General features: G+C 43.8%; 1 protein-coding gene across 1 annotated transcript; it reads right to left on the bottom strand.

Annotated features, from left to right (window-relative positions):
* Positions 1–12,505: 12,505 nt before the first annotated feature.
* Positions 12,506–104,089, bottom strand: LOC109879608 (calpain-15). The gene is made up of 12 exons (XM_020471778.2): positions 103,803–104,089; positions 54,924–56,598; positions 37,611–37,819; positions 29,281–29,464; positions 27,553–27,776; positions 23,968–24,093; positions 23,563–23,715; positions 17,410–17,571; positions 17,056–17,288; positions 16,500–16,663; positions 16,005–16,183; positions 12,506–13,231 (listed from the first exon to the last, which is right to left on the bottom strand). The coding sequence occupies exons 2-12, from the start codon at positions 56,574–56,576 to the stop codon at positions 13,054–13,056; spliced, it is 3,465 nt and encodes a 1,154-aa protein (XP_020327367.1). The 5' UTR covers positions 56,577–56,598; positions 103,803–104,089; the 3' UTR covers positions 12,506–13,053.
* Positions 104,090–144,179: the final 40,090 nt, after the last annotated feature.

The raw sequence follows: 144,179 nt of genomic DNA on the forward strand, positions 1-144,179 counted from the left end.
TACAAAATAAGGCATACGTTTTTTTGTTAACCAAATTTGACACTCTCATTGACCAATAACTCTTCTCTTGGTGAGCAAATAAAAAAAACACCACCTGCTGGAGAAGACGGATTTTGGTGTAAGTTATCCCTCTCGCTTCGCCTCGTCCTCTCTGCCATAATTTTAGAACAGGGGAAATTCTAGCCAATGAACATACCCTGTAGCAGCAGTCTACTTGGTCAGGCTCTCTTACCGGAATTTTGACCACCGAAGATGAAAGTGGTCAGTGAAAGGTGAACAATCGCTGACAATAAAGAGGTAAGTTCGATTGCGTTTAAGTAGAGAAACCAACCAACTAGCTAGCTAGCTAATCAACTATGATTTCAAAGTTGAAATTGAAGTAGGTAGATATTTATTAAAGCAGGCTATTGATTAGGCAAGCTAGGTTAACGTCAGCTAGCTAGGAAGCTAACTAGGTAGCATTTAACTGGATAAAACCTGTGGTTTAACCAAAGATGGTTTTGTTCGCTATACAGTCCTTGGTTTAACTAAGAGCATTATAGCTAAGTCAACGAGGGCTTTAGTAGAGGAAGAGGACTTGGAAGACCAGCATGAGAAAGAGTGGCAGAGGAAGGGGGAGGTATTGTGAAAATAGACAGGGAAGGCAGTCACTGTGGAAGAGGGCCGTGATTGAGGAGGGGGAGCCAAGAGAGGTCAGGCTCTGAACCAAATAATAGCCAATATTGTAACCTGGTAACTGCATACTTTGAGATAGTCATATTGAAATACAGATTTGATCCCTTTTACGGTGTCAGGTTTTGTGCAGTATTTTGTGTATGCCAGTGACCCAAAATCTCAAATAATCTATTTTAAATTCAGGCTGTAGCACAACAAAATGTGGATAAAGTCAAGAGGTGGGACTACTCTCTGAAGGCACTGTAAGCTGAAGGGGGGTAACTGGGACTCCGGTATCCTATTATTTCCTATTCTGATGCACTGATGACAGAGTTCCCCTAACAGGGTGGCAATACCCTGGTAATGGAAACCCTGGAGAACAGAGCTCCATTAGCGAACAGCAGGAGATACCTCAGAAATGACACGACCAGCCTGTGGCCCTTGACACCAAATCCCAACTGCAACAATGAGTCATCCCCCTGTGGCCACTTGCATTAGCGTGTGTATCATACTGCAGGGTGTGTATTGTAAGTCTCTAGACCCACCTGCAAAGGTTTACATGGCTGTATAACAATCTATACACTAAATATATACATAGATTTATACAGAGAATTACAGGGATAGAGCATTTACGTATAAAGATTTTGTATTTTGTTTTTGTGGAGTGCATTCTATATAGTATTTATAACATGCATAAAACGTAAAACGTAAGTTATTCTGTAAAATACAAATCACCTTTACCTATAATAATCACATTGTAATAAGAATGTTACATTTCTAAACAGTATTAGAAAATCCATTTGCATTATGCCGTGCAATATACTGTATATTTTGCTATTTATTGCTCTCTTAGAAAAGTTTGATATAGAATGAGGCTTACAGAAGCTTGGTGAACATGAGAAGGTACACCCTGAGAAAGATGTCTTGAAACTCTATATTTGATAGGACTGGCTCCAAAAGCACTGCCGAAATGAATTTAAAGGCTAAATTAACTTGACATGCTCTGGAGTATACGTCTACCGACATACTGGCTATACCGTGTAGGCCTGTGTAACTTTGAACTGTATATATATTGTTTATTTATTTCACCTTTACATAACCAGGTAGGCTAGTTGAGAACAAGTTCTCATTTACAACTGAGATCTGGCCAAGATAAAGCAAAGCAGTGTGACAGACAACAACACAGAGTTACACATGGAGTAAACAATAAAACAAGCCAATAACACAAACAAGTCAATGACACAGTAGAAAAAAAAGAAAGTCTCTATACAGTGTGTGCAAAAGGCATGAGGAGGTAGGCAATAAATAGGCCATAGGAGCAAATAATTACAATTTATCAGATTAACACTGGAGTGATAAATTAGCAGATTATGGTGTGCAAGTAGAGATACTGGTGTGCGAAAGAGCAGAAAAGTATATAAAATAAAAACAGTATGGGGATGAGGTAGGTAGACTGGGTGGGCTATTTACAGATCGACTATGTACAGCTGCAGCTATCGGTTAGCTGCTCAGATAGCTGATGTTTAAAGTTGGTGAGGGAAATAAAAGTCTCCAACTTCAGCGATTTTTGCAATTTGTTCCAGTCACTGGCAGCAGAGAACTGGAAGGAAAGGTGACCAAATGAGGTGTTGGCTTTGGGGATGATCAGTGAGATATACCTGCTGGAACGTGTGCTATGGGTGGGTGTTGTTATCGTGACCAGTGAACTGAGATACGGCGGAGCTTTACCTAGCATAGACTTATAGATGACTTGGAGCCAGTGGGTCTGGCGACAAATATGTAGCGAGGGCCAGCCGACTAGAGCATACAGGTCGTAGTGGTGGGTAGTATAAAGGTGATTTGGTAACAAAACGGATGGCACTGATAGACTGCATCCAGTTTGCTGATTAGAGTATTGGAAGCTATATTGTAAATGACATCGCTGAAGACGAGGATCGGTAGGATAGTCAGTTTTACTAGCGTAAGTTTGGTGGCGTGAGTGAAGGAGGCTTTGTTGTGAAATAGAAAGCCGATTCTAGATTTGATTTTGGATTGGAGATCAAGATTCAATATGAGTCTGGAAGGAGAGTTTACAGCCTAGGTATTTATAGTTGTCCACATATTCTAGGTCGGAACTGTTCAGGGTGGTGATGCTAGTCGCGCAGGTGCGGGCAACGAACGGTTGAAAAGCAGGCATTCGGTTTTACTAGCGTTTAAGAGCAGTTGGAGGCCACGGAAGGAGTGTTGTAATGGCATTGAAGCTCGTTTGGAGGTTTGTTAGCACAGTGTTCAAGGAAGGACCAGAAGTCTACAGAATGGTGTCGTCTGCGTAGAGGTGGATCAGGGAATCGCCCGCAGCAAGAGCGACATCATTGATATATATATACAGAGAAAAGAGTCGGCCTGAGAATTGAATCCTGTGGTACCCCCATAGAGACTGCCAGAGGTCCGGACAACATGCCCTCCGATTTGACACACTGAACTCTGTCTGCAAAGTAGTTGGTGAACCAGGCGAGACAGTCATTAGAAAAACCAAGGCTATTGAGTCTGCCGATACGAATACAGTGATTGACAGAGTCGAAAGCCTTTGCCAGGTCGATGAAGACGGCTGCACAGTATTGTCTTTTATCGATGGCGGTTATGATATCGTTTAGAATCCCCCCACGCCAAGCCTCCCCAGCTTCTCCTTCACCCAAATCCAGATAGCAGATGTTCTGAAAGAGCTACAAAACCTGGACCCGTACAAATCAGCTGGGCTAGACAATCTGGACCCTCTCTTTCTAAAACTATCCGCCGCCATTGTTGCAACCCCTATTACCAGCCTGTTCAACCTCTCTTTTTTATCGTCCGAGATCCCTATCTGTTCTTAGTTCTGCATTTTTTGAACGGGGCATGCTTATCTAAGCTGGTGAGGAAACGACTTTTAAAGAATGACCAGGCATCCTCGACTGACAGGATGAGGTCAATATCCTTCCAGGATACCCGGGCCAGGTCGATTAGAAAGGCCTGCTCGCAGAAGTGTTTTAGGAAGCGTTTGACAGTGATGAGGGGTGGTCGTTAGACCGCAGACCCATTGCGGATACAGGCAATGAGGCAGTGATCGCTGAGATCCTGATTGAAAACAGCAGAGGTGTATTTGGAGGGCAAGTTGGTCAGGATAATGTCTATGAGGGTGCCCATGTTTACAGATTTAGGGTTTACCTGGTGGGTTCCTTGATGATTTGTGTGAGATTGAGGGCATTTAGCTTAGATTGTAGGACTGGCGGGGTGTTCAGCATATCCCAGTTTAGGTCACCTAACAGAGCGAACTCATCTAGCTAGATGGGGGGCGATCAATTTACAAATGGTGTCCAGGGCACAGCTGGGAGCAGAGGGGGGACGATAAGCAGGCGGCAACAGTGAGAGACTTATTTCTGGAGAGATTCATTTTTTTTTGTTTGGGTATAGACCTGGAAAGTATGACAGAACTTTGCAGGCTATCTCTGCAGTAGATTGCAACTCCTCCACCTTTCTATCTTGATGGAAAATGTTGTAGATGGGTATGGAAATCTCAGAATTTTTGGTGGCCTTCCTAAGCCAGGAGTCAGACATGGCAAGGACATCAGGGTTGGCGGAGTGTGCTAAAGCAGTGAGTAAAACAAACTTAGGGAGGAGGCTTCTGATGTTGACATACATGAAACCAAAAGCTATCAAAACTGGTCGCCTAGAGCGTTGGGGACAAAGAATAAAAGGAGCAGATTTATGGGCGTGGTAGAATAGATTCAGGGCATAATGTGCAGACAGGGGTATGGTGGGGTGCGGGTACAGCGGAGGTAAGCCCAGGCACTGAGTGATGATAAGAGAGGTTGTATCTCTGGACATGCTGGTTATAATGGGTGAGGTCACCGCATGTGTGGGAGGTGGGACAAAGGAGGTATCAGAGGTATGATGAGTGGAACTAGGGGCTCCATTGTAAGCTAAAACAATGATAACTCACCTAAACAACAGTATAGAAGGCATATTGACATTTGAGAGAGACATACAGCGAGGCATAAAGTAATCACAGGTGTTGATTCGGAGAGCTAGCTGAGACAACAAAGGGGGAGACAACAACAGCTATCGACAGAGGTTGAAGGCACAGCGGATTAAGTATTTGTCGGCAGATCAGTCGTGGTGGTGCGACGGGGCGCAGTGTCGACAAAGGATCCAAGCCAGATGGCGAAAGAGGTATTGTAGTTGTAGTAATTTAGTTTGCTAGCCGGGAGATGCGCCTGGCTCACGGCTAACTGGTGCTAGCTTCGGGCCAAAGGCGTTAGCCACTATAGCCACTCGGTAGCGGCGGTGATCCGGTGCCAAGGTCCAGAGCTTACGGCAAGGTTCAGGTGGAGTAGTGGGTTCTAGTCGTGTTTAGGTGGAGTCCGGGTGAACTGAGTAGGCCGGGAGGTGGGCCTCAGGGATAGCTTCGGTACTGGGTAACTCGGTGGGTGTTAGCTAGCTGTGAAGATCAGAAATAATGGTACAGGGATTACGGCAGGAATCCGGCGTTGTAGTGGAGAGAAAGTCCAATACTGGTTGGCTGGCGAGTATTATCCAGGCAAAAAAAAAGGGCTGGTATCTGTGCAGAAGGTAAAGACCGCTAGCAGTGGCTAACAATGACTAAATAGCTTGTAGCTAATGGTGGTTCTTGCTATAAGGTCTAAAAATTAAAAATAATAGAGGTTCCGTATCACATTGGGTGAGGCGGGTTACCGGAAGCTATAATTGAATTAAAATGGAAAATACAAAAGTACACAAGAGGACGAACAAAACACGTCTGCACTGCTACGCCATCTTGGATCTGATCCAAGATGGCGTAGAGGTACAGAAGTTAATTACTGGAACTTCACATACAGTTTCAAAGAAGTGTGAAACAGTGCAGAATAAGGCATATGTGCAAGGCAAAAAAATGCATTGCATAATTAATTTATAATTATGAAGGCACAATGTTTATTAATCCAAAGGGGTAAGAGAATGGTCGTGGACAGGCAAAAAGGTCAAAACCAGATCAGAGTCCAGGAGGTACAGAGTGGCAGACAGGATCGTGGTCAAGAAAGGCAGAATGGTCAGGCAGGCGGGTAAAGTCCAGAAACAGGCAAGGGTCAAACCCGGGAGGACTAGAAAAAGGAGAATGCAAAAAGCAGGTAGAATGGGAAAAATGCTGGTTGACTTAGAAACATACAAGATGAACTGGCACAGAGAGACATGAAACACAGGGATAAATACACTGGGGAAAATAAGCAACATCTGGAGGGGGTGGAGACAATCACAGGAACAGGTGAAAAAATTGATTTTTCCACCCTGAAAAAACCCTGGTCCTATCTTGAATTGAGCCAAATTGAAATAACTATAGTATATTAGTATTTTTCATATCTACAGGGCACAAGGAGAGCAAAGCAAACTCAAAGAGTTTCTGACCACGAAGTTGATACCATAGTCGAAAATCACGACAGACAGGCTGTCCATTCTAAATAACTAAACACATTACTGTACTGAACCACTATGCAGACAAATTATAACAATGCTTGTAAACCAACCAAAATGTACAATACCTTGTCAGGTCTGTTTCAGAGGATTGTGGTCGAGACTTTTCTTCTTCACTTGGTCTCTTTCTAGTCTCTTCCTCACTCGAGACTCCCCAGTGAGGGATGGTGAGGGTGAATGGCAGCTCCTCGGGTTAGGTGGTGGTTGTGCAACCTTACCACCAAAACAGTGGGGCCGGTCGTGAAAACCTATTCCCCTCCGAGCTGGGCTGGGGGGCAAGGCGAAGCGCTGAAGCCTGAGCTTTGAGGTTCAGTGATAAACAGGGGCGGAGGTTGGGAGGGTGTAGACGGTAAGAGGGTTGTTAGGGGGTTAAGTGGTTTGGGAAGGGGTTCTGGGTGACATATGACCTCATGTTCATGGTTATCAAGGCACATTCCTCTGCCCCAGCCTCACATGCTGAAGGGCTTTCTGGTGGACAAAGGAAGAAGAGTAACCGATTCTGAAGAGCAAAGTGCACATATCTTCGAACTGTGGCCAGTGAAAACAGAGAATAATATTTACATGTGGTTGTATGCTATAAACATACTGCAGCCACATTTACAATGCATGCAGACATTTTGACTACCTGTACTCTCTGACTGAACAGTAGAGTAGGAAGAAGAGAAAGCTGATACACAAGTAGAGGACATATTAAGAAACTAACAGTTGTATTTTTTAAAAATAGTTTTTATTTATTTGGCCCATCGGAACCTGAGATGAAAAACATACATCGTTTTATTTATTTTTTTAGATATAGATTTTCTCCTCAAAATCAATAAAATACTCTATACAGTATATAACATTCCTGCCCAAATAAGAAGAGTTCAATTTTTTTGTTACAGCAATATGTTGGATTAAAACGGTTGGTTCACTGTATCAGTTGGTGTGGATTATAGCGTTGGAGTCTGTACATTTTACAAAGAAAGAACCAGATAGATAGACAGAGACTGTGAATAGTCAAAGGGTCGAGATTTCCACATAGTCCACACCACTGGCTATAGTCTATAGAAAACACCAGGGCCCCTTCTGCAAGGAAGAGTCACTACCACCACAACTCAACACGAGGTGAAGGATCCAATGGAACAACACAGAGACAGCGAGAGAACATGAACATGAAAGACATTTATCAACAACAAAAACATGTCAGCACACAACATGCAAAGTGAAGTCACAGAGCCTCATGACACTGACATTTACCTCAGGTATTTTTCAGTGCAGGTTTCAGTGTCTGACAAAAGCCTGTCCCGCTCGGCTAAAATATATAAAAACATTCATTTTTCTGTCACCTATCAATCAATGGATGTTTCCAATCGCTGTACTCATCATATCCACAGATTACACACTCATACATGTCCAGTATGTATCCCATCTGACTTGGACACGTTTTACATTTACGATACAGCAGGTTCTCTTGTGCTTTGATCAAATCCTTTTTACTACAATAAATTAACACAGAGAATGGAAATCGACACGGCTGAAATCACAGAGAGCGAACCAACATTATCCTGAAAGTGTTCTGGTACATGTTAGAATTGGACTAAAACAGTGGACTACTTGAACTATATTATGGTCATAATGCCTAAAGTACTGACACTGTCATGAGTATGCTATTCAGGCAACTAGTTGGCTATGCAACAAGTTAGAAGTAGTTTTATTGCACGAGACAGCATGTATCATGATGACATTGTCATGCTATTTACTTGCCATGACTGGTGTCAAAAAGTCATATTATTAAGTCATCGTGCAGACTTGGTCAGCTCAAGATCTTATTCCATTATTTCCTGGGACACTACATTAGAACACATGCAAAGTTTATAGAAATAATTACCCCCCCCCCCCGTGTTTAAGAATGTCTCCAGACTGAACACTGTACAGTGTCAAACAGGCTAGAAGTCTGATAGCCTGGTTAAACCAGACTGAACACTGTACAGTGTCAAACAGGCTAGAAGTCTGATAGCCTGGTTAAACCAGACTGAACACTGTACAGTGTCAAACAGGCTAGAAGTCTGATAGCCTGGTTAAACCAGACTGAACACTGTACAGGGTCAAACAGGCTAGAAGTCTGGTTAATCCAGACTGAACACTGTACAGGGTCAAACAGGCTAGAAGTCTGATAGCCTGGTTAAACCAGACTGAACACTGTACAGTGTCAAACAGGCTAGAAGTCTGATAGCCTGGTTAAACCAGACTGAACACTGTACAGTGCCAAACAGGCTAGAAGTCTGATAGCCTGGTTAAACCAGACTGAACACTGTACAGTGTCAAACAGGCTAGAAGTCTGATAGCCTGGTTAAACCAGACTGAACACTGTACAGTGTCAAACAGGCTAGAAGTCTGATAGCCTGGTTAAACCAGACTGAACACTGTACAGTGTCAAACAGGCTAGAAGTCTGATAGCCTGGTTAAACCAGACTGAACACTGTACAGTGTCAAACAGGCTAGAAGTCTGATAGCCTGGTTAAACCAGACTGAACACTGTACAGTGCCAAACAGGCTAGAAGTCTGATAGCCTGGTTAAACCAGACTGAACACTGTACAGTGTCAAACAGGCTAGAAGTCTGATAGCCTGGTTAAACCAGACTGAACACTGTACAGGGTCAAACAGGCTAGAAGTCTGGTTAATCCAGACTGAACACTGTACAGGGTCAAACAGGCTAGAAGTCTGATAGCCTGGTTAAACCAGACTGAACACTGTACAGTGTCAAACAGGCTAGAAGTCTGATAGCCTGGTTAAACCAGACTGAACACTGTACAGTGTCAAACAGGCTAGAAGTCTGATAGCCTGGTTAAACCAGACTGAACACTGTACAGTGTCAAACAGGCTAGAAGTCTGTCGACTACGGCGTAAAACATGAATAATAGTTGTGACTTCACATAGTCTCACGGCTCCCTGTGCATTATGGCACACAGCGCACCAAGATTGCTGGAGAGGGAAGAAAACACTACATTCCGCCATTGCATCACCATATTTCAGGGGCCTCTTCAGTGTGTGTGTGTGTGTGTGTGTGTGTGTGAGAGAGAGAGTGTGTGCGTCTGTGCTTGAGTCTTTGTGTGTGTGTGTGTATGTCCAATAAAACATTAATTTGTTATTAAAAAGCTACATTTGTTCTCTAATGTGTTGGGGCGTCCCTTAGGGACAGCAGTGCAGATGCTCTGTTTTGGAGGTTGACGCACCAACCTAACTGAATGCTCAAACAACTCCTCCAACGCTAAAACAAACTCACTTCCTCTTCAAGATCCTGTTCATTAGAACGGGCAATGAAAAACGGAAATTACCATTCCTTATTGGACAAGTCCAGGTAGTCCCTCCCCGTTTCAGGACATTTTCTTCCATCTAATAATGATGTATGTATGTTAGTATGTCTTCTCCTTAAACTGGAGACTACTAACAATTCAGGAAGACCTACAATGGAGACTTTAATATGACAATGATCCATTGACCTCCACAGTTGTATTTTCCCAACAGGACTTTAACTTTGTGTATCTGAAGAGTTGATGTTAATGCTGGAGCAAGCCTTGATATACATGTACCAAATAGTGAGCAGGCTGACTGAATGTGCAAAGTCAATCAACCTCAGGGAGACATTGACTGCTTAACTGAGGGAGAAAGTAAGACAAGGAAGAAAGAGAGAAAATAGAGGCTAAGAGGTTACATTTCCTCTTTTTCACGACACCCAGATAGACTCAATTTGCTGATCTGTACCATACGCTCTTTCTCTACCTCTCTTCCCCCGTACTCAAAACTAACAGATATGGATGAAAAGCAGCTACCGTCCCAAATCTGTCGCCTCATCCGAAGCGACGGATAGCATGGATAACGAACGACAGAATGTTGAGTTAAAATAGCGAGGTCCAACAACTTGAAGATTCCAGCTATGCTATATGTACTGTACAACTAACTGCATGTGGAAAACTGTATATGAAACCCAATGATTCTGTAACATGTCAAATCAAAGTCCAGCTTTTATATGAAGTGGATTTGCCTTGCGTTTGAGAAATAATAACACAGCATTTCAACAGCAGAGAAACTGGGGAGGGCTTGGACAGATGACCGTCAGACAGACAGACAGACAGGAAACAGAGAGATGGGACACTAGATGGCTTGTTAAACGATGCAAGCACACATACAAAATACAGACTAAAGAATTCTGGCAAAAAATTAAAATTAGACTGGCAACGACAACATGGCTTCTAAAAATAGTAAATGATTGTGGTAAAATTGGTAGTCGGGCTTGGCTCACGTAGTTCCAGAGTGTAGAATAGAGGATCATAATTGTACCCCCCTCCCCATCCTGTTGATAGTTGTCAGCTCCACAGGTGCAGGGTGAAGGAGGCAGGACAGGAGCCTGGGGGAGAGAGCACCTAACCCTCTACCTCCCTCCCTCCCTCCATCCATCCCAAACCAAACCTCACACAGCAGAGCCTATTGGGTGTAGGACAAAGTTTCCACTAGGCCGAGACGTTGATCTAAGGTACATTTTTGCAGTTCTTCCGCCAATGGTAAAGGTTAGGCTATAAGGAGGGGAAGCTGATCCTAGAACAGCTCAAGGCAACTTCTACCTTGAGTAAGGTAAGTTGGGTCCCTAGACCAAGAACAGTGGGTTTCAGGTGGTCAGGTCACGTAGTGGATTGGCTCAGTGGGGGAACAGCCCCAAGGTGGCTCAGTAGTTACAGCACTCCACCCTGACCTCTGAATGACCTTTAACCCTTGAGATGTGGGGTTCCTGGGCATTCATTGACATCTGTTGGGGGGTTAGGGAAGGAACAGGCGCAGTTCTGGCATCTGTCTGTGTAATATACAGTTGAAGTCAGAAGTATACATACACTTAGGTTGGAGTCATTAAAACACGTTTTTCAACCACTCCACAAACACTCTTGTTAACAAACTATAGTTTTGGCAAGTCGGTTAGGACATCTACTTTGTGCATGACACAAGCAATTTTTCCATCAATTGTTAACAGACAGATTATTTCACTTATAATTCACTGTATCACAATTCCAGTGGGTCAGAAGTTTACATACACTAAGTTGACTGTGCCTTTAAACAGCTTAGAAAATTCCAGAAAATTGTCATGGCTTTAGAAGCTTCTGATAGGCTAATTGATATAATTTGAGTCAATTGGAAGTGTACCTGTGGATGTATTTCAAGGCCTACCTTCAAACTCAGTGCCTCTTTGCTTGACATCATAGGAAAATCAAAAGAAATCACCCAAGACCTCCGAAAAAAAATTGTAGACCTCCACAAGTCTGGTTCATCCTTGCGAGCAATTTCCAAATGCCTGAATGTACCACGTTCATCTGTACAAACAATAGTATGCAAGTATAAACACTATGGGACCACGCAGCCGTCATACCGCTCAGGAAGGAGACACGTTCTGTCTCCTACTTTGGTGCGAAAAGGGAAAATCAATCCTGAACAACAGCAAAGGATCTTGTGAAGATGCTGGAGGAAACAGGTACAACAGTATCTATATCCACAGTAAAATATATATAATATATATATAATAATATAATATATATCGACATAACCTGAAAGGCCGCTCAGCAAGGAAGAAGCCACTGCTCCAAAACTGCCATAAAAAAACAGACTACGGTTTGCAACTTTTAGGAAAAATGTCCTCTGGTCTGATGAAACAAAAATAGAACTGTTTGGCCATAATGACCATCATTATGTTTGGAGGAAAAAGGGGGAGAGGCTTGCAAGCCGAAGAACACCATCCCAAACGTGTGAAGCAAGGGGGTTGCAGCATCATGTTGTGGGGGTGCTTTGCTGCAGGAGGGACTGGTGCACTTCACAAAATAGATGGCATCGTGAGGGAGGGAAATTATGTGGATATATTGAAGCAACATCTCAAGACATCAGTCAGGAAGTTAAAGCTTGGTCGCAAATGGGTCTTCCAAATGGACAATGACCCCAAACATACTTCCAAAGTTATGGCAAAATGGCTTAAGGACAACAAAGTCAAGCTATTGGAGTGGCCATCACAAAGCCCTGACCTCAATCCTATAGAAAATTTAAGGGCAGAACTGAAAAAGCGTGTGTGAGCAAGGAGGCCTACAAACCTGACTCAGTTACACCATTTCTGTCAGTAGAAATGAGCCAAAATTCACCCAACTTATTATGGGAAGCTTGTGGAACGCTACACAAAACATTTGACCCAAGTTAAACAATTTAAAGGCAATGCTACCAAATACTAATTGAATGTATGTAAACTTCTGACCCACTGGGAATTTGAAATAAAAGCTGAAATAAATCATTCTCTCTACTATCATTCTGACATTTCACATTCTTAAAATAAAGTGGTGATCCTAACTGACATAAGACAGGGAATTTTTACTAGGATTAAATGTCAGGAATTGTGAAAAACTGAGTTTAAATGTATTTGGCTAAGATGTATGTAAACTTCTGACTTCAGTTGTAACTGGTCCATAGTCAGACATACGGTACAGCGTTGTAGTTGACAAGGCTAGATATATCATTCTTCATTGTTGGTTGGAGGTTGAAGGATCTCAGGCTCAGGACCCCTCTAGTCACCCAGAAATGCTGATTTAACCTGGGAGGTGTCCCTCATCCCCCACCACATCCAAAATGGCACATCAATCCACCCTCTTCTCCTAATTCCCAACTGGATCCAGGTGCGTTTGGCAGGATTGAGTCCTCATCCTTCAGGGATCGAGGAATTAGAGGAAAAGGTGGAGGAGGAAAACCACATGTACTCTGTCCAGTCATCCTCCCCACGCATGCCTCCACAATTACCCCCTCTCTCCAAATGTTTTGTGTGTATTCCAGCTTGATACAGCCCCCTCTTTCCGCACATATGTGTTCACGTACGCGTGTGTCATTAGCTTGTGTATGTGTGTGTGAGAGGGGGGGGGCCGTGGTCATAGGGGCCGTGGCCGGTGCAGCCCGTCAATGTCGGGGGTGAGCTGGGGGCTGTGCGTGGCCTTGGTGGGGGTCCAGTCCCCTAGGGAGGCCTGAGCGGCCTTGCGGTGGGCCAGCCGGTGGGTGATGGAGAAGCCTGCATTGCCCTCCAACTGGGATAGCACTACCAGCACCTGCCTGCAGGGGGAGACACAGTCAGGAAACATGACCGTCTTCAACAGAAAGACGAGGTATATGAAGAGTGGAGAATATGACCGGGAGAGAACATTGCCAGAAAACATTGTAATCATTCCGTGAACAGTGAGGTGGTATATAAGTATCAAGTATGGATTCTAAATATGTATTTCTAGGCAATGTAGAAAACTATAGCCTACTCATATTTAGGAGGTCCAGTTCTTTGGAAAGATAACTGCCTCGTGCTTCTCCGCCCATGCATAGCCAGCCTACTTTATTTCATTGAGACTACACATATACTAGGTGTACTTGATGTCACACGCCCAACTAAGAGAGGAGAGGTAGGCTACTTAACTTGAAGCAGTGAATTCTGGGTATGTGAATGTGGCAAAAATGTGGTAGGCTAATGCATACAAAGCAGAAAGATGACCGTTTCCAAATCATCTGCAGGACAACTAAAACATTTTCTTCTTATCTGACCTCCCGCTCCCAACCGCAGCGTGAACAATGACGACCACACCGCAATGACCTCTGTCGGGAAAGCAGGTCTACCTGGGGCCTCATTTATAACCATTGCATACATTTACCACTAAATATCTGCGTGCACCATTTCTGAAAACACTGCAGACGCACAAAATTATACGATTTATAAACTTGGGGAACCCCATACAGTACATACCCATGTATCCATTATAAATTAGACCTGTATGTGCGAACGAGCATTAGATCTCCGCCTGAAAGCGCCCATCATCCACATTTTATGGTGTATAGTTAGAAAGTATTGGAATTAGACCAAGACAGTAACTAAAGGAAATAGCAACTTGATCAAATGTCTTTGGAGGTCGCGGCAGAACGTTTCATTTTGCAGTGGCCGTTTCTGAAAGACAAAAACAATTGTTGTGGACCTGTAAACAGATGGTTTGAATGCATGTTTTGCATTCACTTTTTCCAGAACCTAAATATGCTTCACTACATGCGAATTCTGAAACACAATGAAAACTACAGTAGGCCTACTTACAGTGGTAGCCTACACACCTCAATGACAAATATCAACTGTCTGTTCACCTTTATGTTATAAACTGCGCTCCCTGTCGGATGCAAAGAGCAAAAACTTGAAATTATAATTGCCTAACTAATAGTCCCAGTTAATTGAGAGATGCACATGGTAATTTGGTGTATGGCTACTATGGGAATATCAACTCATGGCCAGAAAAAGGAGAGGCATTTATTCCGCAATGGTTATATATGTATTATGTTCAGAAATTAAATATTGCCTATGCTAGAAATTAACATTGCAGTACTCATATGTAGCCTACAAACATCAATGGAAAAGGTGAACCTGCCATTAAACTGCGCTTAGGATCGGATCGCATAGAGCAAAATATGTGGCTTGAAATCGCTTATCTATTTACTACTGTGAAGTGGGATGAATGGTAACCTATCCTAACCTGTTGTAGGCCTATAGGCTATCTATTTACTACTGTGAAGTGGGATGAATGGTAACCTATCCTAACCTGTTGTAGGCCTATAGGCTATCTATTTACTACTGTGAAGTGGGTCGAATGGGAGATGGGACGAATGGTAACCTATACTAACTTGTTGTAGGCCTATAGGCTATTTTGCGATTAGCGTATGAAACCATCACAGTCCGAAAAGGTAGGCCATATGATCCTGCAACCTCCGCTGCATCGGCCCACAGGTAGGCCATATGATCCTGCAACCTCCGCTGCATCGGCCCACAGGTAGGCCATATGATCCTGCAACCTCTGAACTCCAAAGTGACAATGTGACATAATATCCCTAGTTGATATTGACTGCTAACATGAATGACTTTCAGCTCAAAATCCAGGTCTAAAACGCTGTTTATTTTTTCTGTATCTTGCGTTTTGAAAATGCTTCACCGTTTATGGCTGTTACATTTGGGCAGCGATTGCATGCGCGTGCTCACCCTGTGTACATGTGCGGGGTTCGCAAGCTTTGAACCAATCCTTTTTTGGAGGTTACGGGTCAGAAAGCTTGAAAACCACTGAGCTAGTGACCAGATTGCAGATTTGTTGTACAGCTATAGGATCAGATTTAGCACAAATATCAAATTGTAGCGAGAGGGGATTACCATAATAATAAATATGCAGCTCCAAAAGCTGTTTGGTGGTCAAGAATATGAACAGTTTACTTTGCTGGTTCACCAGCAATGGGGCAAAACCCTAACACAGGCCTACTGATCTTTTGGCAGGTCAAAATTGCTTGAAAACGATCATTTACTTATGATGCATTTTGGATTTGTTGTTAAAATGTATTATTATATAATCTAAATGTGTTGTAGACAAAATAATGAAAAGGGCTGTCTGGTAGCCTCAATACATAGACAAAGATTTGTAGTTGAATAGGTCATTTCCTCTAGCCTTAGTTTTTTACTTGAAAAAACTTGTGACTCGACTCGACCTTAGAATGCACGACTTGGACTTGACTCGAGACTCGACCGGTTGTGCTTGGGACTCGACTTGAGACTTGGACCGTGTGACTTGAGACTTGGACCTTGTGATTTGAGACTTGGACCTGAGACTTGGACCTTGTGACTTGAGACTTGGACCTGTGACTTGAGACTTGAACCTTGTGACTTGAGACTTGGACCTTGTGACTTGGACCTTGTGACTTGAACCTTGTGATTTGAGACTTGGACCTTGTGACTTGGTCCCACCTCTGCCTATTAGGACCTGTGTAAGCTTACATTCCAAAAATGCCTATATATACAATGTACTGTTTGGTACAGTAGTACCTGTGTAGAGGCGGTACACTGTCGATGGTCTTGAGGCTGCCGCGGGTGGACACTACATTGAAGCTGTCTGTACAGTCACATGACACGTGGAGGTAGTACTTGGGGTGGCGGTTCTCCACCACCACGATCAGTCCCGCCCAGCCGTGGGTCAGGTAGTAGCATGTCATGCCCTCGCGACCCTACAGAGACAGAGAGACAGACACAGGAACACAGAGGCAGACACACACAAAGATACAGACAGTAACACAAACAGACGGACACAAATACATTGTAAATAGTACATACATAAGATTCCATTGGAGTTACACATATGCCTGTGACACCGTCTCTCTCTATTCAATCCTCCTACTATGTTTAGGTAATGCCAGTTTCTGATTCCTATAACTGGATGTGTTTCGTCTCCAGTAGTGAAATGCTCTTTGCCGTCGCTGTGTGAGTGAGTGTGTGTGTCTGTTACGGAGTAAGTGTACGTGGTGTATGCTACTCCCTCCTCACCTCGTGTCTCTCTCCCTTGTTTTCGGTCAGTAGGATGATGGCGTCGGCCAGCGTGGTAGCGGTAGCCTCCACCTGCTCCACCAGCACCTGACGGGAGCTGTAGATGGCCAGAATGTACCCTGGGAAGTCTTGGGTGGGACGCCGTGCACTCGTGGGGCTCGACACTAAAAGAAGACAAGAAAGATTCCATTTTGTTTCCATTGTGATTGGCTAGGTTCAATCCACAAGCTAGCAGGTTAACTACAGGTGTAAGCATTAGCACTTATGGAAGGGACAACATAGCTAGTTTATGACATGGTCCTTGGGAGCCTATGATAGATTAATCAGTCCATGGGCATATTCTCCCTATTGAATGCTTTACCGGTTCGGAACGCCTATGTTGTTTTTGAATATGTGTGTGTCAATGTTTGTGTATGTGAAAATGGAAATGGATACGAGAACACAAATGTGTGTGTGTGTGTGTGCGTTAGCTTGTGTGGGCAGTACTCCTCCACCATCCATTCATGCTAATCTGTAGAGGGCTATACTGTATGTATGTGTGTTTGTGTGTGTGTACCTGGTGTGGGCAGCCCCACTCCGCTGATATTCATCTGCCAGTGGTTAAAGGCGCAGCACACCATGGCGTACTCGCCCGGCTCCAGCATCACTTCACAGCCCACAAACTTCTTAACGGCCCGCTTGCTGTGGGCCAGCAGCCGGCCCAGGGTCAACTTGTTGCCACTGCCAAACGATGCTCTGAACACCATGATACACAGGTCCAACAGGTGGCTGTCTGCTGTGTCCGACCGCCTAGAGGATGGAGGGAAGTAGAAATTCAGCAGTTTAAAATATGTATATTTCATTCCAACAGGTGCCTGTTGAGAGAGAGAAAAAGAGAGAGAGAGAGTAGAAAAAGAGAGAGCGAGAGTACCTGCTGCCCTCCTGGAAGAGGGCGAACTCCAGCGCGGTCCTCTCCAGCACGGTCAGGGCAGTGACCGTAACAGGACCAAAGGCTCTGCTGGGGAAACAGCCCTGCAACCGCACCTCCTGCCAATCCGAATGGATCTTACAGATGTCAACTGAGTCAAAGTACCTGTGGGAAACAAGAAAATACACTGTTAGACAGGATTAGAATCTCTAACTGTGTAACAGAGTCAGTTCAATCCTGATCAGGACGTGATCTTACGACCTTATGCACACACTCGTCGCTCAAAGCCAATTGTGCTGTTGTTAACGGCGCCAGAGGGGATGGCTGACGTTTTGCTGGCTCCTAACCAATTGTGCTGTTGTTAACGGCGCCAAAGGGGATGGCTGGCTCCTAACCAATTGTGCTGTTGTTAACGGCGCCAGAGGGGATGGCTGACGTTTTGCTGGCTCCTAACCAATTGTGCTGTTGTTAACGGCGCCAGAGGGGATGGCTGACGTTTTGCTGGATCCTAACCAATTGTGCTGTTGTTAACGGTGCCAGAGGGGATGGCTGACGTTTTGCTGGCTCCTAACCAAGTGTGCTGTTGTTAACGGCGCCAGAGGGGATGGCTGACGTTTTGCTGGCTCCTAACCAATTGTGCTGTTGTTAACGGCGCCAGAGGGGATGGCTGACGTTTTGCTGGCTCCTAACCAATTGTGCTGTTGTTAACGGCGCCAGAGGGGATGGCTGACGTTTTGCTGGCTCCTAACCAAGTGTGCTGTTGTTAACGGCGCCAAAGGGGATGGCTGACGTTTTGCTGGCTCCTAACCAAGTGTGCTGTTGTTAACGGTGCCAGAGGGGATGGCTGACGTTTTGCTGGCTCCTAACCAATTGTGCTGTTGTTAATGGCGCCAGAGGGGATGGCTGACGTTTTGCTGGCTCCTAACCAAGTGTGCTGTTGTTAACGGCGCCAGAGGGGATGGCTGACATTTTGCTGGCTCCTAACCAAGTGTGCTGTTGTTAACGGCGCCAGAGGGGATGGCTGACGTTTTGCTGGATCCTAACCAAGTGTGCTGTTGTTAACGGTGCCAGAGGGGATGGCTGACGTTTTGCTGGCTCCTAACCAATTGTGCTGTTGTTAATGGCGCCAGAGGGGATGGCTGACGTTTTGCTGGCTCCTAACCAAGTGTGCTGTTGTTAACGGCGCCAGAGGGGATGGCTGACGTTTTGCTGGCTCCTAACCAAGTGTGCTGTTGTTAACGGCGCCAGAGGGGATGGCTGACGTTTTGCTGGCTCCTAACCAAGTGTGCTGTTGTTAACGGTGCCAGAGGGGATGGCTGACGTTTTGCTGGCTCCTAACCAATTGTGCTGTTGTTAATGGCGCCAGAGGGGATGGCTGACGTTTTGCTGGCTCCTAACCAAGTGTGCTGTTGTTAACGGCGCCAGAGGGGATGGCTGACGTTTTGCTGGCTCCTAACCAAGTGTGCTGTTGTTAACGGCGCCAGAGGGGATGGCTGACGTTTTGCTGGCTCCTAACCAAGTGTGCTGTTGTTAACAGTGCCAGAGGGGATGGCTGACGTTTTGCTGGCTCCTAACCAAGTGTGCTGTTGTTAACAGTGCCAGAGGGGATGGCTGACGTTTTGCTGGCTCCTAACCAATTGCGCTATTTTGTGTTTTTCCCAAGCTTTGTTTGTAACTTAGTTTGTACATAATGTTGCTCCTACCGTGTCTTATGACCCAAAATAGCTTCTAGATTTCAGGACCGAGACAAATATGAGTCTGATGCAAAGGATATACTGTTTCTCCCGGACCAGGCCCAAATCCCTGTCACTCGCATGAAGAAAAGACGGAGGTACAGTGGGCGTAGATCCGGGTCCCTTGTGAGAATTCATCGGCGCGTGGGTAACCCGAGTCTACCATCCGTCTATTGGCAAACGTGCATTCACTGGAGAATAAACTGGGCGATCTCTGTTCGAGACTATCCTACCAACCTGACATTAAAAACTGTAGTATCGTATGTTTCACTGAGTCGTGGCTGAACGACGACACGGATAATATACAGTTGGCTGGGTTTCCGTGTATTGGCAGGACAAAACAGCTACGTCTGGTAAGACGAGGGGTGGTGGTGTGTGTCTATCCCTCTCTCTGGTTTCAAAGCTGAAAGGAAGTGCAAGGGCAAAAAAGAAAAGCAGACTGATGACTGACTAAGAGGAAAATGGGGAGAGATACCTCCTCCTCTTCTAAATCATTGTTCTCTTGTTCCTCCTGGACATCTGAAAAAATCTGATGTATGACCTGTTGGGCACTGAAACGTGCACTCATGTCTTCAGCAAAGAGAGAACTGGGGGACTGTCATCTGCAGCACCTATATAGCCTTTGATTGCCTTCTCCATTAGTTAACAAGAAATATTTATTTTTGTCTGAAACTGTTTTTATTTTGTCTGTGAACTTGGGTCATGTGTGGGGTCGTGGAGGGGAGATGCTGCACGTGCACAAGAACGTTTTAGTTTTGTCTGAGTTCAATCAGTAGCACACATAATCTCAATTTCTCATTGTGTGTGTGTCTTTGTGGTTTTTGTGTTGTGTAAATGATTTTATAACTGCCGGGGCAAAAATGACCCTAAGACAATCTTTGTACCCTGGTGGTGTACAGCTTTCATGAAAACATGAACAAAGGCGATGTTTCACTTTTTCTAATGTTGGGGTCACTCTAGGAAAATATGTCAACATTTCAAGGTGAAAAAATATTATTTAGGGGGTTTTCTCTGCTGTTAAACATAGTGGTGGGTCATTTTTTACCCTTAAGACAACACAAAGGTTAATCCTATCAGTCTCAAGAGCCCAGCAAAAAACGGCTTTTCATTTATCTTCATGTCCAGCCTTACAGTTGAAATCGGAAGTTTACATACACTTATGTTAACTCGTTTTTCAACCATTCCACAAATGTATTGTTAACAAACTATAGTTTTGTCAAGTCGGTTAGGACATCTACTTTGTGCATGACACAAGTAATTTTTTCAACAATTGTTTACAGAGAGATTACTTCACTTATATTTCACTGTATCACAATTCCAGTGGGTCAAAAGTTTACATACACTTGAAAATGATGTCATGGCTTTAGATGCTTCTGATAGGCTAATTGATATCATTTGAGTCAATTGGAGGTGTACTTGTGGATGTATTTCAAGGCCTAGCTTCAAACTCAGTGCCTCTTTGCTTGACATCATGGGGAAATCAAAAGAAATCAGCCAAGACCTCAGAAAAAAAATTGTACACCTCCACAAGTCTGGTTCATCCTTGGGATCAATTTCCAAATGCCTTAAGGTACCACAATCATCTGTACAAACAATAGTACGCAAGTATAAACACCATGGGACCACGCAGCCGTCATACCGCTCAGGAAGGAGACACATTCGGTCTCCTGGAGATGAACGTAATTTGGTGCAAAAAATGCAAATCAATCCCAGAACAACAACAAAGGACCTTGTGAAGATGCTGGAGGAAACACGTACAAACGTATCTATATCCACAGTAAAACGAGTCCTATCTCGACATAACCTGAAAGGCCGCTCAGCAAGGAAGAAGCCACTGCTCCAAAACCGCCAATAAAAAGCCAGACTACGGTTTGTAATTGCACATGGGAACAAAGATCGTACATCTTGGAGGAATGTCCTCTGGTCTGATGAAACAATAATAGAACTATTCGACCATAATGACCATCGTTATGTTTGGAGGAAAAGGGGAGAGGCATGCAAGCCGAAGAACACCATCCCAACCGTGAAGCAAAGGGGTGGCGGGGGTGCTTTGCTGCAAGAGGGACTGGTGCACTTCACAAAATAGATGGCATCATGAGGGAAGAAAATGATGTGGATATATTGAAACAACAGCACAAGAGATCAGTCAGGAAGTTAAAGCTTGGTCGCAAATGGGTCTTCCAAATGGACAATGACCCCAAGCATTCTTCCAAAGTTGTGGCAAAATGACTTAAGGACAACAAAGTCAAGCTATTGGAGTGGCCATCACAAAGCCCTGACTTCAGTACTATAGAAAATGTGTGGGCAGCACTGAAAAAGTGTGTGTGGGCAAGGAGGCCTACAAACCTGACTCAGTTCCACCAGCTCTGTCAGGAGGAATAGGCCAAAATTCGCCCAACTTATTGTGGGAAGCTTGTGGAAGGGTACCCGAAACGTTTGACGCAAGTTAAAAAATTTAAAGGCAATGCTACCAAATACTAATTGAGTGTATGCAGACTTCTGACCAACTGGGAATGCGATGAAAGAAATAAAAGCTGAAATAAATCATTCTCTCTACTATTATTCTGACATTTCACATTCTTAAAATAAAGTGGTAATCCTAACTGACCTAAGACAGGGAAGTTGTACTTGGATTAAATGTCAGGAATTGTGAAAAACTGAGTTTAAATGTATTTGGCTAAGGTGTATGTAAACCTCTGACTTCAACTGTATATTTAGCCTGACAATTAAATGTTTGATCATTTTCTTTTCATGACCAGGGCCAAGTAAAACACAAAACAATTTGACATGAACTGTTGCATTAATGAGTTTTATTGACAAAGCAAATCCCTGATAAAAAATGAATTTATATGAATGTTGTAAGTACAGAAACTGTTTGCTCAGTGGGAAATGAATATCCAACTAGTCAGTGACAACTGTGCAGAGTTGTGTTTGTGACAGAAACTATGTGTGTTTATTACAGTATTATAGAGTCTATGGAGCTAGGAACACAAGCATTTCGCTACACCCACAATAACATCTGCTCAATATGTGCATGTTACCAATAACATTTGATTTGATGTCCCTGGATTTCCTATTATCTTCGATGTTGAAGAACCCTTTACCGTCAAATTACTTTTGTGTAGCTTGTGAGCATCATGTTACATGTGCGTGTTCGTGAGAGTCTCAGCTTTTCATATATGGCTTGTAATAGTTTCTAGCTCAAATTATTCGGACTCTACAGACTTTTTTGTAAAAAGACCCAGCCTGGGGCCCTTTGGGATCCGCCCTCGTCTCACAAACACTTATCTACCTCAGCTCCCGTTAATCACACAGACGAATGGTTGGTACCAACGTATGCAGAAGACAAAAACGAATCCAATGGTACAACGTGTTTAAAAGGGGTTAGAAGTCCAAATTGCGCCAGTGTCGCGGTGGGACTCATTGAGTTAAATGCTCCAAGGACTTCACCTTGCTTGTCTACCATTTATTTGTCTGTCAAGTACTGTTTACCTTGCTGGATGCTGAGCAGAGTTACTGGGTTCTCTCTCTCTTCTTTCAGATACAGTATATAGGCAGACAGACTCTAGATTCCATTGCTCATTTAATTGACGGAGAAGATTAATTTAACAAAGACAGGCAGACAGACAGACTGCACAGAGCATTGGGCCTTGTACCCTACATTGCAACGTTCACTTAATTGACAAAGGAAAACAAGCTGACAGTCAGGAAGGGAGGTGCATCCTTGTTGCAATGCACTCTCAGAGTCTGATTCACAGCCTAGCATTCACTTATTGGACTACCAGGCACTAAGTTTAACTCATGCTAGCAGAGGTCAGTGCCTCTCAGTTTAAGTCTTACACACTAATGATTATCTGCTGAGTCAGCTAATTAACTACCAATTAGTCCATTACCTGAAATACCATCTAATTGACTCTTGTTAATGGCACTTGTTGGTTTTAGTGAGAGCACACCCAATGGGTCTCCAACATTGTAGTCACCCATCCTTGACCTAGTCCTAGGTCCTTGTGTCACGTTCTGACCTTTATTTCCTTTGTTTTGTATTTATTTAGTATGGTCAGGGCGTGAGTTGGGTGGGCAGTCTATGTTTATTTTTCTATGATTTGGGTATTTCTATGTTTCGGCCTAGTATGGTTCTCAATCAGAGGCAGGTGTCATTAGTTGTCTCTGATTGAGAATCATACTTAGGTAGCCTGGGTTTCACTGTGTGTTTGTGGGTGATTGTTCCTGTCTTTGTGTTTTGCATCAGATGGGACTGTTTTAGGTTTTCTCACATTTGTTGTTTTTGTTAGTTATCTCATGTGTAGTTTCTTTATCAATTAAAGAATATGAATAACCACCACTCTGCGCTTTGGTCCGCCTCTCCTTCAGATGAAGAGAACCATTACACCTTGGGTGATTGGCACATTAAGATGGGACCTACTTGATGAAGTCTCCATACTCCATCCAGAAGACGCCCTCGCTGCTGCCGTGGGCCATGAGCTCGTGGCGGAGGAGCTGCGGCCAATCAGGCCACTCGTCTGACCAGCTGCCGTTCCACGAGAAGCGACCCCACGGGTTCCTCAACCGCAGAAGTCTGAGAGGGAGAGAGAGAGCATGTCATTAGCTGAAGCAATTAAAATGAATGCAATTGGGAAGGACTCATATCAGGGTTTGATAAGGTTCTTACAACTAACCGTGGTAAAGATGTAAAAGGATAACAATGACGGGATTTCAGAAAAAGAAAGATACATGGCCCTTTTCAACAATAACATATTAGCCCCACCCCCTTATCACTTGTGACCAATTAGCCACACCCTGTCCCACTAATAACCCAATCAGCTCTCACCTGTAGCTCTGCACGTCCCGTACGTCCAGGATAGAGTAGGCATGACGAGGGCGGAGGCCCAACGACTCATACACCACATCATCCACCTTCATGTTCCCTCCTCCGCATGATGCCCCCATCAGAAACCTACCCACCACACACACACACAACATAGATAGAGACGCATCGAGTCCATTTCCATCACCTTAAACTTGGGGCCAAAGTGGACCCGGATATAAGCCTACTCTGGGACTAAAAAAGTATTCTCCATTGAACATGCTTGTTAGTCAAGGAGTAAGCTTAATCAGGGCCCATTCAATAAGCCTCTTCATGTCTTTTCAAATTAATGATTTGTTATTGACCGAGACCAGGGATGGGCAACTCTTTTATAGGCACGCGGACCAATAAGACACCGACCGGCCCATTTGTATTTGAATTCATATTTATTAGGGATCCATTAGCTGTTGCCAAGGCAGCAGTTACTCTTCCTGGGTCCAAACACATTAAGGCACTTACAATACAAATAAAAGAAAATATAAAACAGTACATCATATACAGTGGGGCAAAAAAGTAATTAGTCAGCCACCAATTGTGCAAGTTCTCCCACTTAAAAAGATGAGAGAGGCCTGTAATTTTCATCATAGGTACACTTCAACTGTGACAGTCAAAATGAGAGAAAAAAAATCACATTGTAGGGTTTTTAATGAATTTATTTGCAAATTATGGTGGAAAATAAGTATTTGGTCAATAACAAAAGTTTATCTCAATACTTTGTTATATACCCTTTGTTGGCAACGACAGAGGTCAAACGTTTTCTGTAAGTCTTCACAAGGTTTTCACACACTGTTGCTGGTATTTTGGCCCATTCCTCCATGCAGATCTCCTCTAGAGCAGTGATGTTTTGGGGCTGTTGCTGGGCAACACGGACTTTCAACTCCCTCCAAAGATTTTCTATGGGGTTGAGATCTGGAGACTGGCTAGGCCACTCCAGGACCTTGAAATGCTTCTTACGAAGCCACTCCTTCGTTGCCCGGGCGGTGTGTTTGGGATCATTGTCATGCTGACAGACCCAGCCACATTTCATCTTCAATGCCCTTGCTGGTGGAAGGAGGTTTTCACTCAAAATCTCACGATACATGGCGCCATTAATTTTTTCCTTTACACAGATCAGTCGTCCTGGTCCCTTTGCAGAAAAACAGCCCCAAAGCATGATGTTTCCACCCCCATGCTTCACAGTAGGTATGGTGTTCTTTGGATGCAACTCAGCATTCTTTGTCCTCCAAACACGACGAGTTGAGTTTTTACCAAAAAGTTATATTTTGGTTTCATCTGACCATATGACATTCTCCCAATCTTCTTCTGGATCATCCAAATGCTCTCTAGCAAACTTCAGAAGGGCCTGGACATGTACTGGCTTAAGCAGGGAGACACGTCTAGCACTGCAGGATTTGAGTCCCTGGAGGCGTAGTATGTTACTGATGGTAGGCTTTGTTACTTTGGTCCCAGCTCTCTGCAGGTCATTCACTAGGTCCCCCCGTGTGGTTCTGGGATTTTTGCTCACCGTTCTTGTGATCATTTTGACCCCACGGGGTGAGATTTTGCTTGGAGCCCCAGATTGAGGGAGATTATCAGTGGTCTTGTATGTCTTCCATTTCCTAATAATTGCTCCCACAGTTGATTTCTTCAAACCAAGTTGCTTACCTATTGCAGATTCAGTCTTCCCAGCCTGGTGCAGGTCTACAATTTTGTTTCTGGTGTTCTTTGACAGCTCTTTGGTCTTGGCCATAGTGGAGTTTGGAGTGTGACTGTTTGAGGTTGTGGACAGGTGTCTTTTATACTGATAACAAGTTCAAACAGGTGCCATTAATACAGGTAACGAGTGGAGGACAGATGAGCCTCTTAAAGAATAAGTTACAGGTCTGTGAAAGCCAGAAATCTTGCTTGTTTGTAGGTGATCAAATACTTATTTTCCACCATAATTTGCAAATAAATTCATAAAAAATCCTACAATGTGATTTTCTGGATTTTTTTCCCCTCATTTTGTCTGTCATAGTTGAAGTGTAGCTATGATGAAAATTACAGGCCTCTCATCTTTTGAAGTGGGAGAACTTGCACAATTGGTGGCTGACTAAATACTTTTTTGTCCCACTGTAACATTATTACACCACTACATATCTACAATACAAAATGTATAATACCACCATACAACAATTTTACAAAGTACGTGTGTGTAGAATGCATGTTCTAGCAGTCGTGTGCGTATGCGTGTCTGTACTTTTGTGTGTGTCTCTTCAGGTGTATTTTATCCCGTTTTTTTATCTGATTCTACTGCTTGCATCAGTTACCTGTTGTGGAATAGAGTTCCATGTCGTCATGGCTCTATAGAGTACTGTGCGCCTCGCATAGTCTGACAGAGACCTCTGTTGGCATTTTCTGTGGTGCATGGGTGTCCGAGCCGTGTGCTAGTAGTTTAAACAGACAGCTCTGTGCATTCATCATGTCAATACTTCTTTAAAAAACAAGTAGTGATGAAGTCAATCTCGCTTCCACTTTGAGCCATGAGAGATTGACATGTATATCATTAATGTTAGCTCCCCATGTACTTTTAAGGGCCAGCCGTGCTGCCCTGTTCTGAGCCAATGACCACATGACTGAACAGTAGTCCAGGTGTGACGAAACTAGAGCCTGTAGGACCTGCGTTGTTGATAGTGCTGTTAAGAAGGCAGAGCAGTGCTTTATTATGGACTGACTTCTCCCCATCATAGCTACTGTTGCATTAATATGTTTTGACACCAAGCAGTTTAGTCACCTCAACTTGCTCAATGTCCACATTATTCATTACAATATTTAGTTGAGGTTTAGGGTTTAGTGAATGATTTATCCCAAATACAATGCTTTTAGTTTTGGAAATATTTAGGACTAACTTATTTTTTCCAACCCATTGCAGTAATTTCAGTCGCTGTAGAAGCTGACGTGTAGTGTTGAGTCATCTGCACACATAGACACACTGGCTTTACTCAATGCCAGTGGCATGTCGTTAGTAAAGATTGAAAAAGGTAAGGGGCCTAGACAGCAGCCCTGGGGAATTCCTGATTCTACCTGGATTATTTTGGAGAGGCTTCCATTAAAAAACACTCCATGTGTTCTGTTAGACAGGTACCTCTTTATTCACAAAATAGCAGAGGGTATAAAGCCATAATATATACGTTTTCCAGCAGCAGACTACGATCTAAGTCTACAATCTAAGTTCCAGCAGACTAAATCTAACAAAACTGCCCTGACAATCTTTTTATCATCAATTTCTCTCAGTACAATGCTTATCTTTCATAATTTGGTCAGATACACTTGGATGTGTAGTGTCATTGATAATCAAACATTTGCCTCCATCCTATTGCAAAATGTGTAGAATTGCAGGAAATTTTCTTTAAAACGGCATAAGTTTTCTCTGCATGAGGGGGAGTATGGATATGGGTACACAGACACATGAGCCACTGCAGCCCCCCATGATGAGTTCCAAGTAATTACTTCTTTCCTTGTCCCATTTGTGCACATCATGATACATCTCAGAGACTTTCTCCAAAGACAAATCTCCTCTATTCTACTCACCCGGCCTCCTTGGAACTGAGCATCTTGGCCCAGATGAGGTCCGTGTCGATGGGCTCCTCGCGTGGGTTGGTGGAGCTGACCTGCAGCATGAGGGAGTCGCACGGTGCCCCTGTCAGCGTGGCCAGGCCCTCGATGGCGCGCCCTGCCTGCAGGGCAAAGTAGGAGCCATGGAGCTTGGCAAGGGCCTTCTCTATCAGGGCCACCCAGAGTTGCTTACGCTGGGCCTATGAAGAGAGAGAGAGGAGGGAGGGAAGGGGGATGGAGAAAGGAAGAAGGAAAGATAAAGAGAAGAAAATAGGGATAGTAAAAGGCAGAGGGGGATATAGGTGGCAAAGAAGGAAGGATGGAGAAAGGAAGGTGATAGAGGGAGGGTGGAGAAAGGTAGTGAATGGGATAGAGGGAAGTGCATGATGGAGAAAGGGAGGGAGAGAACAGTAGGAAAGGGGATAGACGGAAGGAGAGAGAAGTTAGAGGGAGAGAGAAAAAGAGAGAGCAAGAGAGAGGGAGATAGAGAAGGATAGATAGAAGGAAAGATTGGGATAGAAGGAGAGAGTAGGGTAGAGAAAGGGTGGGAAGCGGAGAGAGAGAGAGAGAGAAGAGGTCAAACGTATGTTTAGTCATACGTTTGACCTCAGTCATACAAAAGTTTGGGGTCACCAAGAAATGTCCTTGTTTTTGAAAGAAAAGCAAAAAACTTTGTCCATTAAAATAACATAAAATGGATCACAAATACAGTGTTGACATTGTTCATGATGTAAATGACTATTGTAGCTGTAAACAGATGATTTTGAATGGAATATCTACATAGGCATACAGAGGCCCATTATCAGCAACCATCACTCCTGTGTTCCAATGGCACGTTGTGTTAGCTAATCCAAGTTTATCATTTTAAGAGGCTAATTGATCATTAGAAAACCATTTTGCAAATATGTTAGCACAGCTGAAGACTGTTGTTCTGATTAAAGAAGCAATAAAACTGATTAAAGAAGCAATAAAACGCCTATGTAGATATTCCATTGCCGTTTCCAGCTGCAATAGTCATTTACAACATTAACAATGTCTACACTGTATTTCTTATCAACTTAATGTTATTTTAATGGATGAAAAATGTGCTTTTCTTTCAAAAACAAGGACCTTTCTTAGTGACCCCAAACTTTTGAACGGTAGCGTAGCTACTTTATTGTAGAAATAATGATGTACTATCAGCAAAGTCAGAGCAAGTAAGGGGTAAAAAAGTAAAGTGCGAGTGTTAGTTTACGAGGGGGGTGACGTGGGATTATTTAAGATACTCTATGACGAGGTAGGGTTTCCCCTCTTTATTTCCTCTATGACATTTCTGTCTCCACCACAGCTGATATTTAAAACCATGGAATGAACTGAATGAGTGTGTGTTTACTCACCAGTTGGAATATCAGGTTGCTATATTCACTGCATAACAGTGTGTGTGTGTGTATGACTAATGACAGTGTTTGAAAAGCTGTGTGTGTGTGTATGTTTTCACTCAAACATAAAAGTATTAGGTTGCTATAGTCACTGCATGACAATTCACTGCATGATCATTTGTTTGTGTGTGTGTATGCGAGTTTGAGAGAGACAGAGAGTGAGTGACTAGACTAGACATAGTTATGTGTCTGTATACAGTGTGTCTGCGTGCATACTATATCCATACACATGTGTGTGTATGTGTGTGTGTGTGTGTGTGTGTGGTGTACCCCCCCCCCACCTCACCTGGGAGAAGAGCAGGTATCCATACTCGTCGCAGGGCAGCATGTCGTCCACTAGGACGGTTATCCAGGTACCATCCTTACACAGCCTGACCTGGTAAGCCCCTTCCTGGCAGATGCCCCTGGTGATCATCACCCTCTCCACCAGCTCTGGACGCTCTGCCAGCACCGCCAACGCACTAAGGAACCTACAGGGCGGGCAATAAGATAGACAGTCAATTAACTAGGTGATGGGGGAAAAAAATCTATACAGTATTGCAATATCATTGTTTCCTCTATTATAAATCGATTCTATGACTCCATTTAATGTTAAAAAGCACTAGTCGGTTGTACCTGCACCAAAACTCCAATATTTCTCCTTCTATAGCTTGTTCTCCGTCTTCTTCTCAAATGGTGAACATGTTTTCATCTTTTCATGACTGATCAAAACTTGTTTTCTCATGGCTCTCTATGGTCCCTCTGCAGCAAATACAGTGCCTTGCGAAAGTTTTCGGCCCCCTTGAACTTTGCGACCTTTTGCCACATTTCAGGCTTCAAACATAAAGATATAAAACTGTATTTTCTTGTGAAGAATCAACAACAAGTGGGACACAATCATGAAGTGGAACGACATTTATTGGATATTTCAAACTTTTTTTAACAAATCAAAAACTGAAAAAATTGGGCGTGCAAAATGATTCAGCCCCCTTAAGTTACTCTCCTCCTCTCTCTTTATTTATTGAGGTATCAGTTGTGTGTCTTCTGAGCAGAGGGCAAGTGCATCGAAAGAGTTGCTTTCTCAGCTGCAAAAGCAGCAAGGACTTTTAACAAAACTGCATTCAGCAAACAACAGAATTGCTAGAGCTAGCTATGTGCTGTCCCACAAAATTGCTAAGCATAGCAAGCCATTCGCTGAGGGTGAATTCATTAAAGAATGTTTAATAGACTCTGCAGCAATACTTTGCCCCAGCAAGAAAGAGCTGTTTGAAAAGGTTTCTCTGTCAAGATGTACAGTGACACGGCGTGTTGGGGACATCGCAGAGAATATGGAACAACAGTTGAAAGACAAGGTAAAGGATTTCACCTATTTCTCCTTGGCCCTGGTTGAGAGCAGTGATGCACCTGACACTGTGCAGTTGTTGATATTCTTACGAGGCATAACCCCAGACTTTGAAATTACAGAGGAGCTGGCTTTGGTGCAGTCAATGAAGAGCAAAACCACCCACCTTCCAACACTACTAGTCTGTTCCCTATCAGATGACAACAATCTCACCCACCTTCCGACACTACTAGACTGTTCCCTATCAGATGACCTTCCGACACTACTAGTCTGTTCCCTATCAGATGACAACAATCTCACCCACCTTCCGACACTACTAGTCTGTTCCCTATCAGATGACAACAATCTCACCCACCTTCCGACACTACTAGTCTGTTCCCTATCAGATGACAACAATCTCACCCACCTTCCGACACTACTAGTCTGTTCCCTATCAGATGACAACAATCTCACCCACCTTCCGACACTACTAGTCTGTTCCCTATCAGATGACCTTCCGACACTACTAGTCTGTTCTCTATCAGATGACAACAATCTCACCCACCTTCCGACACTACTAGTCTGTTCCCTATCAGATGACCTTCCGACACTACTAGTCTGTTCCCTATCAGATGACCTTCCGACACTACTAGTCTGTTCTCTATCAGATGACAACAATCTCACCCACCTTCCGACACTACTAGTCTGTTCCCTATCAGATGACAACAATCTCACCCACCTTCCGACACTACTAGTCTGTTCCCTATCAGATGACCTTCCGACACTACTAGTCTGTTCCCTATCAGATGACAACAATCTCACCCACCTTCCGACACTACTAGTCTGTTCTCTATCAGATGACAACAATCTCACCCACCTTCCGACACTACTAGTCTGTTCCCTATCAGATGACAACAATCTCACCCACCTTCCGACACCACTAGTCTGTTCCCTATCAGATGACCTTCCGACACCACTAGTCTGTTCCCTATCAGATGACCTTCCGACACTACTAGTCTGTTCTCTATCAGATGACAACAATCTCACCCACCTTCCGACACTACTAGTCTGTTCCCTATCAGATGACCTTCCGACACTACTAGTCTGTTCTCTATCAGATGACAACAATCTCACCCACCTTCCGACACTACTAGTCTGTTCCCTATCAGATGACAACAATCTCACCCACCTTCCGACACTACTAGTCTGTTCCCTATCAGATGACCTTCCGACACTACTAGTCTGTTCCCTATCAGATGACAACAATCTCACCCACCTTCCGACACTACTAGTCTGTTCTCTATCAGATGACAACAATCTCACCCACCTTCCGACACTACTAGTCTGTTCCCTATCAGATGACAACAATCTCACCCACCTTCCGACACCACTAGTCTGTTCCCTATCAGATGACCTTCCGACACCACTAGTCTGTTCCCTATCAGATGACCTTCCGACACCACTAGTCTGTTCCCTATCAGATGACCTTCCGACACCACTAGTCTGTTCCCTATCAGATGACACCACTAGTCTGTTCCCTATCAGATGACCTTCCGACACTACTAGTCTGTTCCCTATCAGATGACACCACTAGTCTGTTCCCTATCAGATGACCTTCCGACACTACTAGTCTGTTCTCTATCAGATGACACTACTAGTCTGTTCCCTATCAGATGACACTACTAGTCTGTTCCCTATCAGATGACCAGCGAGAGAAGTATACATCGCTGCTGCTGCGTGCTTTGAACGGTGAGTTTTCTCATCGTTTTGAGGATTACAGAGTGTTAGAAAATGACATGCTGTTGGTTTCCTCTCCTTTCACCTTCAATGTGGATAACGCTCCCACTGACCTGCAAATTGAGCTTATCCATCTTCAGTCTGATGCAGTGATTGGATAACTATTCAAAACGATGTCCCTGACGAGGTTCTATGCATCTCTCGATGAACAACATTTTCATGCTCAGAATATGTTTGTACTGTTTGGGTCAACCTATGTATGTGAACTGACATTTTCAGTGATGAAATATAACAAGTCAAGGCACAGATCCTCTCTTACTGACTCTCACCTCTCAGTAATCCTGCGCATAGCGACGTCAGAAACCATACCTGACTTCACTACTCTTGTCAATGCCCATCAGAGACTTCACTCCTCACACTGATTGAGTAGTTTAAATGTAATGTTGAGCTCTCTCTCTTGTGGTTTTGTGCATACCCATTAACAAGAGTTCTGTCCATGGTGCTGAATGCACAGTGTACTTTTCCCTCCATGTAGTTCATTGCATGTTTGATAATGAAAATACCTACCAAAAGGAGAACATGGATGTGGTTTATTTCTGTGCATGTTAAACAAGTAAAATAAGTAGCATATCTGGATGTGATTTACAGTAGATATATCTGTCAACACAGTCGTACACATGATGTATAATCCTGTAATATGATTCTGGCATGCGATGGAAAAAATATATTCTAATGTGGCCCTCCATGGAAAATAATTGTCTGCTCTAGATGGAGGTTCGGGGAAGCTAACAATCTCTTTGCAAATCTCTCCTTCCTAGTGCAAAGCTCCATTTATTTGAGGCCTTACTCAACACCTTACTGAACAAGCACCTGGCCACATGACCTGAGATGTTTGTGTGAGAATGTGTGTGAGCATGCGTGCAATCGTTTGTGTGTTCTCGAGATAGAGAATCTGTCTCGAGAGAGATTCTGGATGATTTTCTAGTATCATCTCAACGAGACGTTTTCAATAATAACTCAATCCCCCAGTCTGCTCCGGCGCTAGTGCTAGACAAGCAGGGCCATCCCCATGTAAATCAAATCAATGCAAATCAGATAAAAAAAGACTAAAATCTAAATCCAATTACTTTGGTCGCAGCGATGGAACGCCGGACAATGACGGGTCATGTTTCTAGCTTCTCCGGCCACTCAAGGGCGAGCGAGAGAGGGGAAATGTGATTGGACATGGTTGTGTGGCTGGGGATGTATAACGTGGACTGCAAATGTGACTGGGGTGTGATTCAGGATGGGAATTGGTTTACCTCCTGTAGTGTGAGAGAAAGGGTGTGTGGAGGGGGCTCTGGGGAGGGTTATTTTTGATAAGCGTGCGTGTGCGTGTGTGTGTATAGGGATGACTACAAGGCCCAAGGACACCAAAAACAAGTATGGAGAAAACTGTCTGTGTCCAGACCTACATTCCTCTGAATAATCCTCTGAATAATCCCCCAGTCAGGTGATGTATCAGTACATCTGGCCGCCTCACCCCTCCCCTCTCACTTTCTCTTTCTTTCTCTCCCCAGTTATTTCTTGGTTTATTCTCTCTGTCCCTATCTATCTCTCTCTCTTTTAAACCTTGGCCTACAATGGTCGTGCCCTGCGGAAATCTAATTAACATAATACGGGGAAAGCTGCCGTTACCGTCAATACTACTTGCCAACGTGCAATCATTGGACAATAAACTACGGGACATCAAAAACTGTAATATCCTATGTTTCACGGAATCGTGGCTGAATGATGACATGGATATGCAGCTAGCGGGATATATGCTGTACCGGCAAGAAAGAACAGCACACTCCGGTAAGAGCAGGGGGGCGGTCTGTGCATATTTGTAAACAGATGGTGCACGAAATGTTAGGAAGTCTCTAGACTTTGCTCACCTGAAGTAGAGTATATTGTGATAAATTGCAGGCCACACTATTTGCCTAGAGAGTTTTCAGCTATACTTTTCGTGGCTGTTTATTTACCACCACAGACAGATGCTGGCACTAAGACCAAACTCAGTCAGCTGTATAAGGAAATAAGCAAATAGGAAACCACTCACCCAGAGGTGGCCAGAGACTTTAATGCAGGGAAACTTAAATCAGTTCTACCAAATTTCTATCAACATGTTAAATGTGCAACCAGAGGGAAAACATTTCTAGATCACCTGTACTCCACACACAGAGATGCGTACAAAGCTCTCCCTCATCCTCCATTTGGTAAATCCAACCACAACTCTATCCTCCTCATTCCTGCTTACAAGCAAAAAGGACGCACCAGTGACACGGTCAATTAAAAAATGGTCAGATGAAGCAGATGCTAAAGGACTGTTTGGGAGTACACCACATCAGTCACTGGCTTTATCAATAAGTGCATCGAGGACGTCGTCTCCACAGTGACTGTACGTACATATCCCAACCAGAAGCCATGGATTACAGTCAATATTCGCACTGAGCTAAAGGGTAGAGCTGCCGCTTTCAAGGTACGGACTCTAACCCGGAAGCTTATAAGAAATGCTCCTATGCGCTGCGACGAACCATCAAACAGGCAAAGCGTCAATACAGGGCTAAGATTGAATCATACTACACCGGCTCCGACGCTTGTCTTATGTGGCAGGTCTTGCAAACTATTACAGACTACAAAGGGAAGGACAGCCGCGAGCTGCCAAGTGACACAAGCCAGACGAGCTAAATCACTTCTATGCTCGCTTTGAGGCCAGCAACACTGAGGCATGCATGAGAATACCAGCTGTTCCGGACGACTGTGTGATCACGCTCTCCGTAGCCGACATGAGTAAGACCTTTAAACAGGTCAACATTCACAAGGCTGCGGGGGCAGACGGATTACCAGGACGTGTGCTCTGGGTATGTGCTGACAAACTGGCAGGTGTCTTCACTGACATTGTCAACATAAACACCAACATGTTTCAAGCAGACCACCATAGTCCCTGTGCCCAAGAACACAAAGGCAACCTGCCTAAATGACTACAGCCCGTAGCCATGAAGTGCTTTGAAACGCTGGTCATGGCTCACATCAACACCATTATCCCAGAAACCCTAGACCCACTCCAATTTGCATACCGCCCAAACAAATCCACAGATGATGCCATCTCTATTGCACTCCACACTGCCCTTTCCCACCTGGACAAAAGGAACATCTATGTGAGAATGCTATTCATTGACTACAGCTCAGCGTTCAACACTATAGTACCCTCAAACCTCACCACTAAACTAAGGATTGTGAGACTAAACACCTTCCTCTGCAACTGGATCCAGGACTTCCTGACGGGCCGCCCCCAGTTGGTGAGGGTAGGTAGCAACACATCTGCCATGCTCATCCTCAACATTGGAGCCCCCCCAGGGGTGCGTGCTCAGTCCCCTCCTGTTCACCCACAACTGCATGGCCAGGCACGACTCCAACACCATCATTAAGTTTGCAGACGACACAACAGTGGTAGGCCTGATCACAGACAACGACAAGACAGCCTATAGGGAGGAGGTCAGAGACCTTGCCATGTGGTGCCAGAATAACAACCTCTCCCTCAACGTAACCAAGACTAAGGAGATGATTGTGGACTAGAGGAAAAGGAGGACCGAGCACGTCCCCATTCTCATCGACGGGGCAGTAGTGGAGCAGGTGAGAGCTTCAAGTTCCTTGGTGTCCACATCACCAACAAACTAGAATGGTCCAAACACACCAAGACAGTCGTGAAGAGGGCACGACAAAGCCTATTCCCCCTCAGGAAACTAAAAAGATATGGCATGGGTCCTGAGATCCTCAAAAGGTTCTAAAGCTGCAACATCGAGAGCATCCTGACTGGTTGCGTCACTGCCTGGTACGGCAATTGCTCGGCCTCCTACCACAAGATACTATAGAGGGTAGTGCGTACGGCCCAGTACATCACTGGGGCTAAGCTGCCTTCCATTCAGGACCTCTACACCAGGCAGTGTCAGAGGACGGCCCTAAAAATTGTCAAAGACTGCAGCCACCCCAGTCATAGACTGTTCTCTCTACTACCACATGGCAAGCGGTACCGGAGTGCCAAGACTAGGCTTCTCAACAGTTTTTACCCAGGTAATCAAATTGTTAGTTTACACATACAGGTAATCAAATGGCTACCCGGACTATCTGCATTGTGTGCTCCCCCCCAACACCCTATTTTACGCTGCTGCTAGTCTCTGTTTATCATATATGCATAGTCACTTTAACTATACATTAATGTACATACTACCTCAATCAGTCCGCCTAACCGGTGCCTATATATAACCTCTGTACTGTATATAGCCACTCTACTGTATATAACCTCGCTACTGTATATAGCTTCGCTGTTGTTATTTCTCCACTGTCTCTTTACTGTTGTTTTTATTTCTTTACTTACCTATTGTTCATCTAATACAGGCTCTAACCAATAGTGCATAAAAGGTAAGTAAGCATTTCACTGTAAGGTCTACACCTGTTGTATTCGGTGCACGTGACAAATACACTTTGATTTGATATAGATGTGTTTTTTTTGCATTGGCTGTGTCTCAATCCACCGCACCCGCCGATATAGCACCCTTCTGCTTATGGGTGGCAGAGCTAGACGGGTGTTTGTCAGACAATGACACATCCCCAAATTCGGTCTTCTCACAAAAATGTCTGTAGCATCCGAACGGTGTAGCCTACAAACTATTGTGACCACTCTCGCTGAGACTCTCATGAACACGATGCCCTCCGTTTTTCACTAGGGCACAAGACTCATCTGATGGTCCCCGGTACCAATTTATAAAAAATGATGGAAGTATTTATGGAGATAGTTTGGGCCTAAAATATGGAGATAGTTAGTGCTTAAAATAAGGGGATAAATACATGCAAAACAAACAAAAAAACTGTTTCCTGATCTTTCTTAAACTGTATCTCAGATATAGGGCAGACACTTCAGAACAAACTTATCTTAGATTTTTTTGGGGAGATTGTGTTATTCAATGCATTTCTAATGGCTAATAGCCATAAAGCCAAATTCAATGTCTCATCCCCCAAAAATACCTTAGGGTCTTAAAATGTTTAATCAAATGATCCTTGGTATGCCCATCTTAAAACAATAACCCCCCGGCTTAGACTCTAGAGGGTTAAACTCCCCCTTCCCTCTCTACCTGTCTTCCCCCCCCCCCCCCCCCTCTCTATCTGCTTTAGGCCCAGAGAGTACATCTATAGTCACTGCTCAATGATAAACTACACGGGCCACCAATGTGCTGTTATTCCCCCTGACCTTTAAGACAAGCGATGAGAGATCCCCTCTCATATGCAGAGTGGAGTTGGTTTATTCATTCAGAAACACATTAGGAATAGTCCAGGGAGGACGGAGACAAACACTGTGTCTAAGAAGCACAGCAGGCACACTGAACATGCCACGTGGATACATTTCTACAAAAAAGCCACAGACACACAAGCATGAACACGCGCTGCTTAAGGTAGGTTGTACACAGTTTGGTACCCACACAGACACATGCATGCGGACGCACGCACACATAGCTGAGTTACAGATACTACGACACTGCACACGTTCAGTGGCGACAACTCACCAACAGTTTCCCAGCAGGCCTTGCAGGATGTCCGAAGGCCGCGGGGTGCGGAAGACGGACCATTTGACGCCCCGGTCCTTGAAGTTGTTGCAGTTGATCTCGTGGGGGCGGAGCCACTTTTTGATTCGCTGCTGTACGCTGTCACCCTCGGGGAAGCCCACGGAACACGGACCTGGGGGGAAGCTGTCGTCTACGAAGTTCACCACATTCTAAAAGAACGAGAGATATAAAACTCTGAGACAGAGGATTCATAACAGATCAGTAGTGTCTGATGAAGTAAGTTACTGCCCTGGCACCAAACATTTGCTTGGAGAGGAGAAGGCTGAACAAGTGTAACATCATACTGGCATCAAGACTAGTCGAAACAAGACTAAGTCACCACACTGAGAGAAAATGTGTATGTTGGCTGCACTCTGGAAATCCCACAATATATTGTAAATACAGTATGTGTAAACTAACAACATGTCAAATAGCCTCAACATGACACTATCAGGGATCTAAGGTTAGGCCTATAAGCCATTACAGACGCTAGCCTCCAGACTTCTGTCTGATGTCTGTGTTAAACGAATGATGATACATTTGGAGCCCTGCAGGCCACTGTAGGAGTCACGGGATGCTGAGACAAAGCACAAGGACAACCACCGGCACTGAGTGGTCGCGCGGCTCAAGGAGCCTCCCCCTGCTGCTAACACATTAAGATGCACACGCAGCATGGAATGTGCTGGCCTAACATATATCAAAACGCATCTCCCGAGATCAAGAAGACGGCACACTGAATTACACCGTGACGCTTCTGAACACACTGACCCGCGCTCCCCGTGAAGAACTATCAAGCGCTCACTTAGGCTAAACATGGCCTCTTTGAAACACACACAAAAAATGTCTACTTCAACATAACAGTTTGCATTTAGGTTAACTGACCTACAGTACACAACCTGTGTGTCACACTTTGTCACTGCCAAAACCCTGCTCGACAAACCTGAGAGCACACATACAAAGACTAGTCTATCCTATTTCCTCTGCTCACTGGTGGCAGCAGTTGGATCCCGCATCCTGAACCAGTGGAAAGTACTGTAAGCATCCCGGCGTCGCACAGCCGGTGGAGGAAAATTCATTCGTCATCCTACACAAAAGCCACTTCTGTCGCCCTCGACACTGTGCCAGACATCGGCAGCAGTACCTTGGCCCCTGTCCCCATTTCCCATCATGCTCCAGCAGATTTAGTCCCACCGGGGGCTATCAGTGACTCACTGGCTCTGTAGTTCGGAGGTAGAGGCCTTTTTTGACTTTAGTTCCAAAAGCCACTCGCCGACAGCTCACGACAGCTCAGGACCACAGAGACGGTAGGGTAGAAGAACTTGGATAAACCTGTATGAGGAGCGTGTCCCCGAAATCAAAGGCAAATGAGGACGAAGCACCATCATGACCCGTGTAAAAATAGGACAGACTGCCACAGCAAGCCAAACAGACAAGACACAAACAGTCACATGCAGCTTTAGTGTCCCTTCACCTATTCTCGCCAGGTCCAGCTGTTTGAGGCCTGTTGTGAGGGTGGCAGTGTAACACAGTGCTAGTCTGACTGTCTGACTGTCTCCGATGGAACTGTGTTGGGTAATTCTCAAGGCTGGGCCAATGCCTGAGAGCACTCACAGTTCATGGCTAGACTATTCCGGCTAACAAAACAAACAGCACTCCAGCTGTCTGAGTCTCTATAGAAACCTGAATCAATACGGGGACGTTTGTGTGAGTGACTGGCACTCCCTGCAACCCAGTTCGACGCTACAGTCAACCTATTGATCGTGGTAACAGTAGTGATGGATGGCTATTGAGCCGACGTGACATTGGTACACCGCCGTCACATAAAAAGAGCACCGACAACGGCGTCATTTACAGTGGCTTATTGTAAAACACGAGCCGCTCTGACCAGTTAAATCGTGTGGCGGTTGAAATTTGTCTAAGTGGAAAGTGGTGGTTTGCCTTGCCTTGTCGCTGTTGCTTTCAGTTACAATCCACATGTAGGCCTACTGTGTGAATTGTGCTGTTACATAGCCTCAGCTATTTAATGGAAAATAGAAGGGACAAGAAGAACATATGATGTTGTCAACAGGAAACAATTCATATGTTCAGTTTACTCTGCATTTGGTGGTAGCCGAGAAACAATGTTTTCACCACACGGGGCTTTACAGGTTAGAAAGAATGCCAACACGCCTTAGTGTCGTTCCCCTGTATAAAATCGTACAGTGGATGGGCACACTTGGGGCTATTTCTTTATTGCTTAAAACCTCAAGTAGTAGACCATGGAGGGATATTGTCTATGTGGATTGTTGCCTTTGTCCTTAAACTATCTATCTATCTATCTATCTAAATACCATCTTTGCTGCACTCTCATATAGCTTCCGTTCTTGATCTCCTTGTCTGTGACTGAAATAGATAGGAGATATGCCTCCACAACATTGTACTCATCTAAGCTCTCTTATCTTTGACCAAGAAGGACACAAGACCACATCAGGAAATCCAAGACGAACCGTTACATTCTGTAGAGTGGCTTTGGAGTGGTGTGTGGTCTGTGGCACTCTGTGCATGCCAACTCTGAGTGGTAGTCCTATCGTTTATGTACCGGAGGAAGTATTTTATCATCTTGTGTTAGGCTGAGGCAGTCATGAGGCACCCTAGGGGAGATAGATGCACTGCATGGACAGAGTGTGCTTAGCCGACGTCACCCTCCATAAACTGAGATGTACCGCTCCATGCTCCTGCTGATTACATTCGCTTTAGGGAAGTGGATAATTGCTGTTACCCTACTCCCCCGTTTCTAAAAATAGAATGGCCTGTGTTCACATGGGTAGTGCCACAGCAACAGAGGAAAGGTGGGGAGTTATGGTGCAAGGGGGAAGAGAAGTGAGAGGAGGAAGAGGAGGTTTATGATAATGGGACGAGAAAGAACATATGAAGGAATACAGTTTAAGTCAGAAGTTTACATTCATCTTACATCATAATAGCAGAGAGAATGATTTATTTCAGCTTTTATTTCTTTCATCACATTCCCAGTGGGTCAGACGTTTACATACACTCAATTAGTATTTGGTAGTGTTGCCTTTAAATTGTTTAACTTGGGTCAAACGTTTCGGTAGACTTCCACAAGCTTCCCACAATAAGTTAGGAGGAATGGGTCAAAACTCACCTGACAGAACTGGTGTAACTGAGTCAGGTTTGTAGGCCTCCTTGCTCGCACACGCTTTTCCAGTTCTGCCCACAAATGTTAGGGCATGTTAAGTCAGGGCTTAGTGATGGCCACTCCAATACCTTGACTTTGTTGTCCTTAAGCCATTTTGCCACAACTTTGGAAGAATGCTTGGGGTCATTGTCCATTTGGAAGACCCATTTGCGACCAAGCTTTAACTTCCTGACTGATGTCTTGAGATGTTGCTTCAATATATCCACATACTTTTCCTCCCTCATGATGCCATGTATTTTGTGAAGTGCACCAGTCCCTCCTGCAGCAAAGCACCCTCACAACATGATGCTGCCACTCCCGTGCTTCACGGTTGGGATGGTGTTCTTCGGCTTGCAATCCTCCCCCTTTTTCCTCCAAACATAACGATGGTCATTATGGCCAAACAGTTCTATTTTTGTTTCATCAGACCAGAGGACATTTCTCCAAAAAATACGATCTTTGTCCCCATGTGCAGTTGCAAACCATAGTCTGGCTTTATGGCGGTTTTGGAGCAGTGGCTTCTTCCTTGCTTAGCGACCTTTCAGGTTATGTCAATATAGGACTAGTTTTACTGTGGATATAGATACTTTTGTACCCGTTTCCTCCAGCATCCTCACAAGGTCCTTTGGTGTTGTTCTGGGAATGATTTGCACTTTTCGCACCGAAGTACGTTCATCTCTAGGAGACAGAACGCGTCTCCTTCCTGAGTGGTATGACGGCTGCATGGTCCCATGGTGTTTATACTTGCGTACTATTGTTTGTACAGATGAACGTGGTACCATCAGGCATTTGGAAATTGCTCCCAAGGATGAACCAGACTGGTGGAGGTCTACAATTTTTATTCTGAGGTCTTGGCTGATTTCTTTTGATTTTCCCATGATGTCAAGCAAAGAGGCACTGATTTTGAAGGTAGGCCTTGATATACATCCACAGGTACACTACCAATTCACTCAAATAATGTCAATAGCCTATCTGAAGCTTCTTAAGCCATTACATAATTTTCTGGAATTTTCCAAGGTGTTTAAAGGCACAGTCAACTTAGTGTATGTAAACTTTTGACCCACTGGAATTGTGATACAGTGAGTTATAAGTGAAATAATCTGTCTGTAAAAAAATGTTGGGAAAATGACTTGTGTCATGCACAAAGTAGATGTCCTAACTGACTTGCCAAAACTACAGTTTGTTCACAAGAAATTTGTGGAGTGGTTGAAAAATGAGTTTCAATGACTCCAACCTAAGTGTTGGTAAACTGCTGACTTCAGCTGTACATTTAGCCTAATTGTTCCAGAGGAAGAGAGGATCTCTCTAACATCCTTCCTCTATAGCCTGCTTCCCACACACGCTTCCAAAGGTGAACCTGCAACTCACAGAGTAGCATTTGACATGAATAATGCAAGGTAGAGCCAATGTTTTTGCATGATGAACACGATACCCTACACATGGAATGAAATGTGTGTGCGACTATGTTGCAGTTTCAATTCCCCCCCATTTTCTTGCTTATACAGGAGACGATTTAGGCCTTGGTAAACTGGTAAACACTGAAATGCCGATTCAATGGTGTCGACAGCCCCATCCTGTACTCTCTGTACTCTTAATTGCCTACCGTCTGTAAGCGGTTAGTGTCTTAACGATTGTTCCACAGGTGCATGTTCATTAACTGTTCAATGAAGATCTGTGAAGTTATTTGGATTTTTATGAATTATATTTGAAAGACAGGGTCCTGAAAAAGGGAAGTTTCTTTTTTAGCTGAGTTTACAGCCTGATATTACCGGGTTCTGACCACTAGATGGGGCTGTTCCTGCTATGAGTTTTTTTTTATGATCTCCCCCTCCCCTCATTTTTTGAGGGATAGTCCACCCAAATTTCAAAATGCCAAATTGGTTTCCTTTATGGACCAGGTATAACAGCAACCCAAAGATGGAACCTATATTAGTATTTTCACGCTTCACATCCAAATCATCGATAAGTAACAATACTTTTTTTAGATTACTTTAGGACAGTGGTACCCCCCAAAGTCCACCCCCGCCCCCCCAAAAAAAGTATACATTGCATGGGACAATATACAAAAGTTTGAGAAAGATAATTTGAAAAATTCAACTTTATTGAGTAAATGCATTTATTGGTTGCAATGAATTGAAGGTTATTTATTGATTTGAAAATTAAGTTTGTGTCATTAGATTTGGCGTGGGGTTGCGAGAAATTCTAGGAGAAAAAAAAAATTGGTTCCACAGAAATTCAGGAGGAAAAAAATGGAGTGCCCACTGAAAAATTTCCAATACCACTCCTTTAGGACAATTTGGACATGAAGTGTCAAAATGCTAATATAGGTTCCATTGACTTGCATTGGATTTGTGCCACAAATGCTAAAACGTTTGTATTTGAAAAAGTGGACAACAAAACCAAAGCATGGATTGCTGTCATACCTTGTTCATAGACTGCTTAAACCAATACGATATTTTGTATTTGATTATTTAAAATAAATCACCTATTTGCAGGAACAGTACCATCTAATGGTCAGGCAGAGAATATATACTATATACTCGTTGGGGTGGGTTTGGCGTGGGGGTCCGTGGGTCGCTTTTTACCATTTCTTTGGATTCCTCATATGTTAGGTACTATATTTTTGAAAATTATGAATCCTATACATAAAAAAAATGGCTGCAATCAATTACACTGAACATATGACTTTCTGAGTTACAGTTCATATATCAGTCAATTGAAATAAATCATTAGGCCCTAATCTATGAATTTCACATGACTGGGAATACTGATGTGGTCACAGATCAATCAATCAAATGTATTTATAAAGCCCTTCTTACATCAGTTGATGTCACAGAGTGCTGTACAGAAACCCAGCCTAAAACCCCAAACAGCAAGCAATGCAGGTGTAGAAGCACGGTGGCTAGGAAAAACTCCCTAGAAAGATATATATATATATTTTTGACATGGGGTTGTGCATTATCATGCTGAAACATGAGGTGATGGCGGCGGATGAATGGCACGACAATGGGCCTCAGGATCTTGTCACAGGATCTCTGTGCATTCAAATTGCCATTGCTAAAATGGAATTGTGTTCATCGTCCGTAGCTTATTCCTGCTCATACCATAACTCCACTGCCACAATGTTCACAACGTTGACATCAGCAAACCACTCGCCCACACTACGCCATAAGTCTGTCATCTTCCTGGTAGAGTTGTAACTGGGATTCATCCGTGAAGAGCAAACTCCTCCGGTGTGCCAGTGGCCATCGAAGGTGAGCTTTTGCCCACTGAAGTTGGTTACAAAGCCGAACTGTAGTCAGGTCAAGAATCTGGTGAGGACAACGACCACACAGATGAGCTTCCTTGAGATGGCTTCTGACAGTTTGTAAAGAAATTATTTGGTTGTGCAAACCAGTTTCATTAGTTGTCCGGGTGACTGGTCTCAGACGATTCCACAGGTGGAGGTCCTGGGCTGACGTGGTTACATGTGGTCTGCGGTAGAGGTCGACCGATTAATCGGAATGGCCGATTAATCAGGGCCAATTTCAAGTTTTCATAACAATTGGAAATAGGTATTTTTGGGCACCGATTTGCCATTATTTTTTTTTATACCCTCATTTAACTAGGCAAGTCAGTTAAGAACACATTCTTATTTTCAATGACGGCCTAGGAACGGTGGGTTAACTGCCTTGTTCAGGGGTAGAACGACAGATTTTCACCTTGTCAGCTCCGGGGATACAATCTTGCAACCTTACAGTTAGTCAACGCAATAACGACCTGCCTATCTCTCGTTGCACTCCACAAGGAGACTGCCTGTTACGCGAATGCAGTAAGCCAAGGTAAGTTGCTAGCTAGCATTAAACTTATCTTATAAAAAACAATCAATCATAATCTCTAGTTAACTACACTTGGTTGATGACATGGTTGATGGTATTACTAGATATTATCTAGCGTGTCCTGCGTTGCATATAATCTGACTGAGCATACAAGTATCTAAGTATCTGACTGAGCGGTGGTAGACAGAAGCAGGCGCGTAAACATTCATTCAAACAGCACTTTTGTGCGTTTTGCCAGCAGCTCTACGTTGTGCGTCAAGCATTGCGCTGTTTATGACTTCAAGCCTATCAACTCCCGAAATGAGGCTGGTGTAACCGAAGTGAAATGGCTAGGTAGTTAGTGTGCGCTAATAGCGTTTCAAACATCACTCGCTCTGAGCCTTCTAGTAGTTGTTCCCCTTGCTCTGCATGGGTAATTTTGCTTGGATGGTGGCTGTTGTCGTTGTGGTGCTGGTTCGAGCCCAGGGAGGAGTGAGGAGAGGGACGGAAGCTATACTGTTACACTGGCAATACTAAAGTGCCTATAAGAACATCCAATAGTCATCCAATAGTCAAAGGTTAATGAAATACAAATGGTATAGAGGGAAATAGTCCCTATAATAACTACAACCTAAAACTTCTTACCTGGGAATATTGAAGACTCATGTTAAAAAGAACCACCAGCTTTCATATGTTCCCATGTTCTGAGCAAGGAACTTAAACATTAGCTTTCTTACACGGCACATATTGCACTTTTACTTTCTTCCCCAACACTTTGTTTTTGCATTATTTAAACCAAATTGAACATGTTTCATTATTTACTTGAGGCTAAATTGATTTTATTGATGTATTATATTAAGTTAAAATAAGTGTTCATTTAGTATTGTTGTAATTGTCATTATTACAAATAAATAAATACAAATCGGCCGATTAATCGGTATTGGATTTTTTGGTCCTCCAATAATCGGTATCGGCGTTGAAAAATCATAATCGGTCGACCTCTAGTCTGCGGGTGTGAGTCTAGTTGGAGGCACTGCCACATTCTATAAAACGACATTGGAGGTGGCTTATGGTAGAGAAATTAAAATGAACATCTCTGGCAATAGCTCTGGTGGACATTCCTGCAGTCAGAATGCCAATTGCACACTCCCTCAAAACTTGAGACACCTGTGGCATTGTGTTGTGTTATAAAACTGCACATCTTAGAGTTGCCTTTTATTGTCCCAAGCACAAGGTGCACCTGTGTAATGACCATGCTGTTTCATCAGCTTCTTGATATGCCACACCTGTCAGATGGATGGATTATCTTGGCAAAGGAGAAATGCTCACTAACAGGAATGTAAACAAATTTGAGAGAAATTAGCTTTTTGTGAGTATGATTTACTGGGATATTTTATTTTAGCTCATGAAACATGAGACCAACACTTTACATGTTTTACCCCCTTTCTCTCCCAATTTCGATTGTCTCATCGCTGCAACTCCCCAACGAGTTCGGGAGAAGCGAAGGTCGAGTAATGCATGGTCCGAAACATGACCTGCCAAACCACGCTGCTTAACACCCGCACACTTAACTCGGAAGCCAGCTGCACCAATGTGTCGGATGAAACACTGTTCAACTGACGACCGGAGTCAGCCTGCAGGCGCCTGGCCCACCACAAGGAGTCGCTAGAGCACGATGAGCCAAGTAAAGCCCCCCCGGCCAAACCCTCCCCTAAGCCGGACGACACTAGGCCAAGTGTGCGCCACCCTAAGGGACTCCCGGTCACGGCCGGTTGTGACACAGCCTGGGATCGAACCCCGTCATGGGAACCCCGTCATTTTCCCCATCGTGTGAAATCCATAGTTTTGGGCCTAATGAATTGATTTCAATTGACTGATTTCCTCATATGAACTGTAATTCAGTAAAATCATTGAAACTGTTGCCTGATGTGTTTATATTTTTGTTCAGTATTGTTAGGTCCTAAATAACAGAGTAAGACATTTGACGGACACCATAAAAGCTCCAACCAAGTTCATTCACCTAAAGGATCAAACATCTGAACAGACAACGAACATATTCACACACTCACTGATATTTAACCCTTTCTCATATGCTGAGCCCCTCCTTACACATCTGAACAGCCAATATCCCTTTGTTGCCAGACAGAACATTAGTGATATCTGTTCTTCCTCACTTCATCTGACCTGACCTCTGCCCAAATTCCTCACTCCTCCCCAACTCACGGCTGTCATGGTGACTTGTTTCAGACTGTGTCTCTTCTCCTCCCATAAGATCCCTGATGGTTAACAATAACATATCCTGACATAATGTAAACACTATACATTACCCTCTCTGTATCAGTGACATATCCGGACATAATGTAAACGTTATACATTACCCTCTCTGTATCAGTGACATATCCTGACATAATGTAAACGTTATACATTACCCTCTCTCCCTCAGTGACATATCCTGACATAATGTAAACGTTATACATTACCCTCTCTGTATCAGTGACATATCCTGACAAAATGTAAACGTTATACATTACCCTCTCTGTATCAGTGACATATCCTGACATAATGTAAACGTTATACATTACCCTCTCTGTATCAGTAACATATCCTGACATAATGTAAACGCTATACATTACCCTCTCTGTATCAGTGACATATCCTGACATAATGTAAACGTTATACATTACCCTCTCTGTATCAGTGACATATCCTGACATAATGTAAACATTATACATTATCCTCTCTGTATCAGTGACAGATCCTGACATAATGTAAACGCTATACATGACCCTCTCTGTATCAGTGACATATCCTGACATAATATAAACGTTATACATTACCCTCTCTCCCTCAGTAACATATCCTGACATATTGTAAACGTTATACATTACCCTCTCTGTATCATTGACATATCCTGACATAATGTAAACATTATACATTACCCTCTCTGTATCAGTGACATATCCTGACATAATGTAAACGTTATACATTACCCTCTCTGTATCAGTGACATATCCTGACATAATATAAACGTTATACATTACCCTCTCTCACTCAGTGACATATCTTGACATTATGTAAACGTTATACATTACCCTCTCTCCCTCAGTGACATATCCTGACATAATGTAAACGTTATACATTACCCTCTCTCCCTCAGTGACATATCCTGACATAATGTAAACGTTATACATTACCCTCTCTGTATCAGTAACATATCCTGCCATAATGTAAACGCTATACATTACCCTCTCTGTATCAGTGACATATCCTGACATAATGTAAACGCTATACATGACCCTCTCTGTATCAGTGACATATCCTGACATAATGTAAACGTTATACATTACCCTCTCTGTATCAGTGACATATCCGGACATAATGTAAAAACTATACATTACCCTCTCTCCCTCAGTAACATATCCTGACATAATGTAAACACTATACATTACCGTCTCTCCCTCAGTGACATGAATCGGTATATTTCATGATTTCAAAGGTTAAGAAATCAGAACCCCTCAGTATATTGAACAACGAGTGGTGGGGAAAAGGGACGCCAATCTACATGAGGTATTTTAATCTGGAGATTAGGTTGTAATTTGTTTTTCTCAATTAAGAAAATACCTTGATTCATTTTTCCAGACTGACATTTATGTTGACCCCTTGATAAATGGTCAACCCTCCTGTAATTTATGTTGACCCCTTGATAAATGGTCAACCCTCCTGTAATTTATGTTGACCCCTTGATAAATGGTCAACCCTCCTGTAATTTATGTTGACCCCTTGATAAATGGTCAACCCTCCTGTAATTTATGTTGACCCCTTGATAAATGGTCAACCCTCCTGTAATTTATGTTGACCCCTTGATAAATGGTCAACCCTCCTGTAATTTATGTTGACCCCTTGATAAATGGTCAACCCTCCTGTAATTTATGTTGACCCCTTGATAAATGGTCAACCCTCCTGTAATTTATGTTGACCCCTTGATAAATGGTCAACCCTCCTGTAATTTATGTTGACCCCTTGATAAATGGTCAACCCTCCTGTAATTTATGTTGACCCCTTGATAAATGGTCAACCCTCCTGTAATTTATGTTGACCCCTTGATAAATGGTCAACCCTCCTGTAATTTATGTTGACCCCTTGATAAATGGTCAACCCTCCTGTAATTTATGTTGACCCCTTGATAAATGGTCAACCCTCCTGTAATTTATGTTGACCCCTTGATAAATGGTCAACCCTCCTGTAATTTATGTTGACCCCTTGATAAATGGTCAACCCTCCTGTAATTTATGTTGACCCCTTGATAAATGGTCAACCCTCCTGTAATTTATGTTGACCCCTTGATAAATGGTCAACCCTCCTGTAATTTATGTTGACCCCTTGATAAATGGTCAACCCTCCTGTAATTTATGTTGACCCCTTGATAAATGGTCAACCCTCCTGTAATTTATGTTGACCCCTTGATAAATGGTCAACCCTCCTGTAATTTATGTTGACCCCTTGATAAATGGTCAACCCTCCTGTAATTTATGTTGACCCCTTGATAAATGGTCAACCCTCCTGTAATTTATGTTGACCCCTTGATAAATGGTCAACCCTCCTGTAATTTATGTTGACCCCTTGATAAATGGTCAACCCTCCTGTAATTTATGTTGACCCCTTGATAAATGGTCAACCCTCCTGTAATTTATGTTGACCCCTTGATAAATGGTCAACCCTCCTGTAATTTATGTTGACCCCTTGATAAATGGTCAACCCTCCTGTAATTTATGTTGACCCCTTGATAAATGGTCAACCCTCCTGTAATTTGTGTTGACCCCTTGATAAATGGTCAACCCTCCTGTAATTTGTGTTGACCCCTTGATAAATGGTCAACCCTCCTGTAATTTATGTTGACCCCTTGATAAATGGTCAACCCTCCTGTAATTTATGTTGACCCCTTGATAAATGGTCAACCCTCCTGTAATTTATGTTGACCCCTTGATAAATGGTCAACCCTCCTGTAATTTATGTTGACCCCTTGATAAATGGTCAACCCTCCTGTAATTTATGTTGACCCCTTGATAAATGGTCAACCCTCCTGTAATTTATGTTGACCCCTTGATAAATGGTCAACCCTCCTGTAATTTATGTTGACCCCTTGATAAATGGTCAACCCTCCTGTAATTTATGTTGACCCCTTGATAAATGGTCAACCCTCCTGTAATTTATGTTGACCCCTTGATAAATGGTCAACCCTCCTGTAATTTATGTTGACCCCTTGATAAATGGTCAACCCTCCTGTAATTTATGTTGACCCCTTGATAAATGGTCAACCCTCCTGTAATTTATGTTGACCCCTTGATAAATGGTCAACCCTCCTGTAATTTATGTTGACCCCTTGATAAATGGTCAACCCTCCTGTAATTTATGTTGACCCCTTGATAAATGGTCAACCCTCCTGTAATTTATGTTGACCCCTTGATAAATGGTCAACCCTCCTGTAATTTATGTTGACCCCTTGATAAATGGTCAACCCTCCTGTAATTTATGTTGACCCCTTGATAAATGGTCAACCCTCCTGTAATTTATGTTGACCCCTTGATAAATGGTCAACCCTCCTGTAATTTATGTTGACCCCTTGATAAATGGTCAACCCTCCTGTAATTTATGTTGACCCCTTGATAAATGGTCAACCCTCCTGTAATTTATGTTGACCCCTTGATAAATGGTCAACCCTCCTGTAATTTATGTTGACCCCTTGATAAATGGTCAACCCTCCTGTAATTTATGTTGACCCCTTGATAAATGGTCAACCCTCCTGTAATTTATGTTGACCCCTTGATAAATGGTCAACCCTCCTGTAATTTATGTTGACCCCTTGATAAATGGTCAACCCTCCTGTAATTTATGTTGACCCCTTGATAAATGGTCAACCCTCCTGTAATTTATGTTGACCCCTTGATAAATGGTCAACCCTCCTGTAATTTATGTTGACCCCTTGATAAATGGTCAACCCTCCTGTAATTTATGTTGACCCCTTGATAAATGGTCAACCCTCCTGTAATTTATGTTGACCCCTTGATAAATGGTCAACCCTCCTGTAATTTATGTTGACCCCTTGATAAATGGTCAACCCTCCTGTAATTTATGTTGACCCCTTGATAAATGGTCAACCCTCCTGTAATTTATGTTGACCCCTTGATAAATGGTCAACCCTCCTGTAATTTATGTTGACCCCTTGATAAATGGTCAACCCTCCTGTAATTTATGTTGACCCCTTGATAAATGGTCAACCCTCCTGTAATTTATGTTGACCCCTTGATAAATGGTCAACCCTCCTGTAATTTATGTTGACCCCTTGATAAATGGTCAACCCTCCTGTAATTTATGTTGACCCCTTGATAAATGGTCAACCCTCCTGTAATTTATGTTGACCCCTTGATAAATGGTCAACCCTCCTGTAATTTATGTTGACCCCTTGATAAATGGTCAACCCTCCTGTAATTTATGTTGACCCCTTGATAAATGGTCAACCCTCCTGTAATTTATGTTGACCCCTTGATAAATGGTCAACCCTCCTGTAATTTATGTTGACCCCTTGATAAATGGTCAACCCTCCTGTAATTATGTGACCCTGTTGACCCCTTGATAAATGGTCAACCCTCCTGTAATTTATGTTGACCCCTTGATAAATGGTCAACCCTCCTGTAATTTATGTTGACCCCTTGATAAATGGTCAACCCTCCTGTAATTTATGTTGACCCCTTGATAAATGGTCAACCCTCCTGTAATTTATGTTGACCCCTTGATAAATGGTCAACCCTCCTGTAATTTATGTTGACCCCTTGATAAATGGTCAACCCTCCTGTAATTTATGTTGACCCCTTGATAAATGGTCAACCCTCCTGTAATTTATGTTGACCCCTTGATAAATGGTCAACCCTCCTGTAATTTATGTTGACCCCTTGATAAATGGTCAACCCTCCTGTAATTTATGTTGACCCCTTGATAAATGGTCAACCCTCCTGTAATTTATGTTGACCCCTTGATAAATGGTCAACCCTCCTGTAATTTATGTTGACCCCTTGATAAATGGTCAACCCTCCTGTAATTTATGTTGACCCCTTGATAAATGGTCAACCCTCCTGTAATTTATGTTGACCCCTTGATAAATGGTCAACCCTCCTGTAATTTATGTTGACCCCTTGATAAATGGTCAACCCTCCTGTAATTTATGTTGACCCCTTGATAAATGGTCAACCCTCCTGTAATTTATGTTGACCCCTTGATAAATGGTCAACCCTCCTGTAATTTATGTTGACCCCTTGATAAATGGTCAACCCTCCTGTAATTTATGTTGACCCCTTGATAAATGGTCAACCCTCCTGTAATTTATGTTGACCCCTTGATAAATGGTCAACCCTCCTGTAATTTGTGTTGACCCCTTGATAAATGGTCAACCCTCCTGTAATTTATGTTGACCCCTTGATAAATGGTCAACCCTCCTGTAATTTATGTTGACCCCTTGATAAATGGTCAACCCTCCTGTAATTTATGTTGACCCCTTGATAAATGGTCAACCCTCCTGTAATTTATGTTGACCCCTTGATAAATGGTCAACCCTCCTGTAATTTATGTTGACCCCTTGATAAATGGTCAACCCTCCTGTAATTTATGTTGACCCCTTGATAAATGGTCAACCCTCCTGTAATTTATGTTGACCCCTTGATAAATGGTCAACCCTCCTGTAATTTATGTTGACCCCTTGATAAATGGTCAACCCTCCTGTAATTTATGTTGACCCCTTGATAAATGGTCAACCCTCCTGTAATTTATGTTGACCCCTTGATAAATGGTCAACCCTCCTGTAATTTGTTGACCCCTTGATAAATGGTCAACCCTCCTGTAATTTATGTTGACCCCTTGATAAATGGTCAACCCTCCTGTAATTTATGTTGACCCCTTGATAAATGGTCAACCCTCCTGTAATTTATGTTGACCCCTTGATAAATGGTCAACCCTCCTGTAATTTATGTTGACCCCTTGATAAATGGTCAACCCTCCTGTAATTTATGTTGACCCCTTGATAAATGGTCAACCCTCCTGTAATTTGTGTTGACCCCTTGATAAATGGTCAACCCTCCTGTAATTTATGTTGACCCCTTGATAAATGGTCAACCCTCCTGTAATTTATGTTGACCCCTTGATAAATGGTCAACCCTCCTGTAATTTATGTTGACCCCTTGATAAATGGTCAACCCTCCTGTAATTTATGTTGACCCCTTGATAAATGGTCAACCCTCCTGTAATTTATGTTGACCCCTTGATAAATGGTCAACCCTCCTGTAATTTATGTTGACCCCTTGATAAATGGTCAACCCTCCTGTAATTTATGTTGACCCCTTGATAAATGGTCAACCCTCCTGTAATTTATGTTGACCCCTTGATAAATGGTCAACCCTCCTGTAATTTATGTTGACCCCTTGATAAATGGTCAACCCTCCTGTAATTTATGTTGACCCCTTGATAAATGGTCAACCCTCCTGTAATTTATGTTGACCCCTTGATAAATGGTCAACCCTCCTGTAATTTATGTTGACCCCTTGATAAATGGTCAACCCTCCTGTAATTTATGTTGACCCCTTGATAAATGGTCAACCCTCCTGTAATTTATGTTGACCCCTTGATAAATGGTCAACCCTCCTGTAATTTATGTTGACCCCTTGATAAATGGTCAACCCTCCTGTAATTTATGTTGACCCCTTGATAAATGGTCAACCCTCCTGTAATTTATGTTGACCCCTTGATAAATGGTCAACCCTCCTGTAATTTATGTTGACCCCTTGATAAATGGTCAACCCTCCTGTAATTTATGTTGACCCCTTGATAAATGGTCAACCCTCCTGTAATTTATGTTGACCCCTTGATAAATGGTCAACCCTCCTGTAATTTATGTTGACCCCTTGATAAATGGTCAACCCTCCTGTAATTTATGTTGACCCCTTGATAAATGGTCAACCCTCCTGTAATTTATGTTGACCCCTTGATAAATGGTCAACCCTCCTGTAATTTATGTTGACCCCTTGATAAATGGTCAACCCTCCTGTAATTTATGTTGACCCCTTGATAAATGGTCAACCCTCCTGTAATTTATGTTGACCCCTTGATAAATGGTCAACCCTCCTGTAATTTATGTTGACCCCTTGATAAATGGTCAACCCTCCTGTAATTTATGTTGACCCCTTGATAAATGGTCAACCCTCCTGTAATTTATGTTGACCCCTTGATAAATGGTCAACCCTCCTGTAATTTATGTTGACCCCTTGATAAATGGTCAACCCTCCTGTAATTTATGTTGACCCCTTGATAAATGGTCAACCCTCCTGTAATTTATGTTGACCCCTTGATAAATGGTCAACCCTCCTGTAATTTATGTTGACCCCTTGATAAATGGTCAACCCTCCTGTAATTTATGTTGACCCCTTGATAAATGGTCAACCCTCCTGTAATTTATGTTGACCCCTTGATAAATGGTCAACCCTCCTGTAATTTATGGATTTATGGAATTGGATTTGAAATGCAATTGAACTGACCAATGCAATGTAGAGTCAGAGAGACATGAAGTCTTATGCGGATCAGAAAGTGTACCAGGGGCAGCATGGTGTCATAGGTTGACGTTGCCCCTAGATGCTGACACAGGGTAGGAAGTTAGGACGGTCTACGCTAACTTAGGTCAACATCAGTAACAGGACACAGATGCAGTCTGACTAAATAATAAATAAATAATAATTGCAGGAAACTCTCTTTAAAACTGCTAAATTCTCTGTACTTGTACATCAACCTGCCTCATGCTCACGCAAAAAGGAGAAAGGAGCTCACAGTGCAGGAGCCTGTTCCGGCTCGCACAAGCCAAGGCTCGTTCCTTAATTACTGTCAAGTCCACCACCTAAGCCCCTTTTCCATCCAGAGAAAACCCTGTACTGTGCTGTATGGCATTTCAGTGTTGCAGTGTGACGCATGTAAAACCCTAACGGATTCACTCTTCATGGCACAATGAAATATGCTGTTTGGGAAGCTTCTTGACTATTCATCTCCATTGAAAGAGATGCTAACGTGTCAGTGGTGAGCTCTTAAGAAACAAAATGGCTACCAGGCACCACCCAGCATGAAAAAAATGGTGTTCTGTACATGGAAACGGATTTAAGTTGCTAACGTATTATGTCAGTTGTCTTGACCCATGCTCTTTATTAAGAAAACGATTCGCTTTTGAAAATCGTAAACACAATCAATTTCCCAACGTCATGTTTCCAGATGGCTTACCTCTCGACAGAAGGTAGTGATGTTCTCCCAGAGTTCCTTGGCTTCGCCCTCGTCGTTGCGCCGCCTCGCCTCCACATGCATGCTCTCCCTCCTCTTAAGCGGCTTGGCCACCTTGCGCAGTGTCAGGTACTGCTGAGGTGTGTGGCATGCTGCGCAGTTCTTGGACTTGACGTCGTTGAGCAGCGTACACGCCGGACAGCCCCACTGCTTCTCCTGCAGCAGTGTGCACGAGGAAGAGAAGGACGAGGATGAGGAAGAAGAGGATGAGGTGTTGGTGGCCGAGGGCGAGGGGTAGACCCGGGCCTGTTTTCTGGCTTTGTGTCCAGAAGACAATGTGGAGGAGGCTGAGGAGCAGTAGCAGGGGCCGGGGAGCCTGCAGTGCGGGCAGCAGTGAGAACTAGGCTCCTGGAAGCCGTGTAGCTTGGAGGAGCAGCAGGCCGTGCACTTGGTCATCCCGGGGGGGTTGCGTAGGGTACACTTGGAGCAGGCCCAGGTGCTGGAGTCCGGACTAGAGGGGTTTGCTGGCGTGAAGCGCACCGACTCGCAACCCACCAGGTCGATAAGGTCGGCGCCGGACCGCGACGAGTGGCATGCCTCGCACTTGGACGAGTCACTCAGGTTGGGCAGGGAGCATCCATGGCACTTCCAGGTGGGTGGTGATGTGACGGGGGTCTTGGAGGTGTGATAAGGAAGGGGGTGGGTGCCGTCCCCTTCCTCCAGGATGCTGTGGCGCTTGCTGGGGAAGGAGGGCTCCTGGGGCTGGGCGTGCTTGGGCTTGGCAGGGCAGAGGGCAGGGCAGTGCTGGGGCAGCACGCAGGCCGTGGAGGGAGAAGTTGGGCTTGGGGCATTGGGATTAGGGTTGGGCGGACGCCCCGGTGGGGGCACCTCTCTCCTGCTGCGGGGCACCGGGTTGTTCTGGAGAGATGAGAAGGGCGTGAAAGGGGAGGAGCGTGGCGGTGGGGGCAAGTGGCTGTGGGGGGGCTCCTGGGGTTCGCAGGGGGCGGCTGCAGTGGGTGAGTCATCCGTTAAGTCAATGAGGAGCGGGGGGGCAGGGGCCACGTGGACGGGAAACCCTAGCACGGGCGTGCGCACTTCGGGCACCACCAACGCCTCAGGGGGGATCTTGGGCAGCGACAGTTTCCTTGGTCCCCCGCATGCCGAACAAGACAGTGCAACAGGAGTATTATGAAGTGTGCATCGCGGGCACGCCCAGCCCAAGTGGTGGTGTTGCTGCTGCCCCTCGGGTCCACCCGGGCCCCCCACCTCCCCGTTGCTCTCTGACTTCCTCAGTGCCTCCTCGGACGGCTGCTGCCCGCGGGGCTCCAGGAGAACCATGGGAGTCATGACAGGCGTGGGAGTCTCCGGCGGCACGAGGCCATTGGCGATGGTCGCCATGGTTGTGGTCGGTGTGGGGGTGCTTGGCGAGGGTCCAAAGCCACAGATGGTGCAGGCGCCGGAGCCTTGGGGGTTGTTGAGGGTGCAGCGGGGGCAGGCCCAGCGTTGCTGCTCTTCGGTGCTGCTCAGCCTCAGGATCTGGTTTAGGTCAGGCTTCTGGCGAGGTGCCTCGCAGATGGAGCAGCGCGGCGCCGCCCCTGCGTTTAGGAAGGTGCATCGGCCGCAAGACCATTCGCTGCCTTGCACCGCTGCCGCCATGGAGCCCGGGGAGTGAGAGTGGCTGTATGAAGGTGGGGGGGGGGGGGGGGGAGATATTAGGAGCAGTCGGTAAAAAGAAGAGTTGAGATAAGTAGTAGAAAAAAGAGTAGAGAGAGAGAGAGAGCGCGAGAGAGAGATAAAGAGGGGAAGAGAGAGGAGACAGAGATTAGCCAGTGCAGTGGAATCAAATCTCCCTCCTGGGGGCATTGAGGGCAGTAAATCCATACACAATGCCCCTGTGATGAAAGGAGCCAGACAGACAGAGACAGCAGAAGAAGCTGCTGCTTCTATTGCAGGAGAATACAGAGTGAATCCTCTCACAACCATATACAACACTCACAACCATCCACCTGACTGACACTTATTGGAATGGAGAAACACCGGGACCTTCTAATCTAACACCTTCTATCATCCTCCCTAAGGCCAATTCTAATGGAGAAGACAGAAGGGGAAATAGAGTGAGTTAGAATGAAAGCACTATATTTATTTAAATAGGCACTGACGGTTGTGTTCCCATCTTGGATTGGGGCTTTGGCCTTGCTGGTGTGTTTAGGCCTATTCTGAAAGAAAGTGATGATTTTCAAAACTAGAATGACTAGCATTCTAGTTCCAACTAGGAACAGGAAGTGCGTGTTCCAACTAGGAACAGGAAGTGCGTGTTCCAACTAGGAACAGGATGTGCGTGTTCCAACTAGGAACAGGATGTGCGTGTTCCAACTAGGAACAGGATGTGCGTGTTCCAACTAGGAACAGGATGTGCGTGTTCCAACTAGGAACAGGATGTGCGTGTTCCAACTAGGAACAGGAAGTGCGTGTTCCAACTAGGAACAGGAAGTGCGTGTTCCAACTAGGAACAGGAAGTGCGTGTTCCAACTAGGAACAGGAAGTGCGTGTTCCAACTAGGAACAGGAAGTGCGTGTTCCAACTAGGAACAGGAAGTGCGTGTTCCAACTAGGAACAGGATGTGCGTGTTCCAACTAGGAACAGGATGTGCGTGTTCCAACTAGGAACAGGATGTGCGTGTTCCAACTAGGAACAGGAAGTGCGTGTTCCAACTAGGAACAGGAAGTGCGTGTTCCAACTAGGAACAGGAAGTGCGTGTTCCAACTAGGAACAGGAAGTGCGTGTTCCAACTAGGAACAGGAAGTGCGTGTTCCAACTAGGAACAGGATGTGCGTGTTCCAACTAGGAACAGGATGTGCGTGTTCCAACTAGGAACAGGATGTGTGCGTTCCAACTAAAAACAATCAAGCTAGGATGTGTTCAAACTAGGATGTGTTTTTAACTAGGATTTGTTCCAACTAGACGTGTTCATACGGCCCGTCCTAGGGGACTGGCACGGTTGACCAACTCTAGAGTGTGCCAGGTTGATGGAGGCGAGGGACCGGGACCCCTGGGGACACTCGACACGGGGTGTTGTTTGAGCGGAGCCCATAAATGTCATCGCCAATCAAAGCACTCGTGTGTGAACACGGACATGGGGAGGGAAATGGATCAGGTGCTAAGAGCTAGCACCACTAGCACCAACTCGCTAGCCAGGGTACATCTGTCACTATTAATAATACAGCATTATACAATTACAATGTATGTTACAGTGGTGCTACACAGTAGGAAATACATCCATCTCGGCCTTTGTCCGTGTAAAAGTGTAGCAGAATTGACTGGACATTCTTTCGCATTTCTGATGAAACGTAGCCTATTTTTAAGAGTGGTGGTAGATAAGTAACAGAGTATGTCTGTTCAGTTCATTGTAAAGGCATATGAAGCAGAACTGACTGTAGACGACATCCTAAGAGGTCCGCATCTCCCTTTTAATATGATTCTGTGCACTCTTTTGAAAAGCATTGTGAGTCTATATTCCTTATGCCTTGTACTGTGTGCTTTTATGTAGTACGGGAATATGAGAAGCCTTCTCTCTTTGATTGACGGCGATTGGACTGGCCCGGGTAAGTCCCACTGTTCCACTACAGCTCCACTGGAGCACCAGGTGTCCTGGCCAGCTAATTGCCCTTAGTTCAACTCCATTAAACCCTTTCAGGCAAGAACACAGCTACAACCGAAGAGGTCCTTTAATAGACCAAGACATATCTCTCTACTCCTGTTCTAGCCATGGGTCCCAGAGGTGAAGAGAAGGGTCACTTTGAGCTGCGGAGGAGGTGAGAGAGGAGGAGTGACAAGAGGGAGGAGTGCAAATGTTGCTGTGGTGCTATGTATGTGTGTGAGAGATTGAGAGAGAAAGAGAGCGATACAGCAGAGCCAATAATGAGCTACTGTCGCCTACCATTGAACGTCTGACTGACATGTCGTGATACCACCGCCTGACTAAACGCCTGCATGACGTCTACATCTTATGCTGTGGCCTACCATTGAGCGTCTGACTGACATGTCGTGATACCACCGCCTGACTAAACGCCTGCATGACGTCTACATCTTACGCTGTCGCCTACCATTGAATGTCGTGATACCAACACCTGCATCTTACAAAATAGCATTGAGCTACACTACCTGTCGAAAGTTTCAGAACACCTACTCATTCAAGGGTTTTTCTTTATTTTTTACTATTTTCTACATTGTAGAATAATAACGAAGACATCAAAACTATGAAATTACACATGGAATCATGTAGTAACCCAAAAATTGCTAAACAAATAAAAATGTTTTTAATATTTGAGATTCTTCAAATAGCCACCCTTTGCCTTGATGACAGCTTTGCACACTTTTGGCATTCTCTCAACCAGGTTCATGAGGTAGTCACCTGGAATGCATTTCAATTAACAGGTGTGCCTTGTCAAAACTATATTTGTGGAATTTCATTCCTTCTTAACGCATTTGAGCCAATCAGTTGTGTTGTGACAAGGTAGGGGTGGTATATAGAAGACAGCCCTATTTGGTAAAAGATCAAGTCCAAATTTTGAAAGAACAGCTCAAATAAGCAAAGAGAAACAACAATCCATCATTAATTTAAGACATGAAGGTCAGTCAAGCTGGAACATTTCAATTGCAGTCGCAAAAACCATCAAGCGCTATGATGAAACTGGCTCTCATGAGGACCGCCACAGGAAAGGAGTTACCTCTGCTGAAGAGGATAAGTTCATTAGCGTTACCAGCCTCAGATTGCAGCCCAAATAAATTCTTCACAGAGTTCAAGTAACAGACACATCAACTGTTCAGAGGAGACTGCGTGAAATCAGACCTTCATGGTCGAATTGCAAACAAACCACTACTAGAGGACATCAATAAGAAGAAGAGACTTTATTGGGCCAAGAAACACGAGCAAAGGACATTAGACATTAGAAATCTGTCATTTGGTCTGATGAGTCCAAATTTTAGATTTTTGGTTCCAATTGCTGTGTCTTTGTGAGACGCAGAGCAGGTGAACGGATGATCTCTGCATGTGTGGTTCCCACCGTGAAGCATGTAGGAGGAGGTGTGATGGTCCTTTGCTGGTGACACCATCTATGATTTATTTAGAATCTAAAGGCACACTTAGCCAACACGGCTACCACAGCATTCTGCAGCGATACGCCATCCCATCTGGTTTGAGCTTAGTTGAACTATCATTTGTTTTTCAACAGGACAATGACCCAAAACACACTTCCAGGCTGTGTAAGAGGGATGGAGTGTTGCATCAGATGACCTGTTCTCCACAATCACCTGACCTCAAACCAATTGAGATGGTTTGTAAATGGTTGGACAGCAGAGTGAAGGAAAAGCAGCCAAGTGCTCAGCATATGTGGGAACTCCTTCAAGACTGCTGGAAAAGCATTCCTTATGAAGCTGGTTGAGAGAATGCCAAGAGTGTGCAAAGCTGTCATCAACAAGGCAATGGGTGGCTGCTTTGAAGAATCTCAAAGATATTTTGATTTGTTTAACACTTTTGGTTACTACAGGATTCCATGTGTTATTTCATAGTTTTGATGTTTTCACACAAATAACTGGTCCTCTATATTATATATATATATATTGTGAGGGATCAGCCGGATCAAGTGGTCCGACTGCCCCCTCCCCTGGATGTGGGCCGCAGTACAGCCACTACTGATGAGCTCACCTGAGGCCAATTGACTGATTATTGTTTGTGCCTGACTGAAGGGGCATAGGGGGGAGAGTGATTATGAGCTGGAGACTAATTTCTTCTTTTTTGTTGAAGTCACGTCTCTGCGTCTCATTTCGTGCTGTCCTGCCTAGGATTTCGTCAGTGAATAGGTATGGCCTTTCACAATATATACATACACAGTCGTGGCCAAAAATACTGGCAACCTTGCACTTTTTTCAAGTTAACTCACAATTATCCCTAAAAATAAGTTGAAATTGAACAAAGTATTTGGTCGCCACAATTGCTTCCTGTAGCCAACGACGAGCTTCCTGCACCTCTGTACTGGCAGTTTGGGCCACTCCTCTTGTGCAAACTGCTCCAGTTCTCCCAGATTAGAAGGTTTTCAATGGGATTTAGATCTGGTGGCCACTTCTGGGTGTGTTTGGGTTCATTGTCCTGCTGGAAGAGAATACCAAAATACCTTGGTATTCTCCTGATTTCATGATTTTTATTTTTTTATTTAACCTTTATTTAACCAGGCAAGTCAGTTAAGAACACATTCTTATTTTCAATGACGGCCTGGGAACAGTGGGTTAACTGCCTGTTCAGGGGCAGAACGACAGATTTGTACCTTGTCAGCTCGGGGGTTTGAACTCGCAACCTTCCGGTTACTAGTCCAAAGCTCTAACCACTAGGCTACGATGTCATGCACACGTTCAAGGCACCCAGTGCCAGAGGCAGCAAAGCAACCCCAAAACATAGAAATGGTGTACTTTACCAAAAAAGCTCTAACTTGGTCTCATCTGTCCACAGGACATTTTCCCAGAAGGATTTTGGCATGTTCAGGTGTGTTTTGTCAAATTGCAGTCAGGCTTTCTTATTTCTTATTTCTTTCTCTCAGCAGTGGGGTCCTCCTGGGTCTCCTACCATATAACCCCCTTCCATTGAGTTGGCGACGGATGGTGCGACAGGAAACTGTCCTACCTTGTGTCTGAAGGTCAGCTTGAATCTGTGTGGCAGTTGGCCGAGGTGCTTATCCACCATTCTAACAATCCTTCGCTGCAATCTTCCATCAAGTTTCCTCTTGTGGCCACGTCCAGTGAGGTTAGCTACAGTGGCATGGGCCTTAAACATCTCGATAACATTACGTACGGTGGAAACAGGAACATCAAGGTCTCTGGAGATGGACTTGTGGCATTGAGATTGTCCATGCTTGACTACAATCTTGTGTCTGACGTCCTCAGATAATTCTCTGGTTCTTTCTTTTGTCCATGCTCGTTGCGGTACACACAGTGTCAAGAAAGATCTGGAGCTGGTTACTACAGGTACCAGTCCTCTTCTCTATTTAACCTGGATGAATACGTGATGTTTATACTGCAGGCACCTGCAACTCAAAACCGGTGAGTTCAATTCCAAAGTAAAGGAGAATCACCTGCTTGAAATTGAATTATTTCTAACTACTTCTAGAAGGTGCCAATAATATTGTCCGGGACATTTTAGGATTTCTTTGTTGAATTAACTAAGATTTAGTAAAATTATTCAGACATTGAAAACATACATATGTGGATACCAAAATTTCAACAGTTTTCTGGAAGAAATGCTGCATTATATGAAAAAAGTGCAAGTGCAAATATTTTTGCCACTACTACGTATGTGAGTGTGTGTGTATATACACACCACCACACACACTGAACACAAATATAAATGCAACAGGCAACAATTTTTATATAGTTCATATAAGGAAATCAGTCAATTAAAATTAATTCATTAGGCCCTAATCTATGGACATCACATGACTGGGAATACAGATATTCATCGTTTGGTTACATATACCTTAAAAAATAAAAAGGTAGGAGTGTGGATCAGAAAACCAGTCCGTATCTGGTGTGACCACCACTTGCGTCTTGCAGCGCAACACATCTCCTTCGCATAGAGTTGATCAGGCAGTTGATTGTGGCCTGTAGAATGTTGTCCCACTCCTCTTCAATGGCTGTGTGAAGTTGCTGGATATGGGCGGGAACTGGAACATGCCTTCGTCCAAGTGGATCCAGAGCATCCGAAACATGCTCAATGGGTGACATGTCTGGTGAGTGTGCAGGCCATGGAAGAACTGGGACATTTTCAGCTTACAGGAATTGTGTACAAATCCTTACAACATGGGGCCATGCATTATCATGCTGAAACATGAGGTGATGGTGGCAGATGAATGGAATGACAATGGGCCTCAGGATCTTGTCACGGTATCGCTGCATTAAAACTCGACGAAATGCAATTGTACGTCGCTTATGCCTGTCCATACCATAAGCATACTGCCACAATGGGGCGCTCTGTTCAAAATGTTGACACCAGCAAACCGCTCACCCACACAACGCCATACACGTGGTCTGCCATCTGCCCAGTTTAAACCGGGATTCATCCTTGAAGAGCACACTTCTCCAGCGTGCCAGTGGCCATCAAAGGTCAGCCTTTGCCCATTTAGTCAGTGACAACACCGAACTGCATTCAGGTCAAGACCCTGGTGAGGATGACGAGCGCGCAGATGAGCTTCTCTGAGAAATTATTCGGTTGCACAACCCACAGTTTCATCAGCTGTCTGGGTGGCTGATCCTGCAGGTGAAGGATGTGGAGGTCTTGGGCTGGCGGGGTTACACGTGGTCTGCGGATGTGAGGCCGGTTGGACATGCTGCCAAATTCTCTAAAACGATGTTGGAGGTGGCTTATGGTAGATATAAACATTAAATTATCTGGCAACAGCTCTGCAGTCAGCATGCCAATTGCACACTCCCTCAACTTGAGACATCTGTGGCATTGCATTGTGTGACAAAAGTGCACTTGTGACTCGAATCAGGAAACTTGGCGCATTTATTTATTTAACCTTTATTTAACCAGGTAGGCAAGTTGAGAACAAGTTCTCATTTACAACTGTGACCTGGCCAAGATAAAGCAAAGCAGTTCGACATATACAACAACACAGAGTTGCACATGGAGTAAGACAAACATATAGTCAATAATACAGTAGAAAAATAAGTCTATATACGATGTGAGCAAGTGAGGTGAGATAAGGGAGGTAAAGGCAAAAAAAGGCCATGGTGGCGAAGTAAATACAATATATCAAGTAAAACACTGGAATGGTTGATTTGCAGTGGAAGAATGTGCAAAGTAGAGAGAAATAATGGGGTGCAAAGGAGAAAAATAAATAAATAAATACAGTAGGGAAAGAGGTAGTTGTTTGGGCTAAATTATAGATTGGCTATGTACAGGTGCAGTAATCTGTGAGCTGCTCTGACAGCTGGTGCTTAAAGCTAGTGAGGGAGATAAGTGTTTCCAGTTTCAGAGATTTTTGTAGTTCATTCCAGTCATTGGCAGCAGAGAACTGGAAGGAGAGGCGGCCAAAGGAATAATTGGTTTTGGGGGTGACCAGAGAGATATACCTGCTGGAGCGCGTGCTACGGGTGGGTGCTGCTATGGTGACCAGCGAGCTGAGATAAGGGGGTACTTTACCTAGTAGGGTCTTGTAGATGACCCGGAGCCAGTGGGTTTGGCGACGAGTATGAAGCGAGGGTTAGCCAACGAGAGCGTACAGGTCGCAGTGGTGGGTAGTATATGGGGCTTTGGTGACAAAACGGATGGCACTGTGATAGACTGCATCCAATTTATTGAGTAGGGAATTGGAGGCTATTTTGTAAATGACATCGCCGAAGTCGAGGATTGGTAGGATGGTCAGTTTTACAAGGGTATGTTTGGCAGCATGAGTGAAGGATGCTTTGTTGCGAAATACGAAGCCAATTCTAGATTTAACTTTGGATTGGAGATGTTTGATGTGAGTCTGGAAGGAGAGTTTACAGTCTAACCAGACACCTAGGGATTTGTAGTTGTCCACATATTCTAAGTCAGAGCCGTCCAGAGTAGTGATGTTGGACAGGCGGGCAGGTGCAGGCAGCGATCGGTTGAAGAGCATGGATTTAGTTTTACTTGTATTTAAGAGCAATTGGAGGCGACGGAAGGAGAGTTGTATGGCATTGAAGCTCGCCTGAAGGGTTGTTAACACAGTGTCCAAAGAAGGGCCAGTATACAGAATGGTGTCTTCTGCGTAGAGGTGGATCAGAGACTCACCAGCAGCAAGCGCGACATCATTGATGTATACAGAGAAGAGAGTCAGTCCAAGAATTGAGCCCTGTGGCACCCCCATAGAGACTGCCAGAGGCCCGGACAACAGACCCTCCGATTTGACACACTGAACTCTATCAGAGAAGTAGTTGGTGAACCAGGCGAGGCAATCATTTGAGAAACCAAGGCTGTCGAGTCTGCTGATGAGGATGTGGTGATTGACACAGAGTCGGAAGCCTTGGCCAGGTCAATGAATACGGCTGCACAGTATTGTTTCTTATCGATGGCGGTTAAGATATTGTTCAGGACCTTGAGCATGGCTGAGGTGCACCTATGACCAGCTCTGAAACCAGATTGCATAGTGGAGAAGGTATGGTGGGATTCCAAATGGTTGGGAATCTGTTTGTTGACTTGGCTTTCGAGGACCTTAGAAAGGCAGGGTAGGATAGATATAGGTCTGTAGCAGTTTGGGTCAAGAGTGTCCCCCCCTTTGAAGAGGGGGATGACCGCAGCTGCTTTCCATGACACGAAAGAGAGGTTGAACAGGTTAGTAATAGGGGTGGCAACAATTTCGGCAGATAATTTTACAAAGAAAGGGTCCAGATTGTCTAGCCCTGGATTTGGGAGAAGGATAAATGGGGAAGGCTTGGGTGAGTTGCTGTGGGGGGTGCAGTGCTGTTGACCAGGGTAGGGGTAGCCAGGTGGAAAGCATGGCCAGTCGTAGAAAAATGCTTATTGAAATTCTCAATTATAGTGGATTTATCGGTGGTGATAGTGTTTCCTATTTTCAGTGCAGTAGGCAGCTGGGAGGAGGTGTTCTTATTCTCCATGGACTTTACAGTGTCCCAGAACTTTTTTGAGTTATTGTTGCAGGAAGCAAATTTCTGCTTGAAAAAGCTAGCCTTGGCTTTTCTAACTGCCTGTGTATATTGGTTTCTAGCTTCCCTGAAAAGTTGCATATGTTCGATGCTAATGCAGAACGCCATAGGATGTTTTTGTGTTGGTTAAGGGCAGTCAGGTCTGGAGAGAACCAAGGGCTATATCTGTTCCTGGTTCTAAATTTCTTGAATGGGGCATGCTTATTTAAGATGGTGAGGAAGGCATTTAAAAAAAATAACCAGACATCCTCTACTGACGGGATGAGATCAATATCCTTCCAGGATACACCAGCCAGGTCGATTAGAAAGGCCTGCTCGCTGAAGTGTTTCAGGGAGTGTTTGACAGTGATGAGGGATGGTCGTTTGACAGCAGACCCATTACGTATGCAGGCAATGAGGCAGTGATCGCTGAGATCCTGGTTGAAAACAGCAGAGGTGTATTTGGAGGGCAAGTTGGTTAGGATGATAACTATGAGGGTGCCCGTGTTTACGGCTTTGGGGTGGTACTTGGTAGGTTCATTGATAATTTGTGTGAGATTGAGGGCATCAAGCTTAGATTGTAGGATGGCTGGGGTGTTAAGCATGTTCCAGTTTAGGTCGCCTAGCAGCACGAGCTCTGAAGATAGATGGGGGGAATCAGTTTACATATGGTGTCCAGAGCACAGCTGGGGGCAGAGGGTGGTCTATAGCAGGCGGCAACGGTGAGAGACTTCTTTTTAGAGAGGTGGATTTTTTAAAGTAGAAGATATAGTTATAGTGACCCAAGAAATATTGTCCGATAGACCTATTCAGATAGCAGCCGATAGGACAGCTAACGATTAGCGGGCTGCAGATGGGCGTTCAGGTAACGTCGCGACGGAGGGGCCAGTTGGATAACTCCCTCGGGCAGATAACGTCGGTAATCCATTTGTGAAGGCCCGGTGGGGCTCCACATTGGCAGTAAAACGGGTCCGGATAGGTGATTGTAGCCCAAGAGTGGCTGATGGAACTCTTCAGCTGGCTAGCTCCGGAGAAATTGATGTTTTCTCTGCGATCGACGTAAGCCAATAGTCACACAGATAGCAGCTAACTAGCTGCAAAATCCAGGTGTAAATATATGTCGCAAGTCACGACTTCACAGGAGAGACGTTTGAACATAACACATTTAAAAAAAATCTAAATGCATTTTTTGGGGGGCAGAAATGCCTTCTCGAACATGTGAACTTTCATGTGCCAAACTTGTATGCCCTCTGTAAATACAATTGTTAAATTACGAGCCACAGACAAAGGTAGCAACCTTCCCACTGGCCATGATTGGCTGAGATAATGAGTGGGTTGGACATGCAGAGAGATGATTTCAGATTGGTCTGCCACATTGAATATATTTTGACAGAAAGTCATTTCAAGCTAAAGTGTACTGTTAGCTAGCTAACGTTAGCTAGGGAGCCAGCCAGTTGACATTATTATTTGTTTCCCGGAGCTGTTTGCTTTTCTAGATAGAGTAATGTTTGCTAGCTAACATTGGACCTGGTTGGTTAGCTCCCAGCACTGTGGTTTTGTTGGCACTTTGTTCAATGTTGTTTAACTAGCTAACGTTAGCTGGCTGGCTCATTAGCTAACGTTACGTGACGTGTGTGATCTTAAACGTTGTTTATCTAGTTAGGTTAATTGTTTACTTCGCTAGCTAGCTATATGTCTTAAGCTAAAGTGTATTGTTAACTAGCTAGCTAGTGTTAGCTGGCTGGCTCCCTAGCGGACGTTATTATTTATTTCCCAGAGCTGTTTGCTTTACTAGTTAGAGCCTAATGTTAGGCATTGTGTTCATTGTCAACGTTAGCTGGCTGGCTCGTTAGCTAACATTACGTGACGTGTAGAGCACCAGTTGAATATGGCCGGTGTCAGTAAACGTCTGCAGAAAAGCGTAATGAAATTGTTGCCAGCAGAGCTGGTTAGCCTGTTTTCATGTTATCCATCCCCTATTACTATGTTTACAAGTTGATCAACTTTCAAAGAATAATTACTTTCCCCTTGTTCCTCAAATGCAGTGTTATGATATGCCATTTTGTAGCCGAGTCTCTACTTTTATCCAATGTAGAAAAAACACAATTCAATTTTGCTGCATACAGTCGTATGAAAATGTTTGGGCACCCCTCTGAGGCTGCATAATAATTGACTCTGAAAATGATCACAGTGGCATGCCATTCATTTTGTAATAAAAGCTGAGTACTGGGGTATTGTCCAGACAAAGATTTTTAGTGTAGCAATATTAAGTTGTATGAAATTAAATCAGATGTGAAAAATTGGCTATGCAAAAATGTGGGCACCCTTGTCATTCTGTTGATTTGAATACCTGTAACTACTTAGCACTGATTAATTGGAACACACAATTGGTTTGGTGAGCTCATTAAGCCTGGAACTTCATAGACAAGTGCATCCAATCATGAGAAAAGGTATTTAAGGTGGCCAATTGCAAGTTGTTGTTCTCTTTGACTCTCTGAAGAGTGGTAACATGGGGGCCTCAAAACAACTCTCAAATGACCTGAAAACAAAGATTGTTCAACATTATGGTTGAGGAAGGCTACAAAAAGCTATCGCAGAGATTTAAGCTGTCAGTTTCCACTGTGAGGAACATAGTGAGGAAATGGAAGACCACAGGCACAGTTCTTGTTAAGGCCAGAAGTGGCAGGCCAAGTAAGATATCGGAGGGGCAAAGGCGAAGGATGGTGAGAATGGTCAAAAACAGCCCACAGACCACCTCCAAAGACCTACAACATCATCTTGCTGCAGATGGTGTCACTGTGCATCGTTGAACAATTCAGCACACTTTGCACAAGCAGAAGCTGTATGGGAGAGTGATGCGGAAGAAGCCTTTTCTGCACACACGCCACAAACAGAGTCGCTTGAGGTATGCAAATGCACATTTGGACAAGCCAGCTTCATTTTGGAATAAGGTGCTGTGGACTGATGAAACAAAGATTTAGTTATTTGGTCATAACAAGGGACGTTATGCATGGCGGCAAAAGAACACAGTGTTCCAAGAAAAACACTTGCTACCCACAGTAATATTCGGTGGGGGTTCCATCATGCAGTGGGGCTGTGTGGCCAGTGCCGGTACTGGGAATCTTGTTAAAGTTGAGGGTCGCATGGATTCCACTCAATATCAGCAGATAATTGGGAACGCCGGGGCTGGATATTTCAACAAAACACTGCTCAAAATCTACCCTGGCATTTATGCAGAGGAACAAGTACAATGTTCTGAAATGGAATCCCAGTCCCCAGACCTGAATATTATTGAGAATTTGTGGGATGATTTGAAGCGGGCTGTCCATGCTCTGCAACCATCAAACCTAACTGAACTGGAGATGTTTTGTAAGGAGGAATGGTCCAAAGTACCTTCATCCAGAATCCAGACACTCATTAGAGGCTATGGGAAGCAGCTAGAGGCTGTTATTTTAGCAAAAGGAGGCTCTACTAAATATTGATGTGATGTTTCTATCGGGGTGCCCAAATTTATGCAACTGTCTAATTTTGTTTTGATGCATATTGCACATTTTCTGTTAATCCAATAAACCTAATTTCACTACTGAAATATTACTGTGTCCATCAGTTATTTGATAGATCAAAATGAAATTGCTGATCCAAAACACCCAATTATTTATAAATGGAAATCATGGAAATTGTCAGGGGTGCCCAAACTTTTTCAAACGACTGTAAAACCTAATCCAGGTGGTGAGTCACATTTTAGAGTGACCTTTCATTGTCCCCAGCACAAGGTGCACCTATGTAATGATGATGCTGTTTAATCAGCTTCTTGATATGCCACATATGTCAGGTGGATGGGTTATCTTGGCAAAGGAGAAATGCTCAATAACAGGGATGTAAAGAACATTTTTTGAGAGAGACATTTGTGAGAGTATGAAATATTCGAGGAACTTTTATTTCAGTTTACAGCCTATATATAATTTGTCAGTCAGAGAGAGGCGCTGCTGACAAACATCTGAAAAAGTTGGTGGCACCGGTGGAAGAAGTTAGTACAGAACCCTGGTGTGTCTCTGTGTGGGATCGTGGCCATGTGAATTGTGCCCCCTAGTAGCCCAGGGCAGTGAGAGGGAAAGGAAGTCACATTGCTTTCAGAAGCCATTAGTGATAAGTTCTCCCTGGCCCGGGCCAGCACTCCTCTCCAACTGGGAATGGACTTAGCTACTGTCCGGTAGTTAACACTAACACAGAGAAGATAGGAAAAAGCTGCCCTTAGAGAAGAGAAGCAAAGTAACAGCCTGGTTAAGTTCTTCCTCAAAACACTAACAATCAGGCAGTAAGTACTTGGAGGCCATTGCTCAAACATTCACAGTATTCATCTTTCAAACACATAAAATGAATCAGAAACAAGTATCCATTACTAAAAAACAAGAGGGTTTAGGTCCATCTCTAAAACCACTTTGCTCACTCATAGTCCAACTCCAACCAAAACAGAAACTGTGATCAGGGCACTTCTCCCAAAAACAATGACAGCAGAAACTGTCCTCACACGACCCTACTGTTACACTTGCAATGTGAAGTGAAGTGCATTTTCCACAGTACTCTGCTGTTCACTCAATTCTCTATGGCTTAGTGGAGCAGCCCACTGCTAGGGAGAGAGACCATGTTCACACACACACACACACACACACACACACACACACACACACACACAGTCTCTCTCACACACAGTCAAAAGGGTAAATCCATTTGAATTCAATCAATTTTGACAGCACCCATTTTGATTTGAACAAAACCATCCATACATATTTGCTTAATGTAGAAGTGCTCAGAAATTGACTTTTTTTTAACCTGAATGCCAAAACATTCAAGAGAAAAAGGCAGTGCCTAAAACAAAACAAAAATTGTCTACCAGCTACTGTGGTAGGCAGAAAAAATAAGATTTTTTTTTTTTACCAACCACTCAGATTTTCTAACAATCAAAATATATATTTTTGCATTAATTACACAAAAAAAAATGGATGATGTATTCCAAAACAAGGAATGTATTACTATTAAGATGCAATGTGGTATATTGCTAATTTAAGCTAAATATGACAGATGAGACAAATTTTCAGCAGCCCCTTTAAAGTTACTGTTGCAACAGGGCCACTCCAGTCAATGTGTGCCTGTGAGAAGCTGACTAGTAGAGGCTACTACATGACTACAAACATACACCGTTCCAAGGCACTTCCATGGTTTGTCTTACCCATTCACGCTCTGCCTGGCACACACACACAATCCTTGTCTCAATTGTCTCAAGGCTTAAAGATCCTTCTTTAATCACCTGTCTCCTCCCCTTCATCTAAACTGACTGAAGCGGATTTAACAAGTGACATCAATAAGGGATCATAGACTGACCAGGTGAAAGCTATGTCATGGAATGAGCTGGTGTTCTTAATGGTTTGTATACTCAGTGTATCCATATAGGGTTGTCAAACTATATAAACATTTTCACCCCCAAAAATGTTTTAATGGAAATCAATAATTATTTTTGCCCATAACGTCAATGATAAAAAAAACACATTAAACAACTAAATAAATCATATTTGCATAAATTGTATCTTTGTCCCTAATTTACATAATGAGGTTTTTGTGTTGTGCCCGTCATCAGCTGAGACACATCATGCTCTTGAATACATGTTGGCTGATAAATGTAGCCTATTAAAATGGGTATAAAATGTACATTTCTGCTTTCAAATGGTACCACAAACATGGTTGGAAGTCCACACATCAGAGAATGTTGACTTGAATGGGAATATCTGTTGTATTAAATTATACTGTCAGTCCTCTTTCAGAAAGGTTTCATACCCCTTGAATTACTCCACATTTGTGAGTTGTGTTACAGCATGAATTCAAAATGGACTAAATCAATTTCATCACCCATCTACACACGTTAGAATCACGTTTTGCAGCAATTACAGCTCTTGGTAAGTCTCTAAGAGCTTTGCACACCTGGATTGTACAATATTTTTTTGCTCTGTGAGTTGGTTGTTGATCATTACTAGACAGCCAATTTAAGTCGAAACTGTAACTCGGCCACTCAGGAACATTCAGTGCCGTCTTGGTAAGCAACTCCAGTGTATATTTGGCCTTGTGTTTTAGGTTATTGTCCTGCTGAAAGGTGAATGTCTCCCAGTGTCTGTTGGAAAGCAGACTGAACCAATCCTCTAGGATTTTGGCTATTCTGTTTCTTTTTATCCTACAAAACTCCCTAGTCCTTGCCGATGACAAGCATACCCATAACATGATGCAGCAACCACCATGCTTGAAAATATGAAGACGGGTACTCATTGACGTGTTGTGTTGGATTTGCCGCAACATAACACTTTGTAATCAGAACATAAAGTACGTTTCTCTGGCACATGTTTAACATTTGGAGGTCCACACAGAGAATATTGACTTGAATGGGAAACTTTGTTGTATTAAATTATACTGTCAATCCTCTTTCAGAAAGTATTCAGACCCCTTGACTTACTCCACATTTTGTTGTGTTAGTCTGAATCCAAAATAGACTAAATCTATTTTTTTTATCACCATCTACACATGTTAGAATCATGTTATGGCAAACAGGATGCATGTTTTATCACCATCTACACATGTTAGAATCATGTTATGGCAAACAGGATGCATGTTTTATCACCATCTACACATGTTAGAATCATGTTATTGCAAACAGGATGCATGTTTTATCACCATCTACACATGTTAGAATCATGTTATGGCAAACAGGATGCATGTTTTATCACCATCTACACATGTTAGAATCATGTTATGGCAAACAGGATGCATGTTTTATCACCATCTACACATGTTAGAATCATGTTATTGCAAACAGGATGCATGTTTTATCACCATCTACACATGTTAGAATCATGTTATGGCAAACAGGATGCATGTTTTATCACCATCTACACATGTTAGAATCATGTTATGGCAAACAGGATGCATGTTTTATCACCATCTACACATGTTAGAATCATGTTATGGCAAACAGGATGCATGTTTTATCACCATCTACACATGTTAGAATCATGTTATTGCAAACAGGATGCATGTTTTATCACCATCTACACATGTTAGAATCATGTTATTGCAAACAGGATGCATGTTTTATCACCATCTACACATGTTAGAATCATGTTATGGCAAACAGGATGCATGTTTTATCACCATCTACACATGTTAGAATCATGTTATTGCAAACAGGATGCATGTTTTATCACCATCTACACATGTTAGAATCATGTTATGGCAAACAGGATGCATGTTTTATCACCATCTACACATGTTAGAATCATGTTATGGCAAACAGGATGCATGTTTTATCACCATCTACACATGTTAGAATCATGTTATGGCAAACAGGATGCATGTTTTATCACCATCTACACATGTTAGAATCATGTTATGGCAAACAGGATGCATGTTTTATCACCATCTACACATGTTAGAATCATGTTATGGCAAACAGGATGCATGTTTTATCACCATCTACACATGTTAGAATCATGTTATGGCAAACAGGATGCATGTTTTATCACCATCTACACATGTTAGAATCATGTTATTGCAAACAGGATGCATGTTTTATCACCATCTACACATGTTAGAATCATGTTATGGCAAACAGGATGCATGTTTTATCACCATCTACACATGTTAGAATCATGTTATGGCAAACAGGATGCATGTTTTATCACCATCTACACATGTTAGAATCATGTTATGGCAAACAGGATGCATGTTTTATCACCATCTACACATGTTAGAATCATGTTATGGCAAACAGGATGCATGTTTTATCACCATCTACACATGTTAGAATCATGTTATTGCAAACAGGATGCATGTTTTATCACCATCTACACATGTTAGAATCATGTTATGGCAAACAGGATGCATGTTTTATCACCATCTACACATGTTAGAATCATGTTATGGCAAACAGGATGCATGTTTTATCACCATCTACACATGTTAGAATCATGTTATGGCAAACAGGATGCATGTTTTATCACCATCTACACATGTTAGAATCATGTTATGGCAAACAGGATGCATGTTTTATCACCATCTACACATGTTAGAATCATGTTATGGCAAACAGGATGCATGTTTTATCACCATCTACACATGTTAGAATCATGTTATTGCAAACAGGATGCATGTTTTATCACCATCTACACATGTTAGAATCATGTTATGGCAAACAGGATGCATGTTTTATCACCATCTACACATGTTAGAATCATGTTATGGCAAACAGGATGCATGTTTTATCACCATCTACACATGTTAGAATCATGTTATGGCAAACAGGATGCATGTTTTATCACCATCTACACATGTTAGAATCATGTTATTGCAAACAGGATGCATGTTTTATCACCATCTACACATGTTAGAATCATGTTATGGCAAACAGGATGCATGTTTTATCACCATCTACACATGTTAGAATCATGTTATGGCAAACAGGATGCATGTTTTATCACCATCTACACATGTTAGAATCATGTTATTGCAAACAGGATGCATGTTTTGGAATATTTGTATTATGTACAGGCTTCTTTTCACCCTGTCATTTAGGTTACAATGTTGATCTATCGTCAGTTCACAGCCATTCAACTTTCTGAAGGCACTGTAAATTGACAAATCGACATAGGGTGGGTTAGTCATTTGAAGTAAAAACTAAAAATGTCAATGGTGCACCAGCTACATTGCAGTGGTATGACGGGATAGTTCCATTCTAGGAATTCTATTTCTTGATAGAAATGACACCCACCATGTATTCAAGAGCATTTTGTGCCTCAACCGATGGTGAGCACAACACAATAGAACCTCAGATTATGTGAAGTAGGGTTTAATCCGCAACATGTGCGAATATGAAAAAAATTGTAGTTTACAAATTTTTTGATAACTGACATTAAGGGCAGAAAAATGTATTCATTTTGAAAATGTTTGTCGATTGACAATGCTGCTTGTAAACTGAAATGATATCAAACTCAAGCGTTTTATCTTTTCCAGTGATGAAGACATGGATGTCTCCTGGTATGGTGGGGTATGATAAATGGATCAACTTTGAGCACCTTTATCGCCTGAATGTTTTGGCATTCAGCTCCAAAAAGCCCCTTTCTGACCATTTCTTCAAAGGGGCAAACATGTATTGGAAGTTTTTTTTAAATCAAAAAGGGATGCTCTCAAAAAAGGATTGAATTCGAATGGATTTACCTTACAGAAAGACACCTCTCCACAGCCATGCTTCCACTCTGACGGAAGGAATCGAGCATGACAAGACAACCACAAAAAAGGGTTGAATTCGAATGGATTTACCTTACAGACAGACACCTCTCCACAGCCATGCTTCCACTCTGACGGAAGGAATCGAGCATAACAACACAACCACAAAAAAGGATTGAATTCAAATGGATTTACCTTACAGACAGACACCTCTCCACAGCCATGCTTCCACTCTGACGGAAGGAATCGAGCATGACAACACAACCACAAAAAAGGATTGAATTCGAATGGATTTACCTTACAGACAGACACCTCTCCACAGCCATGCTTCCACTCTGACGGAAGGAATCGAGCATGACAAGACAACCACAAAAAAGGGACACTTCATGTTTTTCAAACAGAATTTCCCCGGCAGCTATTTTAATAACTTTCAGACCTTCTTCATCACCAAAAGTAAAACCAAACTGTTCGCAAAGGAAGGCCACTGTAAAATCTATTGTTATGGTGCTCGCTGGAGCAACATGATGAACTCATTCAATGTTATTGGTTCCAATCACAAATTAACAGAATAAAATCATCAATACAAATTGTATTGATTGTTATTTTATTCTGTTAATTTGTATTAAAATTGACTTTAGTTTATTTAATAAATATTTTCTTAACTCTATTTCTTGAACTGCATTGTTGGTTAAGGGCTTGTAAGTAAGCATTTCATGGTACCGTCTACACCTGTTCTACCAGGCTGTATCACATCTGGCGGTGATTGGGAGTCCCAGAGGGCGGAGCACAATTGGCCCACCGTCTTCCGGGTTTGGCCAGGGTAGGCCATCATTGTAAATACGAATTTGTTCATAACTGACTTGCCTAGTTAAAAAGGTTAAAGAAAAAAAATATATATATAAATTTGGCGCATGTGACATAACATTTTATTACATTTTTTAAACAGTAATCCATTTCGGTATGCATAATAGTAAAAGTATTTTGCATTGAAGCATTATTAAATCTAACTAATGAAGAGATCATGATCTGGCATAGCCTGTGGTACCAACTTCTTTCTTGTAGGCTTGCGGGAACCCCCACCCACACACACCCACCTTCTTCTGTCCTTGGCCTTGTGTTCTGTGGAGCTGCTCAAAAAGTGCCCACTTCAGCTTCTTAGTGTGGCAGACCTAGGCTTGGGGCCAAGAGCTCTCAGTGGCAAAGAAATGCAAGAGAACCACTTTCCTGCACAAAACCCTGCTGCATTTACATTCACTAGCCACCCTGCAGCCAAGCTGCCCAGTATACTCCTCCTCATCTTCATTCACTGTAGCCCCGAGGAGAGGACGCTACTGTATCACCTTAACCAATCACTGACAAAGCCACTGGGTTCTGAACCAATCACAGGGCATGAAAGTGAACTAGGAAAGTCATGGAGCAGAGGGCTTCCCTCCTGTAATGAAGAGAGGGAAAGGTAAATAGATTGAGAGCTTAGGGTTACTGGTGAGGAGTAGGTGAACAGAGGAAGGGAGCATAAGGAATAGGGGGGGGGGAGATTATATCCAGAAAAGGTAGTGAACACTATGAATAAAGGGAGGAACAAAAATAAAATCTGCAGTGGAAGGACCAGATAAGAGGGCAACGGTTAAGGCACAGAGGGCCAAGTTAGAGGCAGTCTGGTCAGTGCTGCAGGCAGTGATGATGGAGTATGCCACCATGGCCGGCTGGCTGTGCTCCACATTCTGAGCGCCGGTGTGAGAGCCAAGCCGTGAGCCAAGCCGCCGCCGGCTTCCCCCACCTCGCCGTTAGACATTTGCCTTTGTGTGACAGTCATTAGTGCTGCCTTTCCAAGGTTGGCCCACAGCCCGGTGCCTCAGTCTTGGGAGCGATATTACCCTTAGCCACCGGGGGCACTATTTGTTTTTATTATTCACAACATAAAGCGACAAACACCACTACTCACACCGAAGGACTGGGCTAATCATACTATCTTTGCCAAGTCAGGAAAAAAGGCATAGGGTAAGTGTACCTACTAAGCCTACCAAAATCTAAGTTTAGACATTCCTAACATATACTATCTTAATTTCTGTAAGATAAATTGAGATAAAATGAAAGAGTAATCTCTCATGTGAAGTTTTATGACTGTACTTACAAAAATGTGTTAAGATAAAAACATTTGATAAAATACGTGAAATGTCCGGACTGGGCTTAATTGGTACCGAATGTACCCTTCAACCTTGTCATATGTCAGTTCCAAATATCTCTAACGGTCGCCCCAGCGGTAGTTGTTTTATGCACGTGATGTCAGAATGAACTCACTGTTCCAAAATGTGATCGTTACGGAACAGAACAGTTAACACGCGCTGCCTGCTAATTATCTATAGGCTGTTTCCACTTGTCAATTTCAAATTATTTTCTAACAAGAGTTTGAATTCAGGTGTGTTCCGCCTCCTCATTAATTCAAAGTTAACAATGTGAACCAAAGAGGTGCGGGGGGCTGCCTTAAATCGGCATCCACGTCTTCAGCGCCCGGGGAACAGTCGGTTAACTGCCTTGCTCCGGGGAAGAACGACAGATTTGTATCTTGTCAGCTCTGGGATTCGAGCCAGCAACCTTTCGGTTACTGGCCCAAAGCTCTAAACACTAGGCTACCCACCTGATTGAACAAATCAACTAATCATAGACTTCAAATGGTTATTAAAAAAAATCTACACCCACATTGGCCTTCTGTGGATAAGAGGCCATGCACAAAGACTATAACACACACAAGTTTCAATGAATGATCTGATAGCGGAGTCACATGTGCTGTACTGCTATTCTTATTAATTAGTTAAACTAGTTTTCCTAAAGCCTGTCTGACGGTTAAAAATCTCCATCTCTACTGTTGTATTACAAAGGTACAGGCGGAGGGCCAAAAAACTTCATCACCTGGATGAATGAAGGACAACAACGGGACAATGGTCCAGGTTGTGCTGTTCTGTGAAGGGAGTAGTACACAGCGCTGTAAGAGATCTTCAGTTTCTTGGCAATTTCTCACATGGAATAACCTTCATTTCTCAGAACAAGAATAGACTGACGAGTATCAGAAGAAAGTCTTTGTTTCTGGCCATTATGAGCCTGTAATCAAACCCACAAATGCTGATGCTCCAGATACTCAACTAGTCTAAAGGCCAGTAGCCTTCTGTTCTCAGAACAAGAATAGACTGACTAATGTGCTAATACAATTGCAAAATGTTTTTTTAATGATCAATTAGCTAATCCAGTTACAATAGTCATTTACAACGTTAAATGTCTACACTGTATTTCTGATCATTTTGATGTTATTTTAAATGGAGAAAAAAACGTTTTTTTTCCTCCAAAAACAAGCACATTTCTAAGTGACCCCAAACGTTTGAACAGTAGTGTGTGAGTGTAAATATATATATATACACACACACACACACACACACACACACACACACACACACACACACACACACACACACACACATTTAAATCCAAAAATGGAAGAGGGCTTAATGACTTACGTGGGTATGTATATAACATGTATGTTTACCCTAGCCCTAGATAGAGAACTGTTTGTTTAATGACTTACGTGGGTATGTATATAACATGTATGTTTACCCTAGCCCTAGATAGAGAACTGTTTGTTTAATGACTTACGTGGGTATGTATAGAACATGTATGTTTACCCTAGCCCTAGATAGAGAACTGTTTGTTTAATGACTTACGTGGGTATGTATAGAACATGTATGTTTACCCTAGCCCTAGATAGAGAACTGTTTGTTTAATGACTTACGTGGGTATGTATAGAACATGTATGTTTACCCTAGCCCTAGATAGAGAACTGTTTGCAAAGTATTTCTCACATACTTCAGCATATATTGTCCCCCTCTTCAAAAGTAGGGATTCAGTTTGGCAAATAGGCTATTATACACTGTATACAGTGCATTCGGAAAGTATTCAGACCCCTTGACTTTTTCCACATTTTGTTATGTTACAGCCTTATTTTAAAATGGATTAAATACAAGGAATTCGTCAGCAATCTACACACACCACCTCATAATGACAAAGTGAAAACAGATTTTTAGAAATGTTTGCAAATGTATCAAACATAAAAAACAGATACCTTATTTAGTATTCAGACACTTTGCTATGAGACTAGAAATTGAGCTCAGGTGCATCCTGTTTCCTTGATCATCCAACTTGATTGGAGTCCACCTGTGGTAAATTCAATTGATCGGATATGATTCGGAAAGGCACACACCTGTCTATATAAGGTCCCATAGTTGACAGTGCATGTCAGAGCAAAAACCAAGCCATGAGGTCGAAGTAATTGTCCGTAGAGCTCCGAGGCAGGATTGTGTCGAAGCAGAGATTTAGCAAAGAGTACCAAAACGTTTTGAGGAAGGCCCTTTCCTGTTTCAGCATTACAATGCCCCCGTGCACAAAGCAAGGTCCATACAGAAATGGTTTGTCGAGATCAGTGTGGAAGAACTTTACTGGCCTGCTCACAGCCCTGACCTCAACCCAATTGAACACCTTCGGGATGAATTGGAACGCTGTCTGCGAGCCAGTGCCTAATCGCCCAACATCAGTGCCCGACCTCACTAATGCTCTTGTGGCTGAATGGAAGCAAGTCCCCGCAGCAATGTTCCAACAACTAGTGGAAAGCCTTCCCAGAAGAGTGTAGGTGGCCATCACAAAGCCCTGACCTCAATCCTATAGAAACTTTGCGGGCAGAACTGAAAAAGCGTGTGCGAGCAAGGAGGCTTACAAACCTGACTCAGTTACAGCAGCTCTGTCAGGAGGAATGGGCTGAAATTCACCCAACTCATTGTGGTATGTAAACTTCCAACTTCAATTGTATAAAGGTACCATGTATGTAAAATGTATATGTACAATGTATATTATTATACAATATATATATTATACAATGTACAATATATATATATATATATGTATGTAAAAAAGCTGTATAAAAACAAAGATATTTGAGGAGTAGTGGAGGGATTTTTATTTATTTTTTAACTCAGTAGAGAAAAGATTGTGTGACCACTGCACTGCTAAAATAGTTTCCTCCTAGGTTCCCCTGTGGTTGGCTACAATTCTACCTGGCCCAATCATTGGGTGGATGGGGTGGTGTGTTGTTTCCAGCCTCACTCCCCTGGAGGCCTAGCTGCTAGTAATAATGCAGGTAATCCATACAGCCCCGGGGGTTGACATCAAGGATCCTGGTGTTGGGGATTTTTTTGTGAAATGTAGAATCAGGGATGAGGTGGGACAACGACGTAGAGGCAAAATAAGAGGTTTATTACAATGCCTAGGAGGTAGACAGCTAGAACAAATAGAGGCATACTAGGCTACATCATCTCTGAAGACAGCAGGCATGACTTCAGTTTCTATTCCTTCAGTCTATCAGCATGCTAGATACTACTTTAGTATGGCACTTTAGCATTGGTGGGCACAATATATTTCTGAAATGACACAGGCCTTTTTCTGGTGCCCACTGGGGCTAAGTTGGACAGGGGAGGCTCAGTAATGGTGAGCTGTGCCCAGATAAGACTGGCGCTTCAGTAGGTAATTAGCCCGAGTTAGCTTTGCTTAGCGTAGCCTCCTCAGGAGGAGACACTAAGGTCACACTCACAGGGAACTGATTGGCTACAATCTGCCAGTTACGCGCAGGTTATCTGGGTGTTAGAGTGTAGCTTCCCTGAAAAGATGAACTTGAAGACGTGGCAGTGGTTTCTTTCACACCTCACAGCCATGGAAAAGAAACCCTTACACTTACAGCACACTGACCAGTAAGCTTTTCACGATTTCTGCTTTACAGAGGAATAAAGGAAGGAGTTAGAATATCCTTAGATCCAGAGAGTGTGTAGATCATAAATCTAAAGCAGGCAACTGGTTTTGCCTAAGGACCCAAATTGAACCAGGTCCTCCCAGTCGCAACCCAATATTCACATCGCAAAAAAAGAGTCACCAAAATATAATGTATTTTGGATTAACACTTATTTTAACTTAATATAATACATCAATAAAATCAATCAATATCAAATCAATGAAACATGTTCAATTTGGTTTAAATAATGCAAAAACAAAGTGCTGGAGAAGAACGTAAAAGTGCAATATGTGCTATGTAAGAAAGCTAACGTTTCAGTTCCTTGCTCAGAACATGAGAACATATGAAAGCTGGTGGTTCCTTTTAACATGAGTCTTCAATATTCCCAGTAAGAAGTTTTAGGTTGTAGTTATTATAGGAATTATAGGACTATTTCCCTCTATACCATTTGTATTTCATTAACCTTTGACTATTGGATGTTCTTATAGGCACTTTAGTATTAGCAGTGTAACAGTATAGCTTCCGTCACTCCCCTCGCGCCTCCCTGGGCTCGAACCAGCAACACAACGACAACAACCACCACATCGAAGCATTACCCATGCAGAGCAAGGGAAACAACCACCCCAAGGCTCAGAGCGAGTGACGCTTTTAGCGCGCGCTAACTAGCTAGCCATTTCACTTCGGTCACACCAGCCTCATCTCGGGAGTTGGTAGGCTTGAAGTCATAAACAGTGCAATGCTTGACGCACAACGAAGAGCTGCTGGCAAAACGCACGAAAGTGCTGTTTGAATGAATGTTTATGTGCTTGTTTCTGCCTACGACCGCTCAGTCAGATACTTAGATACTTGTATGCTCAGTCAGATTATATGCAACACAGGACACGCTAGATCATATCTAGAAATATCATCAACCATGTGTAAACTTATGATTGATTGTTTTTTATAATATAAGTTTAATGCTAGCTAGCAACTTACCTTGGCTTACTGCATTTGCGTAACAGGCAGTCTCCTTGTGGAGTGCAACAAGAGAGAGGCAGGTCGTTATTGCATTGGACTAGTTAACTAACTGTAAGATTGGATCCCCCAAGCTGACAAGGTGAAAATCTGTCGTTCTGCCCCTGAACGAGGCAGTTAACCCACCGTTCCTAGGCAGTCATTGAAAATAAGAATGTGTTCTTAACTGACTTGCCTAGTTAAATAAAGATTAAATAAAGGTGTAAAAATATATATATATATAATAAATACAATTTTAATACAAATACAATTTTAAAAAATATAAAAAATAAAATAAATACAAATCGGTATGAAAACTTGAAATCGGCCATTATTAATCGGCCATTCCGATTTAATCGGGCGACCTCTAATTCAAATAGAGGGATGTGTTGGAATATGCCCAAACTTTACTGAAAAAATTAAGTAAGCTCAGGAATGCCATCTACCCTATGACAAACCAATACATTTGCAGCACCGCTCCCGAGTGAGATTTCTCCCAGTCTGAGATTGAAGCAACCCTTTTCCGCTTGAGTCATATATACAGTGGGGCAAAAAACTATTTAGTCAGCCACCAATTGTGCAAGTTCTCCCACTTAAAAAGATGAGAGAGGCCTGTCATTTTCATCATAGGTACACTTCAACTATGACAGACAAAATGAGAATTAAAAAATCCTGAAAATCACATTGTATGATTTTTTATGAATTTATTTGCAAATTATGGTGGAAAATAAGTATTTGGTCAATAACAAAAGTTTACCTCAATACTTTGTTATATACCCTTTGTTGGCAATGACAGAGATCATACGTTTCCTGTAGTTCTTGACCAGGTTTGCACACACTGCAGCAGGGATTTTGGCCAATAAAATGCAAGTTAATTACTTAAAAATCATACAATGTGATTTTCTGGATTTTTGTTTTAGATTCCGTCTCTCACAGTTGAAGTGTACCTATGATAAAATGTACAGACCTCTACATGCTTTGTAAGTAGGAAAGCCTGCAAAATAGGCAGTGTATCAAATACTTGTTCTCCCCACTGTATGTGGGAACTCCTTCAAGACTAATTCCTCATGAAGCTGGTTGAGAGAATGCCAAGTAGGTGTGTCCAAACTGGTACTGTATATATTTTTTCTTTTTTTTAAACAGCGTTCCTCATTCCCTCCCTTCCACTCCCTGTCTATCAGAGAAGAGATGATGAGTGAGGCAATGACTGACTCAGAGCATAGTAAAAGAAAGATGGGGACATAAAAGTACATTTACTCTACTTTACTCATCTGATTCTACAGCCAACACCAGTGATGGCAGACATCGCTCTACTACAGTATGATCAGAGGAATGAAGCTTCAGACAATGAGTACTTCAGTGATAGTAGACAAAACCTCAGGTCTGGCACACTGAACTTTGGTTACATGATAACAGAGGGCTTGGTGACATTGAGACGTTGGTCAGTAGTAAGAGACACTTTGGTGATATGTTTGAGGAATGAAAAGAAACGGCAGTTTTCGGGATAAGACACCTAAGCTTTTGTGACAATTTGACTAAGTGATAAAGACTAAAGCTTTAAGAGTAAAAGAAGAAGACGTTCACAAAAGAGTTTTTTTCCTACATCTTAGACGTGAAAACACTCAAAACCACACGACTGACTGTGTGGTAACTGAAGAAGACAGAAGTATCCTGCACTTCATAATAATGTCATTTCTTCTAAAGAGGGCAATGTGGTAAGTGTCAAAACAAATAGGGCTGTGTGTGAACAATGTCTGTGAGTATAACATAACTGATTTGGCAGGTGAAACCCCAAGCACATTCCATCCAGGGATTTTTTTTTTAGGCCAATCTGTTTTCCATTAGTTTTCTATGGTAAGCCCGTTTTAATAGAAATATGCTTGCAGTTCCTATAGCTTCCACTAGATGTCAACAGTCTTTAGAAATTGGTTGATGTTTTTCTTTAGAGAAATGAAAACGTATGGCTGTCCAGAACGAGGGTCCAGCCTAGGGCTCTCTAATGTTTTGATTATTAGTTTTCCTCTGGTATTGAACACAGTTTATCCAGTCTTAAATTTTATCGATTATTTACATTTAAAAAATACCTAAAGTTGTAACAGGAAAGTTGTTAGAAAATGTTTGGATCAAGATTACAGGTCATTTATAAGATATATTTTGTAGTCATGTTGCGTGAGTTGGAACCAGTGTTTTCTTTAATCAAACGCTCCAAATAAATGGACATTTGAGAGATATAACGACGGAATTAATCGAACAAAAGGACCATTTGCGATGTTTATGGGACATATTGGAGTGCCAACAGAACAAGTTCTTCAAAGGTAAGGCATAAATTAAATCGTTATTTCTGACTTTTGTGTCGCGCCTGGCGGGATGAAATATGATTGTCTGTGGTTGTTTGATGGGGTGCTATCCTCAGATAATAGCATGGTTTGCTTTCGCCGTAAAGCCTTTTTGATGTATTGCACTTGTGAATGTATGAAAGTTAAATATTTGTAATAATTGATTTTGGATTTGGCGCTCTGCCATTTCACCGGATGTTGTCAAATCGATCCCGCTAACGGGATTTGAGCCATAAGAAGTTTTAATAAGAATGATAAACTACAAAGTTAATGGAGTCTATATTCATTCAATCATCATTTAAAGATCCAATATCAAATCAAACCTCAATTCAAAATTTGTTTGAAGTGCATTTAAAATAGCAACACACTTAAAAAAATAAAAGGAAAAAACAGGCACGGCAATAAAATAGATCAAATGTTATCAAAGAACATTAAACACAAAGGTGTCATTGATTAAAGAACAAAGGTGTCATTGATTAAAGAACAAAGGTGTCATTGATTAAAGAACAAAGGTGTCATTGATTAAAGAACAAAGGTGTCATTGATTAAAGAACAAAGGTGTCATTGATTAAAGAACAAAGGTGTCATTGATTAAAGAACAAAGGTGTCATTGATTAAAGAACAAAGGTGTCATTGATTAAAGAACAAAGGTGTCATTGATTAAAGAACAAAGGTGTCATTGATTAAAGAACAAGCTAAAAAGGCTGGTTGACAAATGTGGCCGGTGAGGTATGCATGCTAAGCTTAATATTTCTTAGTGTTCCAGTATTCATCAATATTCTTCCAGAAGGTGTGTTTTGCTGTCAGCCATGTCTGTGGACATGAAATACGGGACACGTCTCAGGAAACTAGGCATATGTCGCGGGTCACTACTTCACAGGAGAGCCGTTTCAACAAACTTTTTTTTAAAAATCAAAATGTGTTTTTTGGCAGAAATGTCTTCTCAAACGTGTGAACTTTCATGTGCCTAACACATTATTGGCACTAATTTTATTGATCTAAAATTCAAAAAAAATATTATTTCCTATTTTACAGCTTCGATGCTCTGGAGCCTGGCATTGTTGTCGCTAAGGAGCGTTGGGACTCAGTTGGGACCAGGTTTCAGCTGCTGCGCAACGCTGACATCCTTCCTCCCATAGATGGTTTGCCTGGACAAACACCACCTGGACTGGACACAGCTAGACAAACTTATCTTTTTGAGAAGATCAGGGAGTTTTGCAACGAAGAGGTTATGGAAATCACGTGCCCTGCACCAAAGTCAAGGGCAGGACAGAAACAGGCTCTCCAAATATAGATTATCTTGTTCATGCGTGGTTCGGACGGACCAGTTCATCACTGGGGGAAGAGTTCCCAGTCATCAGCACTATCTGCAGTGCCTTGATTCAAATGTCTCTCCCCTAACAAATCAAATCACAATTTATTGGTCATACACATGGTTAGCAGATGTTATTGCTAGTGTAGAAAAATGCTTTGCTTCTAGATCCAACAGTGCAGCAGTATCTAACAGGTAATATCTGACAATTCCACAACTACTACCTGATACACACAATCTAGTAAAGGAATGGGATGAGAATATATAAGTATAAAATATGGATGAGCAGTGACAGAGCGACATAGGCAAGATGCAATAGATGATATAAAATACAGTATATACATATGAGATGAGTAATGCGAGATATGTAAAACATTCTTAATGTAGCATTATTAAAGTGACTAGTGTTCCGTTTATTAAAGTGGCCAATGATATCAAGTCTGTAGGTAGGCAGCCGTCTCTCTGTGCTAGTGGTGGCTGTTTAACAATCTGATGGCCTTGAGATAGAAGCTGTTTTTCAATCTCTCTGTCCCAGCTTTGATGCACCTGTACTGACCTCGCCTTCTGGGTGGAAGTGGGATTAACAGGCAGTGGTTCAGGTGGTTGTTGTCCTTGATTATCTTTTTTGCCTTCCTGTGACATCGGGTGCTGTAGTAGAGGGCAGGTAGTTTGCCACCGGTGATGCGTTGTGCAGACCTCACTACCCTCTGGAGAGACCTGCAGTTGTGGGCGGTGCAGTTGCCGTACCAGGTGGTGATACAGGATGCTCTCGATTGTGCACCTGTATAAGTGTTTTCGGTGACAAGCCACATTTTTTTCAGCCTCCCGAGGTTGAAGAGGCGCTGTTGCGACTTCTTCACCACACTGTCTGTGTCGTGGACCATTTCAGATTGTCAGTGATGTGTACATCGAGGAGCTTAAAACTTTCCACCTTCTCCACTAAATGTTACGTCGAAGTGAATACGGGGGGTGCTCCCTTTGCTGTTTCCTTAAGTCCACGATCATCTCTTTTGTTTTGCGAACATTGAGTGAGAGGTTATTTTCCTGACACCCTCACCTCCTCCCGGTAGGCTGTCTCATCGTTGTTGGTGAATGGGTCTAACACACACACACACACACACACACGTTGCTGCTACTATATATATATATATATATATATATATATTTTTTTTTATCCTGCTACTCAGCCACTTTACCCCTGATTGTATGCACAACAACCTCATCTATCACTGACATCTTTATTGATATTGTTATTGTACATAGTGTCAATATAAAGAAAATAATATATAGTATCTATTTCTAATATTTCTGATACGAACTTAAAGTTCGTTTTTGTAACATCTTAATACTCACATCTTCCAGAGAGATGGTAATTTCCAGGTTCTCAATCAATATATACTTTCCCACCCTTTTATACTGGGTGAAACATAAATTAAATTGGATAACGCTTTTTAAATAGCTCCATGTACTATATTCTGAAAGAGAGAGAGAGCATAGTCAGTTTCTGCCGTCAATTCTCCAAGACTCTATTATTCTACGAAACAAAAAAAGAAAGAGGTGGAGAAATCACAGACGCAATTTCAATGTTAATATGCACAGCAGTATAAGCCTCCTCTCCAGTTTCACAGGTTCGATATGATATTATCAGACACAAAGAGAAGGAGGACCAGGCAAACATTCTTCCCAGGCTCATCATGAAAGAATAAAGCTTGGGGGGGAAAAAACTTGATTGATGTTTCATAAATCAGCGTCTTGTTCCGAGAGCCCTCACCTGGGACACAAAGCTAATAGAGTCGCTCTTCAGACGACACGGATCTCCTCTGCTGTGAATCATCTCTCACATAATCGTCAAGGAGGATTCCTTTAACTAGCGCCACTTGACATCACGGTCTTAAAGAATAACGACATAGGCTTCTTCTACAATAACACCTGAGAATAAAACAAACATCTAGGCCTAATCCTAGAGAAACAGCAGTCTAGCATGGTGAACATGCTGCTAATCTTGCAGGATGCAAATCCATGTAGCCGATACGTGCTAGTCCTAATTAGCAGTGGAGAAAGCTCAGTAGAGAAACTAAAACAAGGGCGGTCTATGGTGATAGGTGGGAAGGGCTGAGAGTGGCAGAGGGTTGGGATTAAAGAGTTTGTTTGGTAATGTATTGTTGTTATATACAGTTGAAGTCGGAAGTTTACATACACCTTAGCCAAATACATTTAAACTCAGTTTTTCACAATTCCTGACATTTCATACTAGTAAAAATGCACTGCCTTAGGTCAGGTAGGATCACCACTTAATTATAAGAATGTGAAATATCAGAATAATAGCAGAGAGAATGATTTATTTCAGCTTTTATTTCTTCCATCACATTCCCAGTGGGTCAGAAGTTTACATACACTCAATTAGTATTTGGTAGCATTGCCTTTACATTGTTTAACTTGACTCAAATGTTTTGGGTAGCCTTCCACAAGCTTCCCACAATGAGTTGGGTGAATTTCAGCCCATTCCTCCTGACAGAGCTGCTGTAACTGAGTCAGGTTTGTAAGCCTCCTTGCTCGCACACGCTTTTTCAGTTCTGCCCGCAAAGTTTCTATAGGATTGAGGTCAGGGCTTTGTGATGGCCACTTCAATACCTTGACTTTGTTATCCTTAAGCCATTTTGCCACAACTTTGGAAGAATGCTTGGGGTCCATTTGGAAGACCCATTTGCAACCAAGCTTTAGATTCCTGACTGATGTCTTGAGATGTTGCTTCAATATATCCACATCATTTTCCTCCCTCATGGTTCCATCTATTTTGTGAAGTGCACCAGTCCCTCCTACAGCAATGCACCCCCACAACATGATGCTGCCACCCCCGTGCTTCACGGTTGGGATGGTGTTCTTCGGCTTGCAAGCCTCACCCTTTTTCCTCCAAACATTACGATGGTCATTATGGCCAAACAGTTCTATTTTTGTTTCATCAGACCAGAGGACATTTCTCCAAAAAGTACGATCTTTGTCACCATGTGCAGTTGCAAACCGTAGTCTGTCTTTTTTATGGCGGTTTTGGAGCAGTGGCTTCTTCCTTGCTGAGCTGCCCTTCATGTTAGGTCAATATAGGACTCATTTTACTGTGTATATAGATACTTTTGTACCTGTTTCCTCCAGCATCCTCATAAGGTCCTTTGCTGTTGTTCTGGTATTGATTTGCACTTCACACACCAAAGTACGTTCATCTCTAGGAGACAGAGCGCATCTCCTTCCTGAGCGGTATGCCGGCTGCAGGGTCCCATGGTGTTTATACTTGCGTATTGTTGTTTGTACAGATGAACGTCGCATCTTCAGGCATTTGGAAATTGCTCCTTAAGGATGAACCAGACTTGTGGAGGTCAAAAAAAATATTTCTGAGGTCTTGGCTGATTTCTTTTGATTTCCCCATGATATCAAGCAAAGAGGCACTGAGTTTGAAGGTAGGCCTTGAAATACATCCACAGGTACTCCTCCAATTGACTCAAATTATGTAAAATTAGCCTATCAGAAGCTTCTAAAGCCATGACAAATGTCTGGAATTTTCTAAGCTGTATAAAGGCACAATCAACTTAGTGTATGTACACTTCTGACCCACTGGAATTGTGATACATTGAATTATAAGTGAAATAATCCATCTGTAATCATTTGATGGAAAAATTGCTTGTGTCATGCACAAAGTAGATGTCCTAACCGACTTGCCAAAACTATAGTTTGTTAACAAGACACTTGTGGAATGGTTGAAAAACAAGTTAAGTTTGTAAACTTCCAACTTCAATTGTATAAAGGTACCATGTATGTAAAATGTATATGTACAATGTATATTATTGTACATATAACAACAGAATGGCTTGAGCAGAAGAAAATACGCCTTCTGGAGTGGCCCAGTCAGTCCTGACCTCATCCCGGTTTGAGATGATGTGGCATGACCTCGAGAGCGGTTCACACCAGACATCCTAGAATATTGTGGAACTGAAACAGTTTTGTAAAGAGGAATTGTCCAAAATTCCTCCTGACCGTTGTGCAGGTCTGATCTGCAACTACAGAAAACGCTTGGTTGAGTTTATTGCTGCCAAAGGAAGGTCAACCTGTTATTAAATCCAAGGGTTCACAAACTTTTTCCACCCTACACTGTGAATGTTTACACGGTGTGTTCAACAAAGACATGAAAACATAATTGTTTGTGTGTTATTAGTTTAAACAGACTGTGTTTGTCTATTGTCGTGACCTAGATGAAGATCAGATCAAATTATATGACCAATTTATGCAGAAATCCAGCTAATTCCAAAGGGTTCACATACAGTACACTGTACATGGCACGTCTCAGGCTGGACACATCGGCAGCCCGGACCTCTAGTCTCCACGAGATAAAACACCTAGGTTCTTCTGACTGGCTGGTCTTCAGAGGTGCAAGGATAATTAGGAGTCTGAAACTAGGGTACTTGGTATAGTGCAAACACTAGATAGAACAGCAACCTTGCAGAGTAGCAAGGCCGGAGCTTCTTGCCGGATGAGAGTCTAGCTTTACGAGCTGGACGGGAATCTGTGACTTTTCGAAACACAACATTGTGTGTGAAAAAAAAGTGCCTGACCTCTGGCTGTACCCTCTGAATATTTCATGACCGGCGCTCATATTTGATGGGTGAATCTGTCAGTGGGGAAGACAGCTGCAGACGTTTGAATCTTTAAACAGAGGAAACTGTCCGACTGGGTTTCAGCAGATAAAGTGTTGCAGAGACAGAGAACCATGCAGGGACGGATGTGGCAATAAGCCCTGGCTTTCGGGAGAAAGAAGAGGTGGCAGGGGCGCAGGCATCGCGTGATGCTGCGCTGCTAATCTGATGTTTCTAACGGGTACTCGAGCCTCACAGGCAGTGGCAGGGCTGACACAGCATGTCCTTCAACCAGGAAGGTGCTTCAGAATGGGGAGTAGCAAAATAGAGATTTATTCACAGTTATTACCCGCCTGAATTAAACAATTATCGAAATGATCCGTTAGAATAATTTCCCCATAAAAAGTTTCCACTCTGCATTACCTTCTATCCAGCATTACTGGAGACTGAGCTGAATTGAGTAGTTGCAGAAGGATATTCTGAGAGTGGTGGCAGTTTGTATCTCTAACACAAACAGGGATAAGCAAACAGTAATCTATCTACGGGACATACAGTAAAAGTCCATATTATGGCAAGAACAGATCAGATCAAAGTGTATTTGTCACGTGCGCCGAATACAAAGGGTGTAGACCTGACAGTGAAATGCTTACTTACAGGCTCTAACAACAGTGTAATTTCTAAGTAAAAAAAAAAGGTATTAGGTGAACAATAGGTGAGTAAAGAAATAAAAACAACATTAAAAAGACAGTGAAAAATAACAGTAGTGAGGCTATATACAGTAGAGGCTACATACATTAGAGAGGCTACATACAGTAGAGAGTCTATATACAGTAGAGGCTATATACAGTAGCAAGGCTATAACAGTAGCGAGGCTATATACAGGCACCGGTTAGTGGGGCTGATTGATTGAGGTACTATCTACATGATGTACATGTAGATATGGTTAAAGTGACTATGCATATATGATAAACAGAGACTAGCAGTAGTGTAAATTTAATTACTAGTTCAGGAGTTCTGACTTGGGGGTAAAAACTGTTGAGAAGCCTTTTTGTCCAAAACTTTGCACTCCGGTACCTCTTGCCATGCGTTAGCAGAGAGTACAGTCTATGACTTGGGTGGCTGGGGTATTTGACCATTTTTAGGGCCTTCCTCTGACACCGCCTAGTATAGAGGTCCTGGATTGCAGGCAGCTTAGCCCCATTGAATTACTGGGCCGTACACACTACCCTCTGTATTGCCTTGCGGTCGGAGGCTGAGCAGTTGCCGTACTATGCTCTCGATGTTGCAGCTGTAGAACCTTTTGAGGATCTGAGGACCCATGCCCAATCTTTTTAGATCAAATAAGCAAAGAGAAACAACAGTCCATCATTAGACCCAGAGTTACTTCTGCTGCAGAGAACAAGTTCATTAGAGATACCAGCCTCAGAAACTGCAGCCCAAATAAAAGCTTCACAGAGTTCAAGTAACAGACACATCTCAACATCAACTGTTCAGAGGAGACCACGTGAATCAGACCTTCATGGTTGAACTGCTGCAAAAAAACACTACTAAAGGACACCAATAAGAAAAAGGGACTTGCTTGGGCCAAGAAACACGAGCAATGGACATTAGACCGGTGGAAATCTGTCCCGTGGTCTGGAGTCCAAATTTTACATTTTTGTTCCAACCGCTGTGTCTTTGTGAGACGCAGAGTAGGTGAATGGATGATCTCTGCATGTGGAGGCTGTGTGGTGCTTTGCTGGTGACAAGGTCTATGATTTATTTAGAATTCAAGGCACACTTAGTGGGACTATCATTTGTTTTTGAACAGGACAATGACCCAACACACCTCCAGGCTGTGTAAAGGCTATTTGACCAAAAAGGAAAGTGGTTGTGCTGCATCAGATGACCTGTCCTCCACAATCACCCGACCTAAACCCAATTGAGATGGTTTGGGATGAGTTGGACCGCAGAGTGAAGGAAAAGCAGCCGATAAGTGCTCAGCATGTGGGAACTCCTTCAAGACTGTTGGAAAAGCATTCCAGGTGAAGCTGGTTGAGAGAATGCTAAGAGTGTGCAAAGATGTCATCAAGGCAAAGGATGGCTGCTATGAAGAATCTAAAATCTAAAATACATTTTGAATTGTTTAACACTTTTATTGGTTACTACATGATTCCATATGTGTTATTTCATAGTTTGTTGTCTTCACTACTATTCTATAATGTAGAAAATAGTAAAAAATTAAGAAAAACCCTTGAATGAGTAGACGAGTCCAAACTTTTGACTGGTACTGTATGTTATGATCTCCATGGAAAGAGGGAGGAAACTCAAATCATAATACAGATGGCGTTAATGAAAATATACCAACACTTCAGGTGTGTCAATCCACTTACAACAATGCATCACAAAACTGTGCATGTGTGCTAAATCCATTGTGATCACTTCAAGACCAGTGTCCCGATGTGGCCTGCCCATCACACAGGCAATAGAGCTAATTGGGAAGATACACTGAAATAAGTCAAGACACAAACACAACGCATGTTAGCCAAATCCATGTGGATCAGTTTTAATCCAATTAGAGGGAGAACAGCCAATGGAATGGAGCCATGGTAAACGCTCACATCCATCATGCTTGGACAAACACAGATGCCTGCAATAGGAAACAACCACGTACCAGCAGACAGGAACTTCAGGAGGGGCCGGGGGAATTGGCCATAAAGTCAGTACAGCATATAACCACCTAGTTGAATTTATGGGAAAATAATGGGAAAAAGGCTAGCCCTGAGATTATGTGAAACTACCTTGAAAGATCAGCTTGGCATCAGGCTTTATTCCTAGATAACACACTTTAGCATTTCCTGGAACCATCACGAAACGAGGGAAAACATTCTTCACACCTGATATAGGCTACAGGCAATGGTAAAAGTTTACATTTCGTTAGAGACCTGTTTCCATGACAGACACAGGCTAAAACACTCAGATACAAACAGGAATATCTACAGGACGTATAGTACCAGTCAAAACTTTGGACACAACTACTTATTCAAGGGTTTTCTTTATTTGTACTATGTTCTACATTGTAGAATAATACTGAAGACATCCCGACTATGGAATAACACATATGGAATCATGTAGTAACCAAAAAAATGTTAAACAAATTCAAATATATTTTATATATTTGAGATTCTTCAAAATAGCCATCTTTTGCCTTGATGACAGCTTTGCACACTCTGAGCATTCTCTCAACCAGCTTCATGAGGTAGTCACCTGGAATGCATTTCAATTACCAGGTGTGCCTTGTTCAAAGTTTATTAGTGGAATATATTTTCTTCTTAATGTGTTTGAGACAATCAGTTGTGCTGTGACAAGGTAGGGGTGGTATACAGAAGATAGCCTTATTTGGTATAAATAAGCAAAGAGAAACAACAGTCCATCATTACTTTAAGACATGAAGGACAGGCCTAGCTAGTTTACATGTTTGGTTGCTTTCTTGAGCAAGCCTAAAACTGTGAAGTGAAGAAATACTGATTCACCACACAGACCCTTCCCAAGACCAATGAGTCACTGCTGGGAGAAGCTGAATAAAAAAAAAATACACAAGGACAAGACATGTTGCCAGTTTTCAGGGGCTAGGATAAACAGCCGGAGAAAGAGTTCCGTGTGGTGCAACAAGACACTAGGGCTATATTAAGGGAGTAAACCCTCACCATGAATCACAAGCTGAGCTCACAGCAGTCTGTTGTTTCTATATTTCATGCTCTGTCACGGCTCAGCTAGGCTTGCCTAACCTCGTTAGACTCATGCAGAAGTGTGTATGTGTGTGGGGTGAGAGTGTGTGTGAGAGTACGCTCAAAGCATCATTGCACATCACTCCTAAAAGACGTGTCATTTGAGGATCTGTGTGTGAGTGCGTTGTGTGTGTGTGTAAGCAGACCCTCGCCGCTACCAAAAGCAGTGGTTGTACTTGTGGTGAGATGTGCATTCATGCATTTGTGTATTATGAGCTCAGCTGACTGAGGCTGGAGTCTGATTGGTGATGGAGACAGAGGCTTGTTGCTATGGGGATGCACATGAACACAGCAGAAGAGGGTCTCCCAAAACAATGAAGGAGTTCAGTGTATGATGATGCAAACCGATACTGACAGCACTTTCTATCATCACTCCTATAAAATAGGCCTACTAATATTAAAGTCGGGCACTTCCTTCAGCCCAAGCAGGCACAACCTACCTTATGCACAGTTCAATCGGAACCCTACAAGGCCTCTCCAAGAGATTCTAAAGTTTGACTGTTAACTGAAGGGCAATTGCAAAGTATTGACAAGCACAGACAATAGTAGCAAGAGATGAGAGATAGAGGAGGCCCATGCTGAATAAACAATGGCATCCATTGTAAGGATATTTGATAGACTTTCTGAAACTCAATACCTAACAACTGGACTTGATGCCTGTAGTGACTCAGCAATAACCTCAATACACCGGAGGAGGAAGCCGATAGCAGCTCCACTGTTCTCCTTCCCGGAGAACTGACATACGAACCCATTTCACACCTAGACTCGGCCTTCTGTTAGCGGACAGCACATTGACGGACATCAAACAACAGAGCCCAGTGTATCGCGTGTTCTCAAGCGAAGACGATGTCATGGAATCAAAAGTCTTCTGGTCTGGTCGCCCTCCAAAGGATTTGCCATGATACAAGCTCCCCAATCCACCCAGCGAGAGAGTTTGTGCCTGGGTCGCTCGTGCCCAGGTCACGCCCTGGGTGCGATCAACTTGGTACACCAATCCAATTCGGCGCATAGAGCTGTAGGAGGTACTAACAGGTGGGATTGTCAGATGACAAATCCAGCACAAGTGGATTCTGGATATGATATTGGATATCAAAATATCAAAGTGGAACTATGTTTAGATCAAATTTGGAACCATACTTTTGATTTAATAATATTGTGTAAGATTTAATGATACTATAACATTGTCAGTGCATATAAAGCGATTTCATTGACAAGGCTTGAATATGAAATAATAGTCCACAGTAAATCGTGTCTAAAGCAGCGGCAGGTGTCCGATTTAAAGTGGATCTGAGAGCTCTGAGAATTGCCACACTAAAAATGTCAAAACACCCTTAGGATATGACTCAAATAAAACACACATCACAATATTGCGATCTGCACAACAAAGCCATCTGTCCTTCATGCTCGCTCTAACTGCCCCCAGTGACATCCATCCCTGTGTAATACAACCCCTAGTGTTGCAGAGCATGGCCCATTTCTCTGCTTGCTGGCCATCAACAGGCCTGACCAGTCTGGCCCTGTCGCCCAGGTGCAGTGGACTGAAGTGTTGGCTCTTACCTGCGCTCTCTGTATGGGTGTGGTGGCTGCTGCTGGCGCGTAATGAAGGTGGTGCCCCACACCGGGCTACTGTGGCTGTTCCTAAGCCAGCCCATAGGAGGTGACGACGGGTACGGGGTGCTCCGGAACCCGTGGTCCGACTCGGTCTCTGCGGTGAGAGAGGAGGCAGAACTCCCCATCACCACAGCGACACAACTTTTTCAGTCTACTGGGGTTCTCGCCCTTTGAACCCGCAAAGTGTGTGGGACAGGGAGTAGAGGAGTGACAGTGCCTTATGTCTCAGTCTCAGGATTACAGTTTGAGGGTGGGGATAGGAGAAAAAGGTGGTCTAGGCCCGAGGAAACCCCTGCTCATGTGTTCTTAGTCCTGCCAAACTTCCAACTGGCATGATTCGAAACAACCCCTATTTTTTAAAAAAGGGAAAAATTTCATCCTGTTAAGTGACTCCAAATGTGCTTGAAGATGGCTATATCCAAAAATATCAAATGGAAAAGGCAATAACGAGGATATCAGGAGTAATCAAAAAAACAAGTGGAATACGACAAAGTCTCAAAGTCCAAATCGAGGTGGATTTCCCACAGCGAGCAGGAAGTAGTGTTCAATCAACACTGTAATTGGTTGCCCCGAGCACTGATTCCAATGTGGCACTGAGTCTGCGGGAAAATAACTCACATACTCCTCTCTTCTCTGAAGTGGGTACTAATTCTCTCTGTCGTAGCCTTCTTAACTAACTATGTGGGCCATGTTGTCTGCAGTGTTCCTTCGTGAAATGTGCAGTCTCATAACTGGTCCAGCATGCTTGAACCCGTTGTCACGCATGGACACAGGCAGTGGAAGAGGCACACACAGAGATGACGTAGTCCTCCGTCAATCAACATCTCTGAGATAATATGGCACAGTTCAGGCACTCGACTGTTTTTGTTGTGGTTGACAAAACAGGAATAAAAAAACATAACAGAATAGGAACTGAGAAGTGACTGGCATATGTCTGGGGCGTTTCTTTTTTAGCACTTGAGACAGAATGAGTTTGTCAAATTCAAACCAAACCATGACTTGGATAACAACCTACATTTTTTTTGCTATTTTCAAATACTTTCCTACTTTTAATATGGCTTTAAATAAGCGTTTAACTCAACACATATCTGAATACACTAAAGTAAAAAACTAATTTCGTTATGTATCATTTTTTACTGTAATGTTTATCTGAGAAGCAGAATGTGAGTGATGATTCTGTGTGCAGGCACTGCTGCCACACTGACTGAAGCTCTGAATGAATATCCAAGGCTCATCCTTCAAATTTTGACACTTGCCTACAGCTGCTACAGCAGAACACTCGAACCACCATTTCTTTGTGGCTGAAAAGTCGCACTATTCACAAGTGACAACTCTGATTGAGGCAATGTCCCGAATAGCAAGCTACTTGAACATTAAAACAAACATGAACTTCGAAATTGAACACAACCCAAAGACAACGTGTGTGCGCAAAGAGCGCAGTGTAGAACACGAACGGGACACAATGGAAATTGGAATAGGCTACTGCTCCCAATCCCAACGGACAGAGAAGTTCTAACACATATTCGACAAGTGCAACCTTCTTAGCAGACTGTCCCCTAATGGTATGCAGTCCTTTGCCGGTGCGGCCCTGTTACGACACGGGAGATGTCGGGTAGCCTATTCGGAGCTTCACTTCAGTCTGATGATCCCGTTGATGATAGGGCCGGTCTGGTGGTTCATCTGTGGGTACAGTGGGCTGTACGTGTGCCAAGCTGTCATAGCGAGTCGGTATGCCAGGGGGACTACGATGGTGCATTCCGGGTGAGGAGTCCAACGGAGGCGTGAAGTCTAATGATATACACATGCATGTTTTATTCCAAAGAAGACAACGCGCGAAATTATTACTAATTAACTTATATTATTTCAATCTCCCTTATTATCGACATAAAAAAGCTCAAGTCTCTACAATAGCTCATAGGGACGGGTAGCCTCTAACTATCAGACGAGCCGCGCCAATATTGATAATGACACGTATTTTGTTCATGCCAATACAGCTTTGCCTACAAATGCGTGCAGAAACATTTAACAATGTATCGAATTACCGTCGGTGCCAGAGCTGCAAAACGGGCGAGTTCAGAGTAAACCATGTAGGCTACAACTGTAGAAATCTGCCAGTTTCCAGTGACTAACTCAGGAGCTGACTAAATGGTATTGATGGAAGGGACTGAGCCGAAATAACAAGCTATTAAAAACGTGAAATTTGAACTAAACAGTCTCATCCAGAATGGATATTAAACGCAAATTCCACTCTCTTCCTCCCGGTCCATTCTCTTGAGCTCATCTCATAATTCCGGTGTTTTATGACGCTGATCCTCGTTGACTTCTATGAGACATCCTCGTTTCGGCCCCGTTGTCGCTTCAGAAATAAATGACTACCCATACTGCAATGCTCTATCCTGGGCCCACAGTATGTCTTTGCACCGGGGGCTGTTTTACATTATATGCATATATTTTTCCCCATGGGGTTTAATTCTCCCTCTCTGATAAATGCAGTGGAGGCAGATGCAATCTCTGCCTAAAGGAGGATTACAGCGAGTCAGCAGCGCGCATGCGCATTGGCATGTTGGGCAGAGAACGCGAAGGGCTGCATTCAAGAGATCAAAACGGATAAAAACTATACAAATACTGTAGCCTATTTGTATTGTTCTAAAATAAATTGCAGTAGGCTCGCCCTGCCTGCCCTGAAGGACATCGAATCCCGAGCTAAAAAGGTGAAAATCTGTCGTTCTGCCCCTGAACAAGGCAGTTAACCCACTGTTCCTAGGCTGTCATTGTAAATAATTATTTGTTCATAACTGACTGGCCTAGTTAAATAAAGGAAAAATAAAAAAATAAATCACCTGATGTCACAGGAAGGCCAAATGATCATCAAGGACATCAACCGCCATGGCATGTTCACTCCGCTATCATCCAGAAGACGAGGTCAGTACAGGTGCATCAAAGCTGGGACAGGAAGACTGAAAAACAGCTTCTATCACAAGGCTGTCAGACTGTTAAATAGGCATCACTAACTGGCTTCTGCCCTGAACTTAGTCACTGTCACTAGCCGGCTTCCACCCGGTTACTCAACCCTGCAACTTAGAGGCTGCCGCCCTATGTACATGGAATCACTGGTCACTTTAATCATGTTTACACACAGTTTTACTCATGTCATATGTATATACTATGTGTTATTCAAATATTGCTGTATATTCTATGTATTCTACAGATATACTAAATATTCGATCCACATACTTTCCATAAAGTCTATGCATCACATACCAGTCCAAAGATTGGACACACCTACTCATTCAAGGTTTTTTTCTACATTTAGACTATTTTCTACATTGTACAATAATAGTGAAGACAAACTATGAATTAACACATATGGAATCGTGTATAAGAAAAAAACACAACTGATTGGCTCAAACGCATTAAGAAGGAAAGAAATTCCACTAATGAACTTTTAACAAGGCACACCTGTTCATTTAAATGCATTCCAGGTGACTACCTCATGAAGCTGGTTGGGAGAATGCAAAGAGTGTGCAAAGCTGTGAAGGCAAAGGGTGGCTACTTTGAAGAATCTAAAATATTTTGATTTGTTCAACACTTTTTTGTTGGTTACTACATGATTCCATATGTGTTATTTAATAGTGTTGATGTCTTCACTATTATTCTACAATGTAGAAAATAGTAAAAATCAATAAAAACCCTTGAATGAGTAAGTGTGTCCAAACCTTTGACTGGTACTGTATATATACATATTTTTTTCTTCTTCATAGTCTTCTTCAAATCAAATCTTATTGGTCGCATACACATACTTAGCAGATGTTATTGCGGGTGTAGTGAAATGCTTATCTATCAATATCTATCAATTCACAGCAATACTCAGTAATCTAAAAGTAAAATAATGGAATTACGCAATATATAATATTTGGACGAGCAATGTTGGAGTCTGGGGTATAAATAAGTAAATAAATATATTACATATACATATATATATATATACACTCTGGACTCCGACATTGCTCATCCTAATATTATATTTTTGGTTTAATAGAACAGGGAGTGGTGACTCGGCTTGCCCATAATTGTCTGATGCTTACAGTAATTATCTCTCTCTGTCTGTGTGGGCCTCTGTGGAAGACCTCTTCCTGTTGCCACGTATTGAAAGAAGAACCCAAACTGGTCCGACTTGTGAAATAAAAAGCCCTACTGTATGAAAATGTAAAACATGATACTGACATTTGTGTCGATCAAAAGCTATAGCCTACACAACACACTTCCCCAATGGCACAAAGATAAACTCTGAGAACACATTGCATTGGCATTAGTAAGCCTACAAGTCTGTTGCAACATTACATTTTGACACTGAACAGATGGCAAGTAGCCAACAATCGAATACCCTTCGGTTTATCTACAGCATAGCTGAGCAGGCTTACTGATTAGAAGAAGAAGAAAAACACACCGAGCATGATCTTTCTCCCTCCTCCCCACCATGATCTATCTCCCTCCTCCCCACCATGATCTTTCTCCCTCCTCCCCACCATGATCTTTCTCCCCACCATGATCTTTCTCCCTCCTCCCCACCATGATCTTTCTCCCTCCTCCCCACCATGATCTTTCTCCCTCCTCCCCACCATGATCTATCTCCCTCCTCCCCACCATGATCTTTCTCCCTCCTCCCCACCATGATCTATCTCCCTCCTCCCCACCATGATCTTTCTCCCTCCTCCCCACCATGATCTTTCTCCCTCCTCCCCACCATGATCTTTCTCCCTCCTCCCCACCATGATCTATCTCCCTCCTCCCCACCATGATCTATCTCCCTCCTCCCCACCATGATCTTTCTCCCTCCTCCCCACCATGATCTATCTCCCTCCTCCCCACCAGGATCTATCTCCCTCCTCCCCACCAGGATCTATCTCCCTCCTCCCCACCATGATCTATCTCCCTCCCCCCCACCGCACCCACCATGATCTTTCTCCCTCCTCCCCACCATGATCTTTCTCCCTCCTCCCCACCATGATCTATCTCCCTCCTCCCCACCATGATCTTTCTCCCTCCTCCCCACCATGATCTATCTCCCCACCATGATCTTTCTCCCTCCTCCCCACCATGATCTTTCTCCCTCCTCCCCACCATGATCTTTCTCCCTCCTCCCCACCATGATCTATCTCCCTCCTCCCCACCATGATCTTTCTCCCTCCTCCCCACCATGATCTATCTCCCTCCTCCCCACCATGATCTTTCTCCCTCCTCCCCACCATGATCTTTCTCCCTCCTCCCCACCATGATCTATCTCCCTCCTCCCCACCATGATCTTTCTCCCTCCTCCCCACCATGATCTATCTCCCTCCTCCCCACCATGATCTTTCTCCCTCCTCCCCACCATGATCTATCTCCCTCCTCCCCACCAGGATCTATCTCCCTCCTCCCCACCAGGATCTATCTCCCTCCCCCCCACCGCACCCAGCATGATCTTTCTCCCACCCCCCCCCCACCACACCCAGCATGATCTTTCTCCATCCCCCCCACCGCACCCAGCATGATCTTTTCCCTCCCCCCCACCGCACCCAGCATGATCTTTCTCCCCCCCACCACACCCAGCATGATCTTTCTCCCTCCCCCCCACCGCACCCAGCATGATCTTTCTCCCCCCCCCCAACGCACCCAGCATGATCTTTCTCCCCCCCACCGCACCCAGCATGATCTTTCTCCATCTCCCCCCCACCGCACCCAGCATGATCTTTCTCCATCCCCCCACCACACCCAGCATGATCTTTCTCCCCCCCACCGCACCCAGCATGATCTTTCTCCATCTCCCCCCACCACACCCAGCATGATCTTTCTCCCCCCCCCCCAACGCACCTAGCATGATCTTTCTCCCCCCCACCGCACCCAGCATGATCTTTCTCCCCCCCCCCAACGCACCCAGCATGATCTTTCTCCCCCCCCAACGCACCCAGCATGATCTTTCTCCATCCCCCCACCACACCCAGCATGATCTTTCCCCATCTCCCCCCCACACCCAGCATGATCTTTCCCCATCTCCCCCCCACCGCACCCAGCATGATCTTTCTCCCCCCCACCACACCCAGCATGATCTTTCTCCATCTACGACCCCCCCACCGCACCCAGCATGATATTTCTACCCCCCACCGCACCCAGAATGATCTTTCTCCATCTCCCCACCCCCCCCACCACACCCAGCATGATCTTTCTCCATCTCCCCACACCCCCACCACACCCAGCATGATCTTTCTCCATCTCCCCCCCCACCCACCCCCACCCCACCGCACCCAGCATGATCTTTCTCCATCTCCCCCCCCCACCGAGCATGATCTTTCTCCATCTCCCCCCCCCACCCCACCGCACCCAGCATGATCTTTCTCCATCTGCCCCCCCCCACCGAGCATGATCTTTCTCCATCTCCCCCCCACCCAGCATGATCTTTCTCCATCTCCCCCCCCCCCCCCCCCCCCACTGAGCATGATCTTTCTCCATCTCCCCCCCTCCCCCACCCCACCGCACCCAGCATGATCTTTCTCCATCTCCCCCCCCCCACCGCACCCAGCATGATCTTTCTCCATCCACCCCACCGCACCCAGCATGATCTTTCTCCACCCCCCCCCCCCCCACCGCACCCAGCATGATCTTTCTCCATCCCCCCCCCCCCCCCCACCGCACCAGCATGATCTTTCTCTATCCCCCCCCACCCACCCCCACCCCACCGCACCCAGCATGATCTTTCTCCATCTCCCCCCCCCACCGAGCATGATCTTTCTCCATCTCCCCCCCCACCCCACCGCACCCAGCATGATCTTTCTCCATCTGCCCCCCCCACCGAGCATGATCGTTCTCCATCTCCCCCCCACCCAGCATGATCTTTCTCCATCTCCCCCCCCCCCCATGAGCATGATCTTTCTCCATCTCCCCCCTCCCCCACCCCACCGCACCCAGCATGATCTTTCTCCACCCCCCCCCCACCGAGCATGATCTTTCTCCATCTCCCCCCACCGAGCATGATCTTTCTCCATCTCCCCCCCCCCCCCCCACCGCACCCAGCATGATCTTTCTCCATCTCCCCCCCCCCCACCGCACCCAGCATGATCTTTCTCCATCCACCCCACCGCACCCAGCATGATCTTTCTCCACCCCCCCCCCCACCGCACCCAGCATGATCTTTCTCCATCCCCCCCCCCCCCCACCGCACCAGCATGATCTTTCTCTATCCCCCCCCACCGCACCCAGCATGATCTTTCTCTATCCCCCCCACCACACCCAGCATGATCTTTCTCCATCTCTCCCCCACCGCACCCAGCATGATCTTTCTTCATCCCCCCCCCCACCGCACCCAGCATGATCTTTCTCCATCCCCCCCCACCGCACCCAGCATGATCTTTCTCCATCTCCCCCCCACCGCACCCAGCATGATCTTTCTCCATCCCCCCCCCCACCGCACCCAGCATGATCTTTCTCCATCCCCCCCCCCCACCGCACCCAGCATGATCTTTCTCCATCCCCCCCACCGCACCCAGCATGATCTTTCTCTACCCCCCCTCCGCACCTAGCATGATCTTTCTCTATCCCCCCCCCCCCCACCGCACCCAGCATGATCTTTCTCTATCTCGCCCCCCCCACACACACAGCACTGTAACCCTTTGTTACAATGCACCTGTTCCTGTAGACACCTGTCAGTGAGGCAGACCAGCTGGGTCTCAGACAGAGACAGAGCAAGAGACAGACAGAGAGAGAGTGTGCATTTGAGAGAGTCAGTGCCAGCAAGAGATTTAGTTCATTCAGTAGTCACAAACGAAAGCACAATCTGTCTCCACCCAGTGAGGCAAATGGCATAAATATGATTTACATTTAGGTTGCCAGCATGGAAAGTTGTCCTGACTGTGAAGTATAACACAAGCTTTGACATAAGAGTGGTTTTAATCCTCATCTCCCAAGCACACAACCAGAAAGCTGCATTCAGTAGACAACGTATTATGGCTACGACAGTGCAGTCTTTAAACAGCAGTTTTAAAGTGCAAGACGCATACATATTGGGAAAGCATTACAGTCATTTATTTGACAACGTTTCTTCCATAGGCCATGTCACATTTTATTTCCATTTAGCGTTTAGGAATGAAGTACAGGCTAGTCTATTCTACTCCTCTCTATGGCATGCTAGACTAGCCATACAGGGCAGGCAGACAGACAGTCGAACCATATCCTATGTTGCTCACAGCCATGAGGGGTTAGCTAGAGAGCAATGGCTAGTTGACCTGTCATCATGTTCCTACCGCGGCCAAATAAAACAACTCGCAACAAAGTTCCACAAGAAAGCAGCACGAGTTTGTCAGTTTGCCTACAATGTAGCAGCAAGAAATCCCATACTGGGATGACGAGGGACAGCGGGAGACAAGGAAGCCGGGGGACAATTGTAAACAAAGACAACCGTATACCGCGAATATATATGGACATAATCGATATTGTCACAGGCTTTCTGTTTCTGATTCTACGTCGAAAGGATTCTTACCTCAAAACACGTAGCTGGTGATGTGAGGTTGACGACAAGCTGGTCCTTTCTTGATTTTCGAACGTGTTTACTTTTCTGTATGCGCCAAATGAGAAGTTATCTCAGAAATGGCACTTTGACGAGCGTCAGCTGCCGAAGACAGTACACTGTTCAATATGACCTTCTCACTCCAGTGCATCCTTGAGCTATTTGTTTTACTAGCTCTCATTTATCATTCATTGAGTTAGGTTAGGTGCTGAATACAGTCACCATGTAGCCTACGTTACATCAAACACCCCAGGAAGGGAATCTCCAAGGGGCCAAAGCAAGTTCAGTATGCGTATAATTCATTCGGGAATATGGCCATAAGAACTACGTTTCCCACGGTGCACTGTAAATCTATTGTAATTGTTTTAATCAATCATCAGTTGAAATTGACAACCTTTTATAAAAATTGCTATATTGTAATTACCCGCGCCACAATGGCCTATTTATTGCCTTATCTCACCTCATTTGCACTCACAGCACTCATAGACTTTTTGCTTTCTTTTGTTCTACTGTATTATTGACTGTATGTTTGTTTTACTCCATGTGTAACTCTTGTGTTTTTGTATGTGTTGAATTGCTATGCTTTATCTTGGCCAGGTCACATTTGCAAATGAGAACTTGTTCTCAACTAGCCTACCTGGTTATATAAAGGTGAAATAAAAAATAAAAATAAATTATTCTTGTTTTACAATTTATTTTATTGGATTCTATATGACTATTGATACAGGTAGCCTACATCGAATTATTAATTAAGCAACAACCGTTTACACAACCTATCAATAGGCACACGAAACATAAAAATAAAAAAAAACTCACATTAACACATGTTTTACGAATACCAGTGAAATGTAGAATTTATTTCTATTTCTATTCCATTTATTTTATGTTATATGAATATCCCAGCGTCGCAGAAACAAAGCCAAAATGAACTGTCCCGCCTAACCTTAATATTTTGCAGACATCTGCTGTCATCTAGCGGCACTACGCAAACGTGCACCTTTCGAAAAAAACAACTGATCTGGGTAAAGGACATTAGATTTAAGAAATACGCTTTTCCCTACTCAGTAAATGCATATAGATAATAATAGAACAATTTTTTTCTCCTCCAGAAGGGACTTCAGTTCTGGCATTCCGATTAGGGAGCCAAACATGTAACAGCAAGATGAACAGGTAGCCTCTATAAGAAAAACATCAACAGAGCATAACTTTTAAGTATGAATTTCTACCGTCATATTTTTCAAATCAAATCAAATTGTATTTGTCACATACACGTGTTTAGCAGATGTTATTGCACGAAATGCGTGTGTTTTTAGCTACAACAGTGCAGTAATATCTAACAAGTAATATCTAACAATACACACAATCTAAAGAAAAGGAATGGCATTAAGAATATATGAGTATTTGGATGAGCAATGTCAGAGAGGCACAGACTAAGATACAATCAAATAGGATAGAATACAGTAAATACATATGAGATGAGTAATGCAAAATGTGCAAACATTGGGGTATGCTTGGGGTAGATTTAATGTTCGTGGGTGTAGTTTATACTTTATTAGGCCTACATAGTGCCCCATTTTTCATATTATGTATTTGTTTTTACAATATATTAGAGGACATCTAACATAAACAGTTTATATACATCAATAATGCAAGGGTTTTCTAAGCTATCAACATTTGCCAAAATATGGGAAAAGGTTAATAACATCATATACCAAAGAAATGCCTTGCATAAACTACCTGCAAAAAGCTTTTGCATTGACGTGTCACTCGGTGTGTTTGAACCATGCAGGGTTCACATAATTATATATGTTCGTCAGTGTTATGACTTTAAAGTGTATCATGACAGAGATTGAGCAGGGGGCTATAATATGAATTCTACATTAATTAAGCCTTTTGAAATATGAATAATCTGACGTACATCTCTTGTCCCTTTCTCAATACTAGAAATGGCGCCGTGGGCAAGGCAATTAAAAAATTTAAATAAGAGTTTGAGATCATGCGCATATGGTGACTGTGAGCGGTGGGAATTAAACCCGTTCAGGAGTGAAACGTGGGCTCAAGAATAGCGGGATATACTGTGCTGAGAAAGTTAGACTGTTGATTTTCACATGTCGGTTAGGTTAAATGTACTTTTTTGGGACTAATATGACAGCTATTCTACAGTGGCTATTTATTTGATTTTCACAGTCTTTGGAATAACAGAATCTTTCGGCTTCTGTAAAATCGGCTACATAAACGAACATGCTAAACCGGTCTGGAGTTAGCTACTTGGATTGGAAGACCTCTTTGTGAAGAAGGTATGTGATGACATCGGATTTGGACGTTCTTTATTGCACTTGTCACGTTGAAAGACAGTGCACTTGTTCCGCCTTTGTTTGACAATCCAGAGCTGTAGCTGTGCTTTGCTTTTCATACATTTAAAATGTAGCCATTGCTCCAATGTTTTTTTTTTTTTAGACCAAACAACAAAACACAGCAATAATTTATTTCGGATTTTAGTGTATGTATCGACTTCAAAGGCCAGCAGCTCTATGTGCACACTGTTGTCATGACAATGCTACGGCAAAAAGCGCATGGCAAATTGGTTAGGCGCTCCTGCGTGGAACTTCTATTAAACTATTCTACTACAGACAGTTTACAAGTCCATTATCACTAAATCATTCTACTTACGTTGGCTATGCAGTCTAGAATGGCATGGTTCATGAAGCCAAATATTTTAAATACGAATGTTATATTGGGTTTACGTGGGACTGGGGACAGCGTGTGATCCCGCTAGTCAGGAAAGGGATGCTTTTAGGCTGACATTATCTTCTTGTTAATAGCCGGCACACGTGGAAGTGACAGCCTCTACAATAAATCCAGGAAAGAGTTTAGGCTAGCTGCTTGGAGGAAAACGGAAATCCAGGGGTCTGTTTGTGAGTGTGTGTTTGTTTGTGTGTGTGTCTCTGAATTTTAAATAAAATCCAATTGTATTCGTCGCATACACATATTTAGCCGATGTTATTGCTGGTGTAGCGAAATGCTTATGTTCCCAGTTCCAACAGTGCAGCAATATCTAACAACACAAACAAATCTAAAAGTAAAAGTATAGAAATATTAGGGTGATTAGTGTCCGAGCCCGGAGAATAAAAAAGGTACCAGTCAAAAGTTTGGACACACCTACTCATTCTAGAGTTTTCTTTGTTTTTACTATTTTCTACATTGTAGAAAGATAGTGAAGACATCAAAACTATGAAATAACAAATGGAATCATGTAGTAACCAATCAAAATATATTTTATATTTAAAATTATTCCAAGTAGCCACCCTTTGCCTTGATGACAGCTTTGCGCACACTTGGCATTCTCTCAACCAGCTTCACCTGGAATGTTTTTCCAACAGTCTTGAAGGAACACTTTTTTGATTACTACATGACTTCATATGTGTTATTTCATATTTTTGAGGACTTCACTGTTATTCTACAATGTAGAAAGTAATAACAAATAAAGAATAACCCTGGAATGAGTAGGTGTGTCCAAACTTTTGACTGGTATTGTACACACACACACACACACACACACACACACACACACACACACACACACACACACACACACACACACACACACACACACACACACACACACACACACACACACACACACACACACACACACACACACACACACACACACACACACACACACACACACACACACAGTGCATTCGGGAAATGATTCAGACCCCTGGACATTTTCTAAATGTTACATTACAGCCTTATTCTAAAATTGATTAAATATATTTTTCCTTCATCAATCTAGATACCCATAATGACAAAGCAAAAACAGGTTTTTAGAAATGTTTGCAAATACATTACAAATAAAAACTGAAATTTCACATTTACATAAGTTCAGACCCTTTCCTCAGTACTTTGTTGAAGCACCTTTGGCAGCAATTACAGCCTCGAGTCTTCTTGGGTATGACACTACAAGCTTGGCACACTTGTATTTGGAGAGTTTCTCCCATTCTGCAGATTTTCTCAAGCTCTGTCAGGTTGGCTGGGGAGCGTTGCTGCACAGCTGGGTTCAAGTCCGGTCTCTAGCTGGGCCACTCAAGGAAATTCAGAGACTCCTGCGTTGTCTTGGCTGTGTGCTTAGGGTTGTCGTCCTGTTGGAAGGTGAACCTTCGCCCCAGTCTGAGGTCCTGAGCTCTCTGGAGCAGGTTTTCATCAAGGATCTCTCTGTACTTTGCTCCGTTCATCTTTGCCTCGATCCTGACTAGTCCTCCAGTCCCTGCCGCCAGCGCTACATTTGAGCCGGCAGGATCCGGCACCTCTCAGATTTGACTTTGTTTGTTCCGGCACCCAGATCCGGCACCTCTCACGGCATGATTTATTAATTGTTTAACTGTTCGCACTGTAGACATTCTAATAAAAACGATCAGCGTTAAATCAAGTTACCTCCTCGTTATTCTCCCGTCCCTCAGAAAGACCATCATGTAAAGCGCGGTGATCCTTCTGTGTAATCATCCTATCCTGCCACACTGATTCCAGACCTGCTCTCTTATTTGTTTTTAGAAGTTATGGGGAGGGCCAGTGGGGTAATTAACTGATCTTAACACATGTCTTGGTAATGGTGGTCAGCTGGTGAAGAGGTCCCTACTTAATCACGTCACGTAGCCCAGGCTAGTCGTCTCCCAACTGAATTTGAATTTAGGGAAAGTCACATTAAAAATGGATATGAACAGGTGGTGAATCGAACCCAGTACGAGCCAGAGATCAGTCAGTGCCAGAGGAGAGGAGTGAGGGGCAAACTGTTCCCGATGGCGATGCCTTAGCTAGCAAAGATGCTAATCCCCCCAGTTCAGCACCACCAGCACCTCCACCAGCAGAGTCAGTCTTAGCAGGAGACGGGGGGGGGGGGGCAATGCATCCACCGACGAGGTGCAAGGACAGGTGCAATTGGCAGTTCAAGAACAAGCAAACGTATAACCCCTGGCTTGTCATGCAAAATTTAAAGTTGGGCTGTACAACATGCAAAAAGGTAGTGAGCTTAGGTCTAGAAACTGCTGGCAGGATTAAACTAGTGATAGAGTGGGTGGAATCCACAGTCATTTAATATCCTATGCCAACAGGGCCATCAGAAAAAAGGTTTAGAACATGCCCGAACCAAGGCGCATTTGGTGGCAGCCTTGTAGACAGGCTAAAGAGGACACCCAGGTTATAGTTACCACTTCAAATAAAAAAATATACTCTACATCCAGTCTTCAGAACAGCCTTAGAAGGAGGCAAATGTCACAGCCACAGGCCCTGTCACATTCTGACCATAGTTCTTGTGTGTTTTCCTCGTTTTAGTGTTGGTCAGGACGTGAGCTGGGTGGGCATTCTATGTTGTGTGTCTATGTTAGTTGCTTGTGTCAGCACAGTTCTTATGATAGCTTCACGGTCGTTCTTTGTTTATTGTTTTTGCACAGTTTACTTCGGGTTTTTTGTCATCTATTAAATGATGCATTCACACAACGCTGCGCTTTGGTCCGCTTCTTAGGACGATCGTGACAGAATCACCCACCAACCAAGGACCAAGTGGCGTGGTAAACAGAGGCAGCGGCAAAAGCAGCAGCAGGAGAAGCAACAGGTGCAGCAGGAGAAGCAGCAGCAGCAGGAGAAACAACAGGTGGAGCAGGAGAAGCAGCAGCAGCAGGAGCAACAGCACCAGCAGTGGGAGAGGCAGCACTATTTGGAGAAGTGGACTTGAGAGGAGATCCTAGACGGGAAAGGACCCTGGGCAGAGCCAGGGGAATATTGCCACCCCAAAGCCGAGCTGGAGGCAGCGAAAGCAGAGAGGTGGCATTATGAGGAGCTGGCACGGCAGAGCGGCTGGAAGCCCGAGAGGCAGCCCCAAAAATGTCTTGGGGGGAGGCACAGGGAGAGTGTGGCAGAGTCAGGAGCCAGACCTGAGCCAACTCCCCCTGTTTACCGTAAGGAGCCATGGATGTTATCGGAGCTGTCGGCGAAGCTGAGGGCTGAGTCTGAGAGGGTCGAGGAGTTATTGGACAGAATGGAGGAGAGTGAACGGATGGGAGATGAGGAGACACTCGAGGAGGTGTTAATAGAATTGGGGGAGTGTGAAGAGAGAGATCAGTTGATTTGGCGTAGTATGCAAGGCATTCGCCCTGAGGTGCATGTCCCCAGCCCGATACCATCAGTGCCGGCACCCCGCACCAGGCTGTCTCTCCGTCCCATCAATACAGGTGCTCCCGCCTGTTCGGCGCTACCAGAGTTTCCGCCCCTCAGCCCAAAGGCGCCAGAGCTTCTCTGTCCAGCTCTGCCAGAGCCTTCCTCCTCTCCAGCGCAGCCAGAGTCTCCCGCCTGTCCGGCGCTGCCAGAACTTCCGTCCCTCAGTCCAGAGGCGCCAGAGCTTCTCTGTCCAGCGCTGCCAGAGCCTTCCTCCTCTCCCGCCTGCCAGAACTTCCGCCCCTCAGTCCAGAGGCGCCAGGGCCCCTCAGTCCAGAGGCGCCAGAGCCCCTCAGTCCAGAGGTGCCAGAGCCTCTCAGTCCAGAGGCGCCAGAGCTCCTCAGTCCAGAGGTGCAAGAGCTCCTCTGTCCAGCGCTGCCAGAGCCTTCCTCCTCTCCAGCGCAGCCGGAGTCTCCCGCCTGTCCGGCGCTGCCAGAGCTTCCGCCCCTCAGTCCAGAGGTGCCAGAGCCCCTCAGTCCAGAGGCGCCAGAGCCCCTTAGTCCAGAGGCGCCAGAGCTCCTCTGTCCAGCGCTGCCGGAGCCTTCCTCCTCTCCAGCGTTGCCGGAGTCTCCAGTCTGCCCAGCGCCGCCTGAGCTGGCCGTCTGCCCAGCGCTGCCTGAGCTGCCCATCTGTCCAGCGCCGCCTGAGCTGCCCGTCTGTCCAGAGCTGCTAGAGTCTCCCGTCTCTCCAGCGCCGTCAGATTCTCCCGTCTGTCCAGAGCTGCTAGAGTCTCCCGTTTGGCCAGAGCCGCCAGTCAGCATGGAGCCGCCAGAGCCGCCAGTCAGCATGGAGCCGCCAGAGTCACCAGTCAGCCAGGATCCTCCAGAGCTGCCAGTAAGCCAGGATCCTCCAGGTCAGCCAGGATCTGCCAGAGCCGCCAGTTAGCCAGGATCTGCCAGAGCCGCCAGTCAACCAGGATCTGCCAGAGCCGCCAGTCAGCCAGGATCTGCCAGAGCCGCCAGTCAGCCAGGATCTGCCAGAGCCGCCAGTCAGCCAGGATCTGCCAGAGCCGCCATTCAGCCAGGATCTGTCAGAGCCGTCAACCAGTCTGAGCTACCTCTCAGTCCTGAGCTACCTCTCAGTCCTGAGCTACCACAGTCCCGAGCTGCCCCTCAGTCCGGAGCTGCCCCTCAGTCCAGTGGGGCCCTTTGTTAGGGTTCCTACGCCAAGGTCGGCGGCGAGAGTCGCCACTCAAAAGACGCTAAGGAGGTGGACTAAGACAATGATGGAGTGGGGTCCACGTCCAGCGCCAGAGCCGCCACCGCGGACAGATGCCCTCCCAGACCCTCCCCTATAGGTTTAGGTTGTGCGGTCGGAGTCAGCACCTTGGGGGGGGGGGGGGGGGGGGGACACTGTCATGTTCTGACCATAGTTCTTGTGTGTTTTCCTCGTTTTAGTGTTGGTCAGGACGTGAGCTGGGTGGGCATTCTATGTTGTGTGTCTATGTTAGTTGCTTGTGTCAGCACAGTTCTTATGATAGCTTCACTGTCGTTATTGTTTTTGTACAGTTTACTTCGGGTTTTTTGTCATCTATTAAATGATCCGCTTCTTACGACGATCGTGAAAGGCCCGCTCATAGCTTTAAGCAAGAAATTGAATCTCATGAGTTAAATGGACTTGACATGGAGAGAGTAATTGTGGGAGGTTTTGAAAACTAAGGTTAGTTCTGTACGGTGAAGGTAATTTGAACATGTGCATATTATCACATATACAGGAGACCTATATATTCTCATGTGTGTTCTGCTGCAGCCTACATTGATTTATTTAAAGTTATATTCTGATTTGTGATATGTGTTCTGCTACATTGATGTCTGAAAATGATATGAAATTCGGCTCTTGTAAACCCCACAGCTGAGTATGTGTGCATATCCATGTGGCGGGTGTTCTGCAGTGTCATCTAAAAATGTTGCTGTACATTGATGTCTAGAAAATTAGAATATAAGGATTCAGACTTGTGTAAGCCCCGCAGCTATACTGAAGTACGTGGGCATACTGCTGTGACGTCTAAAAATATTAAATTGTTATTGACTCTGTTGGTGCGTTATTTGTGTTTTGTGTTCATTGTTTCATTTATTTATTAAAACACACTCTGAACTTGCTTCCCGACTCTCAGAGCACTCGTTACAGAATAACACCTCACCTAAGGGAAGCATCAGGAAGTGTTTTTTTCATACATTTTTTTTGTGTCAGAGTAATGACGTCGGGTCCGGGAACTGCTACAGGCTCTCATGCCTCAACCAGATCGCCAGGCTTCCCTGCCTCAGCCTGCTCGTCAGCTCTCATGTATTACATGCTGACCAGACCAGGCACGTCGCGTGCACGAGCGTCGCAAAATAAATGTAGAAATCCATGTTATTCAGTTATTGCACCCACACTACTCGCGCACGCCATCTGACGCAGATCGCGCTACAAGTCCTGCCTCTCCCATCTCCTCATTGGTTTATAGAAGCAGGTACCCACGTGCCATCCTCTCATTGGTTATAGCCACGTGGGTGATTGAAAGACTAACTGTTTTGACAGTCGTCGTGTTAATACTATGAACGTTTAGATGCCAATCACCATATAAGTTCAAAGATGAAAAAGCCTGGAAGGAGGAGAGATGACTAGAAACGATTCGGTTGACAGTTTTATGTGTGGATTAATTGTCAGAGTAGACGACTCAATGTTTTTATCCCAGGACAAAGTTAGCTAGCAACAGCAAGCTAGCTAAATATGACAAATTAGCTAGCAAGTGCAAGCTAACTACCTAAATTGCCATACATGTTTAATGCTTTTCTCCCCAAATTAATGTCATTGGTTCAGAGTTTGTTTTGATATTTTAACCTGTGTGTCGTGATCATGTTTGGTGTAGGGGGACAAAATAAATGTATGCACGATAGCGCACGTGCGCAGCCGGTTTGGGTTCCGTGTTAGCCGGATCGCCTGGCTCCCCTGCCTAAGCCGGCTCATCGGGCTTTCATGCCTTAGCCGGATTGCCAGGCTCCCCTGCTTCCACCGGCTCATCAGCATTTCATGCCTCATCCGGATCACCAGGCTCCCCTGCCTCAACCGATCTGTCAAGTTCCCGCGCTCCAGCTGACTCGAAAGGTTCCCATGCCTCAGCTGGCGTGACAGGTTCTCACGCATCAGCAGGGTTGACCGGTCCAATCCTGATCCCCGGGATCATGCCCTTTGACGGCGTCCTGCGTCTGGAGCCGCACGTTGGCGAGGGGGTACTGTAACGTATACTCCCTCTCCGGCCTCTAGGTCATCAGGCTACTGAATGTCCCGCACACCTGTCACCATCGTCTCGCGCATCTGCACCTCATTACACTCACCTGGACTTCTTCACCACCTTGATTATCTTCCCTATGTCTTCCACTCCCCTTGGTTCTTTCCTCAGGTGTTATTGACTCTGTTTTCATGTCGGTGCGTTGTTTCTGATTTGTGTTCATTCTTTTTTTTTTTTATTAAAACCCTCACTGCCTGAACTTGCTTCCAGACTCTCAGCGCACTCGTTACAATAATATCCCACAATGACAAAGCGAAAACAGGTTTTTATAAATGTTTGCAGATTTATATAAAAAAACAGAAATACCTTATTTACAAAAGATTTCAGACTCTTTGCTATGAGACTCAACATTGAGCTCAGGGACATCCTGTTTCCATTGATCATCCTTGAGATGTTTCTACAACTTGATTTGTGGTACATTAAATTGATTGGACATGATTTGGAAAGGCACACAGTTGACAATGCATGTCAGAGCAAAAAACCAAGCCATGAGGTCAAAGGAATTGTCTGTAGAGCTCCGAGACAGGATTCTGTCAAGGCACATATCTGGGGAAGTGTACCAAAAACCTTCTGCAGCATTGAAGGTCCCCAAGAACACAGGGGCCTCCATCATTGCTAAATGGAATAAGTTTGGAACCACCAAGACTCTTCCTTGAGCTGGCCTCCCAGCCAAACTGAGCAATCGGGAGAGAAGGGCCTTGGTCAGGGAGGTGACCAAGAACCTGGTGGTCACTCTGACAGAGCTTCAGAGTTCTTTGTTGGAGATGGGAGAACCTTCCAGAAGGACAAACAACCCCGAAGCACTCCACCAATCGGGCCTTTATGGTAGAATGGCCAGAGGGAACACGACAGAGCCTGGGCGCGAACCCAGAGTCTCTGGTGAACAGCTGGCGCTGCGGTACAGTGCACTGCACCCACCGGTGAGGCCCCACAGAGAGATCCTTGATGAAAACCTGCTCTAGAGTGCTCAGGACCTCAGACTGGGGCAAAGTTTCACCTTCCAACAGGACAACAACCCTAAGCACACAGTCAAGACAACACAGGAGTGGCTTCAGGACAAGTCTTTGAATGTCCTTGAGTGGCAAAGGCAGAGGCCGGACTTGAACATCTCTCGAGAGAGACATGCAAATAACTGTGCAGCGATGCTCCCCATCCGACCGACAAAGCTTGAGAGGATCTGCAGAGAAGAATGGGAGAAACTCCCCAAATACAGGTGTGCCAAGCATTTAGTGTCATATCCAAGAAGACTCAGGGCTGCATTCGCTGCAAAAGGTCTTTCAACAAAGTTATGAGTAAATGGTCTGAATACTTATGTAAATGTCTTTTTTTTATTTATTTTTTTTTATAAATTAGCAAAAACTAAATGTTGCTTTGTCATTATGGGTTATTGTGTGTAGATTGATGAAGGGGAAAATGATTTAATATATTTTAGAAAAAAGTTGTACTGTAACAAAATCAGAAAAAAGTAAAGGGGTCTCAATAAGTTTTGAATGCAGCAGCCTCTAAAGTGCATTTATGAGTAACCGGGTGGTAGCCAGCTAGTAACAGTGACTAAGTTCAGGGCAGGGTACTGGGTGGAGGCCGGCTAGTGATGACTAACAGTCTGATGGCCTTGAGATAGAAGCTGTTTTTCAGTCTCTCGCTCAGCTTTGATGCACCTGTACTGACCTCACCTTCTGGATGAGAGCGGGGTGAACAGGCCGTGGCTCGGGTGGCTGAGGTCCTTGATGATCTTCTTGGCCTTCATGTGACACCGGATGCTGTAGATTTCCTGAAGGGCAGTCAACTTGCTCCCAGTGATGCGTTGGGCTGACCGCAGAACCCTCTGGAGTGCCTACTAGGCGTGATACAGCCTGATAGGATGATCTTAATGGTGCATCTGTAAAGTGTGTTAGGGGCCAAGGCCAATTTCTTCACCGTCATGAGGTGGAAGAGGCACTGTTGCGCCTTCTTCACAACACTGTCTGTGTGGGTGGACCGTGTTTGTATGTCATTGTGGCATTGCTTCTTCAGAAAAGAATCAGTTTGTGTTGGTGGGAGGTTCGCTGAGATTACAGGGCTATGGACTACCCCGAAGGGATGCCAGTTCACAAGGGTGTTTCCTTTGACCTTCATAAAATGATTTCATCATTGTTACGGATTAGACCTGTATCCAATCTGACTGCAACAGTTATAAACAGGAATATGAATCTCCTGTTCTGCTTAGCTGATTCTGATAGTTTTATTAACTTACAACCCTCCGGTGGATACATTTTGACAATGCTTTCCTCAATGCAATAAGAACTATCTCATTGCCTATGGACATTTTAAAGGGTACATGCAATGCTAAACGTCAACTTGCTGTCCGAAAGACTATAAAACACTTGAACATCCCAGGTTTGTGTGTACATGCTGTTCCCTTGCCTCTCTGTCAGGGCATGCAATGCTAAACGTCAACTTGCTGTCCGAAAGACTATAAAACACTTGAACATCCCAGGTTTGTGTGTACATGCTGTTCCCTTGCCTCTCTGTCAGGGCATGCAATGACACCTTTATCCAGCTATACCATCCCCTATAGGGCCCAGATACACACATACATACAACTAGAGGCCTGGCAAAATGAATACATCAAAGATTAATCTGTTACTTATGCGTGTTTGAGGTCATAGGCAGGCTGTAGAAACTCACTGCCACGAGTTACAGCATTTATTAGCATGTATAACTAGGTGGAAGATAAGCCATAAATGTAGATGACATGGGTTAAGGAGAATAGGTAAGGTATAGCTAGGATATTGTATTATAACAGGTTTGAACTTATTAGGCATGAAACAAGGAAAAACTAGTTGAAACTAAGGAAGAATGTTTAGGAACCTGTCCAATATGTGAATTTTAATTTTGTGTTGGAAAACTCAATTCAATCGCCCCCAAACTGGTCCCCTTGGTTAGATCTTCCATGTGCTTTTATGCTATCATATGACTTGGTTGATTCCAAATAGTGCATTCAGAGGCATTTTAACAAGGGGTCAAATGAAGTCTGACATGTGTAGTAAGTGTGTTCAACTTTTCACCAGTGCACTTTGTAGGGAATAAGGTGCAGTTTTTGACACAGTCTGTGTTTGTAACCAGCACCGGCTCTGCTTCAAATTATCAATTGCATGGCCAATAGCATGTCTATAGATAACTATTCAGTTTAGTGTTATTGTCCCTTATTAACACACAAACAATTACACGTTTTCATGTCTTTATTGACACACCATGTAAATATTCACAGTGCAGGATGGGACAAGTATGTGAACCCTTGGATTTAGCTGGTTGACCCTCCTTTGGCAGCAATAACCTCAACCAAATATGTTCTGTAGTTGCGGATCAGACCTGCACAACTGTCAGGAGGAATTTTGGACCATTCCTCTTTACAAAACTGTTTCAGTTCAGCAATATTCTTGAGATGTCTGCTGTGAACCTCTCTCGAGGTCATGCCACAGCATCTCAAATCGGGTTGAGGTCAGGACTTTGACTGGGCCACTCCAGAAGGCGTATTTTCATCTGTTGAAGCCATTCTGCTGTTGATTTACTTCTGTGTTTTTGGTCGTTGTCCTGTTGCATCACCCAACTTCTGTTGAGCTTCAATTGGCGGACAGATAGCCTAACATTCTCCTGCAAAATATCTTGATAAACTTGGGAATTAATTTTCCGTCGATGATAGCAAGCTGTCCAGGCCCTGAGCCAGCAAAGCAGCCCCAAACCATACTTTACAGTTGGGATGAGGTTTTGATGGTGTGCTGTGCCTTTTTTTTCTCCACACATAGTGTTGTATGTTCCGTCCAAACAACTCAACTGTAGTTTCATCTGTCCACAGAATATTTTGTCAGTAGCGCTGTGGCACATCCAGGTGCACTTTTGCAAACTTCAGACGTGCAGCAATGTTTTTTTTGGACAGCTGTGGCTTCTTCCGTGGTGTCCTCCCATGAACACCATTCTTGTTAAGTGTTTTACGTATCGTAGACTCGTCAACAGAGATGTTAGCATGTTCCAGAGATTTCTGTAAGTCTTTAGCTGACACTCTAGGATTCTTCTTATTAACCTCATTGAGCATTCTACGCTGTGCTCTTGCAGTGATCTTTATAGGACGGCCACTCCTAGGGAGAGTAGCAACAGTGTTGAACTTTCTCCATTTATAGACAATTTGTCTTACCGTGGACTGATGAACATCAATGCTTTTAGAGATACTTTTGTAACCCTTTCCAGCTTTATGCAAGTCAACAATTCTTAATCTTAGGTCTTCTGAGATCTCTTTTGTTTGAGGCATGGTTCACATCATGCAATGCTTCTTGTGAATAGCAAACTCAAATTGTGTGAGTGTTTTTTATAGGGCAAGGCAGCTTTAACCAACATCTCCAATCTCGTCTCATTGATTGGCTTTTGGAGAAGTCATTAGCCTAGGGGTTATGGTGGAAAATTGCAAGATTATGTTATAATACTTTTATTGCATCAAACGGTTGTTTTATGCAACAGAATAGAGGATTCTTATAACTATTGTGTGTGTGTTCTACTGAGGATGGGCCTCTGGGAGATAACACTGACCGAGGAGATTTACGATGTCTTTTGGGTGATAAAACCTAAAGAGCATTCCAGAGCATGAGTTAATGTTTCTATTCTATATGGTACCAGGAAGAGATGGTTCCAGTTTGGAGTCGGAGGGCCAGACACTGGTCTCTACACAATGAAAACTGTTGCCACAGCAGATACGGTCTGCTATGTATTAATGGTATCTTTCATACAAATCTTAACCTTGTGACCCATTCTATATATCTGCTGTTCGTCATGTAGGTTGAAAGGGGTGTATCTTGGCTATAAAATACCTCTGTACTTTTGTCTCGGGCTCTCAACAAATCATCTGAGCGTGAATCGTCGACCAGCTATGACCAGCCATCATTATCGTAGAGCACTCAATCGATTCACTTTAAATGTGTGCGTTGTATTGACTTGCTCCCTTATTAATAAGTGATTAAAGATTTAGTTTAAGTATAACTCTGACTTGTGTGATAAGTTTGTCTCTCCTCATTTGATAGTAAAGAAATTAACCACCACAGGGTTCACATACTTTTCCCATTTTATGCACCTTATGTTTGTCTATTGTTGTGACTTAGATGAAAATCAGGTTCACATACTTTTTCATGGGGTTCACATACTGTATTTGGATAGCATGACATTCTATTTTTTGGTTAAACACCACTCCAGCTACAAGGTCTAAAATGTGGTTCTTTCTGCTTGTGGTTCATTCTGCTTGTGGTTCATTCTTTATGATCTGTATGTGTTGACTGTTATATGAGATGAGAAAGTGAAGGGAGCACGGGGAGAAGATGGCGCTGAAGTGAACATTTTACATGTTCCTAACCAACTGTGCTATTTTAAAGTGTTTTTGTGTTGTTTGGAACAAATTTTTTTGTTTATTTTGTACATAATGTTGCTGCTACTAGTCTTATGACTGAAAATAACTTCTGGACATCAGAACAATGAATACTCACCATGAACTAGAAGAAGCTTTTTCCTTTAACGAGTCCGACGAGAAGGAAATACTGCTTTCCCGGGGACAGGCCCAAATCCCTGTCATTTTCATGAAGAAAATACGGAGGAAAAGAGGGCGCAGATCGGGCTGCCTTCTGAGAATCCGTAGGCGAGCGTATAAACTCCCACTGCCATCTGTTCTACGTGCAATCATTGGAAAATAAAATTGATAACCTACAATTACGATTATCCTACCAACGGGACATTCAAAACTGTAATATCTTATGTTTCACCGAGTCGTGTCTGAACGACAACACGGATAATATAGAGCGGGATTTTCCATGCACCAGCAGAACAGAGAATGAAGCTACATCTGGTAAGACGAGGGGTGGGGGTGTGTGTCTTTTTGTCAATAACAGCTGGTGCGCGATATCTAATATTCAAGAAGTCTCGAGGTATTGCTCACCGGAGTACCTTATGATAAACTGTAGACCACACTATCTACCTAGAGAGTTCTCATCTATATTTTTCGTAGCCGTCTATGAAAATGCTCATCCAGAAGTGGCGCTTCTAGTGTCCGGGTACTGTAATGCAGGTAAACTTAAATCAGTATTAATACAAATTTACCAGCATGTCACATGTGCAACCAGAGGAAAAAAACTCTAGATCACCTTTACTCCACAAACAGAGATGCCTACAAAGCTCTCCCCCACCCTCCATTTGGTAAATCTGACCATAATTATATCCTCCTGATTCCTGCTTACAAGTACAAACTAAAGCAGGAAGTACCAGTGACTCGTTCAATACGAAAGTTGTCCAAAGACGCGGATGCTACGCTACAGGACTGTTTTGCTATCACAGACTGGAATATGTTCCGGGATTCATCCAATGGCATTGAGGAGTATACCACTTCAGTCATAAGCTTCAGCAATAAGTGCATCGATGACGTCGTCCCCACAGTGACTGTATGTACATATCCCAACCAGAAGCCATGGATTACAGGCAACATCGAGCTAACAACATCGAGCTAAAGGCTAGAGCTGCCACTTTCAAGTAGCGGCACACTAATCTGGATGCTTATAAGAAATCCCGCTATGCCCTCAGACGAATCATCAAACAAGCAAAGCGTCAATACCGGATTAAGGTTGAATCCTTCTACACCGGCTCTGAAGTTCGTCGAATGTGGCAGGGCTTGAAAACTATTATGGACTACAAAGGGAAAATCAGACACGAGCTGCCCAGTGACACGAGCCTACCAGACAAGCTAAATGCCTTTAATGCTCGCTTCGAGGCAAGCAACACTGAAGCATGCACGAGAGCATCAGCTGTTCTGGATGACTGTGTGATAATGCTCTCGGTACCCGATGTGAGCAAGACCTTTAAACAGGTCAACATTCACAAAGCCGCGGGGCCAGATGGATTACCAGGATGTGTACTCAAAGCATACACGGACCAACTGGCTAGTGTCTTCACTGACATTTTCAAGCTCTCCCTGACCGAGTCTGTAATACCTACATGTTTCAAGCAGACCACCATAGTCCCTGTGCCCAAGGAAGCGAAGGTAACCTGCCTAAATGATTACTGCCCCGTAGTACTCACATCAGTAGCCATGAAGTGCTTTGAAAGGCTGGTAATGGCTCACATCAACAGCATCCTCCCGGATACCAGGAACGGCAGGTAGTCTAGTGGGTAGAGCATTGTACTTGTAACCGAAAGGTTTCAAGATTGAATCCCCGAGCTGACAAAGTAAAAATCTGTTGTTCTGCCCCTGAACAAGGCAGTTAACCCACTGTTCCTAGGCCGCCATTGAAAATAAGAATTTGTTCTTAACTGACTTGCATAGTTAAATAAAGGTAAAATAAAAATACCCTAGACCGACTCCAATTTGCATACAGATCCACAGATGTCTCAATCACACTCCACACGGCTCTTTCCCACCTGGACAAAAGGAACACCTATGTGAGAATGCTGTTCATTCACCATTGACTGCTCAGCGTTCAACACCATAGTGCCCACAAAGCACTTCACTAAGCTAAGTCCCTGGGACTAAACACCTCCCTTTACAACTAGATTCTGGACTTCCTGACAGGCCGCCCCCAGGTGGTAAGGGTAGGCAACAACACATCTGCCACGCTGATCCTCAACACTGGGGCCCCTCAGCGGCCGAATAGGCCCCCATTAACATCGACGAGGCTGTAGTGGAGCGGGTCGTACACTGCAGTTCACCTTGTGTCCACATAACTAACAAACGATCATGGTCCAAACACACTAAAGAGGACACGACAACCCCCCCCACCCCCAGGAGACTGAAAAGATTTGGCATGAGTCTCCAGATTCTCAAAAAGTTCTACAGCTGCACCCTCGAGAGCATCCTGACCAGTTGCCTGGTATGGCAACTGCTCGGCGCTACAGAGGGTAGTGCGTACGGCCCTGTACATCAAGCTTCCTGCCATCCAGGACCTGTATAATAGGTGGTGTCAGAGGAAAGCCCATACAATTGTCAGAGACTCCAGACACCCAAGTCATAGACTGTTTTCTCTGCTACCGCCAGCAAGCGGTACCGGAGCGCCAAGGACCAAAAGGCTTCTTAACAGCTTCTACCCCCAAGCCATAAGACTGCTGAACAATTAATCAAATTCCTATTTACATTTTGTACACTGCTGCTACTCGCTGTTTATTACCTATGCATAGTCATAGATATAGTCACAGTCATAGATCATAACTCTTCTTGAACGGCACTGTAGCTTAAGGGTTTGTAAGTAAGCATTTAATGGAAAGGTCTACACTTGTTGTATTCGGCGCATGTGACAAAGTTTGATTTGATTTCATATAGTTGTTTCTGTGTTAAGTACTATCAGTCAAAGAGGATGTCTCAAATTCAAACAAAACCAGGAGTGCTGATCTAGGATCAGCTTTAATTACAGGCCCTGGTTCTATTGCGCCATATAGGAGTATGATGATTATCCCTAGACACTGATCTAAGGTCAGATGTACATCCACCCTGTATGGTTATTTGGGGAAGGAAAGCTGATCTTAGATCTGTGACTAAGGGAAACGTCTTCCCCCTTGTATGACCTCACATCTTTGGCAGATGCTTTGTGTCTCCTGGTTTCTCTTGTCTCTCTGATGGTTTTCTTGGGACTAATCTTGTTAGGGACAAATAGTTTTACAGGCAAACGTGTCCATGAGTTTTAATAGCTAGTAACACTTTATTTTAAACAGTTAAGCAATGTTGTTGAGTTTGCTGGTTGACTTTCACATGCCAAACGTGCATACACGTACACGCACACACACACGAACACACACATACACACTGTCATCCCCATTGGAGTAATCACTCTGTTCTGTACACTGCAGTTCAGCAGTTCACTGCTATTCAGCAAAAGCAGAGTGATGCCGCGGAGGATTGATAAGCTAGCTGTCTGTAGAAGGGAAGCCTCTTAAAAGCCTGCCGATAGATCTGTAAAGCCTTCTGTGCCTCTGTGGAGTATCCTGAGTGGCCCCTGGTGCTGGATCCAGACTAGGCTGATAGATACTGTATCCCCAAGGCCTTATTGCTTTCGAAGCATCTTTAACATGAGCAGCATGCTGACAATCTTATGCTTCAGTTTTGACTTAGCTCCCCCTAATAAAACTCCACACAACTTCTGTGCTACTGTATGTCCTTTTATTCTGCAAACAACTTCCACACGTTCAATGCCCACCCAACCCAAACCATCTTAAATGTCTTTTATGATTCCTTCACAACCCACAAGACACCTTCATTCAATCGCCACATGATCACACACGAACTCCGACACATAGATCATTCTCAACCTCTAAACAACCTCCGTAAAACCACAAATCCACACAACCTCTGCTTGACCCTAAACGACCTACTATAACCAGGGTTCCCATTATGACAACTGTCAGAATAACTGTTTCTAGCTGTACACACTGTGTAGTTCCATTCATAAATATGTGTTCCCTCTAGTGCAGCATTTCTCAAACTAGGGGTCGCGGCCACATGTGGGGTCACCTGATTTGTAAATGGGGTCGCGAGAGAAAATCTGAAATATATATATTTTTTAATTTACTTTGTTCACGTAACCTCCGGTAGCCACTATATTTTGGTTTGTGTTTTCTTCCTCCCTAGAGGCACCAAAACATTACATTTAAGAACATTTTGATGATTATTTGTGGGACAAGGTGCAAGAAAACTAAAAGCTGATTTATCAGTAGAGACTAAAGGAATTTCCAGAGTTAATCATCCCTGGTACCAGGTGTAGTAACTCTGTTGTCTAAAGTTTAGTTAAGATGATGATCTTCTATAGTAAGCATGACACATACTGATTATATGTGGGGGGTGAGTTTATCGTACAGTGTAAAATGTGGTTTCTGCTATCTTCCAACTAGACACCCGCAGCATTCTAGTGATACATGGCAACCCTAGGATCCTATGATCTGACCACTGCAATATGTCTGTCTACTCTAGGGTCTTCAACTGGACCTGTCACCGGGTCTGCAGTGTCCGGTCATCATCATATTGCATACCATACCCAGTTCTGTTACAAATGTTTGATAAAATTCAGGTGCAGTCAGGAAAAGCCCTGTTCAATCAAGGCCTCAGGATGCAACAGTTGAAGGGGATATCTCACGTGACCATGCAGGTGGACGCAGGGAGCGGTTTGAAAGACATCTGAGGCAACAGACACAATACTTTGGGGAAGAGTGAGTTCAATAAATTTGCAATGCGAGAGCTGACTGGTAGTGGTTAGTTGACATTAAACTTGGATCCGGCAACCAAACATTTAGACTTGAACCTCAAGGACTAGGCTGATACTGGGCTGTTATGTATCTATACACAGACAGCCTCCGAGACAAAGTAGTTCCAGTGTTCTCCCACTCCATGTTTCCGCCCCTACTGTTTCTCCTTTGACCTCTAATGTGTAGCAACATCTCAGCTTTGCCTGTGCTCCCCCTTTCACCCATGTTGTCTGAGTGTGTAGTTAGCTCCTCTCATTGGAGTCTCTCTCAGTCCGTTAGAGTGCAAGTTTGTTGGAGTGACAAGTCTCTTTTAGGGTACAGGATAGTGAGAGAATGTGGTGTTGGTAGTTTTAGAATTGGTAGTAAAAAAGTTTTAAAAAACTTGTTATCGAGGGGTAGATGTTTGTTAATGACAAATTACGTAATGAGTGGGTTCTTTGAGGATGATTATGATTATTAGAAAGCAAATTACGGACTCCTCTTTAAACCTGCGTATTCCTCCAAACCTCAGTTGTCCTGAGTCTGCACAACTCTGCCAGGACCTAGGATCAAGAGAGACGCTCAAGTGTTTTAGTACTATATCTCTTGACACAATGATGAAAATAATCATGGCCTCTAAACCTTCAAGCTGCATACTGGACCCTATTCCAACTAAACTACTGAAAGAGCTGCTTCCTGTGCTTGGCCCTCCTATGTTGAACATAATTTGATCTATCCACTGGATGTGTACCAAACTCACTAAAAGTGGCAGTAATAAAGCCTCTCTTGAAAAAGCCAAACCTTGACCCAGAAAATATAAAAAACTATCGGCCTATATCGAATCTTCCATTCCTCTCAAAAATTTTAGAGAAGGCTGTTGCGCAGCAACTCACTGCCTTCCTGAAGACAAACAATGTATACGAAATGCTTCAGTCTGGTTTTAGACCCCATCATAGCACTGAGACGGCACTTGTGAAGGTGGTAAATGACATTTTAATGGCATCGGACCGAGGCTCTGCATCTGTCCTCGTGCTCCTAGACCTTAGTGCTGCTTTTGATACCATCGATCACCACATTCTTTTGGAGAGATTGGAAACCCAAATTGGTCTACACGGACATGTTCTGGCCTGGTTTAGATCTTATCTGTCGGAAAGATATCAGTTTGTCTCTGTGAATGGTTTGTCCTCTGACAAATCAACTGTAAATTTCGGTGTTCCTCAAGGTTCCGTTTTAAGACCACTATTGTTTTCACTATATATTTTATGTCTTGGGGATGTTATTCGAAAACATAATGTAAACATTCACTGCTATGCGGATGACACACAGCTGTACATTTCAATGAAACATGGTGAAGCCCCAAAATTGCCCTCGCTAGAAGCATGTGTTTCAGACATAAGGAAGTGGATGGCTGCAAACTTTCTACTATTAAACTCGGACAAAACAGAGATGCTTGTTCTAGGTCCCAAGAAACAAAGAGATCTTCTGTTGAATCTGACAATTAATCTTAATGGTTGTACAGTCGTCTCAAATAAAACTGTAAAGGACCTCGGCGTTACTCTGGACCCTGATCTCTCTTTTGAAGAACATATCAAGACCATTTCGAGGACAGCTTTTTTCCATCTACGTAACATTGCAAAAATCAGAAACTTTCTGTCCAAAAATGATGCAGAAAAATTAATCCATGCTTTTGTCACTTCTAGGTTAGACTACTGCAATGCTCTATTTTCCGGCTACCCGGATAAAGCACTAAATAAACTTCAGTTAGTGCTAAATACGGCTGCTAGAATCCTGACTAGAACCAAAAAATTTGATCATATTACTCCAGTGCTAGCCTCTCTACACTGGCTTCCTGTCAAAGCAAGGGCTGATTTCAAGGTTCTACTGCTAACCTACAAAGCATTACATGGGCTTGCTCCTACCTATCTCTCTGATTTGGTCCTGCCGTACATACCTACACGTACGCTACGGTCACAAGACGCAGGCCTCCTAATTGTCCCTAGAATTTCTAAGCAAACAGCTGGAGGCAGGGCTTTCTCCTATAGAGCTCCATTTTTATGGAACGGTCTGCCTACCCATGTCAGAGACGCAAACTCGGTCTCAACCTTTAAGTCTTTACTGAAGACTCATCTCTTCAGTGGGTCATATGATTGAGTGTAGTCTGGCCCAGGAGTGGGAAGGTGAATGGAAAGGCTCTGGAGCAACGAACCGCCCTTGCTGTCTCTGCCTGGCCGGTTCCCCTCTTTCCACTGGGATTCTCTGCCTCTAACCCTATTACAGGGGCTGAGTCACTGGCTTGCTGGGGCTCTCTCATGCCGTCTCTGGAGGGGGTGCGTCACCTGAGTGGGTTGATTCACTGTTGTGGTCATCCTGTCTGGGTTGGCGCCCCCCCCTTTGGTTGTGCCGTGGCAGAGATCTTTGTGGGCTATACTCAGCCTTGTCTCAGGATGGTAAGTTGGTGGTTGAAGATATCCCTCTAGTGGTGTGGGGGCTGTGCTTTGGCAAAGTGGGTGGGGTTATATCCTTCCTGTTTGGCCCTGTCCGGGGGTGTCCTCGGATGGGGCCACAGTGTCTCCTGACCCCTCCTGACTCAGCCTCCAGTATTTATGCTGCAGTAGTTTATGTGTCGGGGGGCTGGGGTCAGTTTGTTATATCTGGAGTACTTCTCCTGTCCTATTCGGTGTCCTGTGTGAATCTAAGTGTGCGTTCTCTAATTCTCTCCTTCTCTCTTTCTTTCTCTCTCTCGGAGGACCTGAGCCCTAGGACCATGCCCCAGGACTACCTGACATGATGACTCCTTGCTGTCCCCAGTCCACCTGGCCATGCTGCTGTTCCAGTTTCAACTGACCTGAGCCCTAGGACCATGCCCCAGGACTACCTGACATGATGACTCCTTGCTGTCCCCAGTCCACCTGGCCATGCTGCTGCTCCAGTTTCAACTTCCACCTGACTGTGCTGCTGCTCCAGTTTCAACTGTTCTGCCTTATTATTATTCGACCATGCTGGTCATTTATGAACATTTGAACATCTTGGCCATGTTATGTTATAATCTCCACCCGGCACAGCCAGAAGAGGACTGGCCACCCCACATAGCCTGGTTCCTCTCTAGGTTTCTTCCTAGGTATTGGCCTTTCTAGGGAGTTTTTCCTAGCCACCGTGCTTCTACACCTACATTGCTTGTTGTTTGGGGTTTTAGGCTGGGTTTCTGTACAGCACTTTGAGATATCAGCTGATGTACGAAGGGCTATATAAATAAATTTGATTTGATTTGATTTGGTTTGTGAGTGTAGGACAGTTAGTGTATTAGTGTTTTTTAGCCGTGTGAGAAGTGGTGGTCTGGGTTTGTGAGTGTAGGACAGTTAGTGTATTTGTGTTTTTTAGCCGTGTGAGAAGTGGTGGTCTGGGTTTGTGAGTGTAGGACAGTTAGTGTATTTGTGTTTTTTAGCCGTGTGAGAAGTGGTGGTCTGGGTTTGTGAGTGTAGGACAGTTAGTGTATTTGTGTTTTTTAGCAGTGTGAGAAGCGGTGGTCTGTGTTTGTGCTGTTGTTGGGTATGTAGTATGAGATGTAGTGGTCTATGTTTGTGCTGTTGTTGGGTATGTAGTATGAGAGGCAGTGGTCTGTGTTTGTGCTGTTGTTGGGTATGTAGTATGAGATGTAGTGGTCTGTGTTTGTGCTGTTGTTGGGTATGTAGTATGAGAGGCAGTGGTCTGTGTTTGTGCTGTTGTTGGGTATGTAGTATGAGAGATGTAGTGGTCTGTGTTTGTGCTGTTGTTGGGTATGTAGTATGAGATGTAGTGGTCTGTGTTTGTGCTGTTGTTGGGTATGTAGTATGAGAAGCAGTGGTCTGTGTTTGTGCTGTTGTTGGGTATGTAGTATGAGAGGCAGTGGTCTGTGTTTGTGCTGTTGTTGGGTATGTAGTATGAGAAGTAGTGGTCTGTGTTTGTGCTGTTGTTGGGTATGTAGTATGAGAGATGTAGTGGTCTGTGTTTGTGCTGTTGTTGTGTACGTAGTATGAGAGGCGGTGGTCTGTGTTTGTCTTTTGTCTCCCCATTATGCTTTACTGCCTGATACAATAAATTATGCTTGATTGCGAAGTGGGGGTAGCGCCAATCACTTACCCCAGGTAACAGTACGCCATGCACCGCAATCACCTGGCCCCTAGCGTTCAGGAGTTCTGGTGCATGGAGGAGGCACCGGATGGACCGGGCTGTGGGGGATCACTGGAGCTCTGTTGCGCAGCCTTGGCACCACTCCTCCAGGCTGGATGACCACTTTAGCCCGGACCCTCCAAAGTGCAGGCACAGGGTCTACCTGCCCTCCAGGACACCTACACCACCCGATGTCACAGGAAGGCCATAAAGATCATCAAGGACAACAACCACCCGAGCCACTGCCTGTTCACCCCGCTATCATCCAGAAGGCGAGGTCAGTACAGGTGCATCAAAGCTGGGACAGAGAGACTGAAAAACAGCTTCTATCTCAAGGCCATCAGACTGTTAAACAGCCACCACTAACATTGAGTGGCTGCTGCCAACACACTGACTCAACTCCAGCCACTTTAATAATGGGAATTGATGTAAAATATATCACTAGCCACTTTAAACAATGCTACCTAATATAATGTTTACATACCCTACATTATTCATCTCATATGCATACGTAGATACTGTACTCTATATCATCTACTGCATCTTTATGTAATACATGTATCACTAGCCACTTTAAACTATGCCACTTTGTTTACATACTCATCTCATATGTATATACTGTACTCGATACCATCTACTGCATCTTGCCTATGCCGCTCTGTACCATCGATCATTCATATATCTTTATGTACATATTCTTTATCCCTTTACACTTGTGTGTATAAGGTAGTAGTTTTGGAATTGTTAGGTTAGATTACTCGTTGGTTATTACTGCGTTGTCGGAACTAGAAGCACAAGCTTTTCGCTACACTCGCATTAACATCTGCTAACCATGTACATGTGACAAATAAAATGTGATTTGATTTGATTTAGGTTGAACCGGGCTGTGGATGAGCACTGGAGATCTGGTGCATACCACTCGCACCTCTCCCTTAGGCTCAATACCCACATTCGCCCGGCACAGACGGAGCGCAGGCATAGGGCGCACTGCACCCTCCCAGCGCCCCGGAGACACAGCACGCAGCTCCGGCGCAGGATACCCTGGGCCGAAACGGCGTACCGGAGACCAAACACGCTGAGCTGGCACAATACGCCCTGGCTAGATGCCCACTCTCGCATGGCACTTGCAGGGGCTGGCCTATAGTGCTCCGGGCTATGAGCGCGAACTGGCGACACCGTGCACTTGACCGCATAACACGGTGCCTGACCAGTACTACGCTTCTTCCAGTAAGCACGGGGAGTTGGCTCAGGTCTATCGCCTGGCTCCACCAATCCCCCAGTGTGCCCCCCCCCAAAAATGGGGTCTGCCTCTCGTGCCTGTTGCGCTGCCTTACCTCATATCGCCGCAACTCAGTTTTTGCTGCCTCCAGTTGTTTAACTTGGGTCAAGCGTTTCGGGTAGCCTTCCACAAGCTTCCCACAACAAGTGGGTCAATTTTGGCTCATTCCTCCTGACAGAGCTAATGTAACTGATTCAGGTTTGTAGGCCTTGCTCGCACATGCTTTTCCAGTTCTGCCCACAAATCTTCTATAAGATTGAGGTCAGGGCTTTGTGATGGCCACTCCAATACCTTGACTTTGTTGTCCTTAAGCCATTTTGCCACAACTTTGGAAGTATGCTTGGGGTCATTGTCCAGTTGGAAGACCCATTTGCGACCAAGCTGTAACTTCCTGACTGATTTCTTGAGATGTTGTTTCAATATATCCACATACTTGTCCTCGCTCATGATGCCATCTATTTTGTGAAGTGCACCAGTCCTCCCTACAGCAAAGCACCCCGACAACATGATGCTGCCACGCCTGTGCTTAGCGGTTGGGATGGTGTTCTTCGGCTTGCAAGCCTCTCCCTTTTTCCTCCAAACATGACTATGGTAATTATGGCCAAACAGTTCTACGTGTGTTTCATCAGACCAGAGGACATTTCTCCAAAAAGTACAGTCTTTGTCCTCATGTGCAGTTGCAAACCGTAGTCTGGCTTTTTTATGGCGGTTTTGGAGCAGAGGCATCTTCCTTGTTGAGCGGCCTTTCAGGTTATGTCGATATAGGACTCGTTTTACTGTGGATAGTATCTTCACAAGGTCCTTTGCTGTTGTTCTGGGATTGATTTGCACTTTTCGCACCAAAGTACGTTAATCTCTAGGAGACAGAATGCGTCTCCTTTCTGAGCGGTATGGCGGCTTCGTGGTCCCATGGTGTTCATACTTGCATACTATTGTTTGTACAGATGAATGAGGTACCTTCAGGCATTTGGAAATTGCTCCCAAGGATGAACCAGACTTGTGAAGGTCACAATTTGTTTTCTGAGGTCTTGGCTGATTACTTTTGATTTTCCCATGATGTCAAGCAAAGAGGTACTGAGTTTGATGGTAGGCCTTGAAATACATCCACAGGTACACCTCCAATTGACTCAAATGATGTCAATTAGCCTATCAGAACCTTCTAAAGCCATGACATAATTTGCTCGATATTCAAATGACAGAAATATAAATATTTAACATTCATGAAAATACAAGTATTAATCATCAATTTAAAGCTTAATCCACTGTGTCAGATTTCAAAAAGGCAATACGGCGAAAGCACACCATGTGATTATCTTAGGACAGCACCCCGGGTACAAAACCATGAATAACATTTTTCAACCAAGCAGGTGCAACACGAAAGTCAGAAATAGACATATAATAAATGCCTCACCTTTGAAGATCTTCTTCTGTTGGCACTCCAAAAGGTCCCAGCTACATCACATATGGTCCTTTTGTTCGATAAAGTCCTTCTTTATATCCATAAAAACTCAGTTTAGCTGGCGCGCTTCATTCAATAATCCACCGGTTTCCCTCCTTCAAAATGCATACAAAATTAATCCCAAACGTTACCAATAAACTTATCCAAACAAGTCAAACAACCTTTATAATCAAACCTCAGGTATCCTAATATGTAAATAAACAATACAATTTAAGACGGAGAATAGTATGTTCATTACCGGAGATAAATAACGAAGAACGCTCTTCATCCACGTGCATTGAAACACTACAGCCAAAATGGGAGCCACTTAGAAAAACTACAACTTCTAGCTCATTCTTCCAAAAACCAGCCTGAAACTCTTTCTAAAAACTGTTGACATCTAGTGGAAGCCCTAGGAACTGCAATCCGGGAGGACTTCGCCTCATTATAAACATGAATGCCATTGGAAACAGTGGCAGGCTGACATATTTTTGGGGGGGAAGGTTTGTCCTTGGGGTTTCTCCGACCATATCAGTTCTGTTATTTTAACTGTTTTATCCAAATCTACCAATTATATGCATATCCTAGCTTCTGGACCTGAGTAATAGGTAGTTTACTTTGGGGCAAGCTTTTCATCCAGACGTGAAAATACTGCCCCCTACCCAAGAGAGGTTAAAGGCACAGTCAACTTAGTGTATGTAAACTTCTGAACCACTGGAATTGTGATACAGTGAACTATAAGTGGCATTTTCTGTCTGTAAACAATTGTTGTAAAAATGACTTGTGTCATGGACAAAGTAGATGTCCTGACCGACTTGCCAAAACTGTATTTTGTTAACAAGAAATTTGTGGAGTGGTTTAAAAACGAGTTTTAATGACTCCAACCTAAGTGTATGTAAACTTCTGACTTCAAAGGTATGACAAGGGCTTGTTCTATGCACTATGGCAAAGCTTTTAATTATCAAGAAACCTATTTGATGGAAACAGACTGCTGATTATCAGATTTTCATTTTTTTGTGTGCAAACCTACGCTGTGATATAATGATCGATCATTCACATGGGCGTTCGAGAGAGGTTCAGTGTAGTGTTATGTAAGTGGTGAGGTGAGGGACGGGTGTGTTCTCTGAGGTGCATTAATTGGTTGGAGGTTGGAGTCAACTACAGCACACCTCCGACATAAGACTGTTAAATGTGTAGGTGACGCGCGATGGGCGGGTGGTCTACGACCACACAGTAAACAACACCCATGACTCCTGGAGGAATATGACTAAACACAGAGAGAGTAAGAGAGCAATTCACACTTTTGGACATTCTATATTGTAAGAGCATTGTTTTTGTTTTATACATGAAGACATGTTACGGCACAAATTAGTTTCAACTGTGTGTGTGTGCGTGTGTGTGTGCTTTTGTATTTGACATCAGTTGTCGTTTTGCGTGTGTTTGTAGCCATGGAAACACATTGTGTTTTGCCACATTATGTTTGTGAATCCTTCAGTGGAATTCGTTCATCTTTTTTTACTTGTACAAAGTCAAAGCCGATAGTTATGTTCTACTTCCATCATCAATAATGGCGCTGGAGGGGATGGCTGACGTTTTACGGGCTCCTAAACAACTGTGCTATTTTGATTTTTTTAAACTTATTTTGTACATAATGTTGCTGCTACCATCTCTTATGACCGAAAAGAGCTTCTGGACATCAGAACAGCGATTACGCTTCGCTGAGACCAGGCCCAAATCTCCGTCATTCGTGTGAAGAAAAGATGGAAATATAGGGGGCGGAGGTTGGGGTGCCTTGTGAGAATTAGTCGGTGACTGTGTAAACCTCCTCTACCATCCGTTCTATTTGGCCAATGTGCAATCACTGGAAAATAAACTGGATGATCTACGATCGAGACTATCCTACCAATGGGACATAAAAAACTGTAATATCTTATGTTTTACCGAGTCGTGGCTGAACGACGATACAGGTAATATAGAGCTGGCTGGGTTTTCCGTGCATCGGCAGGACAGAGCAGCTACGTCTGGTAAGACGAGGGGTGGGGTGTGTGTCTATTGGTCAATAACAGCTGGTGCGCAATGTCTAATATGAACCTTTTCACACATACCAACAGATGGGAATGAGCGCTCTACAGTGGTCCCTGCAGCGTATGCTAAAACTGGTATGATTAGAACTCTTATTTAGAACTCCAGATTCGATTGATGCAGCAGTCAGAATTTGAGCTGGCCACACTGGTTTTTTTTCACCGAAACGTTTTGCACAAACACAGTCCTTACAAAGTTATGTCCTGAATGTGACCAGTTTATTTTTGGATGCAATGTTCAGACATTCAGGGAAGTAGCACAGCAAAACATATTTTTCATCCAAACTGGAAAATGTAGGCTACATTTGTCCTAGCGCTAAGTGAGGAAAGATTGATTATTCAGTTCCTTTCACCATTCCTTCACCTCATTATAACATCTTTGGTCTGACAGAGTTGAAAAAACCAGCAGGTCCAGGACAAGGTAGCACGTCTGGTGAAAAGGTCAGGGTTCCATATTCCATCTGCCGCAGGCAGAACAGTTGAAACTGGAGCAGCAGCACAACCACTTGAATTAGAGACAGCAAGGTGTCAATCCCCTTCCGGAGAGAAAGAGAATTAGAGGGAGCATACTTAAATTCACACAGGACACCGGATAAGACAGGAGAAATACTCCAGATATAACAGACCGACCCTATCCCCCCAACACAAACTATTGCAGCATAAATACTGAGGGCTGAGACAGGAGGGGTTGGGAGACACTCTGGTCCCGTCCGATGATACCCCCGGACAGGGCCAACCAGGCAGGATATAACCCCACCTACTTTGCCAAAGCACAGCCCCCACACCACTAGAGGGATATCTTCAACCACCAACTTAGTACCCTGAGACAAGGCTGAGTATAGCCCACAAAGATATCCCCCACGGCACGAACCCAAATGGGGCGCCAACCCGGACAGGAAGATCACGTCAGTGACTCAACCCACTCAAGTGATGCACCCCTCCTAGGGACGGCATGGAAGAGCACCAGTACGTCAGAGACTCAGCCCCCTAATAATGATAGAGGTAGAGAATACCAGTGGAGAGAGGGGAACCTGCCAGGCAATTGCTATAGTGCCTTTCCATTCACCTTCACACCCCTGGGCCAGACTACACTCAATCATAGGACCTATCTTCAGTAGGTCCTATCTCACATGGATAGGTACCCCATTCCATAAAAATGGAGCTCTATAGGAGAAAGCCCTGCCTCCAGCTGTTTGTTTAGAAATTCTAGGGACAGTAAGGAGTCCTGCGTCTTGTGACAGTAGCGTAAGTGTAGGTATTTACGGCAGGACCAAATCAGAGAGATAGGTAGGAGCAAGCCAATGTAATGCTTTGTAGGTTAGCAGTAAAACCTTGAAATCAGTCCTAGCCTTAACAGGAAGCCAGTGTAGAAAGGCTAGTACTATGATCAAATTGTTTGTTTCTAGTCAAAATTCTAGCAGCCTTATTTAGCACTAACTGAAGTGTATTTAGTGCTTTATCTGGGTAGCTGGAAAGTAGAGCATTGCAGTAGTCTCATTTAGAAGTGACAAAAGCATGGATTTACTTTTCTGCATAGGTTTTGGACAGGGAGCTTCTGATTTTTGCAATGTTACGTAGATGGAAAAAGCTGTCCTTGAAATAGTCTTGATATGTTCGTCAAAAGAGAGATCAGGGTCCAGAGTAACGCTGAGGTCCTTCATAGTTTTATTTGAGACAACTATACAACCATCAAGATTAATTAATAGATCCAACAGAATATCTGGGACCTATCTTGGGACCTAGAACTGGAATCTCAGTTTTGTCCGAGTTTAAAAGTAAAACATTTGCCGCCATCCACTTCCTATGTCTAAATCACAGGCTTCCAGGGAGGGCAATATTTGGGCTTCACCATGTTTCATCGAAATGTACAGCTGTGTATCGTCCGCATAGCAGTGAAAGTTAACATTATGTTTCCGAATGACATCACCAAGAGGTAAAATATATATATAGTGAAAACAAATGGTCCTAAAATGGAGCCTTGAGGAACACCTAAAACTTACAATTGATTTGTCAGAGGACCAAACATCCACAGAGACAAACTGGTATCTTTCCGACAGATAAGATCTAAACCAGGCAAGAACTTGTCCGTGTGGACCAATTTGGTCTTCCAATCTCTCCAAAAGAATGTGGTGATTGATGGTGTCAAAAGCAGCACTAAGGTCGAGGAGCAAGATCAGTGCTATGATGGGGTTTAAAACCAGACTGAAGATTTTCATATACATTGTCAGTACAAGCTTCAAAAAGGTATTGTACACACATCATAGGTGTCCATTACAATCTATGCAATAATTGGAATGTATTATTTGTCACCAGTACTTAAAAACATGTGAATAAAGCTGTAAATACATTATGCTGTGTGTGTTAACTGTCCTGTTGAAAAACAATCACATTTTGGAACAGTGAGTGCATTCTGACATCACGTGTATAAAACAACTCACGCTGGGGCGACCGTTAGAGATATTTGCAACTGACGTGAAAAGGTTAAAGAAGTATTAAGGTATTTGCTCGCCTGAGGTAGAGTACTTTATGATAAGCTAATGATAAGCTATGATAAACTACTACACTATCTACCAAGAGAGTTTTGATCTATTTTATTCTTGGCCGTCTATTTACCACACTCAACGAGCTGTATAAGGCCATAAGCAAACAAGAAAATGCTCATCCAGAAGCGGCGCTCCTAGTGGTCAGGGACTTTAATGCAGGCAAACTTAAATCAGTTTTACCCAATTTGTACCAGCATTTCCACCTTTACTCCAAACACAAAGCTCTCCCTTGCCCTCCATTTGGCAACACGCACAAAAAAAAAATGTTATTCTTCGAACATTTTAGCCGTTAGCTACTGTACATCAAAATAAAAAATGGATAACCAAGGAAAGCTCAATAAAATCTTCAGCAAACAAGAGTTTGAAGTGATGGTGGAGGAAATAGCAGCCAGGAAAAGGTTGCTGTTGGGGAGACTTGATAACTGTGGGGTCACTGCAGAGACCAGAAAGAGAGGGAGAGTGGCCGAGTCCATTTGTCTAAAGACACTGGTTTAGCTGTCCTAAAGTTAAGTACATTTCCAAGAAGAAATCCTTAAGCAATATTTTCAAGAATCCCATTTCTTTTAAACTTTTTTCTTAGGAAGAAACTTAGGAAAAACCTTAAGAACATTTCCAATAACTTTATTGAGGAGTAGCAAATTTGCTTAATTTTCTTCTTAAGTCTATAGTTTAGGAGAAAATGGCATTCAAGAAGACATTTCTTCTCAAGTTTTGTGAATCTGGCCCCTGCTGCTTTCAAGGAGCGGGAAACTAATCCGGATGCTTTTAAGAAATCCCGCTATGCCCTCAGATGGGACCATCAAAGAGGCAAATCATCAATTCAGGACTAAGATTGAATCCTACTACACCGGATGCTCGTCGGATGTGGCAGGGCTTGCAAACCACTACAAAGGGAAGCACAGCCGCAACTGCCCAGTGACACGAGCCTACCAGACGAGCTAAACTACTTCTATGCTCACTTCGAGGCAAATAACACTGAAACATGCACGAGAGCATCTGTCCTGGAAGACTGTGTTATCACACTCTCCGCAGCCGATGTGAGTAAGACCTTTAAACAGGTCAACATTCACAAGTCCGCAGGGCCAGACGGATTACCAGGACATGTACTGTGAGCGTATGTTAATTTACTGCTGCTCTTTAATATTTATTTTATCTTATTTCATATTATTATTTTTATTTATTATAATTTTAAAAAACTGCAAAACTTGGTTAGGGGCTCGTAAGTAGGCATTTCAGTGTAAGGTCTACACCTGTTGAATTCGGCGCATGTGACTAATAACATTTGATTTGATTTGGATCCTGGACTACCTGACGGGCCACCCCCAGGTGGTAAGGGTAGGCAACAACACATCTGCTATGCTTGCACCTCCTGTACTCCCTGTTCTCCCACGATTGTGTGGCCAAGACTCCAACATCATCATTAACTTTGCTGACAACACAACGGTAGTAGGCCTGATCACCGACAATGATGAGACAGCCTATAGGGAAGAGGTCAGAGACCTGGCAGTGTGGTGCCAGAACGACAACCTCTCCCTCAATGTGAGGAAGACAAAGGAGCTGATCGTGGACTACAGGAAAAGGAGGGCCGAACGGGCCCCCATTTACATCAACGGGGCTGTCATGGAGCAGGTTGAGAGTTTCAAGTTCCTAGGTGTCCACATCACCAACAACATTCTATCATGATCCAAACACACCAAGACAGTTGTGAAGATGGCACGACAACACCTTTTCCCCCTCAGGAGACTGAAAAAATCCTTTAAAAAGTTCTAAAGTTGCACCATCGAGAGCATCCTGCCTGGTTGCATCATCGCCTGGTATGGCAACTGCTCGGCAACCATCACTGGGGCCAAGCTTGCTCCATCCAGGATACTTGGCATTGTCAGAGGAAGGCCCAAAAAATTGTCAAAGACTCCAGTCACCCAAGTCATAGACTGTTCTCTCTGCTACCGCACAGCAAGTGGTACCGGAGCGCCAAGTCTAGGTCCAAAAGGCTCCTTAACAGCTTCTACCCCAAAGCCATAAGACTGTTGAACAAATGGTCACTCTGACTATTTACATTGACACAATATACCCCCTGGATATAGCCTTGTTCATTTATTGTGTTACTTCTTTTTTTATTTGGTTTATTGAGTAAAACATTTCTTAATAAGGATCTGAACCTTTTTTTCAATTTTCTCCTAAAATGACATTCCCAAATCTAGCTGCCTGCAGCTCAAACCCTGAAGCAAGGACATGCATATTCTTGGTACCATTTGAAAGGAAAATATAACACAATAGATCTGGTAAAGGAAAATACAAAGAGAAAACCAACCGTTCCTTTTATATTTGTTTTGTACCATCATTTTGAAGAGAAAAGCCATAATGTATTATTCCAGACCAGGTACAATTTAGAGTTTGGCCACTAGATGGCAAAGGTGTATGTGCAAAGTTTTAGACTGATCCAATGAACCATTGTATTTCTGTTCAAAATGCCCAAATGTGCCCAAATGTGCCTAATTTGTTTATTAATAACTTTTCATGTTCAAAACTGTGTACTCTAATAGCTACTGTAAATTGGACAGTGCAGTTAGATTAACAATAATTTAAGGTTTCTGTCAGTATCAGATATATCTATGTTCTGGGAAATGTTCTTAGTACTTACAACCTCATGCTTATCACATTAGCCTACATTAGCTCAACCGTCTCGTGGACAGGATTCCGATCCTAAAGAAGCTAGCTGGTGAGGCTTTAATTTATTTCACAATGAATTAATCTGAAGCTGGGTTTCCCAAGTCATTCGGTGTTTACTTCTTATGCAAGCTAAACAGACGGCTCTGCAGCGCATCTGTGTGATGTCATCCACCCAAGTAGGCTCAACCAATCACCCAACGTAACTCATGAATATTAATGAATCTACCTCCAGCTATCCTACAAAAGGATATTTTGCATCCGGTATACATCCAGTATTTTCCCATTAATTCCAGATGTATATTTTCGGCCAATGGTTGGTTTTGTGGCGCTATTCCTCTATATAAAAAGCACTGAAGAAGAAGAGCCCAGGCTTTATAGGTCAAAGCTGGCCACACAGTGATGGCGGCGAATTGTGAGGATTCCACGTTGGAGGATATGGAGAGAAGTGTTACGTTTTTCTTCCGTCGAAAGAGAGTCGGACCAAAATGCAGCGTGGTATTCTCGATACATGTTTAATAAATGAATAAACACGATAATACAAAAACAAGAAACGGACCGTGAAAACCTATACAGCCTATCTGGTGATAACAAAACACAGAGACAGGAACAATCACCCACGAAACACTCAAAGAATATGGCTGCCTAAATATGGTTCCCAATCAGAGACAACGAGAATTACCTGCCTCTGATTGAGAACCGCCTCAGGCAACCATAGACTTTGCTAGAAAACCCCACTAAGCCACAATCCCAAAACCTACGAAAAAACCCCATACATAAACACAACACAAAATAAACCCATGTCACACCCTGGCCTGACCAAATAAATAATGAAAACACAAAGTACTAAGACCAGGGCGTGACAGAACCCCCCCCCCCCCCAAGGTGCGGACTCCCGGCCGCACACCTAAACCCATAGGGGAGGGTCCAGGTGGGTGTCTGTCCACGGTGGTGGCTCCGGCTCGGGACGTGGACCCTACTCCAACCAAGTCTTAGTCCCCCTGTAACGCGTCCTTTGATTGGCGACCCTCGCCGCCGACCTTAGCCTAATAACCCTCACCAAGGACCCCACTGGACTGAGGGGCAGCTCGGGACTGAGGTAGAAGCTCGGGACTGAGGGGTAGCTCGGGACTGAGGGGAAGCTCAGCACTGAGGGGAAGCCCAGTACTGAGAGGAAGCTCAGGCAGGTAGTTGGCTCTGGCAGATCCTGGCTAGCTGGTGGTTCTGGCAGATCCTGGCTGACTGGCGGTTCCGGCAAATCCTGGCTGACTGGCGGATCCTGGCTGACTGGCGGATCTGGAAGATCCTGGCTGACTGGCGGATCCTGGCTGACTGGCGGATCTGGAAGATCATGGCTGACTGGCGGATCCTGGCTGACTGGCGGATCTGGAAGATCATGCCTGACTGGCGGATCCTGGCTGACTAGCGGATCTGGAAGATCCTGGCTGACTGGTGGATCCTGGCTGACTGGCGGATCTGGAAGATCATGGCTGACTGGCGGATCCTGGCTGACTGGCAGATCCTGGCTGACTGGCGGCTCTGGCTGCTCTGGCTGCTCCATGCAGACTGGCAGCTCCATGCAGACTGGCGGCTCTGGCTGCTCCATGCAGACTGGCAGCTCCATGCAGACTGGCAGCTCTGGCTGCTCCATGCAGACTGGCAGCTCTGGCTGCTCCATGCAGACTGGCAGCTCTGGCTGCTCCATGCAGACTGGCTACTCCGGCTGCTCCATGCAGACTGGCCAAATAAATAAAGAAAACACAAAATACTAAGACCAGGGCGTGACAAGAAGGTTGGAGAAGCAGCAGCTGTGCTGGAATGCGATCAATATGGATGATAGTTCTGATGATATGGGTTGGGTGGATGAGGATCAAGAACATGAATGGTCTGTAGTGGAAAGTATTATAAAAAAAGAGACCATTCGACTGAAAGCAGTGGCGCTTCTCGCAAAGTTTCTTTTGTTTTTGACCTCGTTAAGTATTTTTATAGTTAACTTGCTAGTGCTGCTAGCTGGCGTAATTTAAATGTTATTTAACCTTTATTTAACTAGGCAAGTCAGTTAAGAACAAATCCTTACTTACAATGATAACCTATCAAAAGGCAAAAAGCCTCCTACAGGGACGGGGGCTGGGATACAAATAAAATATAGGACACACACATCACGACAAGAGAGACAACACAACACTACATAAAGAGAGACCTAAGACAACAACATAGCAAGGCAGCAACACATGACAACCCAGATTCCCGTGATTTGCGTGAAGATGAGGCGGAGAAACAGGGGCCAAAGGGCTGGCTGCCTTCTGAGAATTCCTAGAAGATTGAATAAACCCCCACTTCCTTCCATTCTTCTAGCAAACATGCATTCTTTGGAGAATAAAATAGATGACCTACGCGCAAGATTAAACTACCAACTGGACATTAAAAACTGTAATATCTTATGTTTCATGGAGTCATGGACAACACTATCAACATACTGGTTGTACGCTGTGCCAGCAGAATAGAACAGCGGCGTCTGGTAAGGCAAGGGGCGGCGGGCCATGTATTTTTGTAAATTACAGCTGGTGCACGATATCGAAGGAAGTCTCGAGGTATTGCTCACCTGAGGTAGAGTAGCTCATGATAAGCTGTAGACCACACTATCTACCCAGAGAGTTTTCACCTGTATTTTTTGTAGCTGTTTTACATACCACCACAGTCAGAGGCTGGCACTAAGACAGCATTGAATGAAAACTCTCACCCAGAGGCGGCGATCCATGTAGCCAGGGACTTTAATGCAGGGAACTTAAATCAGTGTTACCAAATTTCTATCAGCATGTTAAATGTGCAACCAGAGGGAAACAACTCTTTACTCTTTGGACCACCTTTGCTCCACACACAGAGGCACATGCAAAGCTCTCCCTTGCCCTCCATTTGGTAAATCTGACCATAATTCTATCCTCCTGATTCCTGCTTACAAGCAAAAACTAAAGCAGGAAGCATCAGTGACTCGTTCAATAACAAAGTGGTTAGATGAAGCAAATGCTAAGCTACAGGGCTGCAGTGGAGCAGGTTGAGAGCTTCAAGTTCCTTGGCGTCCACATCACCAACTAACTAACATGGTCCAAGCACACCAAGACAGTCGTGACGAGGGCACGACAAAACCTATTCCCCCTCAGGAGACTGAAAAGATTTGGCATGGGTCCGCAGATCATCAAAAGGTTCTACAGCTGCACCATCGAGAGCATCCTGACGGGTTGCATCACTGCCTGATATGGCAACTGCTTGGCTTCCGACTGCAAGGCACTACAGAGGGTAGTGCGAACGGCCCAGTGCATCCCTGCCATCCAGGACCTCTATACCAGGCGGTGTCAGAGGAATGCCCTAAAAATTGCCAAAGACTCCAGCCTAGTCATAGACTGTTCTCCCTACTACCGCATGGCAAGTGGTACCGGAGTGCCAAGTCTAGGTCCAAGAGGCTTCTAAACAGCTCTACCCCCAAGCCATAAGACTCTTGGACACCTAATCAAATGGCTATCCAGACTATTTGCATCCCCCCCTCTTTTACACCGCTGCTACTCTCTGTTGTTATCATCTATGCATAGTCACTTCAATAACTCTACCCACATGTACATTTACATCAACTAACCGGTGCCCCCGCACATTGACTTTGTACCTGTACCCCCTGTAAATAGTCTCACAATTGTAAGTTTACTGCTGCTCTTTAAATACTTGTTACTTTTATTTCTAATACTTATCCGTAATTATTTTTGTATTTTTATTTTTATTTATTTTGAAATCTTCTTTATAGTTTTTTCAGTTTTTGGTTTATTATATAGTTTATTATATATATAATAATATATATATTTTTACAACTGCATTGTTGGTTAGGGGCTCGTAAGTAAGCATTTCATTGTAAGCTGTTGTATTTGGCATATGGCTAATAAAATTAGATTTGATTAGATTTGCTTCTACACCTGCATTGCTTGCTGTTTGGGGTTTTAGGCTGGGTTTCTGTACAGCACTTTGAGATATCAGCTGATGTAAGAAGAGCTATATAAATACATTTGATTTGATTTGAATTTGATTTTTGACAACATGGTATTAGCACAAATAATGGTACAAATATTATTGGGCACAGACAACATCACAAAGGGCAAGAAGGTAGAGACAACAATACATCACGCAAAGCAGCCACAACTGTCTGTAAGAGTGTCCATGATTGAGTCTTTGAAGGAAGAAATTGAGATAAAACTGTCCAGTTTGAGTGTTTGTTGCAACTCGTTCCAGTCGCTAGCTGCAGCGAACTGAAAAGACGAGTGACCCAGGGATGTGTGTGTGCTTTGGGGACCTTAAACAGAATGTGACTGGCAGAACGGGTGTTGTATGTGGAGGATGAGGGCTGCAGTAGATATCTCAGCTAGGGGGGAGTGAGGCCTAAGAGGGTTTTATAAATAAGCATCTGACTTTATACACTGCACTCTTTGAGAGGTAGTTAGCAAACCATGCCAAAGACCGCTAAGAGACACCAATACTCCTGAGCCGGCTCACAAGAATGAAATGGTCTACCGTATCAAAAGCTTTGGCCAAGTTAAGAAAAATAGTCGCACAACATTGCTTAAAATCAAGGGCAATGGTGCCCATTGAGGTGCATCATTGAGGACCTTTAAGGTTGCAGTGACACATCCATAACCTGAGCGGAAACCCAATTGCATACCAGAGAGAATACTGTAGACTTCAAGAAAGCCAGTCAGTTGATAATTGACAAGGTTTTCGAACACTTTTGAACGCTAAAGCTAGCTAGCTAAACTCCTGATAAGCTGGACAATAGAACAATTGAAAATTCACCCAAGGCTAAAAAACTGCCAAAGAACGTTGGCTGAGCTGGAACAGTAGCGCGAGGCCATAGCCAATTAATTGAAATGAACCTTCAGTGCGCCTCTTCTTACTGGAGTGAAGCTTAGAATTCCATTTTCCATAAATGGCACCAAAAAATGTCTCCCTTGTTTTTTTACCACAACAATTCGTTTTTTGTACGAAACAAAAAAATAACTTGTGTAGAAAGTAATCATCTGCACCTCGATTGTGTCAAGTGTGCAACTTCTGACAGTTTCTGGTCTAGCAGTCAATGACAGCAGTGTACCTTATATACAGTGCATTTTGAAATTATTCAGACCCCTTGACTTTTTCCACATTTTGTTACGTTACAGCTATATTGATTAAATATGTCTTTCCTATGTTTTTCCTCATCGATCTACACCCAATACCACATAATGACAAAGCAAAAACAGCTTTTTAGGAATACTTAAAAAATAAATAATAATAATCAACATAAATATGACATTTCCATAAGTATTCAGAACCTTTACTTAGGTCTTTGTTGAAGCACCTTTGACAGCGATTTCAGCCCATGATTACGTTCATATGAAACATATCTTAAATTCTTAGAACATGGTAACCATGACAGGTGTGGCATATCAGGAGCTGATCATGATCAGGTCAGCATGATCAGGTGCACCTTGTGCTGGGGACAATAAAATGGCACTTTAAAGTATGCGGTTCTGTCACACAACACAAGTTTTGAGGGAGCGTGCAATTGGCATGCTGACTGCAGGAATGTCCACCCGAGTTGTTGCCAGAGAATTGAATGTTAATTTCTCTACCATAAGCCGCCTCCAATGTCATTTTAGAGAATTTGGCAGTACGTCCAATTGGCCTCACAACAGCAGACCATGTGTAACCACGCAAGCCCAGGACCACCACATCATGCTTCTTTACCTGTAGGATCATCTGAGACCAGCCACCCGGACAGCTGATGAAACTGGGTTCACACAACCAAACAATTGTTGCACAAATGGTCAGAAACAGTCTCAGTTAAGCTCATCTGCGTGATCATTGGTCTCACCAGGATCTTGACCTGACTGCAGTTCGGTGTTGTAACTGACTTCTGTGGGCATGTGCTCACCTTCGATGGAGATGTGTGCTCTTCATTGATGAATCCCGGTTTCAACTGTACTGGGCAGATGACAGACGTGTGGGCGAGTGGTTTGCTGATGTCAACATTGTAAACAGAGTGCCCCATGGTGGCAGTTGGGTTATGGTATGGCAGGCATAAGCTATGGACACCAAAAACAATAGCATTTTACCTATGGCAATTTGAATGCACAGAGATATCGTGACAAGATCCTGATGCCCATTGTCGTGCCATTCACAGCCCCATTTCACAAGGATCTGTACACAATTCCTGGAAGCTGAAAATGTCCCAGTTCTTCCATGGCCTGCACACTCACCAGACATGTCACCTATTGAGCAAGTTTGGGATGAACTGGATCAACGTGTACGACAGCATTTTCCAGTTCCCACCAATATGCAGCTACTTCACACAGCCATTTAAGAGGAGTGGGACAACATTCCACAGGCCACAATCAACAACCTGATCAACTCTATGCGATGGACATGTGTCGCTCTCCATGGGGCAAATGGTGGTCACACCAGATACTGACTGGTTTTCTGATCTGTGAGCAAGA

Source organism: Oncorhynchus kisutch, linkage group LG25 (genome assembly GCF_002021735.2).
Source record: "Oncorhynchus kisutch isolate 150728-3 linkage group LG25, Okis_V2, whole genome shotgun sequence".
NCBI classification, from domain to species: Eukaryota; Metazoa; Chordata; class Actinopteri; order Salmoniformes; family Salmonidae; genus Oncorhynchus; species Oncorhynchus kisutch.

Excerpts from the sequence above, each read along its gene's own strand:
- LOC109879608 (XM_020471778.2), bottom strand. The coding sequence starts at position 56,576 with ATGGCGGCAGCGGTGCAAGGCAGCGAATGGTCTTGCGGCCGATGCACC. Across the intron at positions 24,094-27,552 it reads CTCAGTTCCAAGGAGGCCGG|GTTTCTGATGGGGGCATCAT; the intron begins GTGAGTAGAATA and ends TGTGGTGGGTAG. Across the intron at positions 16,664-17,055 it reads AGTGGGGCTGCCCACACCAG|TGTCGAGCCCCACGAGTGCA; the intron begins GTACACACACAC and ends GTCTTCTTTTAG.